Here is a 118,669-nt window from a genome sequence, read left to right on the forward strand (position 1 = left end):
GAGCCTTTTTCCTAGGATGGTGACAGCGAGCACGAGGGGGCATAGCTTCAAATGGACGGGTGAAAGATATAGGACAGATGTCAGAGATAGTTTCTTTACTTGGAGAGTAGTGAGGGAATGGAACGCTTTGCCTGCAACAGTAGTAGATTCACCAACTTTAGGTACATTTAAGTCGTCATTGGACAAGCATATGGACGTACATGGAATAGTGTAGGTTAGATGGGCTTCATATCGGTATGACAGGTCGGCACAACATCGAGGGCCGAAGTGCCTGTACTGTGCTGTAATCTTCTATGTTCTATGGCTCCAACAGCAACGTTCAAAAGTTATGACGAATAATCCTTCAGATTAACAATCCAACAGAATTCTGCAAATCTGTGATGACTGTGGCTTCACGCACAACCTCAGATAGAAAAGCGAAGGTTTAGAGTATATTTTATTGTCATTTTCTGGCAAATACATTTACAGAATGTGCACTTGTAGAGGAGGTCAAAGATCATTCAGCAATTCCATCATCGACCAGTTGTCAACCGTGATTCGTTTCTGGATCCAGTTCCCATCCTGCACTGATTGGACGTGGCAACTGATCAATTGATTAACAAGAGTGATTGGCCATCACTGATGATGTCATTTCCTGCTTCATAAAAAGAGGGGCTGCCCCTGGAGTATAAATAGAGTCCCACGGGAATGATGTTGATTGTTCTTCCTAATTTTGTTATTTTGGTGGTGAGGAGAATAAAAGAAATTTATTGTCACAAGATGGCCTCCCAGATCAGTCAGAACTATCACCAGGATTGTGAAGCTGCTGTCAACAAGCAGATTAATGTGGAGCTCACTGCCTCCTATCTCTATCAGTCTTTGGTGAGTGCTGTCTCTCGGGGTTAAACATATAAATCTGTTCTGTTGAAGTAAATTCTTTGCCTGGCCTCTAGTGAAGCTGACAATCTAGTAGATTGAGGTTTTGTGGCTCCTACCTAAATATCAGTTCAGGATAGAGGTGGTGTTACTATCACGATGGTGTAGGATACTGATGTATGTTAACTCAGGTCCCAGTTGGCCTTCAGTGGTATCTGGAGGGTAAAAGCCTCTTGCTTTTGTTTTCTTTCTGACACAAGTTTCCTGACTTCATTTGCCTGATCTCTGTGGTGGTCCTAAACAAACATGCTGATTTTTTTTAACACTGACAATAACAATAACTTCCCTGTTGCAGTGGCCCTTGTTAGTCTGAACAAACCTGAAGCTAGTCTGTGACTAGCATCTGTTTTAAGTAGATCTCCTTCATTGAGGCTGACTTGGCTTTACTTGTATTTATTCAAGATGTGGGTGTGGCCTATCCCGTCCCTACTGAGAGTTGATCTGCTGTGTGTGAGAAATGTTGGATCCCCACTCTGCCCCTTCTCCACCCCACCCCATGCTGGGGCTGCTGGAATGTGCTGAGGCTATTAGCCCAGTGACAGTGAAGGAATGGAGGTTGTTCCCATATCATTTAGCTTGACCTAAAACAAAATGTCCCCTCTATCCCAGTGGTGATGTGCTTGTGCCCTTCCAAGGAGTAGACTGTGCTTGGAAGGTATGTGTTGAAGTAACCTTGGTGAGTGCTGCAGGGGACCTGGTAGGTAATGGACCCTGAAAGGAGGTGGTGAATGCAGTCCCCATGAAGTGGGCTGCTCTGTCCTGGATGGTGTCTGCTTCTTGCATGTTGCAGGTCCCCTTCTCCAGACACATGGAGAATATTCATCTCTCTCTGGGCTTGTGCCTGTTGTGAGGAAGTTGTCTTGTAATGAGGACTAAGTCCCTATAAGCCTCACTTGGGAGGTGGGACAGCTTTATTGGTGATCCAGTGGTTGGGGTTTAATCACTGTGTCCCAACTCTGTTGGCACATGCTTCCCAAGGATAAAATCCCGACTATCTTCTGCCATGACGTGTAACTACCCACTTAAACCAGAGATTTTTGCTTGCCTGACTGTGGTTTTTGGATTTGTGGATTAAAGTAACTTTTCAGGAGTCCTTCCCCAGAATGTAACTCTTAGCTGATGCTTCCAATAGTGACGATTAGCTCTTAAACCCTTACATCGAATTGTGAACATGACAGTTTAGATATGAGTCACATGGGCTGAAAGCCGACAGGATTTTTTGCCTGTTTGGGTTAAGTCAGGGCAAATGCTTTTCCAGGTTACTGTTTTCACTAGTGACGTTATCTACAGGCCACTGATATTTGACATTTGATCATTTGTTTCAGTCATGTGACTTGGTGCAAGTTTCTGACAGCCTGAGTTTGCACTATTTTTAGGCAGAGCAATAACCCACTGCTGCAACGATCCAAAGGCTGTTACTGGGCAGGCTTTCCTTGGCATTATCTTAGTGCTAAACATCATACTGAAGATAGCGTACCCGTGTAGAGTTAATGTGTACACTTATGTCCAAATCTCATTGATCCTGGGTTTGTAGAAAACATTCTCCCTACTATTCATTGACTAGAACAAGGTTCAACATCTTTTTTGAAAGTTTACCTGAAAGGCAAAACACAGTGCCTTGTGGCTCCTCCATCCTGTGTACATCCTGTACGCCAGCTCCTGGCACTTCCTGAAAGCCTGTTCAACCAGTAACTTCATCCAATTCTGTTGGAGATTAATGAATAGAAGCATGAATTCAGCTCTGTCTCTCCACAAAGGCTGTGCCAGGCACTCCTGAGCTAATCACCAGTAGATTCAAACCAAAATAAAACAGTATTTTTGGTTCCAGGAGGAAGCTGGACTGTTGTGATTTTGCCCAGTTGCTGGTGAATTGAACAACACTGGGTTCACAATCTGTTCAGTGTCTGACACATGAGCATGCCTTCTGTCAGTTTGGTTTGAGTGCTCAAGTAGTCTTGTAGTTGAGAACTGCAATGGGGAGTGAGCCAGTGATGTCGAATGTAACTTGAACTTGTTCTTCCAGATGTCCTACTTTGCCCAAGACGATGTTGCCCTCCCCCATTTCTCCCAGTTCTTCAAAGATCAGTTCCAGGAGAAGCGGGAACATGCAGAAAAGCTGCTGAAATTCCAGAATCAGCGTGGCGGCCGAGTCCTCCTCCAGGATGTGAAGGTTGGGGTTGGGTGGTGGGGGAGTGCAGGGTGGAATGGCTGCTCTTGCGGTGTCATCTCCAGTGACAAGATTTTCAGATCCTGAGCGAGTGTGGAAAGTTCTTTTGCTTGGCTTCCCTGTTTGCTCTCCTCCATCTCCAGTGTTTCAGCATTTATACAAGCCTGACTTCCATCAAACAACCACCTCAGCCTCACCTGCTCAAAGGACAAGGAAAACCCCAGCCTGTCCAATCTCTCTCCTCACAATGGATTTTCTGTCTCGGGGAAACAACCTGGGGACCCTCACCAGCACCCCCTGCAGTGCTATCCTGTCCTTCTGACTAGCGAGGCCAAAGATAGAATGCAGCAGAGGCCGGAAGAACAATTTTCATAAAATGTGTTCAAAGGACTTGTCCCTGTGCTGTTCCTCACAACCCTGCCCCAAACTAACACATGTTACTTGGCCTATGTCCCCTTTCACACACAGTTTGCCTTGTGTGAGCATTGAGGGATCGATGATCCTGTGTTTATTGTAAGCACATTACTGCCCCCGACAATGAATTCAAGTAATGATGGTTCTGACCATGCCGCTCGGGCATGTATGAGGCCACAAGCACAAGTGAGACTTGAACATCAGCCTTGTCAACCGGAGCTTGGGACACTACCGCTACTTCCCCCACAGCCCTTGGGATTCACTCATGAATATCCTTTTTAAGACTCCAGCAGATGGACACTGGTGCAAATGACTAATCTGGTACATATTTATTCCCTGTGGTACAAGGATATGTTCCTGAACTTCCGGCTTCAGGTCAAGGATAAATGGGGCAAGGTGAAAGGAGTCACCAAGTAGCTAATGTTTTCTTTATCTGGACTTCAGGGATGGCACAGTGGCTCAGTGGTTGGCACTGTTGACTCAGTGCCAGGGGTACCAGTTTGGTTCTGGCCCGTGACGAGAGTTTAAACGTTATCCCAAAGCATAGCATCCCCACACAGTAGAAAAGAAGATTGGCAACTTGAAATGCAGGTTACACGAACAGGGTGGGAATGGGACCAGATGGGATGCTCTTCAGCAGTTATGGTCTCAGTGGGGTGAATGGCCTGCTCCCATGCTGCAGGGATTCTGTTTCTGAAGCTTACCTGTCCTTCTCTCCATCCATAGAAGCCAGAGAGGGATGACTGGGGTAACAGCCTGCAGGCAATTCAGGTTGCCCTGAATCTGGAAAAGAATGTGAACCAGAGTTTGCTGGATCTACACCAACTCGCCACAGCCCAGACTGACCCTCATGTCAGCTTCACCTCCTCATTCACATCACTGCTAGACCCTCAAGGTAACGTTTCATTGGTTGGTCTGTGTGGATTGGAAATTCACTGAAGTAACACTTTCCATCCATTACTTTCCTGAACTATTGTAACATTGATCACTTGGGATCATACTGATTACAATGAGGTATAAGGGGAATTTGATCTATAATCTAGTGGAACTGCTGAAATGACGTTGGCCACTGAGTTCTTCATTAGTATCATTGCAGTGGAATGATCATTGTCCATCACAATCCAACTCAGCTCCATTTCACAAACAGCAAGATGGAGCAGCTGACATGTTGTCCTCACTGGCACAAATTCTCCAGGTGTTAGCTCGCTTTTCAGGGCTGTCCAGAGCTAGTCATGGCTAAGTCTGTCTTGCAGTGGGAATTCTGAAATTGTCGTGGATAGTATAAATGTACCAAGTGTCATATTCCTCTGTTGCAGCTGTGTGACTTCCTGGAGACTCACTATTTGGATGAGGAGGTGGAGATCATCAAGCAACTTGGGGACTACATCACCAACCTGAAGCGCCTGGGAGCCCCTGAGAATGGGATGGGAGAGTACCTGTTTGACAGGCTCTCCCTGGAGGACAGCAGTTAGTGTGGCCTGGAGTACTGTCTGCTTGGTCTGAATGTATTCCCTACTTCACCCTGGACAACCTGTCTCCTTCCAAGGAGAAGGGGCTTGTAGCAAACAATGTAATGGCTGAACCAGCTGAGTGGAAATGAATGAAATGTATTGATGTTGCTTATTGTCCATCATTGAGACCCTTGATATTAAAGAGCTTTTGAGAGCTTCAAGCCTGTAATTTTGGCTAATGAAATTATTAATTTGACAGAATATTTCCCTGGTCTTCCCTCCAACACCACCCCAGCATCAGTCTCGGAATTCCCGTGGAACTTCCTCTAAGTTATGAATCCAAGTTATTCCTCCAGCCAGAACTTGAGGTTGGGGCCTGCGGGGTGTCAAGTCACTTTGTACTATTATCCCACACCCAGGTATGATGAATACAGGTGCAGCTAAAATTTTCATTGCTTTCGAAAGAGAAAACACCCCTGTTTGGCCGAAAGAAAGACTTGACACCCACTTTCACAGAAACAGGGCTGTAGGATGCTTTATGTTCATGTCTAGTTTGCTTAGCAATAGCTTCCCTGTCAACCTCTGTCAACCTCCACCAACCGAGACTGATTGCTAAAGTCCACACAAATCACAAGTTGATGCCAATGTAAATTCTGTGCCAGCTGGCTCAGCTTGCCTCAACAAGAGCTTAAGGGAAGAGATCCAGCAGCGTCCCCTCTCTAGCCTTGTGGAGGAACCAGCAATGCTGGGAGCAATAAAATTAAACTTAGCAACTGGGATCTGACACACCTGGTCTATTCTGTTCAAATCAATGTTATTACTTTTTCCTGACAGTGCATCCTAGATTCACTCAGACCCAGTTGAGGTTCAAGCCAAGACCAGCCCTGTGGCCTCCTGATCCCCACCACCAACTGCCTGCCTCCGGACAGCCATCAGCAGTTACTCACAATGACCAGTTCATTTGTTCCTTCGCCTGAGGAACATGCGCTGCCCTCCCAGGCGATATGGATTAAATACCCATTGTAGCTCGACAAGAAAGCTCACACGGGGGGAACCATTTCCCAGGAGTAATCCAAAGCTGTCCTAATGTGGCTTTGCTCCGTTTACTTCCTTGCTCTCTGCCAAGTCTTGGTCAAAAACCCCACCACGCCTAGTAATAAACTTCAGGCCAGCCAGCCCAGAGATGGGAATATTCAGCACAAGTCTGCTTGAAAAAATTCACCTGAACTGGATGCACTTAATGGCACCTACAGCAGGATAATAGTGACCTGGGAATAACACAGCAACGCTCCTGGTTAAATGCTGCCATTTGATTGGCTCTTGCTGCTCAAGCCAGCATTGAGCGCACTAAGCTGCTCCCTTGGTTCCTCTGAGCTTCCCCCACGGGGAGGGTTACTCCTGATGCAGGTTGATTTCACCCGATCACATTGAAGGAGCAGTGTGACTCAGGGAGGAGAACTGGAGATGCTGACTTTCCTGAATGGCTGCTTCCTTTATCTTTCGAGGTGTCAGAGATCGTGGTTTAGGGAGGGGGCTGTCAGAGACATCCTGGGGAATGTTTCAGGGAGCTTTGTAGCGAGTGCACACTGCAGCCTTCACTGAGGTGTGGGTCTTTAAGGCACTGAATGTATTTGTTCCACCACGTAGAGTTTTATTTTAAACCATCTTGAGTCTTGGGTGTAGAATCCCTGCAGTGCGGGAAGAGGTTGTTCAGCCCATTTAGTTTGCACTGATCCTCTGAAGAGGTTGTTCAGCCCATTTAGTCTGCACTGATCCTCTGAACAGCATCTTGTTCAGACACACCCTGCCTTCTTACGCCATCTTTCCCACGGCCAGTCCAAAATAAACTGCATGTCTTTGGACTGTGGGAAGAGGCCCACACAGGCACGGGGAGGATGTGCAGCCTCCACACGTGACTGAAATTGACCCCAGGTCCCTGGCACTATGAGGCAGTAATGCTGACCATTAAAATACCCTGCCATCCAAAAGTTACAAAAAACAGGAACACTCTGTTGCATAGAATTAGAGTGAATGACTCGTTTCTCACGGAAACAGACCCTTCGGTCCTACCTGTCCATGCTGACCAGATTTCCCAACCTGACATAGTCCCAAGATAATAAAATGTGAGGCTGGATGAACACAGCAGGCCAAGCAGCATCTCAGGAGCACAAAATCAGAGACGAAGGGTCTAGGCCCGAAACGTCAGCTTTTGTGCTCCTGAGATGCTGCTTGACCTGCTGTGTTCATCCAGCCTCACATGTTATTATCTTGGAATTCTCCAGCATCTGCAGTTCCCATTATCACTGACATTGTCCCACTTGTCTGCCTTTGGCCCATATCCTTCTAAACCATTCCTTTCCATGCAAATCTCCAAATGTCATTTAAATGTTGTAATTCTAACTACCTCCACCACTGTCTCTGACAGCTCGTTCTAACAATGCACACCACCTTCTGTATGAAAATGTTGCCCCTCATGTCCCCATCAAATCTTACCCCTCTCCCCTCAAACCGATGCCCTCTAATTTTGGACCCCACCTGACCCTATCACAGCATGCTTTTTATATACAGTCAATCTTGAGTGTGCCAATGGCAAGGCTACATTTAGTGCTCAGCAACTGTTACACTTCAGGAGATGGTGATGAGCTGCTTATTGCAGTCCACCTGGTGTCGGAGAGACCGGAATGATGCTGCTGCTGTTGCTGAGGAGGGGCTTCTGGGATCTTCACTCACAAACACTGATATTATTCCAAGTCAGGATGGTGATGGATTTACTTGGAGCTGCTTCAGTGTCACTGGGGCGGCATTGAGCTGGAAAATTGCAAACTACTCCAGCATTATTCCCAACTTCAGTCTTATCGATGGTGAACAGACTCTGGAAAGTCTGAAGTAGAGTTATTCACAACAGAATTCCCAGACTCTGACTTGGTCTCAAAGCCATGAGCACATGAATTAGGATTGACCTCTGCCCATGGTTTCTTAGAAAATAGAACCTAGAACAGTGCAGCACAGTTCACGCCCTTCAGCCCACGATGTTGTTTCGAACTTTTATCCTAAACCCAAGGACGATCTCACCTCCACTACCTTATATCCATCTGCTTATCTAATAGCCGCTTAAAATCCCCTAACGAGGCCGACTCCACTGCACTCTCCGGCAATGCATTCCACGCCCCAGCCACTCTCTGAGTAAAGAACCTACCTCTGACATCCACCCTATATCTACCTCCACTCACTTCAAAACTATGCCCCCTCATAATAGCTAACTCCATCCTAGGAAAAAGTCTCTGGCTGTCATATCTGCCTATACTTATGATCATTTTGTACACCTCTATCAAGTCACCTCTCATCCTTTGTTCTGAAGAGAAAAGCACTCGTTCTCTCAACCTTTCTTCGTAAGACCTTCCCTCCATTCCAAGCAACATCCTGGTAAATCTCCTCTGCACCTTTTCTAACACTTCCACATCTTTCCTGGAATGAGGTGACCAGAACTGGACACAATACTCCAGATGTGGCCGAACCAGGCTTTTGTATAGCTGGAGCATAACTTCACAGCTCTTGAAATCAATCCCTCTATGAATGAAAGCTAACACACCACATGCCTTCTTGACAACTCTATCCACCTGACTGGCAGCTTTCAGGGAACTGTGGACATGAACCCCGAGATCCATCTGCTCCTCCACACTGCCAAGAATCTTTCCGTTAACCCTGTATTCTGCTTTAAAATTTGTCCTTCCAAAAGGAATCACTTCACGCTTTTCAGGGTTAAACTCTGTCTGCCACTTCTTAGCCCCGCTCGGCATCCTATCAATGTCCTTTTGTAACCTGGAACAGCCGTCCACACTATCCACAAGTCAAATCACCTTCGTATCTTCCAAAAACTTACTAATCCGCCATTCCACTCCTACATCCAAATCATTTACCAAAATCGTAAATAGAAGAGGACCCTGAACAGACCCTTGAGGTACACCACTCGTAACTGAGCGCCATGTTGAATATTTTCAGTCAACTGTCACCCATGTCTTCTATGGGTCAGCCAATTCTGAATCCAATCTGTCTCATTTCCCCCGTCACATGCCTCCTGACTTTCTGCATGAGCCTGCCATGGGGAACCTTATCAAACGCCTTACTTCAATCCATGTATCCCACATTCACTGATCTACCTTCATCCACACGTTTGGTCATCCCTTCAAAGAATTCAATCAGATTTGTGAGGCATGATGTACGCCTCACAAATCCACACTGGCCATCACAAATCATACTGTGCCTATCCAAGTGATCATTAATTCTGTTTCTTACAGCCCTTCCCATTAATTTGCCAACCACTGACATAAGACTAGCTGGCCTGTAATTTCCAGGGTTACCCCATTCCCTTTTTTGAACACATGAATAATATTCAAACTTGTCATTCAAAGCTAAAAGATAGCACTAGACTGCATCCTGCTTTTTGAAGCAGATATTGAGTGAAAGTAACTTGCTTCCACCAGTCTGTACATCAGTGCTGTGATCATACTCGAACGTTCATTGGGGATCCTCAATTCCCAAAGCCTCACAGGCCACCAGTGCATGGGAGGCTGCTCCATTCAACATAGTTGCTGAGCCATACATTCTACAGAATGTAATGTAAACAGGACCAGCCACTCTCCATTTGGAAACATGCTGGAGTTAAGCTCTCGATCTACTTCAAACAAATAAAAACCAAACTTTGCGATAGAAAGTTTGCATGTGCTATACATTTCCAGCAGCAATGTAGACAGGGAGGTGTGAGGTCTACTATGCAGGAGAGGCACTCAGCACATTTAGCACCTTGCTTTTCAAACTGCACTTCATGAACCCAACGTCAAGGAGATCACAGCAGATTCAGAATGGATCCACAAAGGAATGAGCTTCCTGTATGAGGTAACCCAAAAGCACATTGTTTCTGTCGATGCACAGCAATAAGAAAATGTTTACTGTTAACAAAATCTGGCCATTTTTCAATGGGCTCCAACGCTGTTATTCAACAAGTACAAAGACTAATCCCTCAGAGTAACAAACTGACAGAATTCTGCCAATCTGTGATGAGTGTGTCTTAAGATATAATCTCAGATACAATCGTGAACTTTTAGAGTATATTTTATTGTCATTTTCACAGAGAAATATTTCCAGGATTTGCACTTGTGCAGGAGGTCAAAGCTCATTCAGCAATTCCATCATCGACCAGTTGTCAATTCTGATCGTTTTCTGGATCCAATTCCCATCCTGCACTGATTGGACGTGGCAGCTGATCAATTGATGAATGAGAGTGATCGGCCATCACTGATGATGTCATTTCCTGCTCAAGAAAATAAAGGGCTGCTGCTCGAGTATAAAAATTGTCCCAAGAGAGCGATGTTTATGGTGTAGTTGATCATCTTTCTAAGTTTGTTATTTGATTTTGGAGGAAAAGGAAATCTATTTTCTTCATAAAATGGCCTCCCAGATCAGTCAGAACTATCACCAGGATTGTGAAGCTGCTGTCAACAAGCAGGTTAATGTGGAGCTCACTGCCTCCTATCTCTATCAGTCTTTGGTGAGTTTTGTCTTGATGGAGTTGAAATTAAATCTATTCTGCAAAAATGAGCTGATCCTCTTGTTTCTAATTAACTTCATAGTCTTGTAGATTTGAGGAGTTTAAGTTTGCACCTTGAAAAATCATTTTGGGATAAATGTAATGCCCTTTGGTGACAATGGATTTTGATATTGATGTGCAGTATCTAATTCACCAGCTGGGATTGAGTGATAGATGGAGGGCAAATTGTTCTGTCAATTATTTTACAATTTACTGCCAGGTCTCTGCCTGGTGGTAACTGTCGTTTTCCTCCCCAGAATTGACCAAACTTTACTAAAATTAGATGTAATGGTGTTGGGAGTTGTAGGCACCCCTTGGCTAGTCATCCTGTAACATTTTAATTTACCTTGATCACACTTAATTTGTGCTCTGATCCTAAATACACATGCCAGTTTCCATTCTGTGATGGAGAATGATGGCAGTGACTGGCTTCTCTGAGCATATGCAGTTGTAACTTGCATTGAGGAGGCCTCAGATGTGGACTAGTTGGCTTTCTGCATTCTCAGTTCATGAATGGACTGTTAGTGGCCAGGAAGTCACTTGTTGTCCATTCCTCCAATAGATCAATACCCTCCTGTGAGTGCATGCACAGGGTGTCTGGAATAACCTGAGATCTTCACTTCACCAAAAAAGGTGAAGAATTGGAGTTTCAAATTCCCACGGTATGGGAAATAGTGCCTTTCTCCAGGGAGCACTGTGCCTATGGCCTCTCAAAATGGCAGGCTATAATGGTTTGTAAATGTTGAAGCAGCTTTTGAAGGCTGCTAGATACCTGGTAGATAGTGGACACTGGGAGTGCATTCACTCACTCCCTTCAATGAGGTGGGCTGCTCTGTCCTGCATAGTGTCTACTTTGTGCATGTTGCAGCTCCACTTCTTGGGAAAAAGGGAGAATATTCATCCCTCCATGGGGCTTATGTCTGAGAAGCATTCTCTTCCCACTCTGAGGATGAAATCCCTGTACCCTTCCCTTTAGCAGGTGGGAACAGCTATCACCAATAAGCCTGTTGGGTCTTAACTGTTAGTGGTGTCCCATATCAATTGGGCAGCATGTGCCCAAACAACCTACTATTGTATATCTGTGAGATGCAGCTACCCGAGAAAAGCCAGAGAAATTTACATGACTGTTTTTTGACAAAAGAAACTTCTCAGCCTGATCAGTTGGAACTAGATAACCTGCTCTAACAAGGTGTAGAGCTGGATGAACACAGCAGGCCAAGCACCATCAGGGGGAGCAGGAAGGCTGATGTTTTGGGCCTGGACCCTTGAGAAATGGGGAGGGGAAGGGGTCCCTGAAATAGGAAGGGGTGGGGAGGTGAATGGATGAGGGATAAAGAAACAGGTGGTGAGGAGACTCCAGTCTGAGGTAAGGATGGAGCCAATCAAGTCAAGTGAGTTGAGTAGGCCTGTCCGTGGGGATGGGATTTGAGGTGGCGGGGGTCGGCGGGAGGTGGGGTGGTGTGGGGAAGTAGGTGGGAGGAAGGACGGACCAGTCGGGGAGGTGGGAACTAGCTGAGCTGTGATTGGGGGAAGGGAGATCTTTCAGCTTAAGTCCTCACTGATACCATTGGGCTGCAGGGTTCCCAAGCAGAATACAAGGTGCTGTTCCTGCAACCTTTGGGTGGCATTGGAGGCCCAGAATGAACATCAACTGTCCCCTCCTGCCCCTCTGAAGGGGAAGTAGTTTGTGACTGGGAGGTGCAGCTGCTGGTCACGAGCCCAGCATAGGCACTCCACAAAGTGGTGTCAAGCCTCTGCTCGGATTTCCTGATGTAGAGGAGGCCACATTAGGAGCAGTGGATACAGCATACCTAACTGCAGGTGTGTAGGTCCACTTCATCTTGATGTGGAAGGTCTTGGGGCCTGGGATGAGGGGAGGTGTAGCACAATCTGTGTGGCAGGAAAAAAGCCCTGGCTAGTGGAATGTACAAGGGAATCAGTGGTCTCTCCAGAAGGCAGCTAAGGTTGGAGAGGTAAAACATGTCTTTGTCAGATTGTAGATTGTATAAGTGCCAGAGGATGATGCACTGGGTCCTGGCATTGAGGTGGTACTGAAGGATGAGAGGATTCTGTTTTGGTTGTGTGAGGGATAAGATGCAAGACCGGTTGTGTTTTTCTTCCACTAAAGGGAAGTTACGCTCCCTCGGAAAACGAGGACATCTGGGATGCCCAGGAGTAGAATGCCTCCCCTCGGGGCTGGAGGTGAAGGAATTGGATTAGGGGATGGCGTTTTCCTTCCACAGGAAGGTGGGTAAGGTGTATTCTAGGTAGCTGTAGGAGTCAGTAGGTTTGAAATATATCAAAGATTGATAGACAAACTTAAGGTTGAGGTAGAAGGCTCTAATGAATTAGAGGAACCGTTCAAGCTCCTTTGTGGGATGTAATGGAGGAAGATGTGGAGTTTATGGCCCATCTCCCTGTAGAAGGATTGTTCCACAAATCCTAACAGAAGCAGGCACAGCCTGGGCCCATGCACGTGCCTATGGCCACCCCCTTCCTCTGTAGGAGGTGGGAGGAATTGAAGGAGAAGTTAGGGGTGAGGATGAGTTGGCTAGTGGACAAGGTTGTTGGTGAATGGGGACCAGTCAGACCTGCAGGATGAGAGAAGCAGAGGGCCTTCGGCTATCTCCATGGGGAATGGATGAGGTTGGAGGCTGTGGGTGGGAGGTCATCTCCAGTGAAGTTGTAAATGGACTAGGAGATGGTTTGGTGGTCAGGGGTGGAGTCATGATGAAGGGCGGGGTGGTAGGAGGTATCGGCTGCTCTTCCACACAAGTATATGTGGCACTCCAGCTCCTGGCATTTCCTTAAACCCTGTTCAGTCACGAACTTCATCCAATTCTGATGGTGCTTAGAGTGGAAATGCTCTTCTCTCTACAGACAAGAACAGGCATGGTCAATTCACAGGTTTTGGTCAAGGAATTTCAAGTTTGCCTGGTTACCAGGAGGAGGCGAGGGTTGTTTTTGATGATCCTTGAACTGGAGCTACTGGCTAATTGGACAATGGTTCTCATCCACCTTGATGTATTTAAAAAAACATGTCATGTTTATTGACTTCTCAATTTGATTGAAGGCTAAACCAGTCATGTCTGGCACCAATTGCATAATGTTTAATGGTTGTAACTTGTTTTCTCCCAGATGTCCTACTTTGACCGGGATGATGTTGCCCTCCCCCATGTCTCCCAGTTCTTCCAAGATCAGTCCCAGGAGAAGCAGGAACATGCAGAGAAGCTGCTGAAATTCCAGAATCGGCGTGGAGGCAGAGTCCTCCTCCAGGATGTGAAGGCTGGTGTTGGGTTTTTGGGGTGGGGGGAGTTGGGTGGTAGAGAGTGGCTGCTCCTCAGGGATGGCACAGTGACTCGGTGTTTACCATGCCTGCCTCAGTGCCAGGGATCCAAGTTTGGTTCTTGGTTCTAGGCTCCAGTGAACGACTGGAGTTTACTTGTTCTTGCCATGTCCACATTGGCTTCACGGTTCAATGACGTGTGGGTTAGAAGGATTGCCATTGAAAATGCAGGGTTACAGGAATAAGGTGGGATTGTTCACAGAAGGGACTTGTAGCGACGAACGCAGTGGCCGTACCTGCTGATCGGGGATGAATAAAACGATGTAGTGACCTTTGTTATTGTCACCATGTGTCAAATAGCCTGTTCCCATGCTGCAGAGATTCTGAAGCTTACCTGTCCTTCTCTCCATCCCCAGAAGCCAGAGAGGGCTGAGTGGGGTAACAGCCTGCAGGCAATGCAGGTTGCCCTGGATCTGGAGAAGAATGTGAACCAGAGTTTGCTGGATCTCCACCAACTCGCCACAGCCCAGACTGACCCTCATGTGAGCTTTCCCACCTCCTCGTTCTGATCACTGCTAGGCCCTCAGGGCAACACCTCATTGGTCTTTTGTAGATTAAAATTCACTGGGATACTTTGATCACAATATCATATCTGAACAGTATGTTCATTTAATCAACATTAAAACAGCTCAGCAATGAGCTGAAATGGGAATTTGGATTCAGTACCACGAGTGATGTTGGCCACTGAATTCACTTTCAGGTCCACTTGCAGTAGAATGATCATTGTCTGTCACAGTTCAGCTCGGCTCCACTTCACAAACAACAAGGTGCATCTGGAATGTTACTGTCCTCCCTGGCGCAACATCTAGATGTCAGTGGCTTTTCCAGCTGTCGAGAGCCAGTTATGGTGGGGTCTGTTTCGCAGTGGGAATTCTGAAAATTTCCTGGATCATGCAAATGTACCAAGTTGCCATAATTCCTCTGTTGCAGCTGTGTGACTTCTTGGAGACCCACTATTTGGATGAGGAGGTGGAGATCATCAAGCAACTTGGGGACTACATCACCAACCTGAAGCGCCTGGGAGCCCCTGAGAATGGGATGGGAGAGTACCTGTTTGACAGGCTCTCCCTGGAGGACAGCAGTTAGTGTGGCCTGGAGTACTGTCTGCTTGGTCTGAATGCATTCCCCACTTCACCCTGGGCAATCTGTCTCCTTCCAGGGAGAAGGGACTTGTAGCAAAGAATGTAATGGCTGTACCAGCTGAATGCAAATGAGTAAAATGATGTGTTTATCTTGGTTCTTGTCCATCATTCAGACAGCTGGACGCTGCAGGTTCTCACCAATAGGCCTATGGGAAGAGATATCAGGCTCTGCTTTCTGCCCAGGTGCAGGAAACAGCTCAGCTGGGACTGAGATGAGTTCAACCTGACTCGTATCCTCCCAATGGGCCCTGACATGACCAGCATATTCTGTTTTACATTTGCTACCTTTATCTCATGTGGACACAGCCTAAAGTTACTGGGAGCCGGTGAAGGTTCAAACCAAGGCCAGTACTGGTGGGCTGAGACCTACCCTGCCTTGTTACAGCCTACTGTAGTTGACAGCACTGAACAGTTCATTCCTCTTGTTGTGGGAGTTAAATATGCTGCTACCCTGAAGGGATCTTGGTGTAATTACCCTTAGCCTCGAGTCAATTCTCCTAGGAGCATTCTGAAGCTGGCCTAATGTGGCTTTTGTCAGTTTACTTTCTCTGACCTGTTCCAACACCTTCATTGCTTTTCTCACCCCTCCCACCACCCCACTCCTAGCAATAAACTTCCACCCTGCCAGTCTACAGCTGGGAAAATTCAGCCCCAACATTGACAGCACCCATATTCCATGGAGTTAGCTCAGGAAATTATCTTGAACTGTTACATGCTCATGTATGAGCTCAATACCACTTCGAGCACCATCACTGTGTCTTTTGGAGTAACACAGCAACACTCGTGGTTCAATGCTGCCATTTGATTGGCTCTTGCTGCTAAAGCCAGCATTGAGCACACTAAGCTGCTCCCTTGGTTCCTCTGTGCTTCACACACGCTGAGGGTTACTCCTGATGAAGGTAGATTTCACCCAATCACATTGAAGCATCAGTGCGACTTGGAGAGGAGACCGTGAGATGCTGACTTTCCTGTACGACTGCTTCTTCTATCTTTTTGAGGTGTCAGAGAGATGATGGGTTGAGGAGGGGGTGATCAGAGCCAGCCTGGGGATTGTTCCAGGGAGTTGTGTAGCGAGTGCACACTGCAGCCTTCACTGAAGGTGTGGGTCGTTCAGGCACTGAATGTATTTGTTCCACTACATAAAGTGTTTTATTTCAAATAATCTTGAGTCTTGGCTGTAGAATCTGTGAATCCGTGCAGTGCAGGAAGAGATTGTTCAGCCCATTTAGTCTGCACTGATCCTCTGTCCTCTGAACAGCATCTTGTTCAGACACACCCTGTCTTCTTGCCCCCATCTTTCTATCCCACAGCCATTGCAAAGTAAACTGCATGTCTCTGGACTGTGGGAGGAAAGGAACCCACACAGACACGGGGACGATGTACAGCCTCGTCAGAGTCGCCCATGACTGGAATTACATGTGGGTCCCGGGCACTATGCAGCAGCAGTGCTCATCAGTAAGATACCATGCCCCCTAAAGTAACAAAAACAGGAGAAGGTGGTGAGGAAAGTAAAGCAAGCTTTTCCTTTATAAGATGAGTTCCCAGATCAGTCAGAACTATCACCGGGATTGTGAAGCTGCTGTCAAAAGGCAGATTAATGTGGAGCTCACTGCCTCCGATCTCAATCACTCTTTGGTGAGTGCTGTCCCTGTGGGGTTAAAACTTGATCTATGTAGTTGAAGTAAATGTTTTCTCTTGAATTTAATTAACTGGACCCTCTCTCTTTGTAGATTGAGTTTTGTAGTCCTTTCCTAAATATTAATTCAGGATAAGGGCAATGTTACTGTACCAATGGGGTTTGATAATGATGTACTCTGAAGCTGGGTCCCAGTTGGCCTTCAGAGATATGTGGAGGATGAAGTGTCCCTGGAGAAATTTGCCAGTTTGGTGTTTGAATTGGCAGTAGATGTCATTCCCTCTAAGATTACCAAATGTTGGTAGGGTTACTTCAGAAAGGTATTATATTGATCATACTGTGGGACTAGAATCACCCACTGGCTAGTTACCCTCTTTCTGACAGGTTTAAGTATCTGATTTTATATTTGCTTGCTTTTGTGGTGATACTTAAATATCAATTCTGATATTGACAATGATAATTCCCTATTGCAGTCTGCTGTGGCTAATCTGAGCAAACCTACTTGAGGTTAGGCTGAGTGTGACTGGTATCTGACTTTTTAAAGTAGATCTCAGCTGAGGCCTGCTTGGCATTTTGCACTCCCATCATGAGATGGGTGTGGCCTATCCCTGAACCTGTAGAAAGTTGATCTGCTTTAGTGTGTGGCGTGTTGAAGCTTCTGCAAACCATGTTTGCCTCCTGCCCCCTCACCCACACCCTGCATCCCCTCTAGCTGCTGGAGTCTGAGATTCATGGTCCAGTCTCTATGCCATCCTGATAGGGAACAAACTGTCCCCTTTAGCCAGGTGGCAGTGAACCTGTAACTTTCCAATGGGTAGAATGTTTCAGACAGTAGGAACAGCAGATGCTGGAGAATCTGAGATAACAAGGTGTAGAGCTGAATGAACACAGCAGGCCAAGCAGCATCAGAGGAGCAGGAAGGCTGATGTCTTGGGGCATGACCCTTCTGAAGGTGGGCCTAGGCCCAAAACAGCAGCCTTCCTGCTCCTCTGCTTGGCCTGATGTTTTCATCCAGCTCTACATCATCGTATCTCAAGGGGTAGAATGTGTTTGGAAGGTGTGTGTTGAAGTAACCTTGGTGAGTGCTGCAGGGGACCTGGTAGATAATGGACCCTGAAAGGAGGTGGTGAATGCAGTCCCCATGAAGTGGGCTGCTCTGTCCTGGATGGTGTCTGCATCTTGAATGTTGCAGCTCCACTTCCACAGACACATGGAGAATCTTCTTCACTCTCAGCTTTTGTCTGTTAGAAAGAAGATGTCTCATGACAGATGGATGAAGCCCGTATAAACTCCATTTGGGAGGTGGGTACAGCTTTCATTGGTGAGCCAGTTGACGGGTTTTAATTACTGACCAGGGTCCCATTTCCCTTGGGGAACACGTGTGCCAATTATAAAATCCTTCCTATTCTCTCCTGCCACAGCTTGTCCCTACCCCGTTAAACAGACAAGAAATTTTGTTTGACTGCTTCTACATGAAGACAATAACTTCCCACCAGGCTTCCTCGACAACAAAACTCTTAGCTCCTGTTTCAAATATCAGAAGAATAGCCCTTCATAAACCTCAAGGCATTGGATTGTGAATATCTCGGTTCGGAAGTGAGTCACATATGGGTGGACAAACAACAGAACGGTGCCAGCTGGGATAAGCCAAACTTTGTTGTCCAGCTTTGTGTTAACTAGTGACGTTAGATCAGCCATTATCTGTAGATACAGGTCACATTGGTTCTTTCTCTCCAATATTTGACCTTCCCTCAGTTTGATTCAATTTGTTTTGTTCATGTGACCCTTGTTCTCCCCCTTCTGGATGTGAGTGCACTAATTTTAGTGTGCTATAAACTATAACTGCAACAATCCAGAGGCAGTTACTGGGTAGGTTTTCCTTTGCACTATCTTGTTGTCGCTTTCTCTCATTCGCCTCTATTATATCTTGTAGTCATAAAATATACCGTACATTCAATCTCCCTGGTTTTGAGGCCACAGAAACCTTGCTTCCTCCTGGTTATATTGTTACAGCAGTGTCTAACATGTATTTCCATGCCAGCCCCAAAGGAGCAATAGTGTTACAGCTCCCCTACTCAAGTATAGCCTGCACTCCAGCTCCTGGTGCTTGTTTCAGCTGTTTGTTTGGCACTAATATTGTCCAATTCGAATGAAGGTTAGTGAGTGCAAACATGGCTGGATACAAGAAGAGCTATAATGCTGTGCCAGGCAGCCTGAGCAATTTACTGTTTGTTTTAAGCCAAACTTTTGCCAGTTTCCAACAGGAAATTGGGATTGTTCTGTTTGATCCCAGTTGAAGGATCTGCTGGACAGCTGGACATCATTGGGTTCTCAAACATGTTCACATACCAGGCAGTTAGTTTGCTGCAGAAGGCTGAACTAGAATTTGGAGTCAGTGCTGTGTTTAATGGGCTTTAACATGTTATCTCCCTTCCAGATGTCCTACTTTGACCGGGATGATGTGGCCCTCCCCCACTTCTCCAGGTTCTTCAAAGATCAGTCCCGGGAGAAGCAGGAACATGCAGAGAAGCTGCTGAAATTCCAGAATCAGCGTGGAGGCCGAGTCCTCCTCCAGGATGTGAAGGTTGGAGTTGGGTGGGAGGGTTGCAGCTGTGGAGGAGAGAATGGCAGCTCTTGTGGTGCTGCGTCCTGTTGGGATGTGAAAATCCTCTTTTGGCATGGCTTCCCTGTTTGATTTCTTTTGAAGGCAGTTTCTAAACAAGCCCTATTGTCCACCATGTCTATGCTGCCCACAAACATCAAACTAGATTAACACAATTTCCTGCACTTAGTCCACAGCCGACTATCTTCTGGCATGAAGAAGTTGTTGAGATTAGCCTTCAATGTTGCTGGAGTAACTGCCTCCACTGACCCCACAGGTAATGCATCCCATACCTCTCCCACCCTCGACTGGGTGGGTGGGTCCTCCAATCTCCTCAAACCTGTGCCATCTGGTCTTCATGTCTGCCATGGGGACTGTGTATTGTCCATCCTCCCTGATCTTCCACACTTCCATCAGATCACCATCCCAGGCTATCCAACCTCCCTCTCATCATTGTATTTTTGTTGTCTTTTTTTGCTTCCATCTTGGGCCAACATCCTGATGACCCTCACCTGTACCCCCTGCAGTGCCACCTTGTCCCTCTGATGGTGGTTCTGGTCACCACACTACATTCCATCTTTGGTCTGGCCAATGCTGCCATGTTTGTGGCAAGACTCATCCTTTCTACTGAGCCCCAAATCATGGAGACCAGCATCATGTCAGCCCCTTGCCCACTCTGTCTACCTTTGCTGAACCTTGAGGGATGGACTTGGGCATTTGTTGCTTGTCCCTTTTACTGTAAGCACATTGCTCCCTTCAATGAATTAAATAGTAGTGATGTCTGATCATCCTGCTCAGACATGGATGAAGCCACCAGCACAGGTGAGACATAGATGCCTGGCCTGCAAGGTGCAGATTGGTACTCTACCTCAAGAGCCCTTGAGACTAAGGTGTCAATGTCCTCATCTAAATGCCAAATGGGCACTGGTGCAAACAGTTGAACTTTGTGTGAAATAAATCCCTAGCCCACAATGACTTCATGCTTCAGATCAAGGATAAATGGAGCAAAGTGAAGTCACTTCACAAGTAATGAATGTGGGTTTTAGGGGTGGCACAGTTGCTCAGTGCCAGGGACACAGGTTTAGCTCTGGCCTCTGATGACTGGTGATTACATGTTCAGGTTTCTTCCTACAGTCCAAATATGGGCAGGCTGGGTGAAGTAGCCATGGGGGAATTGCAGTGCAAATGGCTCAGGTAAATCTGAGATCTTCTTCAGAAGGTTGATTGCAGACTCAATGGGCTGAATGGCCTGCTCCCATGCTGCGGCGAGTCTCTGATTCTGAAGCTTAACTGTTCCTGTTTCCATCCTCAGAAGCCTGAGAGGGATGAGTTGGGTAACAGTCTGCAGGCAATGCAGGTTGCCCTGGATGTGGAGAAGAATGTGAACCAGAGTTTGCTGGATCTACACCAACTCGCCACAGCCCAGACTGACCCTCATGCAAGCTTCACCTCTTCATTCTCATCACTGCCAGGCCTCCTCAACTTCATTGGTTGGTCTTTGTGGAGTGGAAATTCACAGACGTAACTTTGTCCAGATGCTACATTGTACCTTTGTCATCATAATTATGATGACAATGTTAAACTGCTCAACACCGAACTGAAATAGGAATTTGGATTACAGTCTGGTGGGAATGCTGATGTGACTTTTTTGACTGCTGAATTGGGGATTGTTGCACTATACAATACAACTTGGAGCTCTTTAAGAAGGTGAGATGAAGCAGCTGAAATGTGCTCACTGGCACAAATTCTCCACCTGTTAGCTAGATTTTCAGGGCTGTCTAGAGCTCGTTATGGCTCAGTCTTTTTCAGTAGGAATTGTGAAGTTGTCTTGGATAGTATAAATGTACCAAGTGTCATATTCCTCTGTTGCAGCTGTGTGACTTCCTGGAGACTCACTATTTGGATGAGGAGGTGGAGATCATCAAGCAACTCGGGGACTACATCACCAACCTGAAGCGCCTGGGAGCCCCTGAGAATGGGATGGGAGAGTACCTGTTTGACAGGCTCTCCCTGGAGGACAGCAGTTAGTGTGGCCTGGAGTACTGTCTGCTTGTTCTGAATGCATTCCCCACTTCACCCTGGGCAACCCGTCTCCTTCCAGGGAGAAGAGGCTTGTAGCAAAGAATAATGGCTGTACCAGCTGAATGCAAATGAATAAAATCATTTATGATCTTGCTTATTGTCCATCATTCAGAGCACTGGATATTTTGGGAAATGTCTTATTGAGCTTGAAGGCAGTTCTCTTTCTGTAATTTGGCTGACCCAATTACTAATTGGACATGAAAACAACCTTTCAATGGATGTATTTACTCACTCTCGATCATTGCACAGTAACTAGACGGACTTCCTTTTTCTCATGACACAGGAGACTCGAGACTTTCCCCTCTAAGTAGGATGAGGTTGGTGTTTCCCCAATTGTGGGGTGGAAAATCTTCCAGAGGTCAATTAGTACACTTCTGGATACTCTAGGTTCAATTGTCGATCAGAACTTGTCTTCCTTTTTGAGACAGGAAGTTCCCGTACCTGCTCGAAGGGATAAACCAGACGCCCATTCCATAGGATGTGGGATATCTACGTTCAATGCCAGGTTTCCCTTCCTACAGGCTCCCCTCAGTCACCACGAGCAATGAGATTTGTCACTCGGACGATAATCTAATGGGAAGACAAGTCTGTGATTTGGAGGCTGGATCAGTTGACAAAATGCTGGCGGAAGTAGATATATCAAGTTCTGCTCTAAATCCAGTTGCAGGAACCAGCTAAGTTAGGAAAGACACAGGCTTGACTCATCTGGTGTAACCTCCCCAGTGAGGCCCTACCATGACCAGTATTTTCTATTCTCAGCGTTGTTGTTTTTGGTCTCCTGTGGATGTAGCCTAGGGATCTTGGAGCCGGTTATGGATCAAAGCAGGACCAGCACTGGAGGCCTGTGACCTTCTCTTTCTCCCCATCTCTTGTTCCAGCCAACTGCAGTTGCACCCCCTACCCGGTTAAATCCCTCTTGACATTTCTGAGGGAGGGTGGCTGGACTCACTGTAGGTTGGCTTTTTCATTCCTCCATCTGAGTAACATCGACCGCTCCATCTTTGCTCAAGAAGGAGTCAGTTCACACTGGGGCTGAGCTTTTCCCAAGAGCAATCCAAAATTGTCTTTCATGTGCCATCCTCCCCTTCTTCCTCCTCCTTTCTCCACCACACCCCACTTCTCTCCCAGCATTCACTCCAACAAGCTACCCAGCCCAGATCTGGGAAAACTCAGCCCAAACGTTCACAGAAGCCATTTACCAAGAGGTCAGCTGGAATTCCCCTGATCTGTATGGGATTACAATGTCTGCTCTCGATGCTAACAACAGGAAGTTGTAGTTTTTGCTGTAGAATCCCTCAATGCGGGCAGATGCCATTCAGCTGATTAAATTTGTAATGACCTACTGAGCAACCTCCTGCTCAGGGACACCCTGTTCCCTTAATCCCACATTTCCCATGGCTAATCTAACAAATCCGAATGCCCCTTGTCACTGTCAGCAATTATCTTTGCCAATCGACCTAATCTGCAGGCCATTGGACGAGGGGAGGGAGTCGGAGCAGATGGTGGAAACCCATGCAGACACAGGGAGAATGTGCAAACTCCACTCATGTTGCCAAAGGCTCGAATTGAACCAGAGTCCCTGTGGCTGTGACGTAACAGTGTTAACCACTGAGCCCCCATCACGCCCAAAAGTACCAAACAAAAGGGGGAGGCTGTTGCACAGTCATCAAGTCGTACATCATGGAAATAGACTCTTCTGCCCACACAGTCCCTACAGACCAGGTTTCCAAAACTCTGTAGTGCCATTTGGCCCATCTTCCTCTTAGCCATTCCTTCCCACATAAGTGTCCAAATGTCTTATCAAAGTGGTAATTATACGTCTATTTTATTCTCATTTTCAGCTTGATAAACTTATACAATTTGTTCTTGCACAGGAGGTCAAAGGTCATTCAGCAATTCCATCATCCACCAGTTGTCAATTCTGGTTTCTGGATCCAATTCCCATCCTGCACTGATTGGACGTGGCAACTGATCAATTGATTAACAAGAGTGATTGGCCATCACTGATGATGTCATTTCCTGCTCAAAAAATGAGGGTCTTCTCCTGGAGTATAAATAGAGCCCAATGGCATTGCTATTTTAGGTGTAGCTGGTTTTCTTTCTATATTTATAATTTGGTTTTGTTGGATAAGGAAAGCTGTTTCTATCACAAAATGGCCTCCCAGATCAGTCAGAACTATCACCAGGATTGTGAAGCTGCTGTCAACAAGCAGATTAATGTGGAGCTCACTGCCTCCTATCTCTATCAGTCTTTGGTGAGTGCTGTCCCTGTGGGGTTGGAGTTACTTCTGTTATGAAGTGAACTGTTTTTTTTTAAAACAAACTAGATTAATACTCTTGTATAATAAAATGTGAGGCTGGATGAACACAGCAGGCCAAGCAGCATCTCAGGAGCACACGTTTAGCTTTTGTGCTCCTGAGATGCTGCTTGGCCTGCTGTGTTCATCCAGCCTCACATTTTATTATCTTGGAATTCTCCAGCATCTGCAGTTCCCATTATCTTTAACACTCTTGTAGACTTGTTTGTTTTTTTTTTTGTATCTCTCTTAGCTATTTCTTGATTCAGCGTAAATGTGGTGACAATGGGATATGATACTGATATGCAGCAACTGAGGCCCCAGTTGTCTCAATGATATATGGAGGGTGAAGCATCTTGTGATTTATCTTAAAATTCCTTTTTGGGCTGTGATTGCCTATAACTGGCTGTGGCTCTCCATAATTTTCTAAACTACTGTCAAGCTTTGATCCAGATAACCATTGGCTAACTACCTTTTTAAATCTGCCTTGATGTATCTGCTTTAGTTTTGTGCATGTAAATAAACAAACATACTGGTTTTGGTATTTACAATAAGGTGTTGTAGTAATTTGACAAATCAGATTTTTTTAAGCTGAACTGAAGTCCTTGAGGTAAGACAAGCTGCTCCCTGCTTAAGTAGGTCTCCGATATTATTTTGGCTTTCTGTGCTCTATATCATGAAGTGGGTTTGATCCATCACTTCACAACCTATAGAAAGTTGACTTGTTATAGGTGCCTGCCCCCCCCGACCCCCCCGCCCCCAAAAGGGGGCTGCTGGAACATGCTGAGGCTATTGACCCAGAGGTGAAGAAATAAATGTTCTTCCTTTACCATTTAACCAGATAAAGAAACAAACTGGCTCCTCCCACCATGTGGTGGTGCCCCTGTGCCCTTCCAAGGAGTAGAATGTGTTCAGAAGGTGTTGAGGTCCCCTTGGTGAGTGCTGCAGGGGACCTGGTAGATAATGGACCCTGAAAGGAGGTGGTGAATGCAGTCCCCACGAAGTGGGCTGCTCTGTCCTGGATGGTGTCTGCTTCTTGCACGTTGCAGCTCCACTTTTCTCCAGACACATGGAGAATATTCATCACTCTCTGGGCTTGTGCCTATTGGAAGGAAGTCCTATCTAGGGACATGAGGATAAAGTCCCTATAACTACCTTTTTGGGAGGTGGGAATAGCTTTAACTAGTGAACCAATTGTTGGGTTTTAGTCACTGACCACTGTCCCAACTCAATAGGGAATCTTGTGTGCTGATAATAAAATCCCCACTATTCTTCACCTTCTACAACTTAACTACCCAATTAAACCACTTTTTTAAACTTTTAGTTTGTATTTGAGGATTAAACTAACTTCTCACCAGGATTCTACCAAAGAACAACTTCTTCTTTTGATGTCAATAGACTGTTCCTAATCAGCAGTAACTTGTTGGATTGTGAATCTCAGTTGAAAAGTGAGTGAAATGAGTGGGGAAAACAATAGTTTAGCCTCTTGGAATAAGCTAAATTGAGCTCTCCAGCTTTGAACAAGTCAATAATCTATAGGTCACACAGTCCTGCAGATACCATTAGGTCTCCTGAACATTTGATCTTGTTTCAGTTGTGAATTTTAATGCTTTGCTTTGCAAGCTTCTGGCAACCTGAGTGCATGGCATAAACAAATGTGATAAACTATTGCTGCAACAAGCCAAAGGCTGTCACTGGGCAGGCTCTCCTTTAGCACCAAGATTCTCCTAATCGCCCTCATTCTCCTGCATACTGCAAACAGCATCTCTTGTAGAGCTGCTTTATGTAAAAAAAAATACAGTACATCTGATCCAATTGGTTGCAGAAGACCTGTACCTACCAGCTATATTAATGTCCAGCATCTGCATGTTACTCTAGCACCAGGGGAGACATGTAATGACTGGAAGTTGCCTGACCCTGTGCACATCCTGCATTCCAGCTCCTGGCACTTGTTTAAACCCTATTCAGTTACCACTTCCATCCATTTCTGGAGGCTAGATGGTAGAAATGTGCTTTCAGCTTTTCTCTCCAGGCTGTGCCAGACACCCCCCCCCCCCAAACAATTCAGCAGGGTTTACAAACCAAAACACTGAATTTGCATCTTACGTGGAAGAAGCTGGGGTTGTTTGGTTTCCTCCAATTAAAGGAGCTGCTGGCTAATTTTGCAACACCATTAGTGAACATTGTAAGGTGTCAACAATTTTCAGCTGATTGAATCATTAGTTTGCTTTAGACTAAACCAGTCCTCCAGTTCTGAGCATGAGAAATGGGGTCAATGATGTGTTTAATGGGCTTTAACATGTTATCTCCCTTCTAGATGTCCTACTTTGACCGGGATGATGTTGCCCTCACCCATGTCTCCCGGTTCTTCAAAGATCAGTCCCAGGAGAAGCAGGAACATGCAGAGAAGCTGCTGAAATTCCAGAATCAGCGTGGAGGCAGAGTCCTCCTCCAGGATGTGAAGGTTGGAGTTTGGGAGGGGGGCATGGTGTGGTGTGCAGGAATGGTAGCTCATGGTGTTTTCTGTTAGTAGTGACAAGATTTTAATGTGGTAAAGGATGTGAAGGTTGGAGTTGGAGAAGGCAGGCAGTGGGGAGGAGATGTGAGAAATGGCTGCTTATGGTGTGGTTTCATGTCCTGAAAGAAAGTGAAAACTGTTTTGTTTGGCTCCCCTCCTTTTGATGAAAAGGAAAGAAATCCTAGAAACACGCCTCTTGGCTCCCCTCCACCTGCTGCTTCTCCACCCCCCCCACCCCCGCCCCCCCACACCACCCCACCCCATGCTGACCCGATAAACACCAAACCACATTAATCCCATTTACTGCACTTGGTCTACAGCCCCCATGGCATTGGTAGTTGTCTAGAAGCTGCTTAAATATTGCAGCAGGAGATGCCTCCCCCACTGCCCCACCCCCCCCATATTATTTTTCCACTACCCTCTGGGCAAAGGATTCCTCTAACCTGCTGACTCCTCACATCAGTGCCCTCTGGTCTTAATGTCTCTTTCTCCCCACCCCCTCATAGCAGACACTCCCCATCTACTATCAAGACTCCACACTAATCAAATGCCATCACATAAACATCTCAACTGACTTCACTCTGAGGATTGGAGTGAGAAATCTAATCTCTCCTTTTAATGGATTTTTCAGTCTTGGGGCAACATCCTGGTGACCCTTCCAGTGCCATTGTGGCTCTGGTCACCACACAGTATTCCACCTTTGCATGGCCAATGCTGCAAAGTTTGTGACAAGACTGGAGTCCCTGTACTGCGCCCCAAGAAATGGGGAAGGGCATTGTGGAAGCCAACTTCCCCACCCTGTCTACACTTATGGATCCTTGAAATATCTCTAGTCTTGTTCTCTTGGTTCCTTTTATTGTCAACATATTGCTGTCCCTTCAATGAATTAAATAGTAGTGATGCTTTTGATCATTCAGGTCAGTCCGAGATGAAGCCATAAGCACAAGTGGGACTTCAACCTGGGCCTATGCTCCAAACCTAGGGACAGTACCACTGCTTAACGAGCCCTGGGATTAAGTTGTGAATATCTTCCTTGGGATGCCATCAGATGGGCACTGACAATTCTGTGCAAACATAACTCTTATCCCCACTATGACCTGGTTGTGAATTGACTCTCCTTTCGGAAGAAGCAAATAGGGCTAGGTGAAAGCAATTCCTTAAATAACTGATCTGTTCTTCCTAAGGACTTCAGGGATGGCGGTGGTTAGCACAACTGCATCAGTGCTTGGGGCACAAGCTTAATTCTGGAGTTGACATGTTCACCACATCTCTACATAGGCTTCCTCCCACAGTCCAAAGATGTGCAGGGTAGGATAGGGCATGAAAAATGCAGGATTACATGGCTGGGGCTAGGACCAGGTTGGATGCTCTTCAGATGGTCATGAGTGGGCAGAATGGCCTGATGCATGCTGCAGGGATGTTGTTTCTGAGGCTTACCTGTCCTTCTTTCCATCCTCAGAAGCCAGAGAGGGATGAGTGGGCAACAGTCTGCAGGCGCTGCAGGTTGCCCTGGATCTGGAGAAGAATGTGAACCAGAGTTTGCTGGATCTACACCAACTCTCCACGGCCCAGACTGACCCTCATGTAAGCTTCACCACTTCATTCTCATCACTGCGAGACCCTCAGGGTAACACTTCATTGGTTGGTCTGTGTGGATTGGAAATTCACAGGTGTGCACTGATCACTTTGGGTCCATGCTGCTGAGCAGTTGTTACATGGTGATCAGTAATGAAGTGAAATGGGAGTTTGGAAGGCAATCCATTGGGAGTGATGAAGTGATATTGGCCATTGAATTCCCATTCTCACTTGGGAGCATTACAGTGGAATGATCATTGTCCATCACCATCCAACTCAGCTCCACTTCACAAGCAGCAAGATGGAGCAGCTGAAATCCTATTGTCATCACCGACACAGATTTTCCAGGTGTTAGCTAAATTTTCAGGGCTGTCTGGAACTAGTATGGTAAAGCCTGTTTTTTTCAGTGGGAATTCTGAAATTGTCTTGGATAGTGTTAATGCACCCAGTTGTCATATTCCTCTGTTGCAGCTGTGTGACTTCCTGGAGAATCACTATTTGGATGAGGAGGTGGAGATCATCAAGCAACTCGGGGACTACATCACCAACCTGAAGCGCCTGGGAGCCCCTGAGAATGGGATGGGAGAATACCTGTTTGACAGGCTCTCCCTGGAGGACAGCAGTTAGTGTGGCCTGGAGTACTGTCTGCTTGGTCTGAATGCATTCCCCACTTCACCCTGGACAACCTGTCTCCTTCCAAGGAGAAGGGACTTTTGTAGCAAAGAATGTAATGGCTGTACCAGCTAAATGGAAATGAATAAAATGATGTGTTGATCTTGCTTATTGTCCATCATTCAGAGCTCTGAATACTTTGGGTGATAGCTCTTGCTTGAAGCCAATTCGTTTTCTGTCATTTGATTGGTCCAATTTCTAATTGGATTAGGCAACCCTTCACAGAATAGCTCACTATCCCCACATTAGAATGTAACTCGATGGAGTGTTTTTTTTGGTTAGTCCTGTGGAAATTGAAGGTGTTTCTCCTCCAAATAGGATAAGGTTGGAATTTGTCAATTGTGGCATTGGCTTTCTTCTAGAGGACAATTAGTGCACTTCTGGAGATGGTGGGTTCAACTGTAGCTCAAAGCAATTGTCTTCCTCTGGTGACAGGAAGTTCCCACACCTTCTAAATAGACTTCTCTACCCAGCCTGATAGAATTTGGGATAGTGGTGTTCAATTGCACATTTCCCTTAATCTCTTCCCCGCCTCAGCCATCCTGCGTACTCAATTATTGCCTGAATGATGACAGCAACACAAAGTGAAGACAGCCCTTTATCTACTGACCCAGCTGCCTGATCACCAAGGTCTAAAGGAAGAGGCCCAGCAGGCTCTGATTTCAATCCAGCTGGCGGAAGCAGCAGAGGTGTGAAACAATCTCAACTGCCTGGTATATCTGAGATAATGGGAACTGCAGATGCTGGAGATTCCAAGATAATAAAATGTGAGGCTGGATGAACACAGCAGGCCAAGCAGCATCTCAGGAGCACAGGCTCTGATGAAGGGTCTAGGCCCGAAACGTCAGCTTTTGTGCTCCTGAGATGCTGCTTGGCCTGCTGTGTTCATCCAGCCTCACATTTTATTGCCTGGTATATCTCTTCTTTTTTTTTTTCCCCCCATTGGGCCCTACCCTGACCAATAAACACTATATTCTCAGTATTGTTACTTTTGGTTTCACCATCCCAAACTGTGGCTGGAGCTCTTTCTCTTCCGCTTCTCCCCACTTCGCTCACCCCGCCCTCCCCCCACCCGACCTTTTCTATCCACGTGCCCCACCAGCCTAAACATTCACCACAGCCCCTTTCCCTGGGAGTCAGCTCAAGACGTTCACCTGAACTGTACTGGATTATAATGTAGGGCCTCATTGCTGCTTACAGCAGGATAACAGGGACCTGGGAAGAACACAGCAATGCACTTGGTTAAATGCTGCTGTTTGATTGGCTCTTGTTGCTAATGCCAGCATTGAGCACACTAAGCTGCTCCCTTGGTTCCTCTGAGCTTTCCCCCATGGTGAACATTACTCCTGATGCAGGTTGATTGGGTGAAATCACATTGAAGGAGCAAAGTGGCTCGGAGAGGAGACATGGAGATGCTGACTTTCCTTTACGGCTGCTTCTTTTATCTTTCAAGGTGTCAGAGATCATGGGTTCGTGAGGGTGCGATCTGAGACATCCTGAGGATTGTTCCAGGGAGTTTTGTAGCGGGTGTACACTGCAGCCTTCATCGAGGTTGGCGGGGGGGGTGCTGCAGAGTCAAAAGGCACTCAACATATTTGTTCCAACCTCATAAAGCAATTTATTTTTGGTGAAAATAAGTCTAGGCTACAGTAACCCTCAAGTGCAGGAAGGGACCATTAGGCCCATTAAATCTGCATAGACCTTCTGAACAGCATCCTCCTTAGACCCAACCCCTTTGCCTTAACTCCACATTCCCCATGGTTATTCGACCAAGCCTGCATGCCCCTGCTCACTATCGACAATCTGCAAATCGTCGGGCTGTGTGAGGAAACTCAAGCACCTGGAGGAAATCCACGCAGTCCATCGCCCAGGGGTAGAATCGAACCTGGGTCCCTGGCACTGAGCCGCCAAAACATTCTAAAGTACCAAAGGAAAGGAATACACTGCGGCAAACTACGCCATGGGAATAGACTCTGCAGCGCAGCCCGAACTTGCAGACCAGGTTTTCATAAACTGTGTAGTGCCATTTGCCTACGTTTGGCCCATCTTTCTCTAAACCGTTCCTTTCCATGTAAATCTCCAAATGTCACTTAAATGTTGTAATTCTATCCACCTCTACCACTTCCTCTGGCAGCTCATTCCATACACGCAACACCCTCTGTGTGACAATGTTGTCACTCACGCCCCTTTTAAATCTTGCCCCTCTCCCCTCAAACCGGTGCCCTCTAGTTTTGGAACCCCCCTACCCTGTCCCAGCATGCTTTTTATATACAGTCAATCTTGAGTGTGCCAATGGCAAGGCTACATTTAGTGCTCAGCAACTGTTACACTCCAGGAGGTGGTGATGAGCTGCTTATTACAGTCCACCTGGTGTCGGAGAGACCGGAATGATGCTGCTGCTGCTGCTGTTGCTGAGGAGGGGCTCCTGGGATTTTCATTCACAAACAGGGATAGTGTTCCAAGTCAGGATGGTGACAGAGTTACATGGAGCTGCTTGAGTGTCGTTGGTGCTGCCTCCAGCGAGAACATTGTAAACTAATTCCAGCACTACTCCCAACTTCAGCCTTATTGAGGGTGGGCAGGTTTTGGAAACTCAGGAGTTGAGTACTTCCTGACAGAATTCCCAGCATCTGAATTCCCAGTTTCTGAGCTGTACCATCGAGAGAACGCAATGTAAACTGAACCAGAAATTCTTCACTTGGAAACATGCTGGGGTGAATCACTAGTTCTACTTCAAACAACGAAAACGAAACTGGGAGACAGAAATGTTCAACGTGCGATACATTTCTAGCAGCAACTGAGGCATAGAGGCCTGAGGCCTACTGTGTAGAAGAGGCACTCAGCACATTTAGCGTTTTGCTTTTCAAACTGGGCTTCAAGGTCAAGGTCAGGGAGATCACATCAGATGCAGAATGGATCCACAAAGTACATCAGTTGCCTGTTTTAGATGATCCAAAAGCACATTATTTCTGTTGCTGCACAGAAATAGGAAAATGTTCAGATCAACCAAATCGAGCCATTTTTCAAAGAGCTCCAACACCAACGTTCAAAAATTATTACGACTAATCCCTCAGAATAGCAATCCGACAGAATTCTGCAAATCTGTGATGAATGTGTCTTAACGCACAACCTCAGATAGAAAAGTGAAGTTTTAGAGTATATTTTATTCTCATTTTCAGGGAGATGTCCTTCCAGAATTTGCACTTGTGCGGGAGGTCAAAGGTCATTTCAGCAATTTCATCATCAACCAGTTGTCAATTCTGATTGGGTTTTTGACCCAATTCCCATCCTGCGCTGATTGGATGTGGCAGCTGATCAATTGATTAACAAGAGTGTTTGGCCATCACTGATGATCTCATTTCCTGCTTCAGAAAATGAGTGTTGGCTCCTGGAGTATAAATAGAGTCCCACAGGAGGCATGTTTACTGTTGCTCTTAACTTTGTCATTTTTCTGGGGAGGAAAATAAAGCAAGTGTTTCCTTTATAAGATGGCCTCTCAGATTAGTCAGAACTATCACCAGGATTGTGAAGCTGCTGTCAACAAGCAGATTAATGTGGAGCTCACTGCCTCCTATCTCTATCAGTCTTTGGTGAGTGGAGTCTCTGTTGGGTGAAACATACTTCTGTTCTGTTGAAGTAAACTCTTCCCCTTGGATGTAATTAAGTTGTCTATCTTATAGACTGAGTTTTGTGGCTCCTACCCCTTTCTCAATGCAGGATGAGTGTGATGTTATTATAACAATAGTTTGGTGCCTAATGTTACTGTAACTTGGGTCCCAGTTGGTTGTCAGTGAGATGTGGAGTGTTCTTGTAGTTACTTGCCTGTCCCATGATGGTGCTGTGACTGGTGGTAATTATCGCTTCCTGTGACTGTTTGAAACTTGAGGGAACTAATTTAAAAATGAATTGGGACTCACCATTGTGGGAATGGAAGCACCATCAGCTAGTCATTGCTTTTCTTTTCCCTCTTGTATCCTTGTTTCTATTTGAATCTTGTGGGGATCTGAAGTAAACCTGCCAATTGATACTGAGAATCTTGGTTTCCTATTGCAATCAGCTTAGAATAGGCTTGTTCTTGCCCTGCAGAGCGGGGCTGAGAGGTGGCAAATGGAGTTTAATGCAGACAAGTGTGAGCTGATGCACTGTGTTAGGAGTAACCGGAAGGCAAAGTACAGGGCTAATGGTAAGATTCTTGGTCGTGTAGATGAGCATAGAGATCTGTGTCGATAGGTAGACACGGATTGTTGAAAGTTGCCACCCAGGTTGACAGGGCAATTAAGGCAGTGTTTTGTCTTTTATTAAGAGGATTGAGTTCTGGAACCAAGAGGTTATGGTGAAGCTATCCAAAAACTCTGGTGCATACAGTTCTGGTCACTGCATTATAAGGATGTGAAGCTTTGGAAAGGGTGTAGAGGAGATCTGCTAGGATGTTTCCTGGTATGGAAGGAACATCTTATGAGGAAAGGCTGAGGGACTTGAGGCTCTCTTCATTAGAGAGAAGAAGGTTGAGAGGTGACTTAATTGAAACATATAAAATAATCAGAGAGGGCTAGTTCGGGTGGATAGGGAGAGCCTTTTTCCTAGATGGTGATGGTGAGCATGAGGTGGGGTAGCTTTAAATTGAGGGCTGATAAATATAGGACAGATGTCAGGGGTAGTTTCTTTACTCAGTAAGGGAATGCAATGCTTTGCCTGTGACAATAGTAGATTTGCCCACTTTAGGTACACTTAAGTCATCATTGGATAAGCAAATGGGCGTACATGGAATAGTGTAGGTTAGATGGGCTTGAGATCAGTATGACAAGTCGGCACAACATCAAGGGCTGAAGGGCCTGCACTTGGCTGTTATGTTCTATGCTCAGATTAAACTGGGTGAGGTTGTGACTCTTATCTGATTCAGCAGATCTCCATTTGAGATCTACCTTGCTTTTCTTCATACTCATGAGGTGGGTGTGGGCTGTCTGTATGTCAAGTGTTGGAGCTTTTCAAAGGCACAGCACTGCCATGGGGCTGAGAATGTACTGACCCAGTGACTCTGGTAAAAAGTTTGTGCCCGTTGTATTTGGCCTGATTCTAAACTAACTGGACCCTCTTTCCCCAGGTGGGGTGCTTGTGCCCTTCCAAGGGGTAGAAGGTGTTTACGTAACCTTGGTGTTTGTTGCAGGGTGCTCTCTGGGCTTGTCCCTGTCAGCAGGAAGTCCCCCTCCTGATGAGGATCAAGCCCCTGTCAGCCCCAGTTTGGGAGGGGGAACAGCTTTCATTGAGCCAGCAGTTGGGTTTTAATCACTGACCCATTGTCCCAACACACCTTGTAAGCATGTGCCAGGAATGAAATCCTTACTATTCTACATCTTCTAACTGCACATTTAAATCGCAAAGATAAATTGTGCTTGTGTTTGCATTTGAGAATTGAAGCAACTTTTTTCAGCAGGATTTGTAAGAATGTGCTTGTTACTGGCTGCTTCCAATAGCAGACCTGCTAAACCTCAATACATTGAATTGTGAACATCCTGGTTTAGAAATCTACAGGACTTTGCCTGTTGGATTAAGTCAACAGTGGTTTTTCCAGGTTAATGAGGGATCTTGTCTGGAGAGTAGTTGATCTGCAGATCACTGTCATATTTGTCATGTGATCAGTTTGTTTTGTCAGTCTTTGTTTCATGTGTAATGGTACAAGTTGCTAGCAGTCTGAGTCAGTGCAGCTGTTTTAGATGCAACAATAAACTGTTGCAGTAACAACCCAAAGGCTGTCCTTAGGCAGGCTTTCCTTGGCAGATTCTTGGAGCTAACATCCTTCATTCATCTCCTCCTCCCCCCCCCCCCCAGCCACCCCAATACTGCAGTTCTTGTCAAACTAATAGATACAGTGCATCCAATTGCATTGATCCTGACTCAGCAGAAAATGTGCTTCTTCCAAGCTGTTAATTGCAGTGTCTAGGATCTGTTTTCTGGTCTTTGCCAAAGCAGCAATACAGTGCCCTGCAGCTGTTCTATTGGTGTACATCCTGCACTCCAGCCCCTGGCATTTCTTGAAACCCTATTCAATCAAAGATTTATCCCATTTCTGGTGGAGGTTAATCAGTAAAAACATCAATTCACACTTATTCTCACCAAATGCTGTGCCAGACCCTGGAGTTTCAAACCAAAATAAAACACATGGTATTTACAGCTTACTGGAGGAAGCTGGGATTGTTTTGATTTTTCCAATTCAACAGCAACTGTTCAAAACTGGGTTCTGAATTGTTAATGCATCAGGTACTTAACAGCTTATTGTCAGTTTGATTTTGAGAATGCTCAACTAGCCCTGTAGTTCTGAACTGAAATTGGCCCATGACTTGTTAATGGACTTTACCTTGTTCTCCCTTCCAGATGTCCTACTTTGACCGGGACGATGTTGCCCTTCCCCATTTTTCCCAGTTCTTCAAACATCAGTCTCAGGAGAAGCGGGAACATGCAGAGAAGCTGCTGAAATTCCAGAATCAGCGTGGAGGCCGAGTCTTCCTCCAGGATGTGAAGGTTGGAGTTGGGTGGGGTGGGGAATGGGATGGTAATGGCTGCTCTTGTGGTGTGGTTTCAAGTCAGTGACAAGGTTTTCATTTGAGTCAAAACTTTGTTCAGCCTGTTTGATCTCCTTTTTGAAGCCAGTGTGGAAAGAAGCCCTTTGGCCCACCATGTCTATGCTGACCCCACAAACACTAACAACATTAATCCCACTTACCTGCCCTTGGTCCACAGGCCACTGTCCTGGCACTAAGTATTTGTCCAGCTGGACCCTAAACTGATCTGGAGTAGCTGTCTCCACCACCATCCAACCCTTTATGTGGTTCATCTCATATTTCAAACAGCCCCTCAGAGGGGTGGGGGTGGGGTGAAGTTTCCTCCAATCCCCTCTAACCTGCTTACTCCTCAAACCTGGTTTCTCTCCTGTCTTGGTGTCTGCCATGGGAAGACATTCCATCAACTGGCCACTCTCTATTCTTCAATTACATCAGGTCACTCCCTCAGCTGTTCCTGCTCCACAGAAAATCCCAGCCTATCTAACCTCCAATCAATGGATCTTGGGCAACAGCCTGGGGAACCTCACCAGCTTCCCCCTGCAGTGCCATCCTGTCCAGGTGACTGGTGAGGCCAAAGAGGAATAATGTGGTGACCAGAAAAACAAACTGAGAAGACTGGTCCCCTTCCTGTTCCACCCCCACCAAACTAATAGAGGTTGCTTGCCCTCTGTCACTGTTACACCCTGTTGACCTTGTCTGAACTTTGAGGGATCTATGGTTGTGGGCCTTTCTTAACTGTTAGCAGCACAACACACTTTGCAAACACCTCGCTGTCCCTTTGATGAATTAAATAGCTGTGATGTTTCTGATCATCCTGCTCAGGCATGTATGAAGCCACCAGCACAAGTGGTACTTGAACCTTGGCCTTGTCAGCCAGAGACAGGGGCACTACCACTGTACCATGACAGCATTTAGGATTCACTCGTGAATATCCTCGCAATTCCATCAGATGGACCCTGATGCAAATCTTGTCATTATCCCCCACAATGACCTGTTATTCACCTTCCTCCTTCAGATCAAGGACCGACAGGCAAGGTGAAAGCAATTCTGAAGGAACTGTTCTTCAGCTGTGCTCCAGGGCTCCCTCAGGGGCTAGCAGTGTTCTCAGTGCTAGGGACACAGGTCTGGATCTGGCCTCTGGTGAGGGACTGGTGTTGACATGTCCTCCCCATGTCTGCGTTGGTGTCCTCAGAGTATAAGAGGATTGGCCATCTGAAATGCAGGGTTACAGGAATAGGGTGGGAGAAGGACGAGTTGGGATCCTCTTCAGAGCAGTTACAGACTGATCCACGTTGTAGAGATTCTGAAGCTTAACTGTCCTTCTTTTCCCTCCTCCAGAAGCCAGAGAGGGATGAGTGGGGTAACAGCCTGCAGGCAATGCAGGTTGCCCTGGATCTGGAGAAGAATGTGAACCAGAGTTTGTTGGATCTACACCAAGTCGCCACAGCCCAGACTGACCCTCATGTAAGCTTCACCTCCTCATTGACTTCACTGCTAGGCCCTCAGGGCAACACGTTCATTGGTTGGTCTTTTGTGGATTAGAAATTCAGTTAGACTTTGTTTTTGTGCAGATGACATGGATCACTTCAGATCCATAGTGATTACAAAATCATTGCTGAGCAGTTGACTCCAAGTCTGTATTTTAACTTGTAAACCTGTGGGGAGGACTGAGGCGATATTGGTGACTGAATTCTCATTCAGGGCCACTGCAGTGGAATGACTTTTATCCATCACAAGTCAACTCTGCTCCAGTAAATAAACAGCAAGATGAAGCAGCTAAAAAGCAGTTGTCCTCTTTGCACAATTTCTCCAGGCGTTGGCTCTAGTCATCCCTGACAATCTCCCTCCATATGCATGTTTTTCAGTGGGGATTCTGACGTTTTCTTGGATAGTGTTAATGTACCAAGTGTCATATTCCTCTGTTGCAGCTGTGTGACTTCCTGGAGACCCACTATTTGGATGAGGAGGTGAGGATCATCAAGCAACTTGGGGACTACATCACCAACCTGAAGCGCCTGGGAGCCCCTGAGAATGGGATGGGAGAGTACCTGTTTGACAGGCTCTCCCTGGAGGACAGCAGTTAGTGTGGCCTGGAGTACTGTCTGCTTGTCTGAATGCATTCCCCACTTCACCCTGGCCAATCTGTCTCTCTCCAGGGAGAAAGGACTTTGAGCAAAGAATGTAATGGCTGTACCAGCCGAATGGAAATGAATAAAATGATCTCTTGTTCTCAGTTACTGTGCATCATTTTGAGACCACTGATACCTCTTTGGTCAAGCAAGCTTTCTTGCCTCACTTCACCACTGCTTTTCCCCAAACCCCTGTGGACAGACTCCAGGCCTATGGGAGCCAGTTGGGGTTCAAATGGGGCCTGTGACCGACCCTGATGACAACCATCAACTAGTGGCCCTGCTGACCAGTTCACTTTGTCACTGAAGTCTGCTGCTCCTCCCAGGGGACCTTGGGTTTTCTAAACTTTCTTGGTTCACTGCATAGATTTGTTTTTCCCCCAGAAGGAATCCAAAATTCCTTCAAGTGGCTTCCTCAGTTTGTTGCTTTCTTTCCTCCGCCCAGGGCTCAAGCCCTCCCCATAACTGGAAGTCCACCAGCCCTGAGCTGGGGGAAATTCAGCCCAAACATTCTGAACAGTCACATTCCAGAGAATCATCTCCAGATTCTCTGGGGCTACTTGATTGATAGTGGATGCTCTTTATACCATAAATACAAGGATTGGTGACCTGGGGCTTGGATGATTGCCCATGGTTCAAAATACTCACATTTGGTTTATGCTTGCAGCTACAACTGGCCTCTGACTGTTGAAGGGTTTGTACAAAAAGCTTCTACCTTGGTTCTTGGAACCTTTCCATGGGCTGATGAAATTTTTTTTGACCCAGTGAGGGAGCAGGGATTTCTGGGGAAGATGGGGGCTGTCTCCTTCAGTCAAGATGCCTGGACATGCTGATTTTCCTGTACAGCTGTTTCCTTGATCATTCAAGGTGTCTGATCATGGGTTAGGGAGGGGGTGATCAGAGACAGCCCGGAGATTATCTTGAGTTTTGGCACAAGTGCACACTGTAGCCTTAGGAAGAGTGTGGGTCATTAAGGTACTGAATAGATTTGTTCCATCACAAAAATCCTTGTTGTTTGGCCCAGTCTCTATCCTTGGTGATAGAATCCCTGCTCTCTGGCAAGAGGCCATTTGACCCAGGTAGCATCAACCTTCTGACCAGAATCCTGCTCAGTCCCACCCCAGTCCTTTAACCCTGTGTCTTCCCCATGGCTAATCCAGCTTGCCCCTTGTCAATATCACCAACTTAGCATTCCCTATCCACTTGACCAGCAAATAGTTCAGATGGTGGGTGGGAAACCAAACAGACACTGTAAATGTACAAACTCCCCAGGGTGCCCTAAGGCTGTAATAAATCCCATGTCGCTGTGAGGTAAGTGTTCGCTACTGAGACACTGTCTGACCCGAAAGTACCGAACAAAGGAATATGCTGTTGCATACTGTCAGAGTCCTACAGCAGAGATACAGGTTGTTTGGCTCAAACCGTCCAGGTCGAGCAGTGTTCCAAATCTGAACTAGTTGTGTTTGCCCCATATCCCTCAACCAGTCCTTTCCCTGGAAATCACCAAATGTCTTTTAACAACTGCAATTGCACCTACTTCTCGTGCTTTATGTAGCCACTCATTCTTGACATAAACCATTTTCTGTGGGGCAAAGCTGTTCTTCAGCTTCCCTCCCTCTCCACCCCCCTTCCCCCCCCCCCCCAAACACCACATGCCTGTGTGTGAAAACATTACCCCTACCACCCCTAGTTTTGGACTCCACGACCCTGTCCCAGCATGCTTACTGTATGCAGTCAATCGTGAGTCTGCCAAGGGCAAGGCCACATTTAGTGCTCAGCAAGTGTTACACTTCAGGAGGTGGTGATGAGCTGGTCATTACAGTCCCCCTGGTGTAGGAGAGACCGGAATGATAATGCTGCCGAGGAAGGGCTTCTGGGATTTTCATTCGCAAACAGGAATATTTTCCCAAGTCAGGATGGTGACAGACTTAAATGGAGCTCCATTGCGTGTTGTTGGTGCTGCCTCCAGCCAGAACATTGAAAACTGTTCCAGCATTACTCACTCCGAACTTCAGTCTTATTGATGGTGGACCGGCTTTGGAAAGTTAGAAGTTGTGTAATCACAACAGAATTCCCTGCCTCTGACTTCCCAATTTTTGAGTTGTTCACTCTACAGAATGCAATGAAAACTGTAACAGATACTGTCACCTTGGAAACATGCTGGCGTTAAGCGCTGATTCAACTTCAACAATGAAAAACCAAACATGGAGACAGAAATGTTCAACGTGCGATACGTTTCTAGCAGCACCTGAGACACAGAACCCTGCGGCCTACTGTGTATAAGAGGCACTCAGCACATTTAGCATCTTGCTTTTCAAACTGGGCTTCATGCGACCCTAAGTCACGCTGATCACAGCAGATTCAGAATGGATCTACAAAGGACATCGGTTGCCTGTATCAGACGATCCAAAAGCACGTTATTCTGTTGCTGCACAGAAATAGGAAAATGTTCATATCAACCAAATCAGGGCATTTTACAAAGATGAGGATTGCAAATGTGGTTCCCCTGTGCAAGAAGGGGAGTAGAGACAACCCTGGTAATTGTAGACCAGTCAGCCTTACCTCAGTTGTTGGGAAAGTGTTGAAAAAGGTTATAAGGGATAGGATTTATAATTATCTAGAAAAGAATAAATTGGTTAGGGATAGTCAGCACGGTTTTGTGAAGGGAAGGTCGTGCCTCACAAACCTTATTGAGTTCTTTCAGAAGGTGAGCAAACAGGTATTTGAGAGTAAACCGGTTGATGTGGTGCATATGGATTTCAGCAAGTCGTTCGATTAGGTTCGCCACAGTAGGCTATTGTACAAAATGCGGAGGAATGGAATTGTGGGAGATATAGCAGTTTGGATCGGAAATTGGCTTGCTGAAAGAAGACAGAGGGTGGTAGTTGATGGGAAATGTTCATCCTGGAGACCAGTTACTAGTGGTGTACTGCAAGGGTCGGTGTTGGGTCCACTGCTGTTTGTCATTTTTATAAATGACCTGGATGAGTTTGTAGAAGGATGGGTTAGTAAATTTGCAGACGACACTAAGGTCAGTGGAGTTGTGGACAGTGACGAAGGATGCTGTAGGTCGCAGAGAGACATAGATAAGCTGCAGAGCTGGGCTGAGAAGTGGCAAATGGAGTTTAATGCAGACAGGTGTGAGGTGATGCACTTTTGTAGGAGTAACTGGAAGGCAAAGTACAGGGCTAATGGTAAGATTCTTGGTGGTGTAGATGAGCAGAGAGATCTCGGTGTCCATGTACACAGATCCTTGAAAGTTGCCACCCAGGTTGACAGGGTGGTTGAGAAGGCATACAATGTTTTGGCTTTTATTAATAGAGGGATTGAGTTCCAGAACCAAGAGGTTATGGCGAAGCTGTACAAAACTCTGGTTAGGCCGCACTTGGAGTATTGTGTACAGTTCTGGTCACCCCATTATAAGAAGGATGTAGAAGCTTTGGAAAGGGTGCAGAGGAGATTTACTAGGATGTTGCCTGGTATGGAGGGAAGGTCTTAAGAGGAAATGCTGAGGGACTTGAGGCTGTTTTCATTCGAGAGAAGAAGGCTGAGAGGTGACTTAATTGAAACATATGAAATAATTAGAGGGTTGGATAAGGAGAGCCTTTTTCCTAGGATGGTGACAGCGAGCACGAGGGGGCATTGCTTTAAATTGAGGTGTGAACGATATAGGACAGATTTCAGAGGTAGTTTCTCTACTCAGAGTAGTGAGGGAATGGAACGCTTTGCCTGCAACGGTCGTAGATTCGCCAACTTTAGGTACATTTGAGTCGTCATTGGACGAGCATCTGGACGTACATGGAATAGTGTAGGTTAGATGGGCTTCATATCGGTATGACTGGTCGGCACAACATCGAGGGCCGAAGGGCCTGTACTGTGCTGTAATGTTCTATGTTTTATGTTCTATATTCTATGGCTCCAACACCAATGTTCAAAAGTTATGACGACTATTCCCTCAGATTAACAATCCGACGAAATTGTGCAAATCTGTGATGACTGAGTCTTAACGCACAACCTCAGATACACAAGTGAAGGTTTAGAGTATATTTTATTGTCATTTTCTGGCAAATACATTTACAGAATGTGCACTTGTACAGGAGGTCAAAGCTCATTCAGCAATTCCATCATCGACCAGTTGTCAACTGTGTTTCGTTTCTGGATCCAGTTCCCATCCTGCACTGATTGGACGTGGCAGCTGATCAACTGATCATCAAGAGTGATTGGCCATCACTGATGATGTCATTTCCTGCTTCATAAAAAGAGGGTCTGCCCCTGGGGTATAAATAGAGTCCCACGGGAATGATGTTGATTGTTCTTCCTAATTTTGTTATTTTGGTGGTGAGGAAAATAAAAGAAATTTATTGTCACAAGATGGCCTCCCAGATCAGTCAGAACTATCACCAGGATTGTGAAGCTGCTGTCAACAAGCAGATTAATGTGGAGCTCACTGCCTCCTATCTCTATCAGTCTTTGGTGAGTGCTGTCTCTCGGGGTTAAACATATAAATCTGTTCTGTTGAAGTAAATTCTTTGCCTGGCCTCTAGTGAAGCTGACAATCTAGTAGATTGAGGTTTTGTGGCTCCTACCTAAATATCAGTTCAGGATAGAGGTGGTGTTACTATCACGATGGTGTAGGATACTGATGTATGTTAACTCAGGTCCCAGTTGGCCTTCAGTGGTATCTGGAGGGTAAAAGCCTCTTGCTTTTGTTTTCTTTCTGACACAAGTTTCCTGACTTCATTTGCCTGATCTCTGTGGTGGTCCTAAACAAACATGCTGATTTTTTTTAACACTGACAATAACAATAGCTTCCCTGTTGCAGTGGCCCTTGTTAGTCTGAAAAAACCTGAGGCTAGTCTGTGACTGGTATCTATTTTATGTAGATCTCCTTCATTGAGGCTGACTTGGCTTTACTTGTATTTATTGAAGATGTGGGTGTGGCCTATCCCGTCCCTACTGAGAGTTGATCTGCCGTGTGTGAGAAATGTTGGATCCCCTCTCTGCCCCCTCTCCTCCCCACCCCACCCCACACTGGGGCTGCGGGAATGTGCTGAGGCTATTAGCCCAGTGACATTGAAGAAATGGAGGTTGTTCCCATATCACTTAGCTTGACCTAAAACAAAATGTCCCCTCTATCCCGGTGGTGATGTGACTGTGCCCTTCCAAGGAGTAGAATGTGCTTGGAAGGTATGTGTTGAAGTAACCTTGGTGAGTGCTGCAGGGGACCTGGTAGGTAATGGACCCTGAAAGGAGGTGGTGAATGCAGTCCCCATGAAGTGGGCTGCCCTGTCCTGGATGGTGTCTGCTTCTTGCATGTTGTAGTTCCCCTTCTACAGACACATGGGGAATATTCATCTCTCTCTGGGCTTGTGCCTATTGGAAGGAAGTTGTCTTGTAATGAGGACTAAGTCCCTATAAGCCTCACTTGGGAGGTGGGACTGCTTTATTGGTGAGCCAGTTGGTGGGGTTTTATCACTGTGTCCCAACTCTATTGGCACATGCTTCCCAAGGATAAAATCCCGACTATCTTCTGCCACAACTTGTAACTACCCACTGAAACCACAGATATTTGCTTGCCTGACTGTGGTTTTTGGATTTGAGGATTAAAGTAACTTTTCAGGAGTCCTTCCCCAGAATGTAATTCTTAGCTGATGCTTCCAATAGCGAGCATTAGCTCTTAAACCCTTACATCGAATTGTGAACATGACAGTTTAGATATGAGTCACATGGGCTGAAAACCTACAGGATTTTTTGCCTGTTTGGGCAAAGTCAGGGCAAGTGTTTTTCCAGGTTACTGTTTTCACTAGTGACGTTATGTACAGGCCACTAATATTTGACATTTGATCATTTGTTTTGCAATTTGTTTCAGTCATGTGACTTAGTGCAAGTTTTTGACAGCCTGAGTTTGCACTATTTAGGCAGAGCAATAACCCACTGCTGCAACGATCCAAAGGCTGTTACTGGGCAGGCTTTCCTCGGCATTATCTTAGTGCCAAACTCCATACTGGAGACAGCACACCTTTGTAGAGTTCATGTGTACACTTACATCACAATCTCATTGATCCTGGATTTGCAGAAAACATGCTCCCTACCAGTCGTTGACTACAGCAGGGTTTCAACATCTTTTTTTCCAGTTTTCCCCAAAGGCAAAACATAGTACCTTGCGTCTTGTAGTTGAGGACTGGAATGGGGAGTGAGCCAGTGATGTCTGATGTAATTTTAACTTGATCTTCCAGATGTCCTACTTTGACCAGGACGATGTTGCCCTCGCCCATTTCTCCCGGTTCTTCAAAGATCAGTCCCAGGAGAAGCAGGAACATGCAGAAAAGCTGCTGAAATTCCAGAATCAGCGTGGAGGCCGAGTCCTCCTCCAGGATGTGAAGGTTGGGGTTGGGTGGTGGGGGAGTGCAGGGGGGAATGGCTGCTCTTGCGGTGTCATCTCCAGTGACAAGATTTTCAGATCCTGAGCGAGTGTGAGAAGTTCTTTTACTTGGCTTCCCTGTTTGCTCTCCTCCATCTCCAGTGTTTCAGCATTTATGCAAGCCCTCTGGTCCACCAGGCCTATGCTGACCCAGCAAAGACCGAACTGTACTCACCCTGTTCTTGGTCCAGGCCCTACTATACCCTAGTGTTTAGCACTCGCCCAGCTAGTCCTTTAAACAGTGCTGCAGTAGCCATTTCCAGCACTTCGTTCCTCCGTTCCCCAACACACCCACCAAATTTCCTCCAATCCCCTCTATCCTGCTTCCTCAAACCTGTGCCCTCTGGTCTTCGTGTCTGCCATGGGGAAGACATTTTCCCCATCTACTGTCCAGACTTCCTTGTCTTCCATCAAACAACCACCTCAGCCTCACCTGCTCAAAGGAAAACCCCCAGCCCATCCAATCTCTCTCCTCAATGGATTTTCTGTCTTGGGGAAACAACCTGGGGACCCTCACCAGCACCCCCTGCAGTAGCATCCTGTCCTTCTGACCAGTGAGGCCAACGATAGAATGCAGCAGAGACAGGAAGAACAATTTTCATAAAATGTGTTCAAAGGACTTGTCCCTGTGCTGTTCCTCACAACCCTGCCCCAAACTAACACATGTTACTTGGCCTATGTTCCCTTTCACACACAGTTTGCCTTGTGTGAGCATTGAGGGATCGATGATCCTGTGTTTATTGTAAGCACATTACTGCCCCCGACAATGAATTCAAGTAATGATGGTTCTGACCATGCTGCTCGGGCATGTATGAGGCCACAAGCACAAGTGAGACTTGAACCTCAGCCTTGTCAACTGGAGCTTGGGACATGACCGCTACTTCCCCCACAGCCCGTGGGATTCACTCCTGAATATCCTTTTTAAGACTCCAGCTGATGGACACTGGTGCAAATGACTAATCTGGTACATATTTATTCCCTGTGGTACAAGGATACGTTCCTGAGCTTCCGGCTTCAGGTCAAGGATAAATGGGGCAAGGTGAAAGGAGTCACCAAGTAGCTAATGCTTTCTTTATCTGGACTTCAGGGATGGCACAGTGGCTCAGTGGTTGGCACTGTTGACACAGTGCCAGGGGCACCAGTTTGGTTCTGGCCTGTGACGAGAATATAAACGTTATCCCAAAGCATGGCTTCCCCACACAGTAGAAAAGAGGATTGGCAACTTGAAATGCAGGTTACACGAACAGGGTGGGAATGGGACCAGATGGGATGCTCTTCAGCAGTTATGGTCTCAATGGGGTGAATGGCCAGCTCCCATGCTGCAGGGATTCTGTTTCTGAAGCTTACCTGTCCTTCTCTCCATCCCCAGAAGCCAGAGAGGGACGAGTGGGGTAACAGCCTGCAGGCAATGCAGGTTGCCCTGGATCTGGAGAAGAATGTGAACCAGAGTTTGCTGGATCTACACCAACTCGCCACAGCCCAGACTGACCCTCATGTAAGCTTCACCTCCTCATTCACATCACTGCTAGACTCTCAGGGTCATGTTTCATTGGTTGGTCTGTGTGGATTGGAAATTCACTGATGTAACACTTTCCATCCATTACTTTCCTGAACTATTGTAACATTGATCACTTGGGATCATACTGATTACAATGAGTTAAAAGGGGAATTTGATCTCTAATCTAGTGGAAGTGCTGAAATGACGTTGGCCATTGAGTTCTTCATTCGTATCATTGCAGTGGAATGATCATTGTCCATCACAATCCAACTCAGCTCCATTTCACAAACAGCAAGATGGAGCAGCTGACATGTTGTCCTCACTGGCACAAATTCTCCAGGTGTTAGCTCGCTTTTCAGGGCTGTCCAGAGCTAGTCATGGCTAAGTCTGTCTTGCAGTGGGAATTCTGAAATTGTCTTGGATAGTATAAATGTACCAAGTGTCATATTCCTCTGTTGCAGCTGTGTGACTTCCTGGAGACTCACTATTTGGATGAGGAGGTGGAGATCATCAAGCAACTCGGGGACTACATCACCAACCTGAAGCGCCTGGGAGCCCCTGAGAATGGGATGGGAGAGTACCTGTTTGACAGGCTCTCCCTGGAGGACAGCAGTTAGTGTGGCCTGGAGTACGGTCTGAATGCATTCCCTACTTCACCCTGGGCAATCTGTCTCCTTCCAGGGAGAAGGGGCTTGGAGCAAACCATGTAATGGCTGTACCAGCTGAATGGAAATGAATACAATGTATTGATGTTGCTTATTGTCCATCATTGAGACCCTTGATATTAAAGAGCTTTTGAGAGCTTCAAGCCTGTAATTTTGGCTAATGAAATTATTAATTTGACAAAATATTTCCCTGGTCTTCCCTCCAGCACCACCCCAGCATCAGTCTCGGAATTCCCGTGGAACTTCCTCTAAGTTAGGAACCCAAGTTATTCCTCCACCCAGAACTTGAGGTTGGGGCCTGTGGGGTATAAAATCAGTTTGTACTATTATCTCACACCCAGGTATGATGAATACAGGTGCAGTTAAAATTTTCATTGCTCTCAAAAGAGAAAACACCCTTGCTTGGCTGAAAGAAAGACTTGACACCCACTTTCATTGAAACAGGGCTGTTGGATGCTTTATGTTCATGTCTAGTTTGCTTAGCAATAGCTTCCCTGTCAATCTCCACCAACCGAGACTTATTGCTAAAATCCACACAAATCACAAGTTGATGCCAACGTAAATTCTGTGCGAGCTGGCTCAGCTTGCCTCAAAACGAGCTTAAGGGAAGAGATCCAGCAGCGTCCCCCCTCTAGCCTTGTGGAGGAACCAGCAATGCTGGGAGCAATAATATTAAACGTAGCAACTGGGATCTGACTCACCTGGTCTATTCTATTCAAATCAATGTTATTACTTTTTCCTGACAGTGCATCCTAGATTCACTGAGACCCAGTTGAGGTTCAAGCCAAGACCAGCCCTGTGGCCTCCTGACCCCCACCACCAACTGCCTGCCTCAGGACAGCCATCAGCAGTTGCTCACAATGACCAGTTCATTTGTTCCTTCGCCTGAGGAACGTGCGCTGCTCTCCCAGGCGATATGGATTAAATACCCATTGTAGCTCGACAAGAAAGCTCACACTGGGGGAACCATTTCCCAGGAGTAATCCAAAGCTGTCCTAATGTGGCTTTGCTCCATTTACTTCCTTGCTCTCTGCCAAGTCTTGGTCAAAAACCCCACCACGCCTAGTAATAAACTTTAGGCCTGCCAGCCAAGAGATGGGAATATTCAGCACAAGTCTGCTTGAAAAAATTCACCTGAACTGGATGCGCTTAATGGCACCGACAGCAGGATAACAGTGACCTGGGAATGACACAGCAACGCTCCTGGTTAAATGCTGCCATTTGATTGGCTCTTGCTGCTGAAGCCTGCTTTGAGCGCACTCAGCTGCTCCCTTGGTCCCTCTGAGCTTCCCCCACGGGGAGGGTTACTCCTGATGCAGGTTGATTTCACCCGATCACATTGAAGGAGCAGTGTGACTCAGGGAGGAGACCTGCAGATGCTGACCTTCCTGAATGGCTGCTTCCTTTATCTTTCGAGGTGTCAGAGATCGTGGTTTAGGGAGGGGGCTGTCAGAGACATCCTGGGGAATGTTTCAGGGAGTTTTGTAGCGAGTGCACACTGCAGCCTTCACTGAGGGTGTGGGTCTTTAAGGCACTGAATGTATTTGTTCCACCACGTAGAGTTTTATTTTAAACCATCTTGAGTCTTGGGTGTAGAATCCCTGCAGTGCGGGAAGAGGTTGTTCAGCCCATTTAGTCTGCACTGATCCTCTGAAGAAGTTGTTCAGCCCATTTAGTCTGCACTGATCCTCTGAACAGCATCTTGTTCAGACACACCCTGCCTTCTTACGCCATCTTTCCCACGGCCAGTCCAAAATAAACTGCATGTCTTTGGACTGTGGGAGGAGGCCCACACGGGCACGGGGAGGATGTGCAGCCTCCACACGTGACTGGAATTGACCCCAGGTCCCTGGCACTATGAGGCAGTAATGCTGACCATTAAAATACCCTGCCATCCAAAAGTTACAAAAAACAGGAACACTCTGTTGCATAGAATTAGAGTGAATGACTCATTTCTTACGGAAACAGACCCTTCGGTCCTACCGGTCCATGCTGACGAGGTTTCCCAACCTGACATAGTCCCACTTGCCTGCCTTTGGCCCATATCCTTCTAAACCATGCCTTTCCATGTAAATCTCCAAATGTCACTTAAAATGTTGTAATTCTAACTACTTCCACCACTGTCTCTGACAGCTCGTTCTAAACATACACACCACCTTCTGTATGAAAATGTTGCCCCTCATGTCCCCATCAAATCTTACCCCTCTCCCCTCAAACCGATGCTCTCTAATTTTGGACCCCCCCCCGACCCTGTCCCAGCATGCTTTTTATATACAGTCAATCTGGAGTGTGCCAATGGCAAGGCTACATTTAGTGCTCAGCAACTGTTACACTTCAGGAGGTGGTGATGAGCTGCTTATTACAGTCCACCTGGTGTAGGAGAGACCGGAATGATGCTGCTGCTGTTGCTGAGGAGGGACTTCTGGGATCTCCACTCACAAACACTGATATTATTCCAAGTGAGGATGGTGACGGATTTACTTGGAGCTGCATCAGTGTCACTGGGGCGGCATTGAGCTGGAAAATTGCAAACTACTCCAGCATTATTCCCAACTTCAGTCTTATCGATGGTGGACAGACTCTGGAAAGTCTGAAGTAGAGTTATTCACAACAGAATTCCCAGACTCTGACTTGGTCTCAAAGCCATGAGCACATGAATTAGGACTGACCTCTGCCCATGGTTTCTTAGAAAATAGAACCTAGAACAGTGCAGCACAGTTCAGGCCCTTCAGCCCACGATGTTGTTTCGAACTTTTATCCTAAACCCAAGGCCTATCTCACCTCCACTACCTTATACTTATCATCCATATGTTTATCTAATAGCCGCTTAATTGCCCCTAACGAGGCCGACTCCACGACACTCTCTGGCAATGCATTCCACGCCCCAGCCACTCTCTGAGTAAAGAATCTACCTCTGACATCCACCCTATATCTACCTCCACTCACTTCAAAACTATGCCCCCTCATAATAGCTAACTCCATCCTAGGAAAAAGTCCCTGGCTGTCTAATCTGCCTATACTTATGATCATTTTGTACACCTCTATCAAGTCACCTCTCATCCTTTGTTCTGAAGAGAAAAGCCCTCGTTCTCTCAACCTTTCCTCCAAAGACCTTCCCTCCATTCCAAGCAACATTCTGGTAAATCTCCTCTGCACCTTTTCTAACACTTCCACATCTTTCCTGGAATGAGGTGACCAGAACTGGACACAATACTCCAGATGTGGCCGAACCAGGCTTTTGTATAGCTGGAGCATAACTTCACAGCTCTTGAAATCAATCCCTCTATTAATGAAAGCTAACACACCACATGCCTTCTTAACAACTCTATCCACCTGACTGGCAGCTTTCAGGGAACTGTGGACATGAACCCCGAGATCCATCTGCTCCTCCACACTGCCAAGAATCTTTCCGTTAACCCTGTATTCTGCTTTCAAATTTGTCCTTCCAAAATGAATCACTTCACGCTTTTCAGGGTTAAACTCCGTCTGCCACTTCTCAGCCCCACTCAGTACCCTATCAATGTCCTTTTGTAACCTAGAACAGCACTCCACACTATCCACAAGTCAAATCACCTTCGTATCTTCCAAAAACTTACTAATCCGCCATTCCACTCCTGCATCCAAATCATTTACCAATATCATAAATAAAAGAGGACCCCGAACAGACCCTTGAGGTACACCACTCGTAACTGAGCGCCATGTTGAATATTTTCAGTCAACTGTCACCCATGTCTTCTATGGGTCAGCCAATTCTGAATCCAATCTGCCACGTTTCCCCTGTCGCATGCCTCCTGACTTTCTGCCCGAGCCTGCCATGGGGAACCTTATCAAACGCCTTACTTCAATCCATGTATCCCACATTCACTGATCTACCTTCATCCACACGTTTGGTCATCCCTTCAAAGAATTCAATCAGATTTGTGAGGCATGATGTACGCCTCACAAATCCGCACTGGCCATCACAAATCATACTGTGCCCATCCAAGTGATCATTAATTCTGTTTCTTACAGCCCTTCCCATTAATTTGCCCACCACTGGCATAAGACTAGCTGGCCTGTAATTTCCAGGGTTACCCCATTCCCTTTTTTGAACACATGAATAATATTCACATTTGTCATTCAAAGCTAAAAGATAGCACTAGACTGCATCCTGCTTTTTGAAGCAGATATTGAGTGAAAGTAACTTGCTTCCACCAATCTGTACATCAGTGCTGTGATCATACTCGAACGTTCATTGGGGATCCTCAATTCCCAAAGCCTCACAGGCCACCAGTCCATGGGAGGCTGCTCCATTCAATGCAGTTGCTGAGCCATACATTCTACAGAATGTAATGTAAACAGGACCAGCAACTCTCCACTTGGAAACATGCTGGAGTTTAGCGCTCGATCTACTTCAAACAATTTAAAAGCAAACTTTGCGAAAGAAAGTTTGCATGTGCTATACATTTCCAGCAGCAATGTAGACAGGGAGGTGTGAGGTTTACTATGCAGGAGAGGCACTCAGCACATTTAGCACCTTGCTTTTCAAACTGCACTTTATGAACCCAACATCAAGGAGATCACAGCAGATTCAGAATGGATCCACAAAGGAATGAGCTTCCTGTATGAGGTAACCCAAAAGCACATTGTTTCTGTCGCTGCACAGCAATAAGAAAATGTTTACTGTTAACAAAATCTGGCCATTTTTCAATGGGCTCCAACGCTGTTATTCAACAAGTACAAAGACTAATCCCTCAGAGTAACAAACTGACAGAATTCTGCCAATCTGTGATGAGTGTGTCTTAAGATATAATCTCAGATACAATCGTGAACTTTTAGAGTATATTTTATTGTCATTTTCACAGAGAAATATTTCCAGAATTTGCACTTGTGCAGGAGGTCAAAGGTCATTCAGCAATTCCGTCATCGACCAGTTGTCAATTCTGATCGTTTTCTGGATCCAATTCCCATCCTGCACTGATTGGACGTGGCAGCTGATCAATTGATGAATGAGAGTGATTGGCCATCACTGATGATGTCATTTCCTGCTCAAGAAAACGAGGGGGCTGCTGCTCGAGTATAAAAAATGTCCCAAGAGTGTGATGTATGTGGTGTTGTTGATCATCTTTCCAAGTTTGTTCTTTGATTGTAGAGGAAAAGGAAGGGTTTCCCCCCCCCCACCCCACCCCCACCCCCCCCACCCCACCCACCCCCACCCCCACCCCACCCCACCCCCCCCACCCCACCCCACCCCACCCCACCCCCCCACCCCACCCCACCCACCCCACCCCACCCACCCCACCCCACCCCACCCCACCCCACCCCACCCCACCCCACCCCACCCCACCCCACCCCCCACCCCACCCCACCCCACCCCACCCCACCCCCCCCCCCCACCCCACCCCACCCCCCCCACCCCACCACCCCCCCCACCCCACCACCCCCCCCCCCACCCCACCCCACCCCCCACCCCACCCCCCACCCCACACACAAACTGGCCTCCCAGATCAGTCAGAACTATCACCAGGATTGTGAAGCTGCTGTCAACAAGCAGATTAATGTGGAGCTCACTGCCTCCTATCTCTATCAGTCTTTGGTGAGTGCTGTCTTGATGGAGTTGAAATTAAATCTATTCTGCAAATATGAGCTGATCCTCTTGTTTCTAATTAACTTCATAGTCTTGTAGATTTGAGGTGTTCAAGTTCTTAGCTTAAAAATCATTTTGGGATAAATGTGATGCCCTTTGGTAACAATGGATTTTGATATTGATGTAGAATAACTAATTCACCAGCTGGGATTGAGTGATAGATGGAGGGCAAATTGTTCTGTCAATTATTTTACAATTTACTGCCAGGCCTTTGCCTGGTGGTAACTGTCTATTTTCTCCCCAGAATTGACCAACCTTTACTAAAAATAGATGTAATGGTTTTGGGAGTTGTAGGCACCCCTTGGCTAGTCATCCTGAAACATTTTAATATACCTTGATCACACTTTATTTGTCCTCTGATCCTAAATAAACATCATGCCAGTTTCCATTCTGTGATGGAGAATGATGGTGGTGACTGGCTTCTGAGCGTATTCACTTGTAATTTGCATTGAGGAGGCCTCAGATGTGGACTAGTTGGCTTTCTGCCTTCTCCATTCACGAATGGACTGTTAGTGGTCAGGAAGTCACTTGTTGTCCATTCCTCCAACAGATCAATGCTCTCCTGTGAGTGCATGCACAGGGTGTCTAGAATAACCTGAGGTTTTTATTTCAATAAATATGAAGAAATGGGAAATGGCCCCTTTCTCCACGTAGTACTGTGCCCATGCCCTTCCAAAATGGAAGGATGTAATGGTTTGGAAATGTTGAAGCAGATTTTGAAGGCTGCTGGGTACCTAGTAGGTAGTGGACACCAGGAGTGCATTCACTCACTCCCTTCAATGAGGTGGGCTGCTCTATCCTGCACAGTGTCTACTTTGTGCATGTTGCAGCTCCACTTCTTGGGACAAGGGGACAATATTTATCCCTTGTGGGGCTTATCACTGAGAAGCCATCTCTTCCCACTCTTTCAGGATGAAATCCCTGTACCCTTCCCTTTAGCAGGTGGGAACAGCTATCACCAATAAGCCTTTTGGGTCTTAACTGTCAGTGGTGTCCCTCATCAATTGGGCAGCATGTGCCCAAACAACCCACTATCCTCCATCTGTAAGATGCAGCTACCCAAGTTAAGCCAGAGAAATTTACACAACTGTTTTTTGACAAAAGAAGCTTCTTAGCCTGATCAGTAGGAACTAGATAACCTGCTTTAACAAGGTGTCAAGCTGGATGAACACAGCAGGCCAAGCAGCATCAGGGAAGCTGATGTTTTGGGCCTGGACCCTTCAGAAATGGGGAGGGGAATGGGTCCCTGACATAGGAAGGGGTGGGGAGGTGGATGGATGAGGGATAAAGAAACAGATGGTGAGGAGACAGAGGTCTGAGGTGAGGATAGGGCCAAAAAGGCCAAATGAGTTGGGTAGGCTTGTCCAGGGAGGTGGGGATGGGTTTTGAGGTAGGGGTGGTGTGGGGAAGTAGGTGGGAGGAAGGATGGACAAGCTAGGGAGGTGGGGACCAGCTGGGCTGTGATTGGGGGCAGGGAGATCTTTCAGCTTAAGTCCTCACTGATACCATTGGGCTGCAGGGTTCCCAAGCAGAATACAAGGTGCTGTTCCTGCAACCTTTGGGTGGCATTGGAGGCCCAGAATGGACATCAACTGTCCCCTCCTGCTCCTCTGAAGGGGAAGTAGTTTGTGACTGGGAGGTGCAGCTGCCAGTCATGAGCCAAGCATGGGTGCTCCACAAAGTGGAGTCAAGCCTCTGCTCGGCTTTCCTGATGTAGAGAAGGCCACATTAGGAACAGTGGATACAGTATACATCACTGCAGATGTGTAGGTGAACATCTGCTTGATGTGGAAGGTCTTGGGCCCTGGGATGGGGGGGGAGGTGTAGCACTATCTGTGTGGCAGTTAAAGCCCTGGCTGGAGGGGCTAGTGGAATGGACAAGGAATCAGTGGTCTCTCCAGAAGGCAGCTAAGGTTGGGGAGGTAAAAAATGTCTTGGCCAGATCGCAGATGGTCGAAGTGCCAGAGGATGATGCATTGGATCCAGGCATTGAGGCGGTACTGAAGGATGAGAGGATTCTGTTTTGGTTGTGTGCGGGATAAGTTGCAAGACGCTGTTGTGTTTTTCTTCAACTGAAGGTAAGTTACACTTCATTGGAAAATGAGGACATCTGGGATGCCCAGGAGTAGAATGCCTCCCCTCAGGGCTGGAGGTGAAGGAATTGGATTAGGAGATGGCACTTTCCTTCCACAGGAAGGTGGGTGAGGTGTATTCTAGGTAGCTGTAGGAGTCAGTAGGTTAGAAATATATCCAAGGATATATCGAAGATTGATAGATCAACTTAAGGTTGAGGTAGAAGGTTCTAATGAATTAGAGGAACTGTTCAAGCTCTTTGTGGGATGTAATAGAGGAAGATGTGGAGTTTATGGCCCATCTCGCTGTAGAAGGATTGTTCCACATATCCTACCAAGAAGCAGGCACAGCTTGTACCTATGGCCACCCCCTTCCTCTGTAGGAGTTGGGAGGAATTGAAGGAGAAGTTGGGGGTGAGGATGAGTTTGCTAGGTGGACAAGGTTGTTGGTGAACAGGGACCAGTCAGGCCTGCAGGACGAGAGAAGCAGAGGGAATTAGGCCATCTCCATGGGGAATGGATGAGGTTGGAGGCTGTGGGTGGGAGGTAACCTCCAGTGAGGTTGTGGATGGACTAGGAGATGGTTTGGTGGTCAGCGGTGGAGTCATGATCAAGGTGGGTAGGTGGTAGGAGGCATCGGCTGCTCTTCCACACAACTACATGTGGCACTCCAGCTCCTGGCATTTCCTTTAAACCCTGTTCAGTCACGAACTTCATCCAATTCTGATGGTGCTTAGAGTGGATATGTTCTTCTCTCTACAGACAAGAACAGGCCTGGTCAATTCACAGGTTTTTGTAAAGGAATTTTAAAAAATAGGGTATTTGCCTGGTTACCAGGAGGAGGCGAGGGTTGTTTTTGATGATTCTTGAACTGGAGCCACTGGCTAACTGGACAATGGTTCTCCTCCAACTTGATGTATCTAATATTTATTGACTTCTCAATTTGAAGGTGAAACCAGTCATGTCTGGCACCAATTGTATGATGTTTAATGGATGTAACTTGTTTTCTCCCAGGTGTCGTACTTTGACCAGGATGATGTTGCTCTCCCCCATGTCTCCCGGTTCTTCAAAGATCAGTCCCAGGTGAAGCAGGAACGTGCAGAGAAGCTGCTGAAATTCCAGAATCAGCGTGGAGGCCAAGTCTTCCTCCAGGATGTGAAGTTTGGAGTTGGGTTTTTGGGGTGGGGGGAGTTGGGTGGTAGAGTGGCTGCTCCTCAGGGATGGCACAGTGACTCAGTGTTTACCATGCCTGCCTCAGTGCCAGGGATCCAAGTTGGTTCTTGGTTCTAGGCTCCAGTGAATGAGTGATGTTTACTTGCTCTTGCCATGTCCACATTGGCTTCACAGTTCAATGATGTGTGTGTTAGAAGGATTGCCATTTAAAATGCAGGGTGACAAGAATAAGGTGGGATTCTTCACGGAGAAGGGCCTTGTCGCAACAAACGTAGTGGCTGTACCTGCTGATCGGGGATGAATGAAATGATGCAGTGACCTTGGTTATTGTCACCATGAGTCAAATAGCCTGTTCCCATGCTGCAGAGATTGTGAAGCTTACCTGTCCTCTCTCCATCCGCAGAAGCCAGAGAGGGATGAGTGGGGTAACAGCCTGCAGGCAATGCAGGTTGCCCTGGATTTGGAGAAGAATGTGAACCAGAGTTTGCTGGATCTACACCAACTCGCCACAGCCCAGACTGACCCTCATGTAAGCTTCACCTCTTCATTCTCATCACTGCCATGCCTCTTCAACTTCATTGGTTGGTCTTTGTGGAGTGGAAATTCGCAGACGTAACTTTGTCCAGATGCTACATTGTACCTTTGTCATCATAATTATGATGACAATGTTAAACTGCTCAACACCGAACTGAAATAGGAATTTGGATTACAGTCTAGTGGGAATGCTGATGTGACTTTTTTGACTGCTGAATTGGGGATTGTTGCACTATACAAGACAACTTGGAGCTCTTTGAGAAGGTGAGATGGAGCAGCTGAAATGTCCTCACTGGCACAAATTCTCCACCTGTTAGCTAGATTTTCAGGGCTGTCTAGAGCTAGTTATGGCTCAGTCTTTTTCAGGAGGAATTGTGAAGTTGTCTTGGATAGTATAAATGTACCAAGTGTCATATTCCTCTGTTGCAGCTGTGACTTCCTGGAGACTCACTATTTGGATGAGGAGGTGGAGATCATCAAGCAACTTGGGGACTACATCACCAACCTGAAGCGCCTGGGAGCCCCTGAGAATGGGATGGGAGAGTACCTGTTTGACAGGCTCTCCCTGGAGGACAGCAGTTAGTGTGGCCTGGAGTACTGTCTGCTTGGTCTGAATGCATTCCCCACTTCACCCTGGACAACCTGTCTCCTTCCAGGGAGAAGGGACTTGGAGCAAAGAATGTGATGGCTGTACCAGCTGAATGGGAATGAATAAAATCATGTATTGATCTTGTTTATTGTCCATCATTCAGAGCACTGGATATTTTGGGAAATGTCTTATTGAGCGTGAAGGCAGTCCTCTTTCTGTAGTTTGGCTGACCCAATTACTAATTGGACATGAAAACAACTTTTCAATGGATGTATTTACTAACTCTCGATCATTGCACAGTAACTAGTTGGACTTGCTTTTTCTCATGACACAGACTCAAGACTTTCCCCTCTTAATAGGATGAGGTTGGTGTTTCCACAATTGTGGGATGGAAAATCTTCCAGAGGTCAATTAGTACACTTCTGGATACTGTAGGTTCAATTGTAGTTCAGAACTTGTCTTCCTTTTTGAAACAGGAAGTTCCCGTACCTTCTCTAAGGGATAAACCAGACGCCCATTCCATAGAATCTGGGATATCTACGTTCAATGCCAGGTTTCCCTTCCTACAGCCTCCCCTCAGTCACCACTCAGTCACCACGAGCAATGAGATTTGTCACTCGGACACTAATCTAATGGGAAGACAAGTCTGTGATCTGGAGGCTGGATCAGTTGACAAAATGCTGGCGGGAGTAGATATATCAAGTTCTGCTCTCAATCCAGTTGCAGGAACCAGCTAAGTTAGGAAAGACACAGGCTTGATTCATCTGGTGTAACCTCCCCAGCGAGGCCCTACCATGACCAGTATTTTCTATTCTCAGCGTTGTTGTTTTTGGCCTCCTGTGGATGTAGCCTAGGGATCTTGGAGCCGGTTATGGATCAAAGCAGGACCAGCACTGGAGGCCTGTGACCTTCTCTTTCTCCCCATCTCTTGTTCCAGCTAACTGCAGTTGCACCCCCTGCCTGGTTCAATCCCTCTTGACAGTTCTGAGGAAGGGTGGCTGGACTCACTGTGGGTTGGCTTTTTCATTCCTCCATCTGAGTAACATAGCCCGCTCCATCTTTGCTCACGAAGGAGTCAGTCCACACTGGCGCTGAGCTTTTCCCAATAGCAATCCAAAATTGTCTTTAATGTGGCATCCTCCCCTTCTTCCTCCACCACACCCCCCTTCTCTTCCCAGCGTTCACTCCAACAAGCTACCCAGCCCAGATCTGGGAAAATTCAGCACAAACGTTTGCAGAAGCCACTTACCAACAGGTCAGCTGGAATTCCCCTGATCTGTATGAGATTACAATGTCTGCTCTTGATGCTAACCTCCTGCTCAGGGACACCCTGTTCCCTTAATCCCACATTTCCCATGGCTAATCTAACAAATCCGAATGCCCCTTGTCACTGTCAGCAATTATCTTTGCCAATCGACCTAATCTGCAACCCATTGGACTAGGGGAGGGAGTCGGAGCAGATGGTGGAAATCCATGCAGACACAGGGAGAATGTGCAAACTCCACTCATGTTGCCAAAGGCTCGAATTGAACCAGAGTCCCTGTGGCTGTGACGTATCAGTGCTCACCACTGAGCCCCCATCACGTCCAAAAGTACCAAACAAAAGGGGGAGGCTGTTGCACAGTCATCAAGTCGTACATCATGGAAATAGACTCTTCTGCCCACACAGTCCCTACACACCAGGTTTCCAAAACTCTGTAGTGCCATTTGGCCCATCTTCCTCGAAGCCATTCCTTCCCCCATAAGTGTCCAAATGTCTCATCAAAGTGGTAATTATACGCACCTCGACCGCTTCTTCTGGCAGCTCGTTCCATACACACACACACCACCCTCTGTGTGAAAACATGGTCCCTCATGTCCCTTTTAAATTTTTGCCCCTCTCCCCTCAAACCGATGCCCTCCAGTTTTGGACTCCCCTACCCTGTCCCAGCATGCTTTTTATATACAGTCAATCTCGAGTGTGCCAAGGGCAAGGCTACATTTAGTGCTCAGCAACAGTTACACTTCAGGAGGTGGTGTTGAGCTGCTTATTACAGTCCACCTGGTGTAGGAGAGACCGGAATGATGCTGCTGCTGCTGCTGAGGAGGGGCTTCTGGGATGTTCATTCACAAACAGGGATATTGTTCCAGGTCAGGATGGTGATAGATTTACATGGAGCTGCTTCAGTGTTGCTGGGCCTGCACTGAGCTATAATTGTGAACAATCCCAGCACTATTAATTAATACTTCCTCACTCCGGTCTTAAAGATCGCAGACAGGTTTTGGACAGTCAGGAAGGAGTTGAGAAGTTCACAGCAGAATTCCTAGCCTGTGACTTCCCAGTTTCTGAGCTGTTCGTTCTACAGAATGCAATGTAAATAGCTGCAGAAACTCTCTGCTTCAAAACATGCTGGAGTTAAGTACCAGTTGTCCTTGAAATTGTTAAGAACTGAATACAGAGATAAAAATGTTGAACATACAATACATTTCCAACAGCTGACAACTGGGCCATTTAAATATAGAGGCCTGAGGCCGACTGTGCGCCTGAGGCACTCAGAATATTTAAAGTTTTAATTTTCGAACTCGGTTTCGTGAGATCTAAAGTCACTGACAATCTGGCAGATTCAAAATGGATCCTTTAAGGACATCAGTTTCCTGTATTAAATGGTCCGGAAGCACATGAATTTTGTTGCTGCACAGCGATAGGAAAATGTTTACTGTCAACAAAATCTGGCCATTTCTCATTGGGCTCCAACACTGTCGTTCAAAAGGTACAAAGAGTAATCCCTCAGAGTAACAAACTGACAGAATTCAGCAAATCTGTGATGAGCGAGTCTTCATACATAAACGCAGATACAAAAGTGAAGTTCTCGAGTCTATTTTATTCTCATTTTCAGGTTAATAAACTTATACAATTTGTTCTTGCACAGGAGGTCAAAGGTCAGTCAGCAATTCCATCATCGACCAGTTGTCAATTCTGATCGGTTTCTGGATCCAATTCCCATCCTGCACTGATTGGACGTGGCAACTGATCAATTGAGTAACAAGAGTAATTGGCCATCACTGATGATGCCATTTCCTGCTTCACAAAGTGAGGGTCTGCTCCTGGAGCATAAATAACGTCCTAAGAGAATGCTGTTTTAGGTGTAGTTGGTTTTCTTTTTCTAGTTATAATTTGATTGTGAAGGAAAAGGAAAGTTGTTTCTATCACAAGATGGCCTCCCAGATCAGTCAGAACTATCACCAGGATTGTGAAGCTGCTGTCAACAAGCAGATTAATGTGGAGCTCACTGCCTCCTATCTCTATCAGTCTTTGGTGAGTGTCCCTGTAGTGTTGGATTTAAATCTGTTATGAAGTGAACTTTTTCTTAAAAAACTAGATTAACACTCTTGTAGACTTTTCTTTGTATCTCTTGCCTATTTCTTGAGTCAGGGTAAATGTGATGACAATGGGATATGATACTGATATGCAGCAACTGAGGCCCCAGTTGTCTCAATGATATAGGGAGGGTGAAGCATCTTGTGATTTATCTTAAAATTCCTTTTAGGGCTGTGATTGCCTATAACTGACCGTGGTTCTCCATAATTTTCTAAACGACTGTCAAGTTTTGATGATCAAGATAACATTTGGCTAATTACCTTTTTTAAATCTGCCTTGATGTATCTATTTTAATTTTCAGCATGTAAATAAACAAACAAACATACTGATTTTGGTATTTACAATGAAGTGTTGTAGTAATTTGACCAATCAGATTTGGTTAAGCTGAACTCTAGTCCTCCAGGTAAAACAGGCTGCTACCTACTTAAGTAGGTCTCCTATATTTTGGCTTCTTGTACTCTATCATGAGGTGGGTTTGATCCATCACTTCACAACCTATAGATAGTTGACTTGTGGGTGCCCTGCACCCACCCCCGCCCCACCAGGGCTGCTGGAACATGCTGAGGCTATTGACTTCAGGGGTGAAGAAATAAATGTTCCTTTACCATTTAACCAGATAAAAAAAACAAACTGGCCCCTCCCACCATGTGGTGGTGCCCCTGTGCCCTTCCAAGGGGTAGAATATGTTCAGAAGGTGTTGCAGTCCCCTTGGTGAGTGCTGCAGGGGACCTGGTAGATAATGGACCCTGAAAGGAGGTGGTGAATGCAGTCCCCATGAAGTGGGCTGCTCTGTCCTGGATGGTGTCTGCTTCTTGCATGTGGCAGCTCCACTTCTTCAGACACATGGAGAATATTCATCACTCTCTGGGCTTGTGCTTGTTGGAGCGAAGCGGCCTCTAAATGACATGAGGATCAAGCCCCTATAACCTACCTTTTTGGGAGGTGGAACAGCTTTAACTAGTGAACCAATTGTTGGGTTTTAGTCACTGACCACTGTCCCAACTCAATAGGGAATCTTGTGTGCTGATAATAAAATCCCCACTATTCTACACCTTCTATGACTTAACTACCCCATTAAACCACTTTTTTTTAACTTTTTTTGTTTTTATTTGAGGATTAAACTAACTTTTCACCAGGATTCCACCCAAGAACGAAATCTTCTTTTGAAGAAGTCAATAGACTACTCCTAATCAACAATAACTTGTTGGATTGTGAATCTCAGTTGAAAAGTGAGTGAAATGAGTGGGGAAACAATAGTTTAGATCTTGGAATAAGCTAAATTGAGCTCTCCAGCTTTGCAATCTATAGATCATGTGACTTGTTCATAGTCCTGCAGATACTATTAGGTCTCCTGAACATTCGATCTTGTTTCAGTTGTGAATTTTTTTAATGCTTTGCTTTGCAAGCTTCTGGCAACCTGAGTGCACTGCATAAACAAATGTGATAAACTATTGCTGCAACAAGCCAAAGGCTATCACTGGGCAGGCTCTCCTTTAGCACCAAGATTCTCCAAATTGCCCTCATTCTCCTGCATACTGCAAACAGCATCTCTTGTAGAGCTGCTTTATGTAAAGAAAAAATACAGTACATCTGATCCAACTGGTTGCAGAAGACCTGTACCTACTCGCTACATTCATGTCCAGCATCTGCATGCTACTCTAGCACCAGGGGAGACATGTAATGACTTGAAGTTGCCTGACCCTGTGCACATCCTGCATTCCAGCTCCTGGCACTTGGTTAAACCCTATTCAGTTACCACTTCCATCCAATTCTGGAGGCTAGATGGCAGAAATGTGCATTCAGCTTTTCTATCTAGGCTGTGCCAGACCCACACCCCCAAACAATTCAGCAGGGTTTATAAACCCAAACACTGAAATTGTATCTTACATGGAAGAAGCTGGGGTTGTTTGGTTTCCTCCAATTAAAGGAGCTGCTGGCTAACTTTGCAACACCATTAGTGAACATTGTAAGGTGTCAACAATTTTCAGCTGATTGAATCATTAGTTTGCTTTAGACTAAACCAGTCCTCCAGTTCTGAGCATGAGAAATGGGGTCAATGATGTGTTTAATGGGCTTTAACTTTTGTTCTCCCTTCCAGATGTCCTACTTTGACCGGGATGATGTTGCCCTCGCCCATGTCTCCCGGTTCTTCAAAGATCAGTCCCAAGAGAAGCAGGAACATGCAGAGAAGCTGCTGAAATTCCAGAATCAGCGTGGAGGCAGAGTCCTCCTCCAGGATGTGAAGGTTGGAGTTTTTGGTGGGGGGTTGTGTGGCAGTGTGCAGGAATGGCAGCTCATGGTGTTTTCTGTCATTAGTGACAGGATTTTCACGTGGTAAAGGGTGTGTAGGTTAGAGTTGGAGAACTTAGGCAGTGGGGAGGAGATGTGAGAAATGGCTGCTTGTGGTGAGGTTTCATGTCCTGAAAGAAAGTGAAAACTGTTCTTGTTTGGCTCCCCTCCTTTTGACTAAAAGGGAAGATCCTCGAAACAAGCCTCTTGGCTCCCCTCCACCTGCTGCTTCTCCACACCGCGCCCCCCCCCCCCCCACCCCACCCCACCCCACCCCATGCTGACCCAACAAACACCAAACCACATTCATCCCATTTACTGCACTTGGTCTCCAGCCCCCATGGCATTGGTAGTTGTCTAGAAGCTGCTTCAATATTGCAGCAGTAGATGCCTCCCCCACTGCCCCACCCACCCATATTATTTTTCCACTACCCTCTCGGCAAAGGATTCCTCTAACCTGCTTACTCCTCACATCAGTGCCCTCTGGTCTTAATGTCTCTTTCTCCCCACCCCCTCATAGCAGACACTCCCCATCTACTATCAAGACTCCACACTAATCAAATGCCATCACAGAAACATCTCAACTGACTTCACTCTGGGGATTGGAGTGAGAAATCTAATCTCTCCTTTTAATGGATTTTTCAGTCTTGGGGCAACATCCTAGTGACCCCTTCCAGTGCCATTGTGGCTCTGGTCACCACACTGTATTCCACGTTTGCATGGCCAATGCTGCAAAGTTTGTGACAAGACTGGAGTCCCTGGACTGCACCCCAGGAAATGGGGACAGGCATTGTGGAAGCCAACTTCCCCATCCTGTCTACACTTATGGATCCTTGAAATATCTTTAGTCTTGTGCTCTTGGTTCCTTTATTGTCAACATATTGCTGTCCCTTCAATGAATTAAATAGTAGTGCTGATTTTCATCATTCAGGTCAGTCCTATATGAAGCAATAGGCCCAGGTTGAAGTCCCACTTGTGCTTATGCTCCAAGCCTAGGGACAGTACCACTGCATAACAAGCCCCGGGCTCAAGTTGTGAATATCCTCCTTGGGATGCCATCAGATGGGCACTGACAATTCTGTGCAAGCATAACTCTTATCCCCACTATGACCTGGTCATGAATTGACTCTCCTTTCGGAAGAAGCAAATAGGGCTAGGTGAAAGGAATTCTTAAATAACTAATCTGGGCTTCAGGGATGGCAGTGGTTAGCACAACTGCATCAGTGCTTGGGGCACAAGCTTAATTCTGGCCTCTGGTGACTGACTGGAATTTACATGTTCACCACATCTCTACATAGGTTTCCTCCCACAGTCCAATGATGTGCAGGTTAGGATAGGCCATGAAAAATGCAGGATTACATGGCTAGGTCTAGGACCAGGTTGGATGCTCTTCAGACGGTCATGAGTGGGCAGAATGGCCTGTTGCATGCTGCAGGGATTTTTGTTTCTGAGGCTTAACTGTCCTTCTGTCCATCCTTAGAAGCCAGAGAGGGATGAGTGGGTAACAGTCTGCAGACAATGCAGGTTGCCCTGGATCTGGAGAAGAATGTGAACCAGAGTTTGCTGGATCTACACCAACTCTCCACAGCCCAGACTGACCCTCATGTAAGCTTCACCACTTCATTCTCATCACTGCGAGACCCTCAGGGTAACACTTCATTGGTTGGTCTGTGTGGATTGGAAATTCACAGGTGTGCACTGATCACTTCGGGTCCATGCTGCTGAGCAGTTGTTACATGGTGATCAGTAATGAAGTGAAATGGGAGTTTGGAAGGCAATCCATTGGGAGTGATGAAGTGATATTGGCCATTGAATTCCCATTCTCACTTGGGAGCATTACAGTGGGATGATCATTGTCCATCACCATCCAACTCAGCTCCACTTCACAAACAGCAAGATGGAGCAGCTGAAATCCTATTGTCATCACCGACACAGATTTTCCAGGTGTTAGCTAAATTTTCAGGGCTGTCTGGAACTAGTATGGTAAAGCCTGTTTTTCAGTGGGAATTCTGAAATTGTCTTGGATAGTGTTAATGCACCCAGTTGTCATATTCCTCTGTTGCAGCTGTGTGACTTCCTGGAGACTCACTATTTGGATGAGGAGGTGGAGATCATCAAGCAACTCGGGGACTACATCACCAACCTGAAGCGCCTGGGAGCCCCTGAGAATGGGATGGGAGAGTACCTGTTTGACAGGCTCTCCCTGGAGGACAGCAGTTAGTGTGGCCTGGAGTACTGTCTGCTTGGTCTGAATGCATTCCCCACTTCACCCTGGACAACCTGTCTCCTTCCAAGGAGAAGGGACTTGTGTAGCAAAGAATGTAATAGCTGTACCAGCTAAATGGAAATAAATAAAATTATGTATTGATCTTGCTTATTGTCCATCATTCAGAGCTCTGAATACTTTGGGTGATAGCTCTTGCTTGAAGCCAGTTCTCTTCTGTAATTTGATTGGTCCAATTTCTAATTGGACTGGGCAACCCTTCACGGAATCGCTCACTATCCCCACATTAGAATGTAACTAGATGGAGTGTTTTTTTGGTTATTCCTGTGGAAATTGAAGGTGCTTCTCCTCCAAATAGGATAAGGTTGGGATTTGTCAATTGTGGCATTGGCTTTCTTCTAGAGGACAATTAGTGCGCTTCTGGATATGGTGGGTTCAACTGTAGCTCAAAGCAATTGTCTTCCTCTGGTGCCAGGAAGCTCCCACACCGTCCAAAGAGACTTCTCTACCCAGCCTGATAGAATTTGGGATAGTGGTGTTCAATTGCACATTTCCCTTGAAATCTCTTCCCCGCCTCAGCCATCCTGCGTACTCAATTATTGCCTGAATGATGACAGCAACAAAAAGTGAAAACAGCCCTTTATCTACTGACCCAGCTGCCTGATCACCAAGGTCTAAAGGAAGAGGCCCAGCAGGCTCTGATTTCAATCCAGCTGGCGGAAGCAGCAGAGCTGTGAAACAATCTCGATGGCCTGGTATATCTCTTTTTTTTTTTCCCCATTGGGCCCTACCCTGACCAAAACACACTATATTCTCAGTATTGTTACTTTTTGGTTTCACCATCCCAAACTGTGGCTGGAGCTCCTTCTCTTCCGCCTCTTCCCCGCTTCTCTTTCCCCCCGCCCGCAACCCAACCTCTTCTTTCTTTTCTTTCCACGTGCCCCCAGCAGCCTTAACCTTCACCACAGCCCCTTCCCCTGGGAGTCAGCTCAAGACATTCACCTGAACTGGACTGGATTATCATGTAGAGCCTCATTGCCGCTTACAGCAGGATAACAGGGACCTGGGAATAACACAGCAATGCACCTGGTTAAATGCTGCTGTTTGATTGGCTCTTGTTGCTAAAGCCAGCATTGAGCGCACTAAGCTGCTCCCTTGGTGAACATTATTCCTGATGCAGGTTGATTGGGTGAAATCACATTGAAGGAGCAAAGTGGCTCGGAGAGGAGACATGGAGATGCTGACTTTCCTTTACGGCTGCTTCTTTTATCTTTCAAGGTGTCAGAGATCATGGGTTCGTGAGGGGGCTATCAGAGACATCCTGAGGATTGTTCCAGGGAGTTTTGTAGCGAGTGCACACTGCAGCCTTCATAGAGGTTGGCGGGGGGGGAGGGGTTGCTGCAGAGTCAAAAGGCACTCAACATATTTGTTCCACCACATAAAGCAATTTATTTTCGGTGAAAAAGTCTGGGCTACAGTAACCCTCAAGTGCAGGAAGGGACCATTAGGCCCATTAAATCTGCATCAACCTTCTGAACAGCATCCTCTTTAGACCCAACCCCTTTGCCTTAAATCCACATTTCCCACGGCTAATCGACCTAGTCTGCAGGCCCCTGCTCACGATCGACAATCTGCAAATCATTGGGCTGTGTGAGGAAACTCAAGCACCTGGAGGTAATCCACGCAGGCCATCACCCATGGGTAGAATCGAACCTGGGTCCCTGGCACTGAGCCGCCAAAGCATTCTAAAGTACCAAAGGAAAGGAATACACTGCGGCAAACTACATCATGGGAATAGACTCTGCAGCCCAGCCCGAACTTGCAGACCAGGTTTTCATAAACTGTGTAGTGCCATTTGCCTACATTTGGCCCATCTTTCTCTAAACCGTTCCTTTCCATGTAAATCTCCAAATGTCACTTAAATGTTGTAATTCTATCCACCTCTACCACTTCCTCTAGCAGCTCGTTCCACACACGCACCACACTATGTGTGAAAATGTTGTCACTCACACCCCTTTTAAATCTTGCCCCTCTCCCCTCAAACCAATGCCCTCTAGTTTTGGACCCCCCCTACCCTGTCCCAGCATGCTTTTTATATACAGTCAATCTTGAGTGTGCCAATGGCAAGGCTACATTTAGTGCTCAGCAACTCTTACACTTCAGGAGGTGGTAATGAGCTGCGTATTACAGTCCACCTGGTGTCGGAGAGACCGGAATGATGCTGCTGCTGTTGCTGAGGAGGGGCTTCTGGGATTTTCATTCACAAACAGGGATATTGTTCCAAGTCAGGATGGTGACAGAGTTACATGGAGCTGCTTGAGTGTCGTTGGTGCTGCCTCCAGCGAGAACATTGTAAACTATTCCAGCACTACTCCCAATTTCAGCCTTATTGAGGGTGGGCAGGTTTTGGAAACTCAGGAGTTGAGTACTTCCTGACAGAATTCCCAGCATCTGAATTCCCAGTTTCTGAGCTGTACCATCTACAGAACGCAATGTAAACAGGACCAGAAATTGCTCACTTGGAAACATGCTGGGGTTAATCGCTAGTTCTACTTCAACCAACGAAAAACGAAACTGGGAGACAGAAATGTTCAACGTGCGATACATTTCTAGCAGCAACTGAGACATAGAGGCCTGAGGCCTACTGTGTAGAAGAGGCACTCAGCACATTTAGCGTTTTGCTTTTCAAACTGGGCCTTCAAGGTCAAGGTCAGGGAGATCACATCAGATGCAGATTGGATCCACAAAGTACATCAGTTGCCTGTTTTAGATGATCCAAAAGCACATTATTTCTGTTGCTGCACAGAAATAGGAAAATGTTCAGATCAACCAAATCGAGCCAGTTTTCAAAGGGCTCCAACACCAACGTTCAAAAATTATGACGACTAATCCCTCAGAATAGCAATCCGACAGAATTCTGCAAATCTGTGATGAGTGTGTCTTAACGCACAACCTCAGATACAGACGTGAAGTTTTAGAGTATATTTTATTCTCATTTTCAGGGAGATGTCCTTCCAGAATTTGCACTTGTGCGGGAGGTCAAAGGTCATTTCAGCAATTTCATCATCAACCAGTTGTCAATTCTGATTGGTTTTTTGACCCGATTCCCATCCTGCACTGATTGGATGTGGCAGCTGATCAAGTGATTAACAAGAGTGTTTGGCCATCACTGATGATCTCATTTCCTGCTTCATAAAATGAGTGTTGGCTCCTGGAGTATAAATAGAGTCCCAGGGCAGGGATGTTTATTGTTGCTTTTAACTTTGTCATTTTTGTGGTGAGGAAAATAAAGCAAGCTTTTCCTTTATAAGATGGCCTCCCAGATCAGTCAGAACTATCACCAGGATTGTGAAGCTGCTGTCAACAAGCAGATCAATGTGGAGCTCACTGCCTCCTATCTCTATCAGTCTTTGGTGAGTGGTGTCTCTGTTGGGTGAAACATACTTCTGTTCTGTTGAAGTAACCTCTTCCCCTTGGATGTAATTAAGTTGTCTATCTTCTAGACTGAGTTTTGTGGCTCCTACCTCTTTCTCAATGCAGGATGAGTGTGATGTTACTGTAACAATAGTTTGGTGTCTAATGTTACTCTAACTTGGGTCCCAGTTGGTTGTCAGTGAGATGTGGAGGGTGGAGTGTTCTTGTAGTTACTTGCCTGTCCCATGATGGTGCTGTGACTGGTGGTAATTATCGCTTCCTGTGACTGTTTGTTTGAAACTTGAGGGAACAAAATTAAAAATGAATTGGGACTCACCATTGTGGGAACGGAAGCACCATCGGCTAGTCACTGCTCTTCTTTTCCTCCTTGTATCCTTGCTTGTATTTGAATTTTGTGGTGATCCCAACTTAACATCTCAAATAATCTTGATTTCCTATTGCAATCAGCTTAGAATAGGCTTGTTCTAGCCCTGCAGAGCTGGGCTGAGAAGTGGCAAATGGAGTTTAATGCAGACAAGTGTGAGGTGATGCACTTTGGTAGGAGTAACCAGCAGGCAAAGCACGAGGCTAATGGTAAGATTCTTAGTAATGTAGATGAGGAGAGAGATCTCGGTGTCCACGTAAACAGGTCCTTGAAAGTTGCCATCCAGGTTGACAGGGCGGTTAAGAAGGCAGTGTTTTCTCTTTGATTAATAGAGGCATTGAGTTCTGGAACCAAGAGGTTATGGTGAAGCTGTACCAAACTCTGGTGTGGCTGCACTTGTAGTATTGTATACAGTTCTGGTCACTGCATTATAAGGATGTGGAAGCTTTGGCAAGAGTGCAGAGGAGGTTTACTAGGATGTTGCCTGGTATCGAGGGAAGCTCTTATGAGGAAAGACTGAGGGACTTGAGGCTGTCTTCATTGGTGAGAAGGTTGAGAGTTGACTTAATTGAAACATATAATATTCTGAGGGTTGGAAAGGGAAATCCTCTTTCTGCGGACGGTGAGCATGAGGGGGCATAGCTGTAAATTGAGGGATGATAGATATAGGACAGATGTCTGAGGTAGTTTCTTTACTCAGTAGTAAGGGAATGGAATGCTTTGCCTGTGACGGTAGTAGATTTGCCAACTTTAGGTACATTTAAGTCGTCATTGGACAAGCATATGGACGTACAGGGAATAGTCTAGGTTAGATGGGCTTGAGATCAGTATGACAAGTTGACACAACATCTAGGGCCTGTACTGTGCTGTTATGTTCTAGTTTCAGATTAAACTGGGTGAGGTTGTGACTGGTATCTGATCAAGCAGATCTCCATTTGAGATCTACTTTGCTTTTTTTCATACTCATGAGGTGGGTGTGGGCTGTCTGTATATCAGTGTTGGAGCTTTTCCAAGGCATGGCACTGCCGTGGGGCTGAGAATGTGCGGAGGGTACTGACCCAGTGAATATGGAAAAAATAGCTTATTCCTGTTGTATTTGGCCTGACTCTAAACTAACTAGCCCCTCTTTCCCCAGGTGGTTGGGTGCCTGTGCCCTTCCAAGGGGTAGAATGTGTTTAGAAGGTGTTAGAAGTAACCTTAGTGAGTGTTGCCGGGTGCTCTCTGGGCTTGTGCTTGTCAGCAGGAAGTCCTCTCATGATGAGGATCAAGTCCCTGTCAGCCCCACTTTGGGAGGTGGCAACAGCTTTCATTGAGCCAGCAGTTCAGTTTTAATCGCTGACCCATGTTCCTAACACAACTTGGAAGCATGTCCCAAGAGTAAAATCTCCACTATTCTACATCTTCTAACTGCCCATTTAAATGGGCAATGATAAATTGTGCTTGTGTTTGCATTTGACAATTAAAGCAACTTTTTTCAGCAGGATTCCCAAGAATGTGTGTCTTAGTAGCTGCTTCCAATAGCAGACCTGGTAAACCTGAATACATTGAATTGTGAACATCCTGGTTTAGAAATCTACAGGACTTTGCCTGTTGGATTAAGTCAACAGTAGCATTTCCACGTTACTGTTTTAATAAGTGATGTTGTCTAGAGAGTAGGTGATCTGCAGGTCACTGTCATATTTGTCATGTGATCAGTTTGTTTTGTCAATCAGTGTTTCATGTGTAATGGTACAAGTTGCTAGCAGTCTCAGTACAGCTGTTTTAGATGCAGCAGTAAACTGTATCTAGAACAATCCAAAGACTGTCCCGAGGCAGGCTTTCCTTGGCAGATTCTTGGTGCCCATGTCCTTCATTCATCCCTTCCCCCTCACCCCAGCCACCCCACTACTGCAGCCCTTGTCAAACTAATAGATACAGTGCATCCAATTGCATTGATCCTGACTAAGCAGAAAATGTGCTCCTTCCTAGCTGTTAGTTGCAGTGTCTGGGATCTGTTTTCTGGCCTTTGCCAAAGGAGCAATAGCGTGCCCTGCAGCTGTTCTATTGGTGCACATCCTGCATTCCAGCTTCTGGCATTTCTTGAAACCCTATTCAATCAGTAATTTATCCCATTTCTGGTGGAGGTTAATCAGTAAAAACATCAATTCACACTTGTTCTCACCCAATGCTGTGCCAGACCCACTGAGCAATTTGCCAGGAGTTTCAAACCAAAATAAAACACATGGTGTTTACAGCTTACCTGGAGGAAGCTGGGATTGTTTTGATTTTTCCAATTCAACAGGAACTGCTCAAAACTGGGTTCTGAATTGTTAATGCATCAGGTACTTAACAGCTTATTGTCAGTCTGATTTTTAGAATGCTCAAGTAGCCCTGGAGCTCTGAACTAAAATTGGCCCGTGACTTGTTAATGGGCTTTACCTTGATCTCCCTTCCAGATGTCCTACTTTGACCGGGATGATGTTGCCCTCCCCCATGTCTCCCGCTTCTTCAAACATCAGTCCCAGGAGAAGCGGGAACATGCAGAGAAGCTGCTGAACTTCCAGAATCAGCGTGGAGGCCGGGTCCTCCTCCAGGATGTGAAGGTTGGAGTTGGGTGGGGTGGGGGTTGGGATGGTAATGGCTGCTCTTGTGGTGTGGTTTCAAGTCAGTGACAAGGTTTTCATTTGAGTCAAAACTTTGTTCGGCCTGTTTGATCTCCTTTTTGAAGCCAGTGTAGAAAGAAGCCCTTTGGCCCACCATGTCTTTGCTGACCCCACAAACACTAAAGCACATTAATCCCATTTACCTTCCCTTGGTCCACAGGCCACTGTCCTGGCACTATATACTTGTCCAGCTGGACCTTAAACTGATCTGGAGTAGCTGACTCCACCACCATCCAACCCTTTATGTGGTTCATCTCATATTTCTAACCTCCCCCTCGGAGGAGGGTGAAGAGAACGTTTCCTCCAATCCCCTCTAACCTGCTTACTCCACAAACCTGGTTTCTCTCTGGTCTTGCTGTCTGCTATGGGGAAGACATTCCATCAACTGGCCACTCTCTATTCTTCAATAGTTACATCAGGTCACTCCCTCAGCCGTTCCTGCTCCACAGAAAATCCCAGCCGATCTAACCTCCAATCAATGGATCTTGGGCAACAGCCTGGGCAACCTCACCAGCTTCCCCCTGCAGTGCCATCCTGTCCTTGTGACTGGTGAGGCCCAAGAGGGAATAATGTGGTGACTAGAAGAACAAACTGTGACAAGACTGGCCCCCTTCCTGTTCCACCACACCCAACTAATAGAGGTTGCTTGCCCTCTGTCACTGTTACACCCTGTTGACCTTGTCTGAACTTTGAGGGATCTATGGTTGTGGGCCTTTCTTCACTGTTAGCAGCACAACACACTTTGCAAACACCTCGCTGTCCCTTGGATGAATTAAATAGCCGTGATGTTTCTGATCATCCTGCTCAGGCATGTATGAAGCCACCAGCACAAGTGGTACTTGAACCTTGGCCTTGTCAGCCAGAGACAGGGGCACTACCACTGTACCATGACAGCATTTAGGATTCACTTGTGAATATCCTCGCAATTCCATCAGATGGACCCTGATGCAAATCTTGTCATTATCCCCCACAATGACCTGTTATTCAACTTCCTCCTTCAGATCAAGGACCGACAGGCAAGGTGAAAGCAATTCTGAAGGAACTGTGCTCCAGGGCTGCCTCAGGGGCTAGCAGTGTTCTCAGTGCTAGGGACACAGGTCTGGATCTGGCCTCTGGTGAGGGACTGGTGTTTACATGTCCTCCCCATGTCTGCATTGGTGTCCTCATAGGATAAGGGGATTGGCCATCTGAAATGCAGGGTTACAGGAATAGGGTGGGAGAATGACGAGTTGGGATCCTCTTCAGAGCAGTTACAGACTGATCCACGTTGTAAAGATTCTGAAGCTTAACTGTCCAACTTTCCTTCCTCCAGAAGCCAGAGAGGGATGAGTGGGGTAACAGCCTGCAGGCAATGCAGGTTGCCCTGGATCTGGAGAAGAATGTGAACCAGAGTTTGTTGGATCTACACCAAGTCGCCACAGCCCAGACTGACCCTCATGTAAGCTTCACCTCCTCATTGACTTCACTGCTAGGCCCTCAGGGCAACACGTTCATTGGTTGGTCTTTTGTGGATTAGAAATTCAGTTAGACTTTGTTTTTGTGCAGATGACATGGATCACTTCAGATCCATAGTGATTACAAAATCATTGCTGAGCAGTTGAGTCCAAGTGTGTATTTTAACTTGTAAACCTGTGGGGAGGACTGAGGGGATATTGGTCACTGAATTCTCATTCAGGACCACTGCAGTGGAATGACTTTTATCCGTCACAAGTTAACTCTGCTCCAGTAAATAAACAGCAAGATGAAACTGCTAAAAAGCAGTTGTCCTCTTTGCACAATTTCTCCAGGCGTTGGCTCGAGACATCCCTGACCATCTCCCTCCATATGCATGTTTTTAGTGGGAATTCTGAAGTTGTCTTGGATAGTGTTAATGTACCAAGTGTCATATTCCTCTGTTGCAGCTGTGTGACTTCCTGGAGACCCACTATTTGGATGAGGAGGTGAGGATCATCAAGCAACTCGGGGACTACATCACCAACCTGAAGCGCCTGGGAGCCCCTGAGAATGGGATGGGAGAGTACCTGTTTGACAGGCTCTCCCTGGAGGACAGCAGTTAGTGTGGCCTGGAGTACTGTCTGCTTGGTCTGAATGCATTCCCCACTTCACCCTGGCCAATCTGTCTCCTTCCAGGGAGAAGGGGCTTGTAGCAACGAACGTAATGGCTGTACCAGCCGAATGGAAATGAATAAAATGATCTCTTGATCTCAGTTCCTGTGCATCATTTTGAGCCCATTGATACCTCTCTTTGGTCAAGCAAGCTTTCTTGCCTTACTTCACCACTGCTTTTCCCCAACCCCCATGGACAGACTGCAGGCCAATGGGAGCCAGTTGGGGTTCAAATGGGGCCTGTGACCGACCCTTACTACAGCCATCAACTGGTGGCCCTGCTGACCAGTTCACTTTGTCACTGAAGTCTGCTGCTCCTCCCAGGGGACCTTGGGTTTTCTGAACTTGCTTGGTTCAACTGCATAGATTTGTTTTTTCCCCGGAAGGAATCCAAAATTCCTTCAAGTGGCTTCCCCAGTTTGTTGCTTTCTTTCCTTGGCCCAGGGCTCAGGCCCTCCCCATAACTGGAAGTCCACCAGCCCTGAGCTGGGCAACTTCAGCCCAAACATTCTCAACAGTCACATTCCAGAGAATCATCTCCAGATTCTCTGGGGCTACTTGATTGATAGTGGATGCTCCTGATACCATAAATACAAGGATTGGTGACCTGGGGCTTGGATGATAGCCCATGGTTCAAAATACTCCCATTTGGTTTATGCTTGCAGCTACAACAGGCCTCTGACTGAAGGGTTTGTACAAAAAGCTGCTGCCTTGTTTCTTGGAACCTTTCCATGGGCTGATTGAGGTTTTTTTGACCCAGTGAGGGAGCAGGGATTTCTGGGGAAGGTGGGGACTGTCTCCTTTAGTCAAGATGCCTGGACATGCTGACTTTGCCTTACAGCTGTTTCCTTGATCATTCAAGGTGTCTGATCATGGGTTAGGGAGGGGGTGATCAGAGACAGCCCAGAGATTGTCTTGTTTTGGCACGAGTGCACACTGTAGCCTTCAGAAGAGTGTGGGTCATTAAGGTACTGAATATATTTGTTCCATCACAAAAATCCTTGTTGTTTGGCCCAGTCTCTATCCTTGGTGATAGAACCCCTGCTCTCTGGCAAGAGGCCATTTGACCCAGGTAGCATCAACCTTCTGACCAGCATCCTGCTCAGTCCCACCCCAGTCCTTCAACCCTGTGTCTTCCCCATGGCTAATCCAGCTTGCCCCTTGTCAAAATCTCCAACTTAGCATTGCCTATCCACTTGACCAGCAAATAGTTCAGATGGTGGGTGGGAAACCAAACAGACACTGTAAATGTACAAACTCCCCAGGGTGCCCTAAGGCTGTAATAAATCCCATGTCGCTGTGAGGTAAGTGCTTGTTACTGAGCCACTGTCTCACCCTAAAGTACCGAACAAAGGAATATGCTGTTGCATTCTGTCAGAGTCCTACAGCAGAGATACAGGTTGTTTGGCTCAAACCGTCCAGGCCGAGCAGTGTTCCAAATCTGAACTAGTTGTGTTTGCCCCATATCCCTCAACCAGTCCTTTCCCTGGAAATCACCAAATGTCTTTTAACAACTGCAATTGCACCCACTTCTCCTGCTTCATGTAGCAGCTCATTCTTGACAAACCATTTTCTGTGGGAAAAGCTCTTCTTCAGCTTCTTTCTCTTTCCCCCACCCCCCCCCCCCCCCGACCAACCCCACATGCCTGTGTGTGAAAACATTACCCCTCCCTCCTGTAGTTTTGGACTCCCCTACCCTGTCCCAGCATGCTTACTGTATGCAGTCAATCTTGAGTGTGCCAATGGCAAGGCCACATTTAGTGCTCAGCAAGTGTTACACTTCAGGAGGTGGTGATGAGCTGGTCATTACAGTCCACCTGGTGTAGGAGAGACCGGAATGATGCTGCTGAGGAGGGGCTTCTGGGATTTTCATTCACAAACAGGAATATTTTCCCAAGTCAGGATGGTGACAGACTTACATGGAGCTCCATTGCGTGTTGTTGGTGCTGCCTCCAGCCAGAACATTGAAAACTGTTCCAGCATTACTCACTCCTAACTTCAGTCTTATTGATGGTGGGCCGGCTTTGGAAAGTTACAAGTTGAGTAATTACCAACAGAATTCCCTGCCTCTGACTTCCCAATTTTTGAGTTGTTCACTCTACAGAATGCAATGAAAACTGTAACAGATACTGTCACCTTGGAAACATGCTGGCGTTAAGCGCTGATTCAACTTCAACAATGTAAAACCAAACATGGAGACAGAAATGTTCAACGTGCGATACGTTTCTAGCAGCAGCTGAGACACAGAACCCTGAGGCCTACTGTGTATAAGAGGCACTCAGCACATTTAGCGCACATTTCGCACACATTTTTGCATCTTGCTTTTTCCAAGTGGGCTTCATGCGACCCTAAGTCACGCTGATCACAGCAGATTCAGAATGGATCTACAAAGGACATCGGTTGCTTGTATCAGACAATCCAAAAGCACGTTATTCTGTCACTGCACAGAAATAGGAAAATGTTCATATCAACCAAATCAGGGCATTTTACAAGGATGAGGATAGCAAAGGTCATTCCCCTGTTCAGAGGATAGCAAATGTGGTTCCCCTGTGCAAGAAGGGGAGTAGAGACAAACCTGGTAATTGTAGACCAGTCAGCCTTACCTCAGTTGTTGGTAAAGTGTTGAAAAAGGTTACAAGGGATAGGATTTATAATTATCTCGAAAAGAATAAATTGGTTAGGGATAGTCAGCACGGTTTTGCGAAGGGAAGGTCGTGCCTCACAAACCTTATTGAATTCTTTCAGAAGGTGATCAAACAGGTATTTGAGAGTAAACCGGTTGATGTGGTGCATATGGATTTCAGCAAGTCGTTCGATAAGGTTCGCCACAGTAGGCTATTGTACAAAATGCGGAGGAATGGAATTGTGGGAGATATAGCAGTTTGGATCGGAAATTGGCTTGCTGAAAGAAGACAGAGGGTGGTAGTTGATGGAAAATGTTCATCCTGGAGACCAGTTACTAGTGGTGTACTGCAAGGGTCGGTGTTGGGTCCACTGCATTTTTATAAATGACCTGGATGAGTTTGTAGAAGGATGGGTTAGTAAATTTGCAGACGACACTAAGGTCAGTGGAGTTGTGGATAGTGACGAAGGCAGCTGTAGGTCGCAGAGAGACATAGATAAGCTGCAGAGCTGGGCTGAGAAGTGGCAAATGGAATTTAATGCAGACAGGTGTGAGGTGATGCACTTTTGTAGGAGTAACTGGAAGGCAAAGTACAGGGCTAATGGTAAGATTCTTGGTGGTGTAGATGAGCAGAGAGATCTCGGTGTCCATGTACACAGATCCTTGAAAGTTGCCACCCAGGTTGACAGGGTGGTTGAGAAGGCATACAATGTTTTGGCTTTTACTAATAGAAGGATTGAGTTCCAGAACCAAGAGGTTATGGCGAAGCTGTACAAAACTCTGGTTAGGCCGCACTTGGAGTATTGTGTACAGTTCTGGTCACCCCATTATAAGAAGGATGTAGAAGCTTTGGAAAGGGTGCAGAGGAGATTTACTAGGATGTTGCCTGGTATGGAGGGAAGGTCTTACGAGGAAATGCTGAGGGACTTGAGGCTGTTTTCATTCAAGAGAAGAAGGCTGAGAGGTGACTTAATTGAAACATATAAAATAATTCGAGGGTTGGATAAGGAGAGCCTTTTTCCTCGGATGGTGACAGCGAGCACGAGGGGGCATTGCTTTAAATTGAGGTGTGAATGATATAGGACAGATTTCAGAGGCAGTTTCTCTACTCAGAGTAGTGAGGGAATGGAACGCTTTGCCTGCAACGGTAGTAGATTCACCAACTTGAGGTACATTTCAGTCGTCATTGGACGAGCATATGGACGTACATGGAATAGTGTTGGTTAGATGGGCTCCATATCGGTATGACTGGTTGGCACAACATCGAGGGCAGAAGGGCCTGTACTGTGCTGTAATGTTCTATGTTTTATGTTCTATATTCTATGGCTCCAACACCAACGTTCTAAAGTTATGACGACTATTCCCTCAGATTAACAATCCGACGAAATTGTGCAAATCTGTGATGACTGAGTCTTAACGCACAACCTCAGATACACAAGTGAAGGTTTAGAGTATATTTTATTGTCATTTTCTGGCAAATACATTTACAGAATGTGCACTTGTACAGGAGGTCAAAGGTCATTCAGCAATTCCATCATCGACCAGTTGTCAACTGTGATTCGTTTCTGGATCCAGTTCCCATCCTGCACTGATTGGACGTGGCAGCTGATCAACTGATCATCAAGAGTGATTGGCCATCACTGATGATGTCATTTCCTGCTTCATAAAAAGAGGGTCTGCCCCTGGGGTATAAATAGAGTCCCACGGGAATGATGTTGATTGTTCTTCCTAATTTTGTTATTTTGGTGGTGAGGAGAATAAAAGAAATTTATTGTCACAAGATGGCCTCCCAGATCAGTCAGAACTATCACCAGGATTGTGAAGCTGCTGTCAACAAGCAGATTAATGTGGAGCTCACTGCCTCCTATCTCTATCAGTCTTTGGTGAGTGCTGTCTCTCGGGGTTAAACATATAAATCTGTTCTGTTGAAGTAAATTCTTTGCCTGGCCTCTAGTGAAGCTGACAATCTAGTAGATTGAGGTTTTGTGGCTCCTACCTAAATATCAGTTCAGGATAGAGGTGGTGTTACTATCACGATGGTGTAGGATACTGATGTATGTTAACTCAGGTCCCAGTTGGCCTTCAGTGGTATCTGGAGGGTAAAAGCCTCTTGCTTTTTTTTTCTTTCTGACACAAGTTTCCTGACTTCATTTGCCTGATCTCTGTGGTGGTCCTAAACAAACATGCTGATTTTTTTTAACACTGACTATAACAATAACTTCCCTGTTGCAGTGGCCCTTGTTAGTCTGAACAAACCTGAGGCTAGTCTGTGACTGGTATCTATTTTATGTGGATCTCCTTCATTGAGGCTGACTTGGCTTTACTTGTATTTATTCAAGAGGTGGGTGTGGCCTATCCCGTTCCTACTGAGAGTGGATCTGCCGTGTGTGAGAAATGTTGGATCCCCTCTCTGCCCCTTCTCCACCCCACCCCATGCTGGGGCTGCGGGAATGTGCTGAGGCTATTAGCCCAGTGACATTGAAGAAATGGAGGTTGTTCCCATATCATTTAGCTTGACCTAAAACAAAATGTCCCCTCTATCCCGGTGGTGATGTGACTGTGCCCTTCCAAGGAGTAGAATGTGCTTGGAAGGTATGTGTTGAAGTAACCTTGGTGAGTGCTGCAGGGGACCTGGTAGGTAATGGACCCTGAAAGGAGGTGGTGAATGCAGTCCCCATGAAGTGGGCTGCCCTGTCCTGGATGGTGTCTGCTTCTTGCATGTTGTAGCTCCCCTTCTACAGACACACGGGGAATATTCATCTCTCTCTGGGCTTGTGCCTATTGGAAGGAAGTTGTCTTGTAAGGAGGACTAAGTCCCTATAAGCCTCACTTGGGAGGTGGGACCGCTTTAATGGTGAGCCAGTTGTTGGGGTTTAATCACTGTGTCCCAACTCTATTGGCACATGCTTCCCAAGGATAAAATCCCGACTATCTTCTGCCACAACTTGTAACTACCCACTGAAACCACAGATATTTGCTTGCCTGACTGTGGTTTTTGGATTTGAGGATTAAAGTAACTTTACAGGAGTCCTTCCCCAGAATGTAATTCTTAGCTGATGCTTCCAATAGCGAGCATTAGCTCTTAAACCCTTGCATCGAATTGTGAACATGACAGTTTAGATATGAGTCACATGGGCTGAAAACCTACAGGATTTTTTGCCTGTTTGGGTAAAGTCAGGGCAAGTGTTTTTCCAGGTTACTGTTTTCACTAGTGACGTTATCTACAGGCCACTAATAGTTGACATTTGATCATTTGTTTTGCAATTTGTTTCAGTCATGTGACTTGGTGCAAGTTTCTGACAGCCTGAGTTTGCACTATTTAGGCAGAGCAATAACCCACTGCTGCAACGATCCAAAGGCTGTTACTGGGCAGGCTTTCCTCGGCATTATCTTAGTGCCAAACTCCATACTGGAGACAGCACACCTTTGTAGAGTTCATGTGTACACTTACATCCCAATCTCATTGATCCTGGGTTTGCAGAAAACATGCTCCCTACTAGTCGTTGACTACAGCAGGGTTTCAACATCTTTTTTCCAGTTTTCCCCAAAGGCAAAACATAGTGCCTTGCGTCTTGTAGTTGAGAACTGGAATGGGGAGTGAGCCAGTGATGTCTGATGTAATTTTAACTTGATCTTCCAGATGTCCTACTTTGACCAGGACGATGTTGCCCTCGCCCATTTCTCCCGGTTCTTCAAAGATCAGTCCCAGGAGAAGCGGGAACATGCAGAAAAGCTGCTGTAATTCCAGAATCAGCGTGGAGGCCGAGTCCTCCTCCAGGATGTGAAGGTTGGGGTTGGGTGGTGGGGGAAGTGCAGGGGGGAATGGCTGCTCTTGCGGTGTCATCTCCAGTGACAAGATTTTCAGATCCTGAGCGAGTGTGAGAAGTTCTTTTGCTTGGCTTCCCTGTTTGCTCTCCTCCATCTCCAGTGTTTCAGCATTTATGCAAGCCCTCTGGTCCACCAGGCCTATGCTGATGCAGCAAAGACCGAACTGTACTCACCCTGTACTTGGTCCAGGCCCGACTATACCCTAGTGTTTAGCACTCGCCCAGCTAGTCCTTTAAACAGTGCTGCAGTAGCCGTTTCCAGCACTTTGTTCTTCCGTTCCCCAACACACCCACCAAATTTCCTCCAATCCCCTCTATCCTGCTTCCTCAAACCTGTGCCCTCTGGTCTGAGTGTCTGCCATGGGGAAGACATTTTCCCCATCTACTGTCCAGACTTCCTTGTCTTCCATCAAACAACCACCTCAGCCTCACCTGCTCAAAGGAAACCCCCCAGCCCATCCAATCTCTCTCCTCAATGGATTTTCTGTCTTGGCGAAACAACCTGGGGACCCTCGCCAGCACCCCCTGCAGTAGCATCCTGTCCTTCTGACCAGTGAGGCCAACGATAGAATGCAGCAGAGACCGGAAGAACAATTTTCATAAAATGTGTTCAAAGGACTTGTCCCTGTGCTGTTCCTCACAACCCTGCCCCAAACTAACATGTTACTTGGCCTATGTCCCCTTTCACACACAGTTTGCCTTGTGTGAGCATTGAGGGATCGATGATCCTGTGTTTATTGTAAGCACATTACTGCCCCCCACAATGAATTCAAGTCATGATGGTTCTGACCATGCTGCTCGGGCATGTATGAGGCCACAAGCACAAGTGAGACTTGAACCTCAGACTTGTCAACCGGAGCTTGGGACACTACCGCTACTTCCCCCACAGCCCTTGGGATTCACTCCTGAATATCCTTTTTAAGACTCCAGCAGATGGACACTGGTGCAAATGACTAATCTGGTACATTTTTATTCCCTGTGGTACAAGGATACGTTCCTGAGCTTCCGGCTTCAGGTCAAGGATAAATGGGGCAAGGTGAAAGGAGTCACCAAGTAGCTAATGTTTTCTTTACCTGGGCTTCAGGGATGGCACAGTGGCTCAGTGGTTGGCACTGTTGACTCAGTGCCAGGGGCACCAGTTTGGTTCTGGCCTGTGACGAGAATTTAAACGTTATCCCAAAGCATGGCTTCCCCACACAGTAGAAAAGAGGATTGGCAACTTGAAATGCAGGTTACATGAACAGGGTGGGAATGGGACCAGATGGGATGCTCTTCAGCAGTTATGGTCTCAATGGGGTGAATGGCCAGCTCCCATGCTGCAGGGATTCTGTTTCTAAAGCTTACCTGTCCTTCTCTCCATCCCCAGAAGCCAGAGAGGGATGAGTGGGGTAACAATCTGCAGGCAATGCAGGTTGCCCTGGATCTGGAGAAGAATGTGAACCAGAGTTTGCTGGATCTCCACCAACTCGCCACAGCACAGACTGACCCTCATGTAAGCTTCACCTCCTCATTCACATCACTGCTAGACTCTCAGGGTAATGTTTCATTGGTTGGTCTGTGTGGATTGGAAATTCACTAATGTAACACTTTCCATCCATTACTTTCCTGAACTATTGTAACATTGATCACTTGGGATCATACTGATTACAATGAGGTATAAGGGGAATTTGATCTATAATCTAGTGGAAGTGCTGAAATGACGTTGGCCACTGAGTTCTTCGTTAGTATCATTGCAGTGGAATGATCATTGTCCATCACAATCCAACTCAGCTCCATTTCACAAACAGCAAGATGGAGCAGCTGACATGTTGTCCTCACTGGCATAAATTCTCCAGGTGTTAGCTCGCTTTTCAGGGCTGTCCAGAGCTAGTCATGGCTAAGTCTGTCTTGCAGAGGGAATTCTGAAATTGTCTTGGATAGTGTTAATGTACCAAGTGTCATATTCCTCTTGCAGCTGTGTGACTTCCTGGAGACTCACTATTTGGATGAGGAGGTGGAGATCATCAAGCAACTCGGGGACTACATCACCAACCTGAAGCGCCTGGGAGCCCCTGAGAATGGGATGGGAGAGTACCTGTTTGACAGGCTCTCCCTGGAGGACAGCAGTTAGTGTGGCCTGGAGTACTGTCTGCTTGGTCTGAATGCATTCCCCACTTCACCCCATGCAATCTGGCTCCTTCCAGGGAAAAGGGGCTTGTAGCAAAGCATGTAATAGCTGTACCAGCTGAATGGGAATGAATGAAATGTATTGATGTTGCTTCTTGTCCATCATTGAGACCCTTGATATTAAAGAGCTTTTGAGAGCTTCAAGCCTGTAATTTTGGCAAATGAAATTATTAATTTGACAAAATATTTCCCTGGTCTTCCCTCCAACACCACCGCAGCATCAGTCTCGGAATTCCTGTGGAACTTCCTCTAAGTTATGAATCGAAGTTATTCCCCCAGCCAGAACTTGAGGTTGGGGCCTGCGGGGTGTAAAATCAGTTTGTACTATTATCTCACACGCAGGTATGATGAATACAGGTGCAGCTAAAATTTTCATTGCTCTCAAAAGAGAAAACACCCCTGCTTGGCCGAAAGAAAGACTTGACACCCACTTTCACTGAAACAGGGCTGTTGGATGCTTTATGTTCATGTCTAGTTTGGTTAGCAACAGCTCCCCTGTCAACCTCCACCAACCGAGACTGATTGCTAAAGTCCACACAAATCACAAGTTGATGCCAATGTCAATTCTGTGCCAGCTGGCTCAGCTTGCCGCAACAAGAGCTTAAGGGAAGAGACCCAGCAGCGTCCCCCCTCTAGCCTTGTGGAGGAACCAGCAATGCTGGGAGCAATAAACTTAAACTTAGCAATGGGGATCTGACACACCTGGTCTATTCTATTGAAATCAATGTTATTACTTTCTCCGCACAGTGCATCCTAGATTCACTGAGACCCAGTTGAGGTTCAAGCCAAGACCAGCCCTGTGGCCTCCTGACCCCCACCACCAACTGCCTGGCTCAGGACAGCCATCAGCAGTTGCTCACAATGACCAGTTCATTTGTTCCTTCGCCTGAGGAACATGCGCTGCTCTCCCAGGCGATATGGATTAAATCCCCATTGTAGCTCGACAAGAAAGCTCACACGGGGGGAACCATTTCCCAGGAGTAATCCAAAGCTGTCCTAATGTGGTTTTGCTCCATTTACTTCCTTGCTCTCTGCCAGGTCTTGGTCAGAAACCCCACCACGCCTAGTAATAAACTTTAGGCCTGCCAGCCCAGAGATGGGAATATTCAGCACAAGTCTGCTTGAAAAAATTCACCTGAACTGGATGCACTTAATGCGACCGACAGCAGGATAACAGTGACCTGGGAATGACACAGCAACGCTCCTGGTTAAATGCTGCCATTTGATTGGCTCTTGCTGCTGAAGCCTGCATTGAGCGCACTCAGCTGCTCCCTTGTTCCTCTGAGATTCCCCCACGGGGAGGGTTACTCCTGATGCAGGTTGATTTCACCCGATCACATTGAAGGAGCAGTGTGACTCAGGGAGGAGACCTGCAGATGCTGACTTTCCTGAATGGCTGCTTCCTTTATCTTTCGAGGTGTCAGAGATCGTGGTTTAGGGAGGGGGCTATCAGAGACATCCTGGGGAATGTTTCAGGGAGTTTTGTAGCGAGTGCACACTGCAGCCTTCACTGAGGGTGTGGGTCTTTAAGGCACAGAATGTATTTGTTCCACCACGTAGAGTTTTATTTTAAACCATCTTGAGTCTTGCGTGTAGAATCCCTGCAGTGCGGGAAGAGGTTGTTCAGCCCATTTAGTCTGCACTGATCCTCTGAAGAGGTTGTTCAGCCCATTTAGTCTGCACTGATCCTCTGAACAGCATCTTGTTCAGACACACCCTGCCTTCTTACGCCATCTTTCCCACGGCCACTCCAAAATAAACTGCATGTCTTTGGACTGTGGGAGGAGGCCCACACAGGCACGGGGAGGATGTGCAGCCTCCACACGTGACTGGAATTGACCCCAGGTCCCTGGCACTATGAGGCAGTAATGCTGACCATTAAAATACCCTGCCATCCAAAAGTTACAAAAAACAGGAACACTCTGTTGCACAGAATTAGAGTGAATGACTCATTTCTTACGGAAACAGACCCTTCGGTCCTACCCGTCCATGCTGACGAGGTTTCCCAACCTGACATAGTCCCACTTGCCTGCCTTTGGCCCATATCCTTCTAAACCATTCCTTTCCATGTAAATCTCCAAATGTCACTTAAATGTTGTAATTCTAACTACATCCACCACTGTCTCTGACAGCTCGTTCTAAACATACACACCACCTTCTGTATGAAAATGTTGCCCCTCATGTCCCCATCAAATCTTACCCCTCTCCCCTCAAACCGATGCCCTCTAATTTTGGACGCCCCCCCCACCCCGACCCTGTCCCAGCATGCTTTTTATATACAGTCAATCTTGAGTGTGCCAACGGCAAGGCTACATTTAGTGCTCAGCAACTGTTACACTTCAGGAGGTGGTGATGAGCTGCTTATTACAGTCCACCTGGTGTAGGAGAGACCGGAATGATGCTGCTGCTGTTGCTGAGGAGGGGCTTCTGGGATCTTCACTCACAAACACTGATATTATTCCAAGTCAGGATGGTGACGGATTTACTTGGAGCTGCTTCAGTGTCACTGGGGCGGCATTGAGCTGGAAAATTGCAAGCTTCTCCAGCATTATTCCCAACTTCAGTCTTATCGATGGTGGACAGACTCTGAAAAGTCTGAAGTAGAGTTATTCACAACAGAATTCCCAGACTCTGACTTGGTCTCAAAGCCATGAGCACATGAATTAGGACTGACCTCTGCCCATGGTTTCTTAGAAAATAGAACCTAGAACAGTGCAGCACAGTTCACGCCCTTCAGCCCACGATGTTGTTTCGAACTTTTATCCTAAACCCAAGGCCTATCTCACCTCCACTACCTTATACTATCATCCATATGCTTATCTAATAGCCGCTTAATTGCCCCTAACGAGGCCGACTCCACGACACTCTCTGGCAATGCATTCCACGCCCCAGCCACTCTCTGAGTAAAGAACCTGCCTCTGACATCCACCCTATATCTACCTCCACTCACTTCAAAACTATGCCCCCTCATAATAGCTAACTCCATCCTAGGAAAAAGTCCCTGGCTGTCTAATCTGCCTATACTTATGATCATTTTGTACACCTCTATAAAGTCACCTCTCATCCTTTGTTCTGAAGAGAAAAGCCCTCGTTCTCTAAACGTTTCTTCGTAAGATCTTCCCTCCATTCCAAGCAACATCCTGGTAAATCTCCTCTGCACCTTTTCTAACACTTCCACATCTTTCCTGGAATGAGGTGACCAGAACTGGTCACAATACTCTAGATGTGGCCAAACCAGGCTTTTGTATAGCTGGAGCATAACTTCACAGCTCTTGAACTCAATCCCTCTATGAATGAAAGCTAACACACCACATGCCTTCTTAACAACTCTATCCACCTGACTGGCAGCTTTCAGGGAACTGTGGACATGAACCCCGAGATCCATCTGCTCCTCCACACTGCCAAGAATCTTTCCGTTAACCCTGTGTTCTGCTTTCAAATTTGTCCTTCCAAAATGAATCACTTCACGCTTTTCAGGGTTAAACTCCATCTGCCACTTCTCAGCCCCACTCAATACCCGACCAATGTCCTTTTGTAACCTAGAACAGCCCTCCACACTATCCACAAGTCAAATCACCTTCGTATCTTCCAAAAACTTACTAATCCGCCATTCCACTCCTACATCCAAATCATTTAACAAAATCATAAATAAAAGAGGACCCCGAACAGACCCTTGAGGTACACCACTCGTAACTGAGCGCCATGTTGAATATTTTCAGTCAACTGTCACCCATGTCTTCTATGGGTCAGCCAATTCTGAATCCAATCTGCCACATTTCCCCCGTCGCATGCCTCCTGACTTTCTGCATGAGCCTGCCATGGGGAACCTTATCAAAAGCCTTACTTCAATACATGTATCCCACATTCACTGATCTACCTTCATCCACATGTTTGGTCATCCCTTCAAAGAATTCAATCAGATTTGTGAGGCATGATGTACGCCTCACAAATCCACACTGGCCGTCACAAATCATACTGTGCCTGTGCAAGTGATAATTAATTCTGTTTCTTAGAGCCCTTCCCATTAATTTGCCCACCACTGGCATAAGACTAGCTGGCCTGTAATTTCCAGGGTTACCCCATTCCCTTTTTTGAACACATGAATAATATTCAAACTTGTCATTCAAAGCTAAAAGATAGCACTAGATTGCATCCTGCTTTTTGAAGCAGATATTGAGTGAAAGTAACTTGCTTCCACCAATCTGTACATCAGTGCTGTGATCATACTCGAACGTTCATTGGGGATCCTCAATTCCCAAAGCCTCACAGACCACCAGTCCATGGGAGAGGCTGCTCCATTCAACGCAGTTTCTGAGCCATACATTCTACAGAATGTAATGTAAACAGGACCAGCAACTCTCCACTTGGAAACATGCTGGACTTAAGCTCTCGATTTACTTCATTCAATTAAAAACCAAACTTTGCGAAAGAAAGTTTGCATGTGCTATACATTTCCAGCAGCAATGTAGACAGGGAGGTGTGAGGTCTACTATGCAGGAGAGGCACTCAGCACATTTAGCACCTTGCTTTTCAAACTGCACTTCATGAACCCAACGTCAAGGAGATCACAGCAGATTCAGAATGGATCCACAAAGGAATGAGCTTCCTGTATGAGGTAACCCAAAAGCACATTGTTTCTGTCGCTGCACAGCAATAAGAAAATGTTTACTGTTAACAAAATCTGGCCATTTTTCAATGGGCACCAACGCTGTTATTCAACAAGTACAAAGACTAATCCCTCAGAGTAACAAACTGACAGAATTCTGCCAATCTGTGATCAGTGTGTCTTAAGATATAATCTCAGACACAATCGTGAACTTTTAGAGTATATTTTATTGTCATTTTCACATAGAAATATTTCCAGGATTTGCACTTGTGCAGGAGGTCAAAGGTCATTCAGCAATTCCATCATCGACCCGTTGTCAATTCTGATCGTTTTCTGGATCCAATTCCCATCCTGCACTGATTGGATGTGGCAGCTGATCAATTGATGAACGAGAGTGATCGACCATCACTGATGATGTCATTTCCTGCTCAAGAAAATAAAGGGCTGCTGCTCGAGTAAAAAAAAGTCCCAAGAGAGTGTGATGTTTATGGTGTAGTTGGTTATCTTTCCAAGTTTGTTATTTGATTTTGGAGGAAAAGGAAAGCTATTTTCTTCATAAAATGGCCTCCCAGATCAGTCAGAACTATCACCAGGATTGTGAAGCTGCTGTCAACAAGCAGATTAATGTGGAGCTCACTGCCTCCTATCTCTATCAGTCTTTGGTGAGTTTTGTCTCGATGGAGTTAAAATTAAATCTATTCTGCAAAAATGAGCTGATCCTCTTGTTTCTAATTAACTTCATAGTCTTGTAGATTTGAGGTGTTTCAGTTTGCACCTTTAAAAATCATTTTGGGATAAATGTAGTGCCCTTTGGTAACAATGGATTTTGATATTGATGTGCAGTATCTAATTCACCAGCTGGGATTGAGTGATAGATGGAGGGCAAATTGTTCTGTCAATTATTTTACAATTTACTGCCAGGCCTTTGCCTGGTGGTAACTGTCATTTTCCTCCCCAGAATTGACCAAACTTTACTAAAATTAGATGTAATGGTGTTGGGAGTTGTATGCACCCCTTGGCTAGTCATCCTGTAACATTTTAATATACCTTGATCACACTTACTTTGTGCTCTGATCCTAAATACACATCATGCCAGTTTCCATTCTGTGATGGAGAATGATGGCAGTGACTGGCTTCTCTGAGCATATGCATGTGTAACTTGCATTGAGGAGGCCTCAGATGTGGACTAGTTGGCTTTCTGCATTCTCAGTTCATGAATGGACTGTTAGTGGTCAGGAAGTCACTTGTTGTCCATTCCTCCAATAGATCAATGCTCTCCTGTGAGTGCATGCACAGGGTGTCTGGAATAACCTGAGGTCTTCACTTCACCAAAAAAGGTGAAGAATTGGAGTTTCAAATTCCCACGGTATGGGAAATGGTGCCTTTCTCCAGGGAGCACTGTGCCTATGGCCTCTCAAAATGGCAGGCTATAATGGTTTGGAAATGTTGAAGCAGCTTTTGAAGGCTGCTAGGTACCTGGTAGATAGTGGACACTAGGAGTGCATTCACTCACTCCCTTCAATGAGGTGGGCTGCTCTGTCCTGCATAGTGTCTGCTTTGTGCATGTTGCAGCTCCACTTCTTGGGGGGAAAAAGGGAGAATATTCATCCCTCGTGGGGCTTATCACTGAGAAGCATTCTCTTCCCACACTTTCAGGATGAAATCCCTGTACCCTTCCCTTTAGCAGGTGGGAACAGCTATCACCAATAAGCCTGTTGGGTCTTAACTGTCAGTGGTGTCCCATATCAATTGGGCAGCATGTGCCCAAACAACCCACTATTGTACATCTGTAAGATGCAGCTACCCAAGTAAAGTCAGAGAAAGTTGCATAACTGTTTTTCGACAAAAGAAACTTCTCAGCCTGATCAGTAGGAACTAGATAACCTGCTCTAACAAGGTGTAGAGCTGGATGAACACAGCAGGCCAAGCAGCATCGGGGGAGCAGGGAAGCTGATGTTTTGGGCCTGGACCCTTGAGAAATGGGGAGGGGAAGAGGTCCCTGAAATAGCAAGGGGTGGGGAGGTGGATGGATGAGGGATCAAGAAACAGGTGGTGAGGAGACTCCGGTCTGAGGTGAGGATGGAGCCAATAAAGTCAAGTGAGTTGGGTAGGCCTGTCCAGGGAGGTGGGGATGGGGTTTGAGGTGGCGGGGGAGGTGGGGTGGGGTGGTGTGGGGAAGTAGGTGGGAGGAAGGATGGACAAGTTAGGGAGGTGGGGACTAGCTGAGCTGTGACTGGGGGAAGGGAGATCTTTCAGCTTAAGTCCTCACTGATACCATTGGGCTGCAGGGTTCCCAAGCAGAATACAAGGTGCTGTTCCTGCAACCTTTGGGTGGCATTGGAGGCCCAGAATGAACATCAACTGTCCCCTCCTGCTCCTCTGGAGGGGAAGTAGTTTGTGACTGGGAGGTGCAGCTGCTGATCACGAGCCCAGCATAGGCACTCCACAAAGTGGTGTCAAGCCTCTGCTCGGCTTTCCTGATGTAGAGGAGGCCACGTTAGGAACAGTGGGTACAGTATATCTCACTGCAGATGTGTAGGTCCACTTCTTCTTGATGTGGAAGGTCTTGGGGCCTGGGATGAGGGGAGGTGTAGCACAATCTGTGTGGCAGGAAAAAAGCCCTGGCTAGTGGAATGGACAAGGGAATCAGTGGTCTCTCCAGAAGGCAGCTATGGTTGGGGAGGTAAAAAAATGTCTTTGTCAGATCGTAGATGGTATAAGTGCCAGAGGATGCTGCACTGGATCCTGTCATTGAGGTGGTACTGAAGGATGAGAGGATTCTGTTTTGGTTGTGTGCGGGATAAGATGCAAGACCGGTTGTGTTTTTCTTCCACTAAAGGGAAGTTACGCTCCCTCGGAAAACGAGGACATCTGGGATGCCCAGGAGTAGAATGCCTCCCCTCAGGGCTGGAGGTGAAGGAATTGGATTAGGGGAAGGCGTTTTCCTTCCACAGGAAGGTGGGTGAGGTGTAATCTTGGTAGCTGTAGGAGTCAGTAGGTTTGAAATAGATCAAAGATTGATCGACAAACTTAAGGTTGAGGTAGAAGGTTCTAATGAATTAGAGGAACCGTTCAAGCTCCTTGTGGGATGTAATGGAGGAAGATGTGGAGTTTATGGCCCATCTCCCTGTAGAAGGATTGTTCCACATATCCTAACAGAAGCAGGCACAGCCTGGGCCCATGCAGGTACCTATGGCCACCCCCTTCCTCTGTAGGAGGTGGGAGGAATTGAAGGAGAAGTTAGGGGTGAGGATGAGTTGGCTAGTGGAAAAGCTTGTTGGTGAATGGGGACCAGTCAGACCTGCAGGATGAGAGAAGCAGAGGGCCTTCGGCTGTCTCCACGGGGAATGGATGAGGTTGGAGGCTGTGGGTGGGAGGTCATCTGCAGTGAGGTTGTAGATGGACGAGGAGATGGTTTGGTGGTCAGGGGTGGAGTCATGATCAAGGGCGGGGTGGTAGGAGGTATCGGCTGCTCTTCCACACAAGTATATGTGGCACTCCAGCTCCTGGCGTTTCCTTAAACCCTGTTCAGTCACGAACTTCATCCAATTCTGATGGTGCTTAGAGTGGAAATGCTCTTCTCTCTACAGACAAGAACAGGCCTGGGCACCTCAGGTTTTTGTCAAGGAATTTTAAAAAGTGTTTGCCTGGTTACCAGGAGGAGGCGAGGGTTGTTTTTGATGATCCTTGAACTGGAGCCACTGGCTCATTGGACAATGGTTCTCATCCACCTTGATGTATTCAAAAAATTCATGTTTATTGACTTCTCAATTTGATTGAAGGCTAAACCAGTCATGTCTGGCACCAATTGTATGATGCTTAATGGATATAACTTGTTTTCTCCCAGATGTCCTACTTTGACCGGGATGATGTTGCCCTCCCCCATGTCTCCCAGTTCTTCCAAGATCAGTCCCAGGAGAAGCAGGAACATGCAGAGAAGCTGCTGAAATTCCAGAATCGGCATGGAGGCAGTCCTCCTCCAGGATGTGAAGGTTGGTGTTGGGTTTTTGGGGTGGGGGGAGTTGGGTGGTAGAGAGTGGCTGCTCCTCAGGGATGGCACAGTGACTCAGTGTTTCCCATGCATGCCTCAGTGCCAGGGATCCAAGTTTGGTTCTTGGTTCTAGGCTCCAGTGAATGACTGGAGTTGACTTGTTCTTGCCATGTCCACATTGGCTTCACGGTTCAATGACGTGTGGGTTAGAAGGATTGCCATTTAAAATGCAGGGTTACAGGAATAAGAAGGGACTTGTAGCGACGAATGTAGTGGCTGTACCTGCCGATTGGGGATGAATAAAATGATGTCGTGACCTTGGTTATTGTCACCATGACTCAAATAGCCTGTTCCCATGCTGCAGAGATTGTGAAGCTTACCTGTCCTCTCTCCATCCCCAGAAGCCAGAGAGGGATGAGTGGGGTAACAGTCTGCAGGCAATGCAGGTCGCCCTGGATCTGGAGAAGAATGTGAACCAGAGTTGGCTGGATATGCACCGAGTTGCCACAGCCCAGACTGACCCTCATGTAAGCCTTCCCACCACCTCCTCATTCTGATCACTGCTAGGCCCTCAGGGCAACACCTCATTGGTCTTTTGTAGATTAAAATTCACTCGGATACTTGGATCACAATATCATATCTGAACAGTATGTTCATTTAATCAACATTAAAGCAGCTCAGCTATGAGCTGAAATGGGAATTTGGATTCACTACCAGGAGTGATGTTGGCCAATGAATTCACTTTCAGGGCCACTTGCATTAGAATGATCATCGTCTGTCACAGTTCAGCTCAGCTCCATTTCACAAACAAGAAGGTGCATCTGGAACGTTACTGTCCTCACTGGCGCAACATCTCCTAGATGTCAGTGGCTTTTCCAGCTGTCGAAAGCTAGTTATGTTGGGGTCTGTTTCGCAGTGGGAATTCTGAAATTTTCCTAGATCATGCAAATGTACCAAGTTGCCATAATTCCTCTGTTGCAGCTGTGTGACTTCCTGGAGACTCTCTATTTGGATGAGGAGGTGGAGATCATCAAGCACCTTGGGGACTACATCACCAACCTGAAGCGCCTGGGAGCCCCTGAGAATGGGATGGGAGAGTACCTGTTTGACAGGCGCTCCCTGGAGGACAGCAGTTAGTGTGGCCTGGAGTAGTGTCTGCTTGGTCTGAATGCATTCCCCACTTCACCCTGGACAACCTGTCTCCTTCCAGGGAGAAGGGGCTTGTAGCAAAGAATGTAATGGCTGTACCAGCTGAATGCAAATGAATAAAATGATGTGTTTATCTTGGTTCTTGTCCATCATTCAGACAGCTGGATGCTGTCGGCTTTCACCAATAGGCCTATGGGAAGAGATATCAGGCTCTGCTTTCTACCCAGGTGCAGGAAACAGCTCAGTTGGGACTGAGATGAGTTCAACCTGACTCGTATCCTCCCAATGGGCCCTGACATGACCAGCATATTCTGTTTTTCATTTGCTGCCTTTTTCTCATGTGGATACAGCCTAAAGTTACTGGGAGCGAGTGAAGGTTCAAACCAAGGCCAGTACTGGTGGGCTGTGACCTACCCTGCCTTGTTACAGCCTACTGTAGTTGATTGCACTGAACGGTTCATTCCTCTTTTCATGGGAGTTAAATATGCTGCTACCCTGAAGGGACCTTGGCGTAATTACCCTTAGCCTCGAGTCAATTCTCCTAGGAGCATTCTGAAGCTGGCCTAATGTGGCTTTTGTCAGTTTACTTTCTCTGACCTGTTCCAACACCTTCATTCCTTTTCTCACCCCTCCCACCACCCCACTCCGAGCAATAAACTTCCACCCTGCCAGTCTACAGCTGGGAAAATTCAGCCCCAACATTGACAGCACCCATATTCCATGGAGTTCGCTCTGGAAATTATCCTGAACTGTTACATGCTCATGTATGAGCTCAATACCACTTCGAGCAGCATCACTGGGTCTTTGGGAGTAACACAGCAACACTCATGGTTCAATGCTGCCATTTGATTGGCTCTTACTGCTAAAAGCAGCATTGAGCGCACTAAGCTGCTCCCTTAGTTCCTCTGAGCTTCCCACACGCTGAGGGTTACTCCTGATGCAGGTAGATTTCACCCGATCACATTGAGGGAGCAGTGTGACTGGGAGAGGCGACCGTGAGATGCTGACTTTGCTGTACAGCTGCTTCCTTTACCTTTTCGAGGTGTCAGAGAGATGATGGGTTGAGGAGGGGGTTATCGGAGACAGCCTGAGGATTGTTTCAGGGAGTTTTGTAGCGAGTGCACGCTGCAGCCTTCACTGAAGGTGTGGGTCGTTCAGGCACTGAATGTATTTGTTCCACTACATAAAGTGTTTTATTTCAAACAATCCTGAGTCTTGGCTGTAGAATTCCCGCAGTGCGGGAAGAGGTTGTTCAGCCCCTTTAGTCTGCACTGATCCTCTGAACAGCATCTTGTTCAGACACACCCTGTCTTCTTGCCCCCATCTTTCTACCCCACAGCCGTTCCAAAATAAACTGCATATCTCTGGACTGTGGGAGGGAAGGAACCCCCACAGACACGGGGAGGATGTGCAGCCTCCTGAGAGTTGCCCATGACTGGAATTACATGTGGGTCCCGGGCACTATGCAGCAGTAGTGCTCGTCATTAAGAAACCATGCCACCTAAAGTAACAAAAACAGGAGCACCCTGTTGCATATGATGAGAGTCGCAAACACATTCATTACAGAAATAGACCCCATTGCCCCTGCTGATGAGGTTTCCACGTTTGGCCCATTTCCCTTTAATGCCATTCCTTTCCATGTAAATCAGCAGATGGCTTTCAAAAGTTCTAATTATGCCACTTCCTCTAACAGTGTATTTCATATACAGATCACCCTCTGTGAGGATAGAGTTGGCCTTCTGGTTCCCTTTCACATCTTTCCCCTCAAACCCATGTCTTCTAGTTTTGGACTCCCCTACCATGTCCCAGCATGCTTTTTACATACCGTCAACGTTGAGTGTGCCAGTGGCAAGGCTACATTTAGTGCTCAGCAACTGTTACACTTCAGGAGGTGGTGATGAGCTGCTTATTACAGTCCACCTGGTGTCGGAGAGACCGGAATGATGCTGCTGAGGAGGGGCTTCTGGGATTTTCAGTCACAAGCAGGGGTATTGTTCCAAGTCAGGATGGTGACGGACTTACATGGAGCTGCTTGAGCAATGTTGGGGCTGCATGGAGTCAGCAAATTGTAAAGTATTCATTAACACTTCCTAACTGTGGTTTTGAAGATGATGGACAGGCTTTGCAAAATCAGCAGTTGAGTTATTCACAACAGAATTCCTCGCATCTGACTTGCTCTTAAACCCATGATGATTCACAAGGTGTGATCTCAGACCATGGTTTATGTATAATATTCATACTTGTAAGTTAATCTAATAGGACGAGACTGCAACCTGGTATTTGAAGCAGATATTGAGACAAAGTAACTTGCTTCCACCAGTCTGTACATCAGTGCTGTGATCATACCCTAACATCTTCAATTCCCAAAGCCTCACAGGCCACCAGTCCATGGGAGGCTGCTCCATTCAACACAATCAAGGTTGCCTGTGCTACACATTTCCAGCAGCAATTTAGACAGGGAGGCCTAAGGCCTACTGTGTAGAAGGAGACACTCAGCACATTTAACGATTGCCTTTCAAACTGGGCTTCATGAGACCCAATGTCAAGGAGATCACAGCAGGTTCAGAATGGATCCACAAAGTACATCAGTTACACGTACGAGATGACCCAAAAGCACATTCATTCTGTTGATGCACAGCAGTAGGAAAATGTTTAATGTCAACAAAATCTAGCCATTTTGCAATGGACTCCAACACTGTCATTCGAAACATATGAAGACAAATCCCTCAGAGTAACAAACTGACAGAATTCAGCAAATCTGCGATGAGCGTGTCTTAATAGTTAACCTCAGATACTCAAGTGAAGTTGTAGAGTATATTTTATTGTCATTTTTAGGTTGATATACTTACCGAATTTGTACTTGTGCAGGAGGTCAAAGGTTAAGCAGCAATTCTATCATCGACCAGTTGTCAATTCTGATCGATTTCTGGATTCAATTCCCATCCTGCACTGATTGGATGTGGCAGCTGATCAAGTGATTAACAAGAGTGTTTGGCCATCACTGATGATCTCATTTCCTGCTTCATAAAATGAGTGTTGGCTCCTGGAGTATAAATAGAGTCCCACGGCAGGGATGTTTACTGTTGCTCTTAGCTTTGTCATTTTGGTGGTGAGGAAAATAAAGCAAGCTTTTCCTTTATAAGATGGCCTCCCAGATCAGTCAGAACTATCACCAGGATTGTGAAGCTGCTGTCAACAAGCAGATTAATGTGGAGCTCACTGCCTCCTATCTCTATCAGTCTTTGGTGAGTGGTGTCTTTGTGGGGTGAAACATACTTCTGTTCTGTTGAAGTGAACTCTTCCCCTTGGATGTAATTAAGTTGTCTATCTTATAGACTGAGTTTTTGTGGCTCCTACCTCTTTCTCAATGCAGGATGAGTGTGATGTTACTGTAACAATAGTTTGGTGTCTAATGTTACTCTAACTTGGGTCCCAGTTGGTTGTCAGTGAGATGTGGAGGGTGGAGTGTTCTTGTAGTTACTTGCCTGTCCCATGATGGTGCTGTGACTGGTGGTAATTATCGCTTCCTGTGGCTGTTTGAAACTTGAGGGAACAAAATTAAAAATGAATTGGGACTAACTGGTGTGGGAATGGAAGCACCATCAGCTAGTCACTGCTTTTCTTTTCCCTCCTGTATCCTTGTTTGTATTTGAATTTTGTCGGGATCTGAAGTAAACCTGCCAATTGATAATGAGAATCTTGGTTTCCTATTGCAATCAGCTTAGAATAGGCTTGTTCTAGCCCTGCAGAGCTGGGCCAAGAGGTGGCAAATGGAGTTTAATGCAGACAAGTGAAGTGATGCTCTTTGGTAGGAGTAACCGGAAGGCAAAGTACAGGGCTAATGGTAAGATTCTTGGTGGTGTAGTTGAGCAGAGAGATCTTGGTGTCCACGTACACAGATCCTTGAAAGTTGTCACCCAGGTTGACAGGGCTGTTAAGGCAGTGTTTTGGCTTTTATTAATAGAGGGATTGAATTCTAGAACCAAGAGGTTATGGTGAAGCTGTACAAAACTCTGGTGTGGCAGCACTTGGAGTATTGTGTACAGTTCTGGTTGCTGCATTATAAGGATGTGGAAGCTTTGGATAGGGTGCAGAGGAGATCTACTAGGATGTTGCCTGGTATGGAGGGAAGGCCTTATGAGGAAAGGCTGAGGTACTTGAGGCTGTTTTCATTGGAGAGAAGAAGGTTGAGAGGTGACTCAATTGAAAGATATAAAATAATCAGAGGGGTAGATAGGGAGAGCCTTTTCTGTGGATGGTGATGGCGAGCATGAGGGGGCATAGCTTTAAATTGAGGGGTGATAGATATAGGACAGATGTCAGAGTTAGTTTCTTTACTTGGTAGCAAGGGAATGGAATGCTTTGCCTGCGACAGTAGTAGATTTGCCAATTTTAGGTACACTTAAGTCGTCATTTGACTTTAGCATATGGACTTACATGGAATAGTGTAGGTTAGATGGGCTTGATCGGTATGACAAGTTGGTGCAACATGAAGGGCCTGTACTGTGCTGTTATGTTTGAAGTTCAGATCAAACTGGGTGAGGTTGTGACTGGTATCTGATTAAGCAGATCTACTTTGCTTTTTTTCATACTGATGGGGTGGGTGTGGGCTGTCTGTATGTCAAGTGTTGGAGCTTTTCAAAGGCACAGCACTGCCATGGGGCTGAGAATGTGCTGAGGGTACTGACCCAGTGACTATGGAAAGAAGCTTATCCCTGTTGTGTTTGGCCTGACTCTAAACTAACTGGCCCCTTTTTCCCCAGGTGGTGGAGTGCCTGTGCCCTTCCAAGGGGTAGAATGTGTTTCGAAGGTGTTAGAAGTAACCTTAGTGAGTGTTGCAGGGTGCTGTCTGGGCTCGTGCCTGTCAGCAGGAAGTCCTGTCATGATGAGGATCAAGTCCCTGTCAGCCCCACTTTGGGAGGTGGGAACAGCTTTCATTGAGCCAGCAGTTGGGTTTCAATTGCTGACCCATTGTCCTAACACACCTTGTAAGCATGTGCCAGGAATGAAATCCCTACCATTCTACATCTTCCAAGTGCCCATTTAAATGACAATGATAAATTGTGCTTGGGTGTTTGCATTTGAGAATTGAAGCAACTTTTTTCAGCAGGATTCGTAAGAATGTGATTCTAAATGGCTGCTTCCAATAGCAGACCTGTTAAACCTGAATATGTTGAATTGTGAACATCCTAGTTTAGAAATCTACAGGACTTTGCCTGTTGGATTAAGTCAACAGTGGTTTTTCCAGGTTATTGTTTTAATGAGTGCTCTCCTCTGGAGAGTAGTTGATCTGCAGGTCACTGTCATATTTGTGATGTGATCAGTTTGTTTCTTTCATGGGTAATGGTACAAGTTCCCAACAGTCTGAGTCAGTACAGCTGTTTTAGATGCAACAATCCAAAGGCTGTCCCTTGGCAGGCTTTCCTTTGGACTTTTCTGGCCTTTGTCAAAGGAGCAATACAGTGCCCTGCAGCTGTTCTATTGGTGTACATCCTGCACTCCAGCTCCTGGCATTTCTTGAAACCCTATTCAATCACTAATTTATCCCGTTTCTGGTGGAGGTTAATCAGTAAAAACATCAATTCACATTTGTTCTCACCAAATGCTGTGCTAGACCCCCTTGAGCAATTTACCAGGAGTTTCAAACCAAAATAAAACACATGGTATTTACAGCTTATCTAGAGGAAGCTGGGATTGTTTTGATTTTTTTCCGATTCAACAGCAACTGTTCAAAACTGGGTTCTGAATTGTTAATGCATCAGGTACTGAACAGCTTACTGTCAGTTTGACTTTTTTAGAATGCTCAAGTAGCCCTATAGTTCTGAACTGAAATTGGACCATGACTTGTTAATGGGCTTTACCTTGTTCTCCCTTCAAGATGTCCTACTTTGACCGGGACGATGTTGCCCTTCCCCATTTTTCCCGGTTCTTCAAACATCAGTCCCAGGAGAAGCAGGAACAAGCAGAGAAGCTGCTGAAATTCCAGAATCAGCGTGGAGGCAGAGTCCTCCTGCAGGATGTGAAGGTTGGAGTTGGGTGGGCTGGGGGATGGGATGGGATGGTCATGGCTGCTCTTGTGGTGTGGTTTCTTGTCAGTGACAAGGTTTTCATTTGAGTCAAAACTTTGTTCAGCCTGTTTGATCTCCTTTTTGAAGCCAGTGTAGAAAGAAGCCCTTTGGCCCACCATGTCTATACTGACCCCACAAACACTAAACCACATTAATCCCATTTACCTGCCCTTGGTCCACAGGCCACTGTCCTGGCACTAAGTACATGTCCAGCAAGGCCTTAAACTGATCTGGAGTAGCTGTCTGTCTCCACCACCATCCAAACCTTTATGTGGTTCGTCTCATATTTCTAACTCCCCTCGGAGTGGGTGAGGAGGGTGAAGAGAGTTTCCTCCAATCCCCTCTAACCTGCTTACTCCACAAACCTGTATTCTCTCTGGTCTTGCTGTCTGCCATGGGGAAGACATTCCATCAACTGGCCACTCTCTCCAATAATTACATCAGGTCACTCCCTCAGCCTTTCCTGCTCCACAGAAAATCCCAGCCTTTCTAACTTCCAATCAATGGCTCTTGGGCAACCTCACCAGCATCCCCCTGCAGTGCCATCCTGTCCTTGTGACTGTTGAGGCCCAAGAGGGAATAATGTGGTGACCAGAAAAACAAACTGTGAAGACTGGTCCCCTTCCTGTTCCACCCCACCAAACTAATAGAGGTTGCTTGCCCTCTGTCACTGTTACACCCTGTTGACCTTGTCTGAACTTTGAGGGATCTATGGTTGTGGGCCTTTCTTAACTGTTAGCAGCACAACACACTTTGCAAACACCTCGCTGTCCCTTGGATGAATTAAATAGCCGTGATGTTTCTGATCATCCTGCTCAGGCATGTATGAAGCCACCAGCACAAGTGGTACTTGAACCTTGGCCTTGTCAGCCAGAGACAGGGGCACTAACACTGTACCATGACAGCATTTAGGCTTCACTTGTGAATATCCTCGCAATTCCATCAGATGGACCCTGATGCAAATCTTGTCATTATCCCCCACAATGACCTGTTATTCAACTTCCTCCTTCAGATCAAGGACCGACAGGCAAGGTGAAAGCAATTCTGAAGGAACTGTTCTTCAGCTGTGCTCCAGGGCTGCCTCAGGGGCGAGCAGTGTTCTCAGTGCTAGGGACACAGGTTTTGATCTGGCCTCTGGTGAGGGGCTGGTGTTTACATGTCCTCCGCTTGTCTGCGTTGGTGTCGGCATAGTATAAGAGGATTGGCCATCTGAAACGCAGGGTGACAGGAATAGGGTGGGAGAAGGACGGGTTGGGTTCCTCTTCAGAGTAGTTACAGACTGATACACATTGTAGAGATTCTGAAGCTTAACTGTCCTTCTTTCCCTCCTCCAGAAGCCAGAGAGGGATGAGTGGGGTAACAGCCTGCAGGCAATGCAGGTTGCCCTGGATCTGGAGAAGAATGTGAACCAGAGTTTGCTGGATCTACACCAAGTCGCCACTGCCCAGACTGACCCTCATGTAAGCTTCACCTCCTCATTGACTTCACTGCTAGGCCCTCAGGGCAACACCTTCATTGGTTGGTCTTTTGTGGATTAGAAATTCAGTTAGACTTTGTTTTTGTGCAGATGACATGGATCACTTCAGATCCATAGTGATTACAAAATCATTGCTGAGCAGTTGAGTCCAAGTCTGTATTTTAACTTGTAAACCTGTGGGGAGGACTGAGGGGATATTGGTCACTGAATTCTCATTCAGGACCACTGCAGTGGAATGACTTTTATCCATCACAAGTCAACTCTGCTCCAGTAAATAAACAGCAAGATGAAGCTGCTAAAAAGCAGTTGTCCTCATTGCACAATTTCTCCAGGCATTGGCTCTAGTCATCCCTGACAATCTCCCTCGATATGCACGTTTTTCAGTGGGGATTCTGAAGTTGTCTTGGATAGTGTTAATGTACCAAGTGTAATGTTCCTCTGTTGCAGCTGTGTGACTTCCTGGAGACTCACTATTTGGATGAGGAGGTGGAGATCATCAAGCACCTTGGGGACTACATCACCAACCTGAAAAGCCTGGGAGCCCCTGAGAATGGGATGGGAGAGTACCTGTTTGACAGGCTCTCCCTGGAGGACAGCAGTTAGTGTGGCCTGGAGTACTGTCTGCTTGTCTGAATGCATTCCCCACTTCACCCTGGCCAATCTGTCTCCTTCCAGGGAGAAAGGACTTGGAGCAAAGAATGTAATGGCTGTACCAGCTGAATGGAGATGAATAAAATGATCTCTTGATCTCAGTTACTGTGCATCATTTTGAACCCATTGAGGCCTCTCTTTGGTCAAGCAAGCTTTCTTGCCTTAGTTCACCACTGCTTTTCCCCAACCCCCGTGGACAGACTCCAGGCCTATGGGAGCCAGTTCGAGTTCAAATGGGGCCTGTGACCTACCCTTAGTACAGCCATCAACTGGTGGCCCTGCTGACCAGTTCACTTTGTCACTGAAGTCTGCTGCTCCTCCCAGGGGCCCTTGGGTTTTTCTAAACTATCTTGGTTCAACTGCATAGATTTGTCTTTCCCCAGAAGGAATCCAAAATTCCTTCAAGTGGCTTCCTCAGTTTTTTGCTTTCTTTCCTTCGCCCCAGGCTCAGTCCCTCCCCATAACTGGAAGTCCACCAGCCCTGAGCTGGGGAAATTCAGCCCAAACATTCTGAACAGTCACATTCCAGAGAATCATCTCCAGTTTCTCTGGGGCTACTTGATTGATAGTGGATGCTCTTGATACCATAAATACAACGATTGGTGACCTGGGGCTTGGATGATAGCCCACGGTTCAAAATACTCACATTTGGTTTAAGCTTGCAGCTACAACTGGCCTCTGACTGTTGAAGGGTTTGTACAAAAAGCTGCTGCCTTGGTTCTTGGAACCTTTCCATGGGCTGATGAAATTTTTTTTGACCCAGTGAGGGAGCAGGGATTTCTGGCAAAGGTGGGGACTGTCTCCTTCAGTCAAGATGCCTGGACATGCTGACTTTCCTGTACAACTGTTTCCTTGATCATTCAAGGTGTCAGATCATGGGTTAGGGAGGGGGTGACCAGAGACAGCCCAGAGATTGTTGTGAGTTTTCGCGCAAGTGCACACTGTAGCCTTTAGCCAGAGTGTGGGTCATTAAGGTGCTGAATATATTTGTTTTGTTTGCCCCATATCCCTCAACCATGCCTTTCCCTGGAAATCACCAAGTGTCTTTTAACAACGGTAATTGCACCCACTTCTCCTGCTTCGTATAACAGCTCATTCTTTACATAAACCATTTTCTGTGGGAAAAGCTCTTCCACCACCACACCCACCCACCCCCCCCCCCCCCCCCCCACCCCCCAACCCCACATGCCTGTGTGTGAAAACATTACCCCTACCACCTCTAGTTTTGGACTCCCCTACCATGTCCCAGCATGCTTTATATATACAGTCGATCTTGAGTGTGTCAATGGCAAGGCTACATTTAGTGCTCAGCAACTGTTACACTCCAGAAGGTGGTGATGAGCTGGTCATTACAGTCCATCTGGTGTAGGAGAGACTGGAATGATGATGCTGCTGAGGAGGGGCTTCTGGGATTTTCATTCACAAACAGGGATATTTTCCCAAGTCAGGATGGTGACAGACTTACATGGAGCTCCATTGCATGTTGTTGGTGCTGCCTCCAGCCAGAACATTGAAAACTGTTCCAGCATTACTCACTCCTAACTTCAGTCTTATTGATGGTGGACCGGCTTTGGAATGTTACAAGTTGCGTAATCACAACAGAATTCCCTGCCTCTGACTTCCCAATTTTTGAGTTGTTCACTCTACAGAATGCAATGAAAACTGTAACAGATACTGTCACCTTGGAAACATGCTGGCGTTAAGCGCTGATTCAACTTCAACAATGAAAAACCAAACATGGAGACAGAAATGTTCAACGTGCGATACGTTTCTAGCAGCAGCTGAGACACAGAACCCTGAGGCCTACTGTGTGTAAGAGGCACTCAGCACATTTAGCATCTTGCTTTTTCCAAGTGGGCTTCATGCGACCCTAAGTCACGCTGATCACAGCAGATTCAGAATGGATCTACAAAGGACATCGGTTGCCTGTATCAGACGATCCAAAAGCACGTTATTCTGTTGCTGCACAGAAATAGGAAAATGTTCATATCAACCAAATCAGGGCATTTTACAAAGATGAGGATTGCAAATGTCATTCCCCTGTTCAGAGGATAGCAAATGTGGTTCCCCTGTGCAAGAAGGGGAGTAGAGACAACCCTGGTAATTGTAGACCAGTCAGCCTTATCTCAGTTGTTGGGAAAGTGTTGAAAAAGTTTATAAGGGATAGGATTTATAATTATCTAGAAAAGAATAAATTGGTTAGGGATAGTCAGCACGGTTTTGTGAAGGGAAGGTCGTGCCTCACAAACCTTATTGAGTTCTTTCAGAAGGTGAGCAAACAGGTATTTGAGAGTAAACCGGTTGATGTGGTGCATATGGATTTCAGCAAGTCGTTCGATAAGGTTCGCCACAGTCGGCTATTGTACAAAATGCGGAGGAATGGAATTGTGGGAGATATAGCAGTTTGGATCGGAAATTGGCTTGCTGAAAGAAGACAGAGGGTGGTAGTTGATGGGAAATGTTCATCCTGGAGACCAGTTACTAGTGGTGTACTGCAAGGGTCGGTGTTGGGTCCACTGCTGTTTGTCATTTTTATAAATGACCTGGATGAGTTTGTAGAAGGATGGGTTAGTAAATTTGCAGATGACACTAAGGTCAGTGGAGTTGTGGACAGTGACGAAGGATGCTGTAGGTCGCAGAGAGACATAGATAAGCTGCAGAGCTGGGCTGAGAAGTGGCAAATGGAGTTTAATGCAGACAGGTGTGAGGTGATGCACTTTTGTAGGAGTAACTGGAAGGCAAAGTACAGGGCTAATGGTAAGATTCTTGGTGGTGTGGATGAGCAGAGAGATCTCGGTGTCCATGTACACAGATCCTTGAAAGTTGCCACCCAGGTTGACAGGGTGGTTTAGAAGGCATACAATGTTTTGGCTTTTATTAATAGAGGGATTGAGTTCCAGAACCAAGAGGTTATGGCGAAGCTGTACAAAACTCTGGTTAGGCCGCACTTGGAGTATTGTGTACAGTTCTGGTCACCCCATTATAAGAAGGATGTAGAAGCTTTGGAAAGGGTGCAGAGGAGATTTACTAGGATGTTGCCTGGTATGGAGGGAAGGTCTTACGAGGAAATGCTGAGGGACTTGAGGCTGTTTTCATTCGAGAGAAGAAGGCTGAGAGGTGACTTAATTGAAACATATAAAATATTTAGATGGTTGGATAAGGAGAGCCTTTTTCCTCGGATGGTGACAGCGAGCACGAGGGGGCATTGCTTTAAATTGAGGTGTGAACGATATAGGACAGATTTCAGAGGTAGTTTCTCTACTCAGAGTAGTGAGGGAATGGAACGCTTTGCCTGCAACGGTAGTAGATTCACCAACTTGAGGTACATTTCAGTCGTCATTGGACGAGCATATGGACGTACATGGAATAGTGTAGGTTAGATGGGCTCCATATCGGTATGACTGGTCGGCACAACATCGAGGGCCGAAGGGCCTGTACTGTGCTGTAATGTTCTATGTTTTATGTTCTATATTCTATGGCTCCAACACCAACGTTCAAAAGTTATGACGACTATTCCCTCAGATTAACAATCCGACGAAATTGTGCAAATCTGTGATGACTGAGTCTTAACGCACAACCTCAGATACACAAGTGAAGGTTTAGAGTATATTTTATTGTCATTTTCTGGCAAATACATTTACAGAATGTGCACTTGTACAGGAGGTCAAAGCTCATTCAGCAATTCCATCATCGACCAGTTGTCAACCGTGATTCGTTTCTGGATCCAATTCCCATCCTGCACTGATTGGACGTGGCAGCTGATCAATTGATTAACAAGAGTGATTGGCCATCACTGATGTCATTTCCTGCTTCATAAAAAGAGGGTCTGCCCCTGGGGTATAAATAGAGTCCCACGGGAATGATGTTGATTGTTCTTCCTAATTTTGTTATTTTGGTGGTGAGGAAAATAAAAGAAATTTATTGTCACAAGATAGTTCTGACTGATCTGGGAGGCCATCACCAGGATTGTGAAGCTGCTGTCAACAAGCAGATTAATGTGGAGCTCACTGCCTCCTATCTCTATCAGTCTTTGGTGAGTGCTGTCTCTCGGGGTTAAACATATAAATCTGTTCTGTTGAAGTAAATTCTTTGCCTGGCCTCTAGTGAAGCTGACAATCTAGTAGATTGAGGTTTTGTGGCTCCTACCTAAATATCAGTTCAGGATAGAGGTGGTGTTACTATCACGATGGTGTAGGATACTGATGTATGTTAACTCAGGTCCCAGTTGGCCTTCAGTGGTATCTGGAGGGTAAAAGCCTCTTGCTTTTGTTTTCTTTCTGACACAAGTTTCCTGACTTCATTTGCCTGATCTCTGTGGTGGTCCTAAACAAACATGCTGATTTTTTTTAACACTGACAATAACAATAACTTCCCTGTTGCAGTGGCCCTTGTTAGTCTGAACAAACCTGAGGCTAGTCTGTGACTGGTATCTATTTTATGTGGATCTCCTTCATTGAGGCGGACTTGGCTTTACTTGTATTTATTCAAGAGGTGGGTGTGGCCTATCCCGTCCCTACTGAGAGTGGATCTGCTGTGTGTGAGAAATGTTGGATCCCCTCTCCACCCCACCCCACCCCACACTGGGGCTGCAGGAATGTGCTGAGGCGATTAGCCCAGTGACATTGAAGAAATGGAGGTTGTTCCCATATCATTTAGCTTGACCTAAAACAAAATGTCCCCTCTATCCTGGTGGTGATGTGACTGTGCCCTTCCAAGGAGTAGAATGTGCTTGGAAGGTCTGTGTTGAAGTAACCTTGGTGAGTGCTGCAGGGGACCTGGTAGGTCATGGACCCTGAAAGGAGGTGGTGAATGCAGTCCCCATGAAGTGGGCTGCCCTGTCCTGGATGGTGTCTGCTTCTTGCATGTTGTAGCTCCCCTTCTACAGACACATGGGGAATATTCATCTCCCTCTGGGCTTGTGCCTATTGGAAGGAAGTTGTCTTGTAATGAGGACTAAGTCCCTATAAGCCTCACTTGGGAGGTGGGACCGCTTTATTGGTGAGCCAGTTGTTGGGGTTTAATCACTGTGTCCCACCTCTACTGGCACATGCTTCCCAAGGATAAAATCCCGACTATCTTCTGCCACAACTTGTAACTACCCACTGAAACCACAGATATTTGCTTGCCTGAGTGTGGTTTTTGGATTTGAGGATTCAAGTAACTTTTCAGGAGTCCTTCACCAGAATGCAACTCTTAGCTGATGCTTCCAATAGCGAGCATTAGCTCTTAAACCCTTGCATCGAATTGTGAACGTGACAGTTTAGATATGAGTCACATGGGCTGAAAACCGACAAGATTTTTTGCCTGTTTGGGTAAAGTCAGGGGAAGTGTTTTTCCAGGTTACTGTTTTCACTCGTGACGTTATCTACAGGCCACTAATAGTTGACATTTGATCATTTGTTTTGCAATTTGTTTCAGTCATGTGACTTGGTGCAAGCTTTTGACAGCCTGAGTTTGCACTATTTAGGCAGAGCAATAACCCACTGCTGCAACGATCCAAAGGCTGTTACTGGGCAGGCTTTCCTCGGCATTATCTTAGTGCCAAACTCCAAACTGGAGACAGCACACCTTTGTAGAGTTCATGTGTACACTTACATCCCAATCTCATTGATCCTGGGTTTGCAGAAAACATGCTCCCTACTAGTCGTTGACTACAGCAGGGTTTCAACATCTTTTTTTCCAGTTTTCCCCAAAGGCAAAACATAGTACCTTGCGTCTTGTAGTTGAGAACTGGAATGGGGAGTGAGCCAGTGATGTCTGATGTAATTTTAACTTGATCTTCCAGATGTCCTACTTTGACCGGGATGATGTTGCCCTCGCCCATGTCTCCCGGTTCTTCAAAGATCAGTCCCAGGAGAAGCGGGAACATGTAGAAAAGCTGCTGAAATTCCAGAATCAGCGTGGAGGCCGAGTCCTCCTCCAGGATGTGAAGGTTGGGGTTGGGTGGTGGGGGAGTGCAGGGGGGAATGGCTGCTCTTGCGGTGTCATCTCCAGTGACAAGATTTTCAGATCCTGAGCGAGTGTGAGAAGTTCTTTTGCTTGGCTTCCCTGTTTGCTCTCCTCCATCTCCAGTGTTTCAGCATTTATGCAAGCCCTCTGGTCCACCAGGCCTATGCTGACCCAGCAAAGACCGAACTGTACTCACCCTGTTCTTGGTCCAGGCCCTACTATACCCTAGTGTTTAGCACTCGCCCAGCTAGTCCTTTAAACAGTGCTGCAGTAGCCGTTTCCAGCACTTTGTTCTTCCGTTCCCCAACACACCCACCAAATTTCCTCCAATCCCCTCTATCCTTCTTCCTCAAACCTGTGCCCTCTGGTCTTAGTGTCTGCCATGGGGAAGACATTTTCCCCATCTACTGTCCAGACTTCCTTGTCTTCCATCAAACAACCACCTCAGCCTCACCTGCTCAAAGAAAATCCCCCAGCCCATCCAATCTCTCTCCTCAATGGATTTTCTGTCGTGGGGAAACAACCTGGGGACCCTCACCAGCACCCCCTGCAGTACCATCCTGTCCTTCTGACTAGTGAGGACAACGATAGAATGCAGCAGAGGCCGGAAGAAGAATTTTCATAAAATGTGTTCAAAGGACTTGTTCCTGTGCTGTTCCTCACAACCCTGCCCCAAACTAACACATGTTACTTGGCCTATGTCCCCTTTCACACACAGTTTGCCTTGTGTGAGCATTGAGGGATCGATGATCCTGTGTTTATTGTAAGCACATTACTGCCCCCCACAATGAATTCAAGTCATGATGGTTCTGACCATGCTGCTCGGGCATGTATGAGGCCACAAGCACAAGTGAGACTTGAACCTCAGCCTTGTCAACCGAAGCTTGGGACACGACCGCTACTTCCCCCACAGCCCTTGGGATTCACTCCTGAATATCCTTTTTAAGACTCCAGCAGATGGACACTGGTGCAAATGACTAATCTGGTACATATTTATTCCCTGTGGTACAAGGATACGTTCCTGAGCTTCCGGCTTCAGGTCAAGGATAAATGGGGCAAGGTGAAAGGAGTCACCAAGTAGCTAATGTTTTCTTTATCTGGACTTCAGGGATGGCACAGTGGCTCAGTGGTTGGCACTGTTGACTCAGTGCCAGGGGCACCAGTTTGGTTCTGGCCTGTGACAAGAATTTAAACGTTATCCCAAAGCATGGCTTCCCCACACAGTAGAAAAGAGGATTGGCAACTTGAAATGCAGGTTACACGAACAGGGTGGGAATGGGACCAGATGGGATGCTCTTCAGCAGTTATGGTCTCAATGGGGTGAATGGCCAGCTCCCATGCTGCAGGGATTCTGTTTCTGAAGCTTACCTGTCCTTCTCTCCATCCCCAGAAGCCAGAGAGGGATGAGTGGGCTAACAGTCTGCAGGCAATGCAGGTTGCCCTGAATCTGGAGAAGAATGTGAACCAGAGTTTGCTGGATCTACACCAACTCGCCACAGCCCAGACTGACCCTCATGTAAGCTTCACCTCCTCATTCACATCACTGCTAGACCCTCAGGGTAACATTTCATTGGTTGGTCTGTGTGGATTGGAAATTCACTGATGTAACACTTTCCATCCATTACTTTCCTGAACTATTGTAACATTGTAATCAGTATGATCCCAAGTGATCAATGAGGTATAAGGGGAATTTGATCTATAATCTAGTGGAAGTGCTGAAATGACGTTGGCCACTGAGTTCTTCATTAGTATCATTGCAGTGGAATGATCATTGTCCATCACAATCCAACTCAGCTCCATTTCACAAACAGCAAGATGGAGCAGCTGACATGTTGTCCTCACTGGCACAAATTCTCCAGGTGTTAGCTCGCTTTTCAGGGCTGTCCAGAGCTAGTCATGGCTAAGTCTGTCTTGCAGAGGGAATTCTGAAATTGTCTTGGATAGTATAAATGTACCAAGTGTCATATTCCTCTGTTGCAGCTGTGTGACTTCCTGGAGACTCACTATTTGGATGAGGAGGTGGAGATCATCAAGCAACTCGGGGACTACATCACCAACCTGAAGCGCCTGGGAGCCCCTGAGAATGGGATGGGAGAGTACCTGTTTGACAGGCTCTCCCTGGAGGACAGCAGTTAGTGTGGCCTGGAGTACTGTCTGCTTGTTCTGAATGCATTCCCCACTTCACCCTGGGCAATCTGGCTCCATCCAGGGAGAAGGGACTTGTAGCAAACAATGTAATGGCTGTACCAGCTGAATGGGAATGAATAAAATGTATTGATGTTGCTTATTGTCCATCATTGAGACCCTTGATATTAAAGAGCTTTTGAGAGCTTCAAGCCTGTAATTTTGGCTAATGAAATTATCAATAATTTGACAAAATATTTCCCTGGTCTTCTCTCCAACACACCCCCGCCTCAGTCTCGGAAATCCCGAGGAACTTCCTCTGTTATGAATCAAAGTTATTCCTCCAGCCAGAGCATGAGGTTGGGGCCTGTGGGGTGTAAAATCACTTTGTACTATTATCTCACACCCAGGAATGATGAATACACGTGCAGCTAAAATTTTGTATTGTTTTCAAAAGAGAAAACACGCCTGCATGTGCAAAAGAAAGACTTGACACCCACTTTCAGAGAAACAGGGCTGTTGAATGCTTATTTTCATGTCTAGCTTGCATAGCAATAGCTTCCCTGTCAACCTCCACCAACCTAGACTGATGCTAAAGTCAACTGAAATCACAAGTTGATGCCAACATAAATTATGTGCCGGCTGGCTCAGCTTGCCTCAACAAGAGCTTAAGGGAAGAGATCCATCAGCGACCCCTCTCTAGCCTTGTGGAGGAGCCAGCAATGCTGGGAGCAATAATATTAAACTTAGCAACTGGGGTCTGCCACACCTGGTCTATTCTACTCGAATCATTTTTATGACTTTGTGCTGAGAGTGCATCCTAGAACTTGAGGTTGGGGCCTGTGGGCAGGAAAATCACTTTTTGCGATTATCTCACAGCACGTACAATGAATACACATGCAGTTAAGATTCTCGGTGAGCCAGTTGAGGTTCAAGCCAAGACCAGCCGTGTGCCCTGCTGACCACCGCCACCAACTGCCTGCCTCAGGACAGCCATCAGCAGTTGCTCACAGTGACCAGTTCATTTGTTCCTTCGCCTGAGGAATATGTGCTGCTCTCCCCGGGGATGTGGATTAAATACCCATTGTAGCTCGACAAGAGAATTCACACGGGGGGAACCGTTTGCCATGAGTAATCCAAAGCTGTCCTAATGTGGCTTTGCTCCATTTACTTTCTTGCTCTCTGCCAAGTCTTGGTCAAAAACCCCACCACGCCTAGTAATAAACTTCAGGCCGGCCAGCCCAGAGCTGGGAATATTCAGCACAAGTCTGCTTGAAAAAATTCACCTGAGCTGGATGCACTTAATGGCACCTACAGCAGGATAATAGTGACCTGGGAATAACACAGCAACGCTCCTGGTTAAATGCTGCCATTTGATTGGCTCTTGCTGCTAAAGCCAGCATTGAGCGCACTAAGCTGCTCCCTTGGTTCCTCTGAGCTTCCCCCACGGGGAGGGTTACTCCTGATGCAGGTTGATTTCACCCGATCACATTGAAGGAGCAGTGTGACTCAGGGAGGAGAACTGGAGATGCTGACTTTCCTGAATGGCTGCTTCCTTTATCTTTCGAGGTGTCAGAGATCGTGGTTTAGGGTGGGGGCTGTCAGAGACATCCTGGGGAATGTTTCAGGGAGTTTTGCAGCGAGTGCACACTGCAGCCTTCACTGAGGTGTGGGTCTTTAAGGCACTGAATGTATTTGTTCCACCACATAAAGTGTTTTATTTTAAACAATCTTGAGTCTTGGCTGTAGAATCCCTGTCGTGCAGGAAGAGGTTTTTCAGCTCATTTCGTCTGCACTGATCCTCTGAACAGCATCTTGTTCAGACACACCCTGCCTTCTTACGCCATCTTTCCCATGGCCAGTCCAAAATAAACTGCATGTCTTTGGACTGTGGGAGGAGGTCCACACAGGCACGGGGAGGATGTGCAGCCTCTACACGTGACTGGAATTGACCCCAGGTCCCTGGCACGAGGGTTCAGTAATGCTAACCATTAAAATACCCTGTTTGCATACAATTAGAGTTAATGACTCATTCCATATGCAAACAGACCCTTCGGCTACTCCAGCATTATTCCTAACTTCAGTCTTATCGATGGTGGACAGACTCTGAAAAGTCTGATGTAGAGTTATTCACAACAGAATTCCCAGACTCTGACTTGGTCTCAAAGCCATGAGCTCATTAATTGGGATTGACCTTTGCCCATGGTTTCTTAGAAAATAGAACCTAGAACAGTACAGCACAGTTCAGGCCCTTCAGCCCACGATGATGTGCCGAACGTTTATCCTAAACCCAAGGCCTGTCTCACCTCCACTACTTTATGCTATCATCCATATGCTTATCTAATAGCCGCTTAAATGCCCCTAACGAGGCCGACTCCACTACACTCTCCGGAAATGCAATCCATGCCCCGGCCACTCTCTGAGTAAAGAACCTACCTCTGACATCTCCTCTGTATCTACCTCCACTCACTTCAAAACTATGCCCCCTCATAATAGCTAACTCCATCCTAGGAAAAAGTCTCTGGCTGTCTAATCTGCCTATACTTATGATCATTTTGTACACCTCTATCAAGTCACCTCTCATCCTTTGTTCTGAAGAGAAAAGCCCTCGTTCTCTCAACCTTTCCTCGTAAGACCTTCCCTCCATTCCAAGCAACATCCTGGTAAATCTCCTCTGCACCTTTTCTAACGCTTCCACATCTTTGCTGGAATGAGGTGACCAGAACTGGACACAATACTCCAGATGTGGCCGAACCAGGCTTTTGTCTAGCAGGAGCATAACTTCACAGCTCTTGAACTCAATCCCTCTATGAATGAAAGCTAACACACCACATGCCTTCTTAACAACTCTATCCACCTGGCTGGCAGCTTTCAGGGAACTGTGGACATGAACCCCGAGATCCATCTGCTCCTCCACACTGCCAAGAATCTTTCCATTAACCCTGTATTCTGCTTTCAAATTTGTCCTTCCAAAATGAATCATTTACCAAAATCATAAATAGAAGAGGACCCCGAACAGACCCTTGAGGTACACCACTCATAACTGAGCACCATGTTGAATATTTTCAGTCAACTGTCACCCATGTCTTCCATGGGTCAGCCAATTCTGAATCCAATCTGCCTCATTTCCCCCGTCGCATGCCTCCTGACTTTCTGCCCGAGCCTGCCATGGGCAACCTGATCAAACGCCTTACTTCAATCCATGTATCCCACATTCACTGATCTACCTTCATTCACATGTTTGGTCATCACTTCAAAGAATTCAATCAGATTTGTGAGGCATGATGTGATCATTAATTCTGTTTCTTAGAGTCCTTCCCATTAATTTGCCAACCACTGGCATAAGACTAGCTGGCCTGTAATTTCCAGGGTTACCCCGATTCCCTTTTTTGAACACATGAATAATATTCACATTTGTCCTTCAAAGCAAAAAGATAGCACTAGACTGCAACCTGCTATTTGAAGCAGATATTGAGTAAAAGTAACTTGCTTCCACCAGTCTGTACATCAGTGCTGTGATCATACTCGAACGTTCATTGGGGATCCTCAATTCCCAAAGCCTCACAGGCCACCAGTGCATGGGAGGCTGCTCCATTCAACGCAGTTGCTGAGCCATACATTCTACAGAATGTAATGTAAACAGGACCAGAAACTCTCCACTTGGAAACATGCTGGACTTAAGCTCTCGATCTACTTCAAACAATTAAAAATCAAACTTTGCGATAGAAAGTTTGCATGTGCTATACATTTCCAGCAGCAATGTAGACAGGGAGGTGTGAGGTCTACTATGCAGGAGAGGCACTCAGCACATTTAGCACCTTGCTTTTCAAACTGCACTTCATGAACCCAACGTCAAGGAGATCACAGCAGATTCAGAATGGATCCACAAAGGAATGAGCTTCCTGTATGAGGTAACCCAAAAGCACATTGTTTCTGTCGCTGCACAGCAATAAGAAAATGTTTATTGTTAACAAAATCTGGCCATTTTTCAATGGGCTCCAACGCTGTTATTCAACAAGTACAAAGACTAATCCCTCAGAGTAACAAACTGACAGAATTCTGCCAATCTGTGATCAGTGTGTCTTAAGATATAATCTCAGACACAATTGTGAACTTCTAGAGTATATTTTATTGTCATTTTCACAGAGAAATATTTCCAGAATTTGCACTTGTGCAGGAGGTCAAAGGTCATTCAGCAATTCCATCATCGACCAGTTGTCAATTCTGATCGTTTTCTGGATCCAATTCCCATCCTGCACTGATTGGACGTGGCAGCTGATCAATTGATTAACAAGAGTGATTGGCCATCACTGATGATGTCATTTCCTGCTTCATAAAATGAGAGTCTGCTCCTGGAGTATAAGTCATGCCCCAAGGACGTTATGTTTTTTTGTCTAGTTGATGTTGGTTCTAAATTGGTCACTTATGTCGTGAATAGAGTAAAACAAACTCCTCATCACAAGATGGCCTCCCTGATTAGTCAGAACTATCACCAGGATTGTGAAGCTGCTGTCAACAAGCAGATTCATGTGGAGCTCACTGCCTCCTATCTCTATCAGTCTTTGGTGAGTGTTGTCCCTAGGGGGTTAAAACTTGATCTATGTAGTTGCAGTAAATGGTTTCTCTTGAATTTAAATAACTGGACTCTCTCTGGTCGACTGAGTTTTGTGGTCCTTTCCTAAATATTAATTCAGGATAAGGGCAATGTTACTATACCAATGGGGTTTGATAATGATGTATTCTGAAGCTGGGTCCCAGTTGGCATTTGGAGATATGTGGAGGTTTAAGTGTCCCTGGAGATATTTGCCAGTTTTGATTGGCAGTAGATGTCATTCCCTCTAAGATTACACAGCAGGCTGAGCAGGAAGGCTGATGTTTTGGGGCTTAACCCTTCTGAAGGTGTGTCTAGGCCCAAAACATCAGCTTTCCTGCTCCTTTGCTTGGCCTGATGTGTTCATTCAGCTCTACATCATTGTATCTCAAGGGGTAGAGTGTGTTTGGAAGTTGTGTTGAAGTAACCTTGGTGAGTGCTGCAGGGGACCTGGTAGATAATGGACCCTGAAAGGAGGTGGTGAATGCAGTCCCCATCAAGTGGGCTGCTCTGTCCTGGATGGTGTCTGCTTCTTGCAAGTGGCAGCTCCACCTCCACAGACACATGGAGAAGCTTCATCACACTCAGCTTTTTTCTCTTAGAAAGAAGATGCCTCATGACAGATGGATGAAGCCTGTGTAAACTCCATTTGGGAGGTGGGTACAGCTTTCATTGGTGAGCTAGTTGATGGGTGTTAATTCCTGACCAGGGTCCCAATTCCCTTGGGGAACATGTGTGCCAATTCTAAAATCCTTCCTATTCTCTCCTGCCACAGCTTGTCCCTACCCCAATTAAACAGCCAAGAAATTTTGTTTGACTGCTTCTGCTTCAAGAAAGTAACTTCCCACCAGGTTTCCTCAACAACAAAACCCTTAGCTCCTGTTTCAAATATCAGAAGAATCGCCCTTCATAAACCTCAAGGCATTGGATTGTGAATATCTCGGTTCGGAAGTGAGTCACATATGGGTGGACAAACAACAGAACGCTGCCTGCTGGAATAAGCCAAACTCTGGTGTCCAGCTTTGTGTTAACTAGTGATGTTAGATCAGCCATTATCTGGAGGTACATGTCGCATTGGCCTGCTCCCTCTCTCCCTCTCCCCCCCCGTGTGCTCTTGTGGTCATGTGACCCTTGTTTTCTCCCCCCCGACCCCTTCTGGATGTGAGTGCACTAATTTTAGTGTGCTATAAACTATAGCTGCAACAATCCAGAGGCTGTTACTGGGTAGGTTTTCCTTTGCACTCTCTTGTTGTCGCTTTCTCTCATTCGCCTCTACTATATCTTGTAGTAATAAAATATACCGTACACTATCTCCCTGGTTTTGAGGCCGCAGAAACCTTGCTTCCTCCTGGTTATATTGTTACAGCAGTGTCTAACATGCATTTCCATGCCAGCCCCAAAGGAGCAATAGTGTTGCAGCTCCGCTACTCAACTATAGCCTGCACTCCAGCTCCTGGTGCTTGTTTCAGCTGTTTTTTAGGCTCTAAATTTGTCCAATTCAAATGAAGGTTAGTGAGTGAAAACATGGCTGGATGCAAGAAGAGCTATAATGCTGTGCCAGACAGCCTGAGCAATTCACTGTTTTAAGCCAAACTTTTGCCAGTTTCCAATAGGAAATTGGGATTGTTGTGTTAGTTCCCAGTTGAAGGATCTGCTGGCCAGCTGGATATCAGCGGATTCTCAACCATGTTCACATACCAGGCAGTTAACAGCTAACTGAGCAGTTAGCTTGCTGCAGAAGGCTGAACTAGAATTTGGAGTCAGTGCTGTGTTCAATGGGCTTTAACATGTTCTCTCCCTTCCAGATGACCTACTTTGACTGGGATGATGTGGCCCTCCCCCACTTCTCCCAGTTCTTCAAAGATCAGTCCCAGGTGAAGCAGGAACCTGCAGAGAAGCTGCTGAAATTCCAGAATCAGCGTGGAGGCAGAGGCTGAGTCCTCCTCCAGGATGTGAAGGTTGGAGTTGTGTGGGAGGGTTGCAGCTGTGGGGAAGAGAATGGCAGCTCTTGTGGTGCTGCTTCCTGTTGGGATGTAAAAATCCTCTTTTGGCCTGGCTTCCCTGTTTGATTTCTTTTGAAGGCAGTTTCTAAACTAGCCCTATTGTCCACCATGTCTATGCTGCCCACAAACCTCAAACTACATTAACACAATTTCCTTGCACTTAGTCCACAGCCTACTATCTTCTGGCATGAAGAAGTTGTTGAGATTAGGCTTCAATGTTGCTGGAGTAACTTCCTCCACTGACCCCTCAGGTCATGCATCCCATACCTCTCCCACCCTCCATTTATCCTCCAATCTCCTCAAACCTGTGCCATCTGGTCTTCATGTCTGCCACAGGGACTGTCTATTGTCCATGCTCCCTGATCTTCCACACTTCCATGAGATAACCATCCCAGTCTATCCAACCTCCCTCTCATCATTGTTTTTTTTGTCAGTTTTCTTCCCCCATCTTGGGCCAACATCCTGATGACCCTCACCTGTACCCCCTCCAGTGTCACCCTGTCCTTCTGATTGTGGTTCTGGTCACCACACTACATTCCTTCTTTGGTCTGGCCAATGCTGCCATGTTTATGGCAAGACTCATCCTTTTTACTGATCCCCAACTCCTGGAGACCAGCATCATGTCAGCCCCTTCCCCACTCTGTCTACCTTTGCTGAACCTTGAGGGATGGCCTTGGGCATTTGTTGCTTGTCCCTTTTACTGTAAGCACATTGCTGCTCCCTTCAATGAATTAAACAGCAGTGATGTCTGATCATCCTGCTCAGACATGTATGAAGCCACTGGCACAGGTGAGACATAGATGCCTGGCCTGCAAGGTCCAGATTGGTACTCTACCTCAAGAGCCCTTGAGACTAAGGTGTGAATGTCCTGATCTAAATGACAAATGGGCACTGGTGCAAACAGTTTAACTTTGTGTGAAATAAATCCCTGTCCCCACAATGACTTCATGCTTCAGATCAAGGATAAATGGAGCAAAGTGAAGTCACCTACAAGTCATCAATGTGGGTTTTAGGGGTGGCACAGTTGCTCAGTGGTTAGCACTGCTGCCTCAGTGCCAGGGACACAGGTTTAGCTCTGGCCTCTGGTGACTGGTGCTGACAAGATCAGTTTCTTCCTACAGTCCAAATATGGGCAGGCTGGGTGAAGTAGCTGTGGGGGAAATGCAGGGCTATGGGATCAGGTAAATCTGAGATCTGCTTCAGAAGGTTGATTGCAGACTCAATGGGCTGAATGGCCTGCTCCCATGCTGCAGGGAGTCTGATTCTGAGGCTTAACTGTACTTCTTTTCCCCCCTCCAGAAGCCAGAGAGGGATGAGTAGGGTAACAGCCTGCAGGCAATGCAAGTTCTCCTGGATCTGGAGAAGAACGTGAACCAGAGTTTGTTGGATCTACACCAACTCGCCACAGCCCAGACTGACCCTCATGTAAGCTTCACCTCTTCATTCTCACCACTGCCATGCCTCCTCAACTTCATTGGTTGATCTTTGTGGAGTGGAAAGTCACAGACGTAACTCTGTCCAGATGCTACATTGTCATCATAATTATGTTATTAAGGTACAATGTTACAATTGCTCAACACCAAACTGAAATAGGAATTTGGCTGACAGTCTAGTGGGAATGCTGATGTGATTTTTGGCTGCTGAATTGGGGATTGTTGCACTATACAATACAACTTGGAGCTCTTTAAGAAGGTGAGATGGATCAGCTGAAATGTTGTCGTCACTGGCATCAATTCTCCACCTGGTAGCTAGATTTTCAGGGCTGTCTAGAGCAATTTATGGCTAAGGGTTTTTCAGTGGGAATTATGAAGTTGTCTTGGACAGTGTTAATGCACTCAGTTGTCGTCTTCCTCTGTTGCAGCTGTGACTTCCTGGAGACTCTCTATTTGGATGAGGAGGTGGAGATCATCAAGCAACTGGGTGACTACATCACCAACCTGAAGCACCTGGGAGCCCCTGAGAATGGGATCGGAGAGTACCTGTTTGACAGGCTCTCCCTGGAGGACAGCAGTTAGTGTGGCCTGGAGCACTGTCTACTTGGTCTGAATGCATGCCCCACTTCACCCTGGCCAACCTGTCTCCTTCCAAGGAGAAGGGACTTGTAGCAAAGAATGTAATAGCTGTAGCAGCCGAATGGGAATGAATAAAATGATGTGTTGATCTTGCTTATTGTCCATCATTCAGAGAACTGGGTGGTGTCTCTCGAGAGCTTGAAGCCTGTAATCTTTCTGTAGTTTGATTGGCTGGTCCAATTACAATTGGACATGAGACTAATTCACTGGGTCTTTTGACAATTTCCCCACCTCACTGGTCAGGGATAATGAGATGGAGTGCCTCCTTTGTGTGAAACAAGATATTCCCCTCCCACCAGAATTTGAGGTTGTGGTTTGATGCTGTTGGCCGAGAAAACGTTTTCGACAATGACTAGCATACTGTTGGATGTGGTGTGCACAATTGTAGTTAACAGAACGTGGAATTCCTTTTGCAAAAGCAACTTCCCACACCTTTTATCAAAAGCTGGGACCAGGCCCCAACATTCTGAAAATTAGGGAAATTTTAACTTGTACATGGATAAGGCATGGAAAAATTAACGTTAAATACCTTTCCTCATCAGCCTCCCTGAACAGTACCTTACACTCCAAGTGACAGAAATCACAATTTGACGACAAAACTAACTAATCTGCTGGCTGGATCAGCTCAGCCGAAGGAGGTGAGATATCGGGATGTGTTTCCTTGCCAGGGGCAGGAACCAGCTCATTGGGAGAGGATACCACTTCAGCTGGTCTGCTATTCATTGTGACTCGGGCCCTAACATGACGTGACGAGTATATTCTATTCTCAGTTCTCAGCATTGTTGTCTCCTTTGTTTCTGTTACTTTTTTCTTTACACCCCCCTCCCCCACAACCATGTGTGCAGCCCAACAGCGTTGGGTGCTGGTAAAGGGTCAAACCAGGACCAGCAGTCAAGGTGGTGGGGGGTGGGGTGCCACGTGCCACTCTCTAAAACCCATTCACCCTTCCCTTGTTACACGTCTCCACCAGTTGGCAATGCTCACCAGTTGATTCCTCCTTCAGTCTGAGTTACCACACGGTGACACTTCAGGGGATTTTATATCCACTTCAGCTCCAAAAGGAGTCAATGCCCATGGTTGCTGGGGGCAGTATGCGCAGAAGCAATCCCAATTTGTCCGAATGTGGCTCCCTTATTCCACTTTCTTTCCCTATCCTTGCACTTACTCTACCGCTTCATCCAAGGAAAAATTTTCAAGCCTACCACCCCCAAGACCTGGGAAAGTGCAGCCCAAATTTTCACAGCAGCCTCTATCAGACAGTCAGCTCACATTCACCTGAGCTGTATGGGCGTATAATGCCTGCTCTTGATGCCACCCACAGTGGCAGTGTCTTGAGCATAGCATAGCACAGCAGCGCTCCTGGTTAAATGTTGCCATTTGATTGGCTCTTGCTGCTAAAGCCTGCATTGAGCGCACTAAGCTGCTCCTTTGGTTCCTCTGAGCTTCCCCCACGGTGAGCGTTACTCCTGATGCAGGTTAATTGGGTGAAATCACATTGAAGGAGCAGTGTGACTCGGAGAGGAGACCTGGAGATGCTGATTTTCCTGTCCCCCTGCTTCCCTTATCTTTCGAGGGGTCAGAGATCCTGGGTTAGGGAGGGGGCTATCAGAGACATCCTGAGGATTGTTCCAGGGAGTTTTGTAGCGAGTGCACACTGCAGCCTGCATGAGGGTGTGGGTCTTTAAGGCACTGAGCGTGTTTGTTCCTCCACAGAGAGCAGTTTAATTGCAGCAAATTGAAGTCTTGGCTGGAGAATCCCAATAGTGCAGCAAGAGGATATTAGGCCCATTAAATCTGCATCGACCCACTGAACCACATCCTGCTCAGACCCAACCCATTTGCTTAACCCCACGGACAATCGAATTACCTTGGATGCGCATTGTCACTATGGGGCTATTTAGTATTACCAACCCACCTACCCTGCAAATCATTGGGCTGTGTGAAGAAACTCAAGCACCTGGAGGAAATCCACGCAGGCCATCAGCCAGGGGTAGAATCGAACCTGGGTCCCTGGCACTGAGGCGCCAAAACATTCTAAAGTACCAAAGGGAAGGAATGCACTGTGGCAAACTACGTCATGGGAATAGACTCTGCAGCCCAGCCCGAACTTGCAGACCAGGTTTTCATAAACTGTGTAGTGCCATTTGCCTACATTTGGCCCATCTTTCTCTAAACCGTTCCTTTCCATGTAAATCTCCAAATGTCACTTAAATGTTGTAATTCTATCCACCTCGACCACTTCCTCTGGCAGCTCGTTCCATGCACGTACCACCCTCTGTGTGAAAATGTTGTCCCTCACACCCCTTTTAAATCCTTCCCCCTCTCCCATCAAACCGGTGCCCTCTAGTTTTGGACCCCCCTACCCTGTCCCAGCATGCTTTTTATATACAGTCAATCTTGAGTGTGCCAATGGCAAGGCTACATTTAGTGCTCAGCAACTGTTCCACTTCAGGAGGTGGTGATGAGCTGGTTATTACAGTCCACCTGGTGTCGGCGAGACCGGAATGATGCTGCTGCTGCTGCTGAGGAGGGGCTTCTGGGATTTTCGTTCACAAACAGGGATAGTGTTCCAAGTCAGGATGGTGACAGATTTACATGGAGCTGCTTGAGTGTCGTCGGAGCTGCCTCAAGCGACAACATTGTAAACTATTCCAGCACTACTCCCAACTTCAGCCTTATTGACGGTGGACAGGTTTTGGAAACTCAGGAGTTGAGTACTTCCTGACAGAATTCCCAGCATCTGAATTCCCAGTTTCTGAGCTGTACCATCTACAGAACGCAATGTAAACAGGACCAGAAATTGCTCACTTGGAAACCTGCTGGGGTTAATCGCTAGTTCTACTTCAAACAATGAAAAACGAAACTGGGAGACAGAAATGTTCAACGTGCGATACATTTCTAGCAGCAACTGAGACATAGAGGCCTGAGGCCTACTGTGTAGAAGAGGCACTCAGCACATTTAGCGTTTTGCTTTTCAAACTGGGCCTTCAAGGTCAAGGTCAGGGAGATCACATGAGATGCAGATTGGATCCACAAAGTACATCAGTTGCCTGTTTTAGATGATCCAAAAGCACATTATTTCTGTTGCGGCACAGAAATAGGAAAATGTTCAGATCAACCAAATCGAGCCATTTTTCAAAGAGCTCCAACACCAATGTTCAAAAATTATGACGACTAATCCCTCAGAATAACAATCCGACAGAATTCTGCAAATCTGTGTTGAGTGTGTCTTAACGCACAACTTCAGATACAGACGTGAAGTTTTAGAGCATACTTTATTCTCATTTTC

The 118,669-nt window shown here is 46.4% G+C and overlaps 9 protein-coding genes and 4 pseudogenes across 9 annotated transcripts; all 13 read left to right on the top strand.

Moving 5' to 3' along the window:
- Window positions 1–759: 759 nt before the first annotated feature.
- Window positions 760–4,956, top strand: LOC132206603 (ferritin, heavy subunit-like; the record flags this gene model as incomplete). The annotated part of the gene is made up of 4 exons (XM_059640865.1): window positions 760–861; window positions 2,939–3,085; window positions 4,223–4,348; window positions 4,813–4,956. Coding segments are annotated over exons 1-4 (519 nt in total), but the record flags the coding sequence as incomplete, so codon positions are not given.
- Window positions 4,957–10,390: 5,434 nt separating this feature from the next.
- Window positions 10,391–14,963, top strand: LOC132206559 (ferritin, middle subunit-like). The gene is made up of 4 exons (XM_059640783.1): window positions 10,391–10,492; window positions 13,670–13,816; window positions 14,234–14,359; window positions 14,808–14,963. The coding sequence occupies exons 1-4, from the start codon at window positions 10,391–10,393 to the stop codon at window positions 14,961–14,963; spliced, it is 531 nt and encodes a 176-aa protein (XP_059496766.1).
- Window positions 14,964–16,396: 1,433 nt separating this feature from the next.
- On the top strand, window positions 16,397–22,259 carry LOC132206492 (ferritin, heavy subunit-like). Its single transcript, XM_059640682.1, has 5 exons — window positions 16,397–16,474; window positions 19,093–19,239; window positions 20,570–20,695; window positions 21,130–21,273; window positions 22,218–22,259. The coding sequence occupies exons 1-5, from the start codon at window positions 16,397–16,399 to the stop codon at window positions 22,257–22,259; spliced, it is 537 nt and encodes a 178-aa protein (XP_059496665.1).
- Window positions 22,260–23,492: 1,233 nt separating this feature from the next.
- Window positions 23,493–29,096, top strand: LOC132206493 (ferritin, middle subunit-like; annotated as a pseudogene).
- A 2,793-nt stretch (window positions 29,097–31,889) lies between these two features.
- LOC132206396 (ferritin, heavy subunit-like) lies at window positions 31,890–37,042 on the top strand. The gene is made up of 4 exons (XM_059640497.1): window positions 31,890–31,991; window positions 34,771–34,917; window positions 36,297–36,422; window positions 36,887–37,042. Exons 1-4 carry the CDS (start codon window positions 31,890–31,892, stop codon window positions 37,040–37,042), a joined length of 531 nt encoding a protein of 176 aa, XP_059496480.1.
- A 4,416-nt stretch (window positions 37,043–41,458) lies between these two features.
- Window positions 41,459–45,623, top strand: LOC132206548 (ferritin, middle subunit-like). Its single transcript, XM_059640751.1, has 4 exons — window positions 41,459–41,560; window positions 43,324–43,470; window positions 44,878–45,003; window positions 45,468–45,623. The coding sequence occupies exons 1-4, from the start codon at window positions 41,459–41,461 to the stop codon at window positions 45,621–45,623; spliced, it is 531 nt and encodes a 176-aa protein (XP_059496734.1).
- A 5,545-nt stretch (window positions 45,624–51,168) lies between these two features.
- On the top strand, window positions 51,169–55,044 carry LOC132206386 (ferritin, heavy subunit-like; the record flags this gene model as incomplete). Its single annotated transcript, XM_059640469.1, has 3 exons — window positions 51,169–51,246; window positions 54,384–54,536; window positions 54,946–55,044. Coding segments are annotated over 3 exons (330 nt in total), but the record flags the coding sequence as incomplete, so codon positions are not given.
- A 3,724-nt stretch (window positions 55,045–58,768) lies between these two features.
- LOC132206494 (ferritin, higher subunit-like) lies at window positions 58,769–64,273 on the top strand (annotated as a pseudogene).
- Window positions 64,274–66,847: 2,574 nt separating this feature from the next.
- On the top strand, window positions 66,848–72,034 carry LOC132206558 (ferritin, heavy subunit-like). Its single transcript, XM_059640776.1, has 4 exons — window positions 66,848–66,949; window positions 69,771–69,917; window positions 71,290–71,415; window positions 71,879–72,034. The coding sequence occupies exons 1-4, from the start codon at window positions 66,848–66,850 to the stop codon at window positions 72,032–72,034; spliced, it is 531 nt and encodes a 176-aa protein (XP_059496759.1).
- Window positions 72,035–76,487: 4,453 nt separating this feature from the next.
- On the top strand, window positions 76,488–80,643 carry LOC132206583 (ferritin, heavy subunit-like; annotated as a pseudogene).
- A 5,222-nt stretch (window positions 80,644–85,865) lies between these two features.
- Window positions 85,866–90,406, top strand: LOC132206375 (ferritin, middle subunit-like; annotated as a pseudogene).
- Window positions 90,407–93,588: 3,182 nt separating this feature from the next.
- Window positions 93,589–98,581, top strand: LOC132206564 (ferritin, heavy subunit-like; the record flags this gene model as incomplete). Its single annotated transcript, XM_059640795.1, has 4 exons — window positions 93,589–93,690; window positions 96,324–96,470; window positions 97,848–97,973; window positions 98,438–98,581. Coding segments are annotated over exons 1-4 (519 nt in total), but the record flags the coding sequence as incomplete, so codon positions are not given.
- A 4,021-nt stretch (window positions 98,582–102,602) lies between these two features.
- On the top strand, window positions 102,603–106,708 carry LOC132206592 (ferritin heavy chain B-like; the record flags this gene model as incomplete). Its single annotated transcript, XM_059640837.1, has 4 exons — window positions 102,603–102,674; window positions 104,427–104,573; window positions 105,981–106,106; window positions 106,571–106,708. Coding segments are annotated over 4 exons (483 nt in total), but the record flags the coding sequence as incomplete, so codon positions are not given.
- Window positions 106,709–118,669: the final 11,961 nt, after the last annotated feature.

The sequence above is a fragment of the Stegostoma tigrinum genome, chromosome 38 (assembly GCF_030684315.1).
Source record: "Stegostoma tigrinum isolate sSteTig4 chromosome 38, sSteTig4.hap1, whole genome shotgun sequence".
Taxonomy (NCBI): domain Eukaryota; kingdom Metazoa; phylum Chordata; class Chondrichthyes; order Orectolobiformes; family Stegostomatidae; genus Stegostoma; species Stegostoma tigrinum.

Excerpts from the sequence above, each read along its gene's own strand:
- LOC132206558 (XM_059640776.1), top strand. The coding sequence starts at position 66,848 with ATGGCCTCCCAGATCAGTCAGAACTATCACCAGGATTGTGAAGCTGCT. Across the intron at positions 69,918-71,289 it reads TCCTCCTCCAGGATGTGAAG|AAGCCAGAGAGGGATGAGTG; the intron begins GTTGGAGTTGGG and ends TCCTTCCTCCAG. Across the intron at positions 71,416-71,878 it reads CAGCCCAGACTGACCCTCAT|CTGTGTGACTTCCTGGAGAC; the intron begins GTAAGCTTCACC and ends CCTCTGTTGCAG.
- LOC132206548 (XM_059640751.1), top strand. The coding sequence starts at position 41,459 with ATGGCCTCCCAGATCAGTCAGAACTATCACCAGGATTGTGAAGCTGCT. Across the intron at positions 41,561-43,323 it reads CCTATCTCTATCAGTCTTTG|ATGTCCTACTTTGACCAGGA; the intron begins GTGAGTGCTGTC and ends TTGATCTTCCAG. Across the intron at positions 45,004-45,467 it reads CAGCCCAGACTGACCCTCAT|CTGTGTGACTTCCTGGAGAC; the intron begins GTAAGCTTCACC and ends CCTCTGTTGCAG.
- LOC132206492 (XM_059640682.1), top strand. The coding sequence starts at position 16,397 with ATGTACAGCCTCGTCAGAGTCGCCCATGACTGGAATTACATGTGGGTC. Across the intron at positions 19,240-20,569 it reads TCCTCCTCCAGGATGTGAAG|AAGCCTGAGAGGGATGAGTT; the intron begins GTTGGAGTTGGG and ends TTCCATCCTCAG. Across the intron at positions 21,274-22,217 it reads TTGACAGGCTCTCCCTGGAG|CCAACTGCAGTTGCACCCCC; the intron begins GACAGCAGTTAG and ends CTCTTGTTCCAG.
- LOC132206559 (XM_059640783.1), top strand. The coding sequence starts at position 10,391 with ATGGCCTCCCAGATCAGTCAGAACTATCACCAGGATTGTGAAGCTGCT. Across the intron at positions 10,493-13,669 it reads CCTATCTCTATCAGTCTTTG|ATGTCCTACTTTGACCGGGA; the intron begins GTGAGTTTTGTC and ends GTTTTCTCCCAG. Across the intron at positions 14,360-14,807 it reads CAGCCCAGACTGACCCTCAT|CTGTGTGACTTCTTGGAGAC; the intron begins GTGAGCTTTCCC and ends CCTCTGTTGCAG.
- LOC132206396 (XM_059640497.1), top strand. The coding sequence starts at position 31,890 with ATGGCCTCTCAGATTAGTCAGAACTATCACCAGGATTGTGAAGCTGCT. Across the intron at positions 34,918-36,296 it reads TCTTCCTCCAGGATGTGAAG|AAGCCAGAGAGGGATGAGTG; the intron begins GTTGGAGTTGGG and ends TCCCTCCTCCAG. Across the intron at positions 36,423-36,886 it reads CAGCCCAGACTGACCCTCAT|CTGTGTGACTTCCTGGAGAC; the intron begins GTAAGCTTCACC and ends CCTCTGTTGCAG.